The 127,192-nt window shown below is 48.5% G+C and overlaps 7 protein-coding genes across 20 annotated transcripts; 5 read left to right on the top strand and 2 right to left on the bottom strand.

Annotated features, from left to right (window-relative positions):
* Positions 1–9,271: 9,271 nt before the first annotated feature.
* On the bottom strand, positions 9,272–27,122 carry MFSD11 (major facilitator superfamily domain containing 11). 2 transcript variants are annotated; one of them, XM_080922763.1, is made up of 14 exons: positions 27,111–27,122; positions 26,699–26,869; positions 26,215–26,270; positions 22,792–22,899; positions 22,006–22,085; positions 21,814–21,910; positions 20,333–20,391; positions 19,683–19,824; positions 17,668–17,708; positions 16,248–16,313; positions 13,941–14,066; positions 11,659–11,833; positions 10,590–10,725; positions 9,272–10,185 (listed from the first exon to the last, which is right to left on the bottom strand). In XM_080922763.1, the coding sequence occupies exons 2-14, from the start codon at positions 26,792–26,794 to the stop codon at positions 10,021–10,023; spliced, it is 1,347 nt and encodes a 448-aa protein (XP_080778889.1). In that variant the 5' UTR covers positions 26,795–26,869; positions 27,111–27,122; the 3' UTR covers positions 9,272–10,020. The 2 variants fall into 2 exon arrangements, with proteins under 2 accessions (XP_080778889.1, XP_080778888.1); XM_080922762.1 differs by lacking the exon at positions 27,111–27,122 and adding an exon at positions 26,966–27,093.
* A 250-nt stretch (positions 27,123–27,372) lies between these two features.
* SRSF2 (serine and arginine rich splicing factor 2) lies at positions 27,373–30,964 on the top strand. Of its 6 annotated transcripts, none has more exons than XR_013975188.1 (4): positions 27,373–28,314; positions 28,559–29,245; positions 29,890–29,995; positions 30,503–30,964. XR_013975188.1 is itself a non-coding variant. In XM_080923801.1 (3 exons), the coding sequence occupies exons 1-2, from the start codon at positions 27,953–27,955 to the stop codon at positions 28,860–28,862; spliced, it is 666 nt and encodes a 221-aa protein (XP_080779927.1). In that variant the 5' UTR covers positions 27,379–27,952; the 3' UTR covers positions 28,863–28,869; positions 29,890–30,964. The 6 variants fall into 6 exon arrangements, 2 of the variants coding, with proteins under 2 accessions (XP_080779926.1, XP_080779927.1); XR_013975191.1 differs by having other exon boundaries at positions 27,378–28,314; positions 28,559–28,869; XR_013975189.1 differs by having other exon boundaries at positions 29,890–30,964.
* Positions 30,965–31,036: 72 nt separating this feature from the next.
* METTL23 (methyltransferase 23, arginine) lies at positions 31,037–35,952 on the bottom strand. 4 transcript variants are annotated; one of them, XM_080923797.1, is made up of 6 exons: positions 35,665–35,903; positions 33,487–33,611; positions 32,215–32,319; positions 31,589–31,826; positions 31,430–31,514; positions 31,037–31,342 (listed from the first exon to the last, which is right to left on the bottom strand). In XM_080923797.1, the coding sequence occupies exons 2-6, from the start codon at positions 33,511–33,513 to the stop codon at positions 31,177–31,179; spliced, it is 621 nt and encodes a 206-aa protein (XP_080779923.1). In that variant the 5' UTR covers positions 33,514–33,611; positions 35,665–35,903; the 3' UTR covers positions 31,037–31,176. The 4 variants fall into 4 exon arrangements, with proteins under 4 accessions (XP_080779923.1, XP_080779922.1, XP_080779924.1 ...); XM_080923796.1 differs by lacking the exon at positions 33,487–33,611 and having other exon boundaries at positions 35,775–35,952; XM_080923798.1 differs by lacking the exon at positions 33,487–33,611.
* A 131-nt stretch (positions 35,953–36,083) lies between these two features.
* On the top strand, positions 36,084–42,535 carry JMJD6 (jumonji domain containing 6, arginine demethylase and lysine hydroxylase). 3 transcript variants are annotated; one of them, XR_013975163.1, is made up of 7 exons: positions 36,084–36,457; positions 36,804–37,192; positions 38,373–38,659; positions 39,171–39,306; positions 39,769–39,862; positions 40,585–40,723; positions 41,985–42,120. XR_013975163.1 is itself a non-coding variant. In XM_080923002.1 (7 exons), exons 1-7 carry the CDS (start codon positions 36,329–36,331, stop codon positions 42,114–42,116), a joined length of 1,263 nt encoding a protein of 420 aa, XP_080779128.1. In that variant the 5' UTR covers positions 36,084–36,328; the 3' UTR covers positions 42,117–42,535. The 3 variants fall into 3 exon arrangements, 2 of the variants coding, with proteins under 2 accessions (XP_080779128.1, XP_080779129.1); XM_080923002.1 differs by having other exon boundaries at positions 39,171–39,268; positions 39,774–39,862; positions 41,985–42,535; XM_080923003.1 differs by lacking the exon at positions 39,769–39,862 and having other exon boundaries at positions 41,985–42,535.
* Positions 42,536–51,438: 8,903 nt separating this feature from the next.
* On the top strand, positions 51,439–75,439 carry MXRA7 (matrix remodeling associated 7; the record flags this gene model as incomplete). 3 transcript variants are annotated; one of them, XM_080922819.1, is made up of 5 exons in its annotated part: positions 51,439–51,715; positions 62,577–62,634; positions 67,220–67,313; positions 74,262–74,372; positions 74,767–75,439. In XM_080922819.1, exons 1-5 carry the CDS (start codon positions 51,458–51,460, stop codon positions 74,813–74,815), a joined length of 570 nt encoding a protein of 189 aa, XP_080778945.1. In that variant the 5' UTR covers positions 51,439–51,457. The 3 variants fall into 3 exon arrangements, with proteins under 3 accessions (XP_080778945.1, XP_080778946.1, XP_080778947.1); XM_080922820.1 differs by having other exon boundaries at positions 74,262–75,439; XM_080922821.1 differs by lacking the exons at positions 74,262–74,372; positions 74,767–75,439 and adding an exon at positions 68,365–68,398.
* Positions 75,440–93,318: 17,879 nt separating this feature from the next.
* On the top strand, positions 93,319–100,903 carry LOC308425263 (alpha-N-acetylgalactosaminide alpha-2,6-sialyltransferase 1-like; the record flags this gene model as incomplete). Its single annotated transcript, XM_080922481.1, has 9 exons — positions 93,319–93,434; positions 97,039–97,555; positions 98,496–98,664; positions 98,756–98,927; positions 99,498–99,636; positions 100,003–100,106; positions 100,299–100,388; positions 100,469–100,568; positions 100,712–100,903. The coding sequence occupies 9 exons, from the start codon at positions 93,319–93,321 to the stop codon at positions 100,901–100,903; spliced, it is 1,599 nt and encodes a 532-aa protein (XP_080778607.1).
* Positions 100,904–119,146: 18,243 nt separating this feature from the next.
* Positions 119,147–126,969, top strand: ST6GALNAC1 (ST6 N-acetylgalactosaminide alpha-2,6-sialyltransferase 1; the record flags this gene model as incomplete). The annotated part of the gene is made up of 9 exons (XM_080922480.1): positions 119,147–119,262; positions 123,112–123,628; positions 124,571–124,739; positions 124,831–125,002; positions 125,569–125,707; positions 126,069–126,172; positions 126,365–126,454; positions 126,535–126,634; positions 126,778–126,969. The coding sequence occupies 9 exons, from the start codon at positions 119,147–119,149 to the stop codon at positions 126,967–126,969; spliced, it is 1,599 nt and encodes a 532-aa protein (XP_080778606.1).
* Positions 126,970–127,192: the final 223 nt, after the last annotated feature.

Raw genomic sequence — 127,192 nt, 5'->3', positions numbered from 1 at the left:
GATAAGCTCTTCTGTCCTCTACAGGCACCAGGTATGCATGTGATGCACACAAACAAAACACATATAAAATAAAATTTAAAAAATGTAAATATAGGCTGGAGAGATGGCTCAGTGGTTAGGAGCACTTGACTACTCTTCCTGAGATCCTGAGTTCAATTCCCAGCAACCACATGGTGGCTCACAACCATCTGTAATGGGATCCGATTGCTTTTTCTGGTGTACATGAAGACAGATCACTTGTATAAATAAGATGCAAGAATAAATAAATCTAAAATTAATATAGTATTGGGGTAGTGTTGGGGGGTCAAATGTGTATAGACTTAGTTCTCCATCTGTATGTGAGTTTGGGAACTCAAACTCAGGTCACCAGGCTTGTACGGCAAGCACCTTTATCCTCTGAGCCAGCAATCTGGCTCCTGGATAACATTTTTTTTAAATAAAAGATGTATTTATTTATTATATATGAGTACACTGTAGCTGTCTTCAGACACACCAGAAGAGGGCATCAAATTTCATTACAAATGGTTGTGAGCCGCCATGTGGTTGCTGGGGTTTGAACTCAGGACCTCTGGAAGAGCAGTCAGTGCTCTTAACCACTGAGCCATCTCTCCAGCCTGAGACCCTGCTTTAAAAGGAACCCATATGTACACAGAGGCACTGTATGAATCCGTGGCTGATGTACCAAACTATCACAAAACTCTTAAAAGCTTGAAACATCAAAAAATAGTTAGGGTCCTGTAACCTGTCTTTATTCTAGCACCTAGGAGTGAGGCAGGAGGATTGCTGGGAGTCAAGGCTACACTGAACTATACAGAGCTCCAGGCCAGCCAGGGATACTGAGCAAATTATCTTGTCTAAAAAAATGACATTCTTTGTATGGTTCAGACATCCAGGGTAGGCCTCTCTGAGCTAAACCGAGGTAGTCGACTGTGCTATCCAGAGGCTTGGGAGGCTCTGCTTTATTGACTTCTACAGGTTACCTGCTTTTTTTACTCGTTCATGGCACCTTCATCTTCAAAGGCAGAAGGTCCCCCCTTCAGTCCTCACTTTTCTCTGTCTTCACCACTCTCTGATCTTTGCAACTGGCATCAAATTTCCTCTGATTCTGACCCACTTTCTCCCTTTCATAAAGATACGGGGAGGGCTGGGGCTGGGGCTCTGTAGACAGAGGGTTTTCCTAGCATGCATGAAGCATCAGGTTCAGCCCCAGCAGTGCATAAAACCAGGCATGGTGGAACATGCCTGTAAAGCCATGTGGAGGCAGGAGGATCAGAAGCTCAGTGTCCCCCAAGACTACAAGAAGAGTTCAAGGCAAGCCTGGGCTACTTGAGACCGTGTCTCAAAAACAAACAAACAAAACCGAACAAATGTGGTAGTGTATACCTTTAATCTAAGCAATCAGGAGGAGAGCTCAAGGCCAGCTTGGTCTACAAAGCAAGTTCCAGCTTAGACAGAGACACATAAGACCCTATCTAAAAATAAATAAAGAGGGCTGGGGAGATAGGCCAGCGTTAAGAATACTGTTGCTCTTGCAGAGGACTGGAGCTCAGTTCTAGTACCACATGGTGGCTTACAGCCACCCATAACTGCAGTTCTAGGGGACCCAATACCCTCTTCTAACCTATGTGGGCAATGACCACACACGGTGTACTTTACACCGATGTCTATATGCAGATGAGGGCTGGCACTAGTTAGGTCAAGAAGATGCATGATTGGGTGGTAGAAAGTGGGGTGGGGACGTTTTGGTAAGCCAAGCAAGAAGGAGGAAGATGGAGAATCAAGATGGAGCCAGAGGAGAAGATTCTAGACCTAGGTGGTCTTAATTGGCGATATGTAGATGTCTTAGTCAGGGTTTCTATTCTTGCACAAAATATCATGACCAAGAAGCAAGTTGAGGAGGAAAGGGTTTATTCATCTTACACTTCCACAATGCTGTTCATCACCAGAGGAGGTCAGGACTGGAACTCAAGCAAGTCAGGAAGCAGGAGCTGATGCAGAGGCCATGGAGGGATGTCACTTACTGGCTGGCTTCCCCTGGTTTGCTCAGCCTGCTTTCTTATAGAACCCAGGTCTACCAGCCCAGGGATGGCACCACCCACAATGGCCTGGGCCCTCCCCCCTTGATTGTTGAGAAAATGTCTTACAGCTGGATTTCATGGAGGCATTTCCTCAACTGAGGCTCTTTTCTCCTCTGTAATAACCTCAACTTGTGTCAAGTTGACACAAAACCAGCCAGTACAGTAGATATGATTATTTCTAAGGGTTTCTATGACTCAATTTGTTTTATCTAGGTGGGTGGTTTACATCTTCATTGTAATGTGTGGATGTAGTGTGGATTGAGAATTTAACATATAAATCTGACTGATAAATTATTGATTATTGAGTCATGATTTTGCTGGGCTGTGGGAAATGTCAGCTAAGTTCCCAGCTGGCAGGGAGACAGCTGGGAGGGGGCGGCTTGTGGTCTGCCTGGGTCTGACTTGGGGGCAGCGTGGAGCTGCTGAGATAAAGACCCCGCAGTGCCATGTGGCCCTAATGGTGCCAGCACTGGGGCAGGATAAAAGGTTACCATTTTTATTTTTCACAGCAGTGTGCCTACACACTCAATCACACAAACTAAATGTATCTAATGAAAATAAAATTTCAAGCCAGGCTTTGGTGGTACACACCTTTAATCCCAGCACTTGGGAGGCAGAGGCAGGTGAGATCTCTGTGAGTTCAAGGCCAGCCTGGTCTACAGAGTGAGTTCCAGACAGCCAGGGTTACCGAGAGAAACCCTGTTTTGAAAAACACAAACAAGCAAACAAATAGAATTTCAAAAAGTTTTTTTTTTCAAAATAAATAATACCTAAGATAAATGTATTATATGTATATATCCATTGGTATGTTTGTGATTGTATCAAAAAAAAAAAAAAAAAATGTGGTCCAGAGACTGTGAAGATTCTGTGTAAACTCAACCCCACAGTTACCTGACACTATAAAAGGGGCTGCTTGCCCCCTCCTCGCTTTTGATTCTTTTGCTCTTTCCTTCCTGTCCCGTCTCTTCCCACCTCTCTCTCCACGTGCTCATGGCTGGCCTCTACTCTCTTCTCTCTCTCTCTCTCTCTCTCTCTCTCTCTCTCTCTCTCTCTCTCTCTCACACACACACACACACACACACACACACACTCAGAAAAGACAAAACAACAACCAGCCAACCCAATTCACTAGCTAAAGAAACTAAACTGTCCACAAACACAAGACACTAAATCTTACAAGATAATGGGATGAACCAAATGCCCTTTAAGTCAAAGGTTAACCAGAGCCAAAAGGAGGTCCTTCAGGCTAAATGTGCTCTGTCCTCAAAAAAACTGCCCCGACAAACCTGCACACAAGCTCGGAGCACACACCTCCAGCCTTAGCACAAATACCGCACAGCACAAGAGCAGGCCCAGTCCTGACACAGCGTGGGCACACAGTGTGAATCCCCACAATGGTAACAGAAACCCTGAGAACATTCCCCAACACCCCAAGCTTGACAGTTAATCTGTCAACCTGACTGAATCAGTAAACACCCCAGGCTGTATTTACTTAGTGAGACACAACTGTGGGTGTCTCAGTGAAAACGCTTCCAGAGAAGACAAACTGTACGTGGGCAGGGTGGTCCCAAGGGTGGGAGGCTGGACAAGATAGAAGGGGAAGGGGAGAAAGCCAGAGTGGATGAACGGATCCTGCTCCTCCGGCCATAAGCAGGCACAGGCACGGCTGGGAATGCGTCCCAGAGACCAGATGAAGTGTTGTTCCCTAAAACCGTGAGCCAAGATGGACCCTTGCTCCCTTGAGTTAAGCTTTTAAGTTCTTTGGTTACAGAAATGAGAAACCAAGAGAACACACACACACACACACACACACACACAATGAGGGTGGCCTGTTTTAACTCAGTATGCTCCCACTCCATCTAAAATGAGTCACAGAAAAAACTTGGCTTTCAGCTGCTATAACAACTGGCCCAGCACAGTTCTTTCAATGCAAAACTGGAGAAATAATCTAATAAAAGAGAAAAAGGCAATCGGGCTGAGGATGTAAACAAGAAAGAATGAAGGCTCCGGAGGGGCTGATTTTCAGGAGAAACTTTTCAGGACTTCAGGAGGAAAAGGGACCTTTGAGTAGTGATGAACTAGAAACTAGAGATGAGCCTCATCGACCTTAGCCTTCTAGCCTGAGATCGGAGCTTTAAACTCCCTGGTTCGCTCACACAGAACTGCTCAGAACCAGTTCAGACAGGAGCAGCAGACCTTCCAGACCTGAAACCAGCTCTGAGGAAGCCAGGAGCCCGCCACCCCCTCCTGTACAGGGAGGTGTGCCCCTTGTCCCACCACCTACAGCGGAGCTGAAGAGAAACCAACTGGACCTGTAGCTGTGACCCCAGCTTCTTAACACACTTCCTGCCTGAGAAGTCAGGGCTAGGGGTCGGGAGCCTGGAGACCTGGATGGCTCAGTGTTTAGGAGCATGGCTATTCTTCCAGAGTACCTGGGTCCGATGCCCAGTTCCTGCGTGGGGAGCTCACACTTACAGAGGACCTGATGCTTCCTCCGGACTTCAGCAGGTACATTAACACACATGCACACACACACACACACACACACACACACACACAAACTATAACTTTAAAAAATAAAATGTAGGGGCCAGTGTGATTGTAGATAAAGGTGTCTGCTGCCACGCTGGAGGACCTAGGGAACCAGGGAGAGACAACTTCCTGGCATATAGTCACACACTGTGGCAGGCACCTTCCACCACACACGTAAGTACTACTGACTAGGGGTAGTGTTTGGTGGTACAGTATTTTTTTTTCTCTTTTATTTTTCTCTTTCAACATAAAATAAATTTTTATTTTATTATTACTTTTCTCTATTTATTTTTCACTTTTATTTTATTTTATGGGTTACCTCATTTACGTGCATTTCTTTTTTTAAATTAAACAACTTTATTTTCAAAAACAGAGATAAATGTACTGGTTTTAAAAGCATTTTTGCATAAAACTATATGAATCTATTTTTGTCAGTACTTGATTCCTTTTTTAAGATTTCAATGCATAATATTAAACTTTAAAAAAAATCAAGTACAGCAGCTTTTTTTTTTTTTAAAGCATTCCTTAATGTTAGCATTCTGTCTAAGCTCCACCCCACAGTTACCTGGCAACAGCCAGGCATGCCTGACATATATATAAAAGGACTGCTTGCCCCCTCCTCACTCTCATGTTTTGCTCTTCCCTTCCTGCCCCCACTCTCTCCCCATTCCCTCCCTCCCTCTCTCTCCATGGCTAGCCTCCACTTCTCTACTCCTCCCCACACACACTAGAATCTCAGCAGGCCTGTATCAAACCTTTTGTCTCAGCTTCATGAGTACAGGTATGACAGGCATATGTAGTTACATTCAGTTAATAGTTTTGTTATTGTTTTGAGACAGGGTTATCACGAGTAGCCTTGGAATTCACTTTGTAGATCAGGCTAGCCTTGAGCTCAGAAATCCAACTGCCTCTCAAATCTGCCCCCCACCCACCCAGGTTTTACTTTTTGACGAAGAGTCTCATAGAGTTGTTCAAATTAGTCTTAAACTCTGTTGCCTTAACAGGCTTTGAACTCCCCAAATAGCTAACTGGGATTAGCTCCCCATTGCTGTCTATTGTACCCTCACCATCTGTACCCCCAGAACTGGGGATAGAATCCAGGATCTCATGCACAGTAGCCAAACAGGTAAGCTGTGTTTCTGCCCTACCACAATAATGCAATTTTTCATGACTTCATAGACAGTGTCTCACTACACACAGCTCTGGCTGTCCTGAGACTCACTATGCAGACCAGGTCTTTGCTGTGGATTTGGTCTAACGCTGCTTTTTCATGTTAATCTGGTCCCTCAAAAGTGTCTGCACTCTGCAAGTGAGATGCTGAGGAACCCTGCCCCCAGTTGGTTTTGATTGGTGAATAAAGTTGAAGGTGGCCAGTGGCTGGGCAGGGAGACAGAGGCGGGACTTTAGGATTCCTAGGGCCCCGAACTGAGGAAGGAGCAGGAAGGGAGATAGCCACCTTGAAGGGAAAGGAGATGTCACCTCTGAGACAGAGAGCATAATCACCATGTAGGTCCTGGGAAATTCAGCCACAGGGTGCTGCAGGTCTGGGTCCGGGGCAGCCAAGATGGGATAGTTTTAGTAATAACTCAGGAATATTGGAGAGGAATGTTAGCCACTTAGAGGTTTAGAAGTAGCCCAACCATTGAGCTGTTTAAGGTGTGTGTGTGTGTGTTTCATTTGAGAACCCAGGTCACTGGGGGATCGCCACCACCACCACAGCCAGGATCAATTTGAGCAGGATTAACTGGAAACCGCAGCAGGCCTTGACCTCAGAGATCTGCCTGCCTCTGCCTCCCAAGTGCTGGGATTGAAGCTCTGAGCCCCAATGCTCAGCTCAAGACACTAATGACTTCTCATAAACTTATCATCTTAGCAACTTTGAGTGGTATGTTCGGCAGGCGGTATTGACAGTGTCCACCACGTTGTAACCTCCGTGTCCTCCTTGCCCACCAGTTTACTGTCTCGATGAGCTTTGGCTGGCAGGTACCTCACGTAAGTGGAGCCATACGGTGTTCAACGTTTTGCCGGCTTCTTTCACTTAACAAGGTGTCCTCGACGTTTACCAGTGCCATAGCATGTGTCACAATGCATTTTATGCATCAGTCACATGTTGTGTTCGTTTTCCGTGTTTTGGGGTTTTTTTTGCTGTTTTGAGACAGGGTCTCATGGTATTGCTTTAGAAGGCCTGGAACTCCCAATGTGGGCTCTGAATTCACCCAGAGCTTAAATGAGGGCACAGCAGTAAGGAAGCAGACCAGAAGCTGGGCTCCAACTTCAACACGTCCTCTCCCCATTGACAGGTGTTAGGGACATATAGAGACTTCTCGGCCACCTTCTGTCACACGGCTCTGCAGCCCATCCCCAGCAAGAGCCTGGGGAAACACAGGAACACATGACTGGTTCCTCTTCATACGAAAGCTTAGGCCTGACAGTCAACTATCAACCCACGGCACTTGTGGGGTGTGTGCTGAAAGCAGTGACAAGCATGATCACAGAAGTGACACGGTATCCTTTTCAAGAGTTAGGACTAGGGCTTCCATCCTGCCTTTGCTCTCTGAGGCTTTCTTGCTTGCTTTGGTGAACACAACGGCCCTGTTGTGAGTTGTTCCCACAGCCCCTTGCGACAATGAACAGAAGATGGTCCTTGGCGGATTCCTGCCTTAAGAGTTTGAGGGAGCTGAACACCGGTCCTCCTCATAGAGCCAGCCTGTGCCTGAGGTCCTTAGTTCAAATCTCAGTGACCATATGGTGGCTCACAACTATCTGTAATGGGATCTGATGCCCTCTGCTGGTGTGTCTGAAGACAGTGACAGTGAACTTACACATATTAAAAAAACAAATCTTTAAAAACGGTGCAATCCTGTAATCCAAGGTTCAAGGCCAAATTCAACTACATGAATTTGTACCCGACCTTACAAAACCAAAAAGAATGCCAGACCAGGGGACCTCTGTAAGGGCTGCACTAAATAGTCAAAAATGGCAGGCATGTCTACACTCCCAGCATCCAGGAGGTGGAAACAGGAGGAGCAGGAGTGTGAGGCCAGCCTACACTACATACCTAGGCTATACAATATCCTATCTCAAAAAAACTGAAGCATGGAGCTTGAGAGATGGCCCATGGATTAAGAGTGTGCACTGCTCTTACAGAGGATGTGAATGTGGTCAGCTTTCAGCACCCACAACAGGTAGTTCACAAGCACTCTAGCTCCAGGGGATCTGATGCCTCTGATAGACACCACGTAATCAGTAATAATGAGAGGGAGGGAGGGAGAGAGCGAAACACAAACCCTTCTTAAAACAACAAATCAACCCCAAAGTCATGGAAAACGATACATTTCTCTGAGCTGGATTTACTGTATTCTGGACAGATAGATGGTCACATTTAAAGAGAGGGCTCCTGTTATATGAAATATCTAGGAGATCCAGATATAGGAAGGAAGTTAGTGGCTGCCACACCTGAGAAGGGATGAGGGCTGAGAAAAGGCAAGGGAGTTCTGTAATATGGGGCTGTGGCGATGGCTCAGGATTAAGAGCATTGGTATTTGTTGTGGTTTGAATGAGAATGGCCCTGGTTGGCTCATGTAGCTGAATGCTTGGCTCTCCCCAGTTGGAAGAACTGTTTGGGAAGGATTGGGAGAAGAGTCACTAGGAGTGGGGTTTGAGGTTTCAAAAGCCCAAGTCAGGGGCTGAAGGGGTGGCTCAGTGCTTAAGAGCACCAGGCGTTCTTCCAGAGGTCCCGAGTTCAATGTCTAGCATCTACATGGAGGCTCACAATCATTGGTAACAGTGATTCATGGGAACTCTCCTCTGGTGTACACACATGTAGACAAAACATCTACATACATACATCACATTTAAGAAAATCCCTCTGGGGGCTGGAGAGATGGCTCAGTGGTTAAGAGCACTGACTGCTCTCCCAGAGGTCCTGAGTTCAAGTCCCAGCAACCACATGGTGGCTCACAACCATCTGTAATGGGGTCTGATGCCCTTTCCTGGTGTGTCTGAAGAGTGTGCTCATAAGCATTTAAAACATCTCTGAAGCAGAAGCCATTCGCAGTTAGCTCTCTGCCACCAGCTTGTGGATGAAACGTAAGCTCTTGGCCACTGCTCCAGACCCAGGCCTGCCCCGCTGCCATGCTTCCCACCATGATGATCACACTCATTTTCTGATGCTTGAAGCCCCAATAAACCCTTAAATTTAAGTTGCCTCGGCTGGGCACTGGTGGTGTACACCTTTAATCCCAGCGCTCAACAAGAGGAAACTAAGACACCACACCTCTTATTGGATGGTCTTCAATTGCCTGTAATGCTGTTCACGGGATTCAATCCCTGTTCTGACTTCCATGAGTTCTACAGACAGGCAAACACACAATGCACATACAGACAAGCAGACACACACACACACACACACACACCAGACTTTGTTCGTGGCTCGGAAGAACACAAGTTGGAGACCAACCTGCAGTATACAGAAGACCTGATCTTGACACTTAATTAGTTTACCATCTCAAATGTAAGAGTGTCAGTTCTCATGGCAGACAGTCTGCAGGACTTCAGCATTCTCCCAGGAAAGATGGAGTTTTGACAACCACAACAGAAGTCCTCCCCCAGTAAACATCCTTTCCTTCTCCAAATATGCTTTTATTGACAAATGACAGTTTTTACCTCATGACACATAACTGATGACCCCTTTGCCAGGAGTGACAAAGTAAGACTTGTTCAACAAAGCATTTAAAGAGAGGTTGAGGTCTCAGGCCGCCTAGGCGGTGTGTGGTAGCATGTTCTCACCGCCCCAGCATTCTGGAGACAAAGGCAGGAGTGTTGCCTGGTGTACAAAGTACAGGCAAGCCAAGGCTGCATATCAAGATACGAACTCAAAAAGACGGGAGTATTTTAAATCCTGTGCTGGGCACCTAGGATAATCCCAGCACTGGAGGCGGGAGAGGGCTGCAAGCCCAAGACCAGCCTGGGCTGTGCAGTGAGATCCTGTCTCAAAACAACTGTGTCTCAGCATCCTTGCTATGGAATGGAAGTCATTCCCAGATCCACACACAGAGTGGCATCTGCTTTCCATTTCAAAAGAATGAAACACACTCCATCGCCAGCAAGAATCCCTGTGACACATGGCGAACCAGGCAGGATCTTTCCAAGAGAGGGAAAGATTAGGGAGACGTGGTTGTGAGGAACTGAGGGGGTGGGCGAACATCTTGGAACAGTTGTAACTGACAGTGGGGTTCCCTTTTTCCACTAGCGTGAGCCGCTACAATCTGTAATCTTCACTATCGACCCTGCCCGACTTTCCAGTCTCACTCTCCATTCACAGGGCCGTCCCGTGACTGTGAGACGGACAGGCAGTCCCTTTAACCAGCTGTCACATGAGCAGCTGTGCTTCCTGGAGACGCTCGGCTCATCAGATGCTCCGGTAGTCGGAGCCTCGGGCCACGATGGCAGCAGCGTCCCACTCCACAGCGAAGAAAGAAATGGTTCCAAAAAACCCAAATATCACCATGACCAGGAGCTGCCAGTGGAGGAGGAGGTAGTTGCTGTAGAAGAAGGCCACGGCTGCGCAGATCGACTGGAAGAAACAAGACAGATCACCAAGTGACTCCGGGGCCTCCAGATGGAGCTGCTCCGTGGTCAGCCCGCTACTTCTGACCCAAAGTTCATCTGCAACTGGAGGTGCCCATGCAGACAGACTCTGCTGGTCACCAGCTCACAAACGCCCCAACTCCCCCGACAGCAACAGTCCAGCAAGCTGTGGGCGCTATAAGAGTACAACTGAGTGCACAGGAGAAGCCTGGGACTGTGGAGGTGGGGCCAGGACCTAAGGAAGTACTCATCTGAGTAAATACAGAGACCAGAATTAAAACCTCACCCATCCAAGCCCACTGTGCCCGGTTCTCCTCACAATCCCCTTTACCCAGGGGAGGGGTGACTGAGGGGAACAGGAAGGGAACAACTGCAGCACACTCCAGTTACCTGAACAAACTTAAAGACCGCAAAGGCCGGCGCGCTGTCTTCCGAGTACAGAAAACCCAAAATGCTAAGCAGCTGGGTGTTGAAGCAGCTGTCTCCCAGACCCAGCAGAAAACTGCACAGAATGGCAACTTCTTTGCTGAAGGAAAAAAAAAAACAAGAATATACATCGGACTGGACATATGGCTCAGTGGTCAGGGGCATGCACTGCTTCTGTGAAGGACCTAAGTTTGGTTCCCAGAACTCATGAGTATAGCACCAGAGGACCCAATGCTCTCTCTTGAACTCCACAGGCACCAAACATGCCCCCCCCACACGTATATGTATATAAATAAATAAAAACATGCTGGGGGTGGTGGTACACGTTTTTAATCCCAGCATTCCAAAGGCAGAGCCAGGTGGATCTCTGTCAGCTCCAGGCCATCCTGGTTTACACAGAGAGTTCTAGGACAGCCAGGACTATGAAGAAAAACTTGTCTCAATAAATAAATAAGTATACAAATGCATAAATAAGTAAAAAATGAATCTTTAAAAAAAGGTTAAATGTGTAGCACAAATATTTAGTATCATCAAAATATAAAACATTGCTCCCAACAAAAGCAGAGTAAACAATTATGCTTGCATGCACAGACCCTCACAGCCTAGTACATTCTGGTCTACTCTCTTTGGAAAGCAAACACTGTCTTTTGGGCTAGGCGCCCTTGGGTCTGTGCCTTTATCCCCAGACCCTCATCTATGATGAACTAGAGTTGAATGAAGTCAACTGACACCCTCAAACCATGAAGGACTGAGCAGCTGTTCAGCCGACAGCTGCCGCCTTGTTCCTCCTTGTCCCCCGCTGTCCCCCTCTACACGGGAATAGTTCGCTGCTAAAAAGGGGAGGATAATATTCTCATCAGCTACTTCTGTGTCCTGCATGGATCCAAGGAGGGCCCAGGAGGGCGGAGGCTAAAAGCAACCATTGCAAAGCTACATTGGGACTGTGCTCTCCCAACTCTTGACAGGTGACCTCACAAAGTTGACAGACTGAGGATTAAACGCCCCACTTGGACCCACCCAAAGGGCAGAGTACCTGGGCCTGATGTACGCACTGCTGTCGGTCCCTTCCACGGGGGCGATGGGCGCGTCTCCAGGCATGTTGAGAAAGATCAGGTAAAAGGCAACGAAGTGCACCAGGGTGCCCAGCAGCACGACCGGGTTTCGGCCGAAGCGATTATTCTTGCTCAGCAGGCCGAAGATGCTTCCACCTGTAGGTGAGGACACAGGACACTTCAGGGGTTTCCACCCACCACAGAGCCAGTCACGGGTTAGGATGTGGAGCGGGGAATGCATCTCGGATGTCCAGGGTCTTCCTCGAAACAGACCATCGCAAAGGAAATAGCGAGGACGGCCGCAGCACACACACACACACACACGCACACACACGCGGTTCTAGCCAGCAAGGCTCTGCTGTTCTCTGTGAATGAGCGCCCCCAATACACCTCCTATGCTTGTGGCCTAGTCAGAATCGAAAGCGCGAACACAACTACCACTGCTGCTTGAGACTGGGTCTCAGGTAGCCCAGGCCCTTGCTGGACACGTCACCCACCCCATGCTTGTCTTCTGGTCACAGCTTGTCCGCTTCATGACTGGACGAATCCCCATCAAACTGTAGGGTGGCAACAAAGGCTTTTAGGAAGGTTCACTCATCTGAGTGCTATGGCCGGTGGCGTGTCCTAATCACCTAGGGACCGAGGAGGCCAAGGGAGGAGGAGCCTGGGCAACTTTGTGAGATTCTGTCTCAGGGTTTTAAAAAAAAAGATTGGGGTAAGCAGCCAGGTGACCTGGTAAGTTCAAGACTCTAGGTCAGTCCTAACACCTCCTGCCCCTAAGGTTAGCAGTTAAACTTCTAACATGCAAAGGGCTTGTTAAACTTGTATCAAGTTTAGAGGCTAGCCTAATTCTACATAGTGAGTTTCAAATCAGCCAACAGCAAGACCGTCTCAAAAAAAAAAAAAAAAAAAAAAGGTACCATTCTATAGCATAGTGGGGTAACTACAGCTAATGACAGTTACCCGTGGGGTGCAGAACAGCTAGTAGAAAGGACCTGAAGTTCCCCAAGACAAAGAAATGGTAAGACATGAGGTAGTGGATATGTCCATCACCCTGATCTAGGTTCTGGGGTCATTACACAATGAGATGCCACACTCTGCCCTGGCCCCTTGTGCCCACACCGCTGGTATAGACCCTCTGGGGAACAACTCTTGGAGTACCTAGCCTTTTGTTAACCTGCAATTCTTAATAAGCAACAGAGTACATCTAGAATTTTCCCGAGTTCTGTGATTCACTTGTGCCCATGAGGAAACGGAAGGCAGGATGAGGCCCGCCCCTCCCCCAGCCGGCCCTCCGCCAGTCTCTGCTGTTCCTGCTCTCTGGCCACACTCTAGTTCCACACACACACTAGCCACCATGTGAGGCTGTGGAAGCTGGTGGCATCCAAGCTGTCTTACCCTGCTTTGAGGCTGAAAGCGAGCACAAACCCGAGCGTCCTGAGGTTCCTTACAATCAGGCTTTACAATGAGTGTCCCCACAAAGGTGCCAGCAGGTTTCTAACATTCCATCTAAACTTTTAAGACAGCTCACCCTGTAATGACATCATTCCAGGAGAACCAGACTGTCCCCTTAAGCAACAAGGCTTTCTTTGAACCACCTTGCAGAGCCAGAGCAGCCATAGCTGCCTAATCGCACACCTTCTGCCCGGGTGCCGTCGCTCCAGCCAGGGCTCTGATCCCAGCACCCAAGCCCAGCTGCAAGGAGGGCCCAAAGGCTACCTAAGAAATTGTCAAAGCCAACTTTAGGGAGAGACCCTGCCTCAAAGAAATGTCAGGAAGTGATAGAGGACTCCAGATGCCCTCCACTGGCCTGTGTGCTCACTCCCTCGTGTACACATAAATGAGCAAAAGTTAAAAAATTAGTGGTGATCAAGAAATAAAATATACCCACGTGGATAAAAATAAGTAGAGAAGACAGAAACTCAAGGACAGAAAGATGAAGGAGACCTCAGATTTCTTTCTTTATGCTTACAAAATGTTTTGCTTTTCTTTCCTTTTGAGATAAGGTCTTAAGTAGCCCAGGCTAGCCCAAAGTCATTATACAGCCGAGTATAACCTTGAATTCCTCCATCAGTCTGCTGCCACCTCTCAAGACCCAAGGATGTAGTCACAAGTCATCCATCACACCTGGCTCTCCATCCTTTTTAGAACTGAGACAGGGTCTCCTTTTATTGCTCAGGCTAGCCCTGAACTCCGACAGAACCAGCTTTCCAGCCTGACTCCGGATAAAAGGTTATTAAACTAGAAAAAGAAAAAAACCTACCTAAAATCTCTCCAATGCCGATGAAAATTCCAGAAAGTCCAATGAGACTTTTCTCTTCTGTCCCAAATTTGTTTACAGCCCCAATACAGGTTCCATACACCCCAGAGAAGAAGGTCAGCTCCAGACCTTAGGGGGGAAAACAGGATTAATTTAACTGTACAGCCAGGCTCTTTGCTATGTCTGGTTTGTGTCTAGTAGCAGCTGAGCCTGGTGAACATGAGGACACACAGACAGAAAATCGGAGACTACAATACTTCCGGAGCAGGTGGCTTTATGCTGCACAGCCCTCTCCCAAAGCCACGTGAAACTCAGCCTTCAGATGACTGCACCGTGAGACAGCTCCCTCATGAGATTAGTGTTCCTGCTGGAGACACTAGGGTGGCTTGCTTCCTGCTTTTTCTGCCAGCCCAGTGACTGCACAGCAAGATGACAACTATGAGAGAACCTGGCCGAGCTGATGCAGGCTCTCTGAACTCTGAGCCCCTACAACCCAGGGGAATTAGTGGTTTGCAGCTGTTGGTGGCTTTTGTTGTTGTTGGTGGTGGTGGAAGTGGTTTTTTGAGACAAGATCTTACTTTTATGTAGCTAAAGCCAACCTCAAACTTGCATTTTTCTGCTGGTATGTGGCTCAGGTTGGTTTTCTTTTTTGTTCATTTAGGTTTCCCTCCCCCCAAAAAAAGTTTGTTTGTTTACTTATTTGTTAAAACATGGTTTCTCTGTGTAGCCTGGCTGTCCTGGGACTCTTTGAGACCAGGCTGGCTTCAAACTCAGAGACCCACTTGCCTCTCCTTCCCAAGTACTTGGATTAAAGGCGTGCAACTCCTCCCAGCTGAGTTATTATTATGTTTATGGTGTCTGCCTGAGGAATGCATGTCTATGTGTCACATGTACTCAGTGCCCACAGAGGCCAGAAGAGACCTTTGGATCTCAGAACTGGATCATGTATGTCACATGAGCCACATGTGAGTGCTGAGAACCAAACCTGAGGCCTCTAGAGGAGCAACAAGTGTTCCTAACCACTGGGCCACCACTCCAGCCTGTGGTTTTGGGTTGCCCCCGATTCTTGCTCCAATGCTAGCACTCTGCCCTACGGCCCTGCTTTTCCTAGGCCAACGCTACCACTCGATTATGCAATTACATCCTCAGCACAATTACAACACTTTTAATTTTTTTTCCCTTTTTTGGACACAAGGCCTTGCTCATCTGAAAGTCAAACTGAGATTACAGGTGTGTGCGCCACACTGGGCCAGAGCACTTGATTTTAAATTTTAAACAGTGAGTCCTAAGCCACCCTATGCTCAACAGGTCAGGTCTCAAATAAAAGTAAACAAACAAGAAACACATACACACACAGCTCTAGCTGTCCTGAATTCACTCTGCAGACCAGGCTGGCCTCAAACTCAGAGCTCCCCCTGCCTCTGCCTCCCTAGTGCTGAGATGAAAGGCGTGAGCCCATCGTATCTTGGCTCTGTATACCAATCTATATTTTATATGCCAACATGGAATTACATAAAAATTTCTTGTTAAAGATCAAGAGAAGACTCACAACCATCTGTAATGATCTGATGCCCTCTTCTGGTGTGTCTGAAGATAGCTACAATGTACCTACAAATAATAAATGAATAAATCTCTAAAAAAAAAAAATCAAGAGAAGAAAAAATATCTAAAAGCCCCGATTTAAACCCCAGTCAATAGTAAGTTTTCCAGGGGGCAGTTCCCATGTCTTTGGTAAAAACATAAACTGGCATTTTTCTGTAAAGCTTGCACCCACACGGCAGCTCACAACCTCTGTAATTCTAGTTGCAGAGGAGCTGATGTTCTCCTCTGGCCTGCACTGGCAGTGATAAACAATGGTGCAGACATAAACGAGGAAACACACGCACGCGCACACACATCCTCCGGCTCGCACTGCCCTAGTGCCCTAAGACATGTCAGTACTTGGCCCCTCCTGGGTACGTCCTGAGTGCTCCCTGCTGCTGTAACTTCACTGGTCCAGGCTACACACACTGCACCTGGTCCGGCCCTGTGGCCTTTGGCTGCTCTGAGGTTTGGCTTTCCTGTCACTCACATGAAGAGCCCATGGAGGGAGGAGATTATTCAGAGAGCAGGGCAGAGCCCTGATGACGACTGACTCAGTCTTCTATCTAACACCAGGAAGGTGTGTATGAAACTGTCTTAGAGGCTCTGGTGGCAGCTGCTCTGCAAGCAGCCTCAGGAGGTGACCCAGGATAGCACTGTACAGTCAGAGCTGAGCCTGAGGACTCCGGCCATCACCACAAAGCGACAGGGCAGAAGGAGCAGCTGTACCTGTGTAGGCTGTCGTAACACTCAGGAGGAGCATCTCCTTGGTGACACACAACTTCAGAGACTTTTCTGTAAGGAGAGACATTGGACAGACTTGCATTCATTTCCTTCAGCCAGAACATTCCTCTCACCACTGAAGCCAAAAACAAAGAACCTAAACCTTCAAAGTAAAATGCATGAGACACAAATGCAGCCTGCCATGTAAGCAGAACGCTCATTTCAAGTGCTTAGATACTAGAAAAAGCTGCTAAACTGCTGCTTCTGTGAGTTTTAACCTCAATTCTCTGACTCCCTGGCTGTGACTGATCTGGCACACAAGCTGGAAAGCCAGACCTCCGGTGCCCTCACATGTCGGCAGGGAACACAGCTATACCCTATTTGCTAATACACGAAACCCCAATTTATAATTTATAGTTATGACTGCATCCCTCAAACACAGGCAGTGTATAAAAGCTGGACTAAACAGCTCTAATGACAGAGCAGACATGTCCCACATCCTAGGTTCCTTCTGAAAGGAGGCCTTGTGACCTCTGAGCCAGGCATCAGCTGATGAGATCACAAATTTCCACTCTGGCAGAAGGGACATGACAACATCTCATATCCCCACGGGCCACAGGCACTGTGAAATTCTGAGCTGATGGCCTACAGCAGGTTGCTCTATGGAGTAACCGCCTCAGCAAGGGCCTCTGCTGGGAAGCAAAGAAGCTGGGAGGCTATAGTCAGAGCTGTCCATGTCTGAGGGAGTAACTATCTCCCGTGTGAATCAGTCTGGGCTCAAATCCACTCCAGTCACCTACTGACCAGCTGGTTGACCTTCTTCACAGCCTGTTGTATCAGTGAGATAGATGGTGCTTGTTTATAACAGTTACAGTGGACACTGATAACCACTGAGCCACCTGATCCCAACCTCGTGAACAAGCAGTGTTCCCCATCTCCACCTCACTGGATAAAATGGCCTGCACGCTTCCAGCACTGTTTGGTTACTTGTACACAGCAGAGAGGGCTCAGTAAAGATCTGGAAACCTCAGCTCTCTTCTCTGGAATGGAAGAAGCCTCAGAACCACTGTGCACACAGCAGCAAGAAACCTTACGGAATGCTTGCTCCAAGGAGCAGCCCGGGGCTTCCTCACTTCCGGAGCAGCCCGGGGCTTCCTCACTTCCCTGTGTTGGCACACACAGAGTCCCCACAGCTGAGGCCTCCTCCTAGCCCTCACACACTCCTTAGATGGGCGGCACTATGTTTCATTCCTAAGAGCCCCCGTGTCAGAGACACTGGTGGAGAAACTGAGGTACCTTAGAAGCGCATACCTGGAAGACTGAAAACACTGGGGATCGTCAATCCAGAGTTACCAGGGAAAGGGGAAGGCAAATGCCGAAGGTGTTTCCAAATAGCGCTTGAATTTCAGACACAGAGAATACTTACTAAACGCATCCACTGCCTTTGTCACGTTGTTCTGGGCAGACCTGGGAAAATAAAACAGACTGGTTTCTCCCTTGGAAACTCCCAAGGGGAAAAAGTGGCCCGTGGCCACTGACTGCCCCAATTCCACTGAGGTCTGTAAAATCATGGGCCTCCGCTAGGTGTGACGTCTCACTCTAATTTCACCAGGTCAAAGGCACAGGTAGGTGGCTCTCAGGGAGTTCCAAGCCAGCCAGATTTATAAAATGAGATCCTGTCTCAAGCACAGATACATGTATACGCAAACAGACAAATGTGTTAAAAACTAAAAGTAAGGGTCTAAGAGCGACCCGGTGGCTAAGAGCAGTAGCTGCTCTTCCAGAGGACCTGGGCTCGATTCCCTGAATGCACACAGTGACACACAAACATCTGTAACTCCAATCCCAGGAGCTCCAATGCCCTCTTCCGACCCCTAAGGGCACCAGGCACACTCACAGTACACAGACACATATGCAGGTGAAGCATTCACATACATGATTACAACATTTTTTTTTAAATTTAAAAATAAACCTGACACAAGACAAGAGTATGACCTATAAATGGCAGTTGGGGTGCTCTGAGATTTTCTTAGAGGTGTATTACTTCTGCCACCTCTGAAACTGAGTCCATTAAGAACATATCACTGCTGGGGCTCGCACATGGTTGTCAGTAGTATAGTGAAACAAAGACCCAGAAGTTTAGAATGTAGGTGACAGTTCAGGACGAGAGAATATTAACTAGACTGAGCATCATTTCCCAGAACTACACTTTACCATGGGCACGGGATCCCCTTCTCCAGTTCCTGCTCACTACTGCTGTAACACGAAGTTAAGAAACAAACCCTCAGACCGCTTAGCAGGTCCCAGAGTGCACACATACAGTCTGCTGAGCCATGAGAGGTGACATCATCTTATGGGCCAGCTGTCATTTAGCAGTCTGTCACTACGGCGACCCTTCATGTGATGCGTGACTGTGTCATGTTAACATATACTCAGCCCAAAGACCACCGTCCTTCATTTTAAATACTCAGTGCAAATTCTCAACTGGAGAGCCTTATGAGCTGTTTGTTAATTAGAAAGGAGCACAGTAGCCGGGCATAGTGGTGCACACCTTAAATCCTAGCACTCAAGAGGCAGAGGCAGGTAAATCTTTGTGAGTTTGAGGCCAGTCTGGTCTACACCACGAGATCCTGTCTTCCAGACACACAAACAAGTAAATGGTAATAGAGAATGCTTAATGTAAAAGTTTTAACAATGGGTGAAAAGTTGTAAGAAAAAAATCTTCATAATTTGTCAACTCAAAAACAAAATAAGCCTCTAGTTTCTCTTTTTTTCTCCCTCTCAAACCTGTAACTGTAGACAAATCACCCATAATTTTTGGTTTGTAAGGTTTATGAAACAGGTCTTATGTAGCCTAGGCTGGCCTTGAACTTGCTATACAGTAGAGGGTGAGCTTCAATTCCTAATCCTCCTGCTTCCACTTCCCAAGTACTGGGACTACAGGTATGTCCCACTAAGCTTGGTGACCTTTTATCTGAAACACAGAAAGAAATGGCTCAGGTTATTAGTGCCTCAAGTCCTGCAGGGCACTTACACTCACCCACACCACAGCCCTAGGAAGCGTGAGTGCTGGGCCGCAGACACAGGACTGAAGACAGAATATCTGGTTCCCATGCCTGCCAGCCCAGCCTCCCACAGGGAAATGGGAGAGAGGGCTGCTGCTGACCAGAGCAGGAAACTGGGACCTAGGGACATGACATGATAGGGTTTTTTTGTCCTGTGAGGATCACCTGACAGCTGGGGAAGGAGGACCTAAGTACCCGGGGATCTTTCACAGCCTCCCTTCTACAGACGGACCTTCCCTTCTGTTCCCTGTGGCTCTTTCATCTTTGCTTGAAAGTTCTCCCCGTGCCTGTCTTTCAGACATGTCAGTAGCTGGAATAAAATGGTTTAGTCACGATTATTCAAAGTCTAACACGAAGAATGTCTCAGGAGTCTTACTCGGCCGGTTCCATGTCTTGGTCATCACAAGACTCCTCTTCTAGGACATTCTCGCGGTCTGGTTTCCGAATGAGAAAGAACAGAACAGTCCCCACAAGGCTTATCACTGTCAGAGCAATGAACACTGTCCTTCGGTCATTCTCTAGGGACAAAAGGAGAGAGTGGATGAGCTGAGGCGATGCCGGTTAGTGTCACACCCACTGGCTGTCCCTGGGCAGTGAAACATTTCCTCATCACATTTTTATTTTAAGGAATCAATAAAAACGTAGAAGGAAACAGCCACTTCCATCTTCGTCTTTCAGCCAGAGAATACTAAGAGAAAAAAAAAAAAAAAAAAAAAAAAAAAACCAGTCCAAGAACATGAACATAACCTTCACTTCTAACCTGGGGAGGGCAGAGATCCAACAGGGCAACAGGGGAGCACGCACAGACCCTTGGGAGCCTGGCTAGCACGCGCTAGCAAAGCACAGCCACAAACACTAGCCTTCACTTAGCAAGTCTGAGGCAAAAGCTTAGGAAAAGGCAAGTATCAGAAGAAACTTCAGGGTGCCAAAGCTTCCTGGAGTGATGCTTAGAGCAGGCAGGCCTTTCTGTGGAACTGCTGTTCACTTTCAAAACCATCTGAATAAAGCAACGTGAATAAGACCAACCTGAAATCTGAGTTTTCCCTTGCCAGGCAAAATATATGTAGAGATTTCCAAAGAACAAGCTGTGGGGGAGAAAGGGAGAAGATGCTGGGGAATCACTGGCGTTCTCTGGTTATGTTGTTTACTCACTTGAAACAGGGTCTCCCTGTGTACCCCTGGCTGGCCACCTCCCTCTGCCTTCCTGATTCCTGAGTACCAGGACATAAAGCCTGGGACACTGTGCCCAGCTCATAATTAGGGCTTTTTAAACCATTCCTGTTATTTGGAGGGGGAAGAAGCTAACAAGAAAACGGGAGGCAATTTTGTAAAGACCCCGCCTGCCTTAGCACGTGACAGTAACCTGACCCAGCACTGCCCAGCGGGACAATTCACTGGGACACACATGACTTACTGGGGACTCTTGAATAAGTCGGAAGCAAACATGCTACTTTTAAATAGTAAAATTTAAAGAGTCTGTGAATAAACTGCAGTTTAAGTACCCACACCTCTAGCCATTTGGCATATTTCCCTAAAGAACAGCCACTCACCAGCTTCCCAGTTTCTTAATCTCTAACTCCCTAAAGCTAAACTTCTGTACCAGGCATGGTGGGGTGCACCTGTAGTCTCAGCCACTTGGGAGGCTTGAAGCAAAACAATCACACTGAGTCCAGGAGTTTAAGGCCAGCCTAACAGAAAACAAAACACACACACACACACACACACAGTCCCTACCACCACCATCACCAACAACTAAACATTCAAAATTAAGTCTAAAAAACCCCCAAATCTTCTATGTTTTTAAAAGTTACATTTAGGTGTTTGTTCAGGGGAGGTGTGCTAGGGTTACAGTGCACAAGTGGAGGTCAGAGGACAACCTGCTGAGGGAGTTGTTCTATCAGGTGAGTCTAGGGACAGAACTCAAGTCATCGGCTGTGGTGGCAAGTGCTTTTTATCCATGAGCCTTCTCGCAGGCTCCAGGCTGGCCTGGAACTCACTGCCATCTTCCTGCCTCTACCTCGTGAGTGCTGGAGCTACAGGTGCGTTCCACTGCACCAAGCTCTTCGGGATAAACGACCGGAACCAACTAAGAATGGCCGCTGTGGCTTTTTTCTCAGTAAGTATCTACTGCGTGGTCTGCTGCTCTCCCTTCTGGATGAGTGCATTTGTTCGCAGCTATCAGGGAGTGCAGCCTGGTGGAAGGATGTGGCTCCTGGGCTCCAGATAGCCATATTTCCATGGGTTAACTTCTAGGCTCCTCATCTGTAGACCGCAGATAATGACTTCCACTCCTAAGTTCGTGTAAAGATAAACAACCCAGAAGCCCTAACTACAGAGGATGTTAATGTGGAGGTTAATATTTTGTTTGCTAATTTTAAATTTTAGTAAAATAATTCCATGTGATTTATATAAATCATAAAGAGTGAATCTGTAACACCTGATAAAGATCTAGTAGGCGATGTCACAGGGAAACCCAGGGGCAGACTGAGTGCCAAAGAGATTATTACCTAGACTGTAAGAGCGCCCAGAAAATCCCACTGTTTCTCCCGATTGTGTGCTCATCAGAATTTATTGTCAGGCAATTTCCTTGTGCCGTCCAAAGGACTGAAATTCAAACCAAAAGTTCATTAAAGGCATCACATCAGGTAGCTTCCCGTATCAACGCGTGCACAGGGGAAGTGTGTTTACGGGATGCTCACCAGCAGCTGCGATTCCGATGAAGACAGATGCTGTGTAGAAGGACCATGGGAAAGGTTGGATAAAAACGGCAATGTACATGCTAAAATACAATAGGTCAGTGCATTACAGTCAAACAGTACGAGAGGCAGAGCTAAGCTTGCCGCCCCGGGGCCAGCACAGGCCTCTCATCCTCGACTTTCACCTGGAAAGCACTCTTAGCTTTGGCTTTATGAAAGAGGCATGGGTGTGAGCTGGCTTTGCCCCCACCACTTCTGCCCCTGGAAAAGAGATCAAGACTGGACCTCTGAGTGTGACAGGCCAGCGCTCTGTCACTGAGCCTTCTCCAGCCCAAGCCGCTTGTACATTTCACAGGTTTGCACAGACTGCCATGAGCTCAGTGCAGGATGAATGCTGAACCCAGAAACATCTCCTAATTTCACCGTATATCTGCTTACCAGCATAAAAGAGAGCAAACTTATTTCATGGAAGGTTCTTTTCAACCACAACAGACTCTGATTAACAGTAAGACAAACGTTGATATTCGCCAGGCTGGTTGGAACCTGATAACATGAAAAATTCTGAAGGCTGAGCCTGGAGGATCTCTAGTTTGAAGCCAGCCTGGGGGTCTGGGCTACTGTGAGACCCAGTCTCAGAAACCAACTCGATACACTCGTCAGTTAGAACTCCAGTGTTCCTGAGCAATAAGCCGAGTCAGACCCCTGAAATAACCACTTTCTACGGGCTTGAGAGATGATCTGAAGTGGTCTTCATTAAACAAGTGATGAAAAAAAAGATGGCGCACTCACCTGTAAAACAAACCACTGACAAACATAGAGATCTGAGGTCCAACAATGGCGACCACCGACGGAGTGATCAAATTTGAAGCAGAGAACACGCCATAAATAATTGCCAAGCTGCTCAATATACAGAAGGGGGAAAAAGAACAAAAATCTTAAGTAACATCCCAAGAATTCACGGTTAAAAGTCTGCTTAGGCGGCCAGACGGCCCTGTGGTCAAAGGCACCTGTGCAAGCCTGGAGTCCAAAGAGTTCCATCCCCAGAACCCACTATGTGGAAGGAGAGAACCAACTCCTAAGCTGTCCTTTGATCTCCACATACTGTGCACTACAGTATGTGGGCACCCATATATACGTACAGAAAATAAGATGATGTAAAATTTGATTCATAATATGTAAATTTTATGAGTTCACAAAAAAAGTCATAGACTGTAGTTAAAATTTACATTTCTACCCTTAGAATAAAGTTCTCATTTATGTCATACAAAAAGTACACATTTACTTTATGAACTTATTAGTTGTTGATAGATAAAGGTGTTGTTGAGGCAGGGCCCTACTATGTAGCCCTGGCTCCACTGAAGTAGCAAGTCACTGTGTAGCCCAGGCTGAGTTTGAACTCACAGCAATCCTGCCTCAGCCTTTGGCAAGTGCTAAAATTAGAGGCATGCAAACAATAAAAACTGGCTTTTTGTTTTGTTTTTGTTACTCGTGACAGGGTCTCTAAATCTTGCCCTGGCTGGTCTCAAATCTGCAGCAATGCTCCTGTCTGTCTGTCCCAGGGAGCGTGTGCCACCACGTTTGGCTTGTATTAAGTATCTGTATCATGTTTCTTTCAAACATGATTCCAAGTACCATTTTTAACAAAAGTGAGTGGCAAGAAGTACTATGCTGAGCACCTTACAAATGTTTCCTCTTTTAAGTCTAGATGGTAAGGAAAGCATTCCTACCCAACCTCACTTTACAGAAAACAGAACTGCTGTAAGTGGACTTGAGTTCAGCCAGTACTTAGAGAGGAGTGAGTCAGGCTCCAGCCAGAAGACTTTGCTCCAGGGGCCCCAGCGAGTGGCCTGTTCCACTGCATCAGCATGGCACTCCTCTGCCATCGATAACAAGCCAAGCTATAACCTGCTTACGCTTCAATTTATTTTACTTGCCTGGACATTTTTCACTCATTCCTCAGCCCTGTTACATATACACAGCTCAGTTACAAATACAGGTTAGCTATATGGGCAGCTGATTTTGAGACAGAGTCATCACTACGTAGCCAGGGCTGGCCTTAAACCCACGACTCTCCTGTCTGAGCCTCCCACATACCAGAATTACAAGCAAACATACCATGCCTAATCCTACTACAAGTATTTTTTTCCCCTTGCTACTATACATGTCTTCTGTTGTTGCTGTTTTGGGATAGGGCCTCTTACGCAGCTCTGGCTGAACGGCAACTATCTGTAGGCCAGCTGGCCTTGAACTCACAACTTATTCCTTTGCCTCTGTCTCCCGAGTGCTGGGATTAGCCCAGCTTACTACACATGCCCTGAACAGAGTGGAATGAAGGCCCTTGAGGGCCCTCGTTTCATTTATTAGGCAGTGTTTACTTGCATAATCCATTTGAATCTGCAAATTCATATTTCTTTGGCTTCAATACGCTGCTCAGATATTGAATGTATTCTTTCATTTGTTCTTTAAAATACTCAGAAAACAAAGCACAACAAAAATTGTAAGTTTTAATTATCTAAAAAAAAAAAAAAAAAAAAAAAAGACACTAATACCCACTTATCCTCAGATGCCGTGTATAGAGAACCAAATAAGGAGTTTTGGAACTGGGGGATACAGCAAACCCGTAAGTACAGAGAAATAAAGAAAAAGCATCAGGCACAGCAAGGCATGCCTGCCACCCCAGTACACAGCTGGGTTCCAGGTCAGAGTGGACTACAAGGTAAAGTTTTCTTTTCAAATTTCTTAATTCAATTGAATAAATTTAAAGAGTGTATGTAAGCTTAATTTCACAATTCTACAATGTATACATACTAGAGATAAACATATACAACTCGATGTCAATAAAAAGTTCTGGGGTTTTTTTGTTTGTTTTGTTTTGTTTTAAAGAGAATCCAGAGTTAGAGGAGGTGGCTCATTGGTTAATCCCAGCACTCGGGAGGCAGGGGCAAGAGGATCTCTGTGATTTTAAGACCAGCTATTTTTGAGGCCAGCCTGGTCTGTAGAGTGAGTTTCAAAACAGCCAAGGGCACACAAAGTAACCGTACGTCAGAAAACCAAAGTAAATAAATAAGATCAGCCAAGGTTACAGAGTGAGACCCTGCTAACCACAAAGAAACCGCCTGTGTCCAGTTTGTCCTGTATCTCAGCAGAGGCTAAAGCCAGGTTGACAGAGGCCTCATAGTCACCTTCCTGACTACAGAAGGTGAGGCAAAGAGAGGCTCTCGGTGGCTTTGGGCTGAGATTCTTTGGTGTAGGTTATTGGAAAGAAGGGATAATAGAAAAAAGGGAACCTTGAAGCCAGGTCTGGTGCTACAGGTTTCTAAGCTTATCATTAGGGAGGTGGAGGCAGAGGATCAGAAGTTCAAGGTTGTCTCGTATTATGCCGCAAGCTTCAGGCCAGACAGGGATCAAAGCTACTTGAGAAGGGCAGTGGGAAGGAGAGGATGTGCATGTATTTAGCACATTTCCAGCTATAAACCCAAAGTACTCCAGACTTGTGAAGTTTTCATTTTCTCTGCCCATAAAACTGGGTCTAAACAGCATAAAAATCTTAACGCTTCTGATGAAATTACAAATTGAGAATGAGATTACAATGATTACGAAATCACAAACCCACGGGGATCCAGTGTTTATACTGTAGCCCTTCGTAGGATTAGAACGTGATGTTGACAAGACTTATGAGCATACTGAACAGGAAGCACTACACCACCTGTAGATCCATGACTTTAGCCAAGACCTGGAGGTCAGTGAGGTAACTTGCCGGAGTAGCACAGCACTCCGGTTCTGAAGCCAGGCTTTCAATCCCAAAGTCTAATTCGACAGAAAACCTGAAGTCATCATCGTAAAGAAATTTACCATCACATTTATTTTGGGATTGAAGGCATGCACCACCATGCCTGGCCTGTAACCTTCTTATTACTACATTTAAATTTTATTTTTGTATGGAATAAGGGTGTAGCCATGGGGGTGGGAGAGTCACATGACAACCTGCAGCAGTTGGTTCTCTTCTTCCACCACGTAGGTTCTGAGGATTAATTCAAATACTCTTGGAGGTATGGGTCTGTACCTAAGGATCTATCTGTCTGGCTCTAAAATCAGAAGAGACAGATTTGGCCCAATCGTTGCTGCTATTCAGTTACATCTTATTGCTGGTTTTCCCGAGGAGATGTATGAAGTACAACATGCAAAATAAAAATCATGCACACAGTACAATACCTGGTATATCCACTGCCATGAAAATCTGTGCTATTTAAGCTCCTGATGACAGTTTGCTGTGTGGAAGATAAAACTAATCAACGAAAACGTCTTGCCATCTCCCTCCCCTCGGGAAAACCTAAATACTCAGATCCACACTCAACTGCAGAAGACATACGAGATGGGAAACCAACAATCAGCCGTACCTACAATGAGTTTTAGAGCCCTAGCCACCCAAGCACTAAACGTAGACTTTAACACTCACAAGAATTAAACTAACTCCGGTCAATACTCAAACTGCAAGCCGCATCTGAGTAACAAACGCCAGTATTTAACACCCCATAAACGAGAACTATCTGATACACGAAATTAAGAAAACAAGGAAGGGTAAGTTGAAAAACGGGAGGTGCAATCTTGGCGTGATAGCGGACGTAAACGTTTATTGTCACAGCAGAAGTGCATCCTGTCGGGCATTTCAAAGGAAGGAATACAGATTCCAACTCACCGCCACATTTCCACAAGTCTGAAAGGCGGTGAACATAAACATAAAGGCAACTCCTAAAATAACGATGTTGAAAAGCTTTTTAGATTCCGGGGACATTTTGGCTCCGCTTGCTCGGAGGTCAGCAGCGGCCCAGGACAGTCACCACTCCTCCTCCAGTCGAACCCCTGAGTCCTGAGGGAAGAAACCAGATGAGAGAACCACGCAGCCAGACTGCCGATTTCCAGTCCTGGGATGGGAATCGCGGGTTTAAGGGGAAGCTCTCCCCACCGGCACAGTCCGGACACTCCAGGGACTTGACCAAGTGCAGCGGAAACCGGGGTCTGCCCACAGCGACTCGAGGTGCAGAGACCGGGATCAGGGGCAAGGACAAGAAGTAGCAGCTGCTGGGGCCCGCTCTCCCAGCCTGACTCACAGCGGATCACGGGATCGGTCAGCTGACCACGGTTGGGGGCGCAGCGCCCGCCGGGAAATGTAGTCTTCAATGCTCGGTAGGGGTGGGGGGAGGGGATGCCCGCGCGCTGTGGCTAGGTTTACACTACCGGTCCCTTCGGGGACAGGAAAGGCCCCGAGGAGTGAAACCAAGATAGCCCAACGCAGGGAGCCTAAGTCAGGAGCGCCGGGAGAGGGGAACGAGAGGCAGCCAGGGAAACAGAGAGGCAAACGGGAGCACAGTATCCCCCCTGACAGGCGGGGCTGAAGGCCAGACAGAACGGCGCGTGGAGCCCGCGTATTGGCGTGGGGAGGAGGGCGGGGCCCTGGTGGGGAGCGCTTCCTCTTCCTCCCTCCGTAGAACTTAGTTCTCTCCCCCTCCCCGCGTCCTCGCGGGCCTCGCCCACGGAAGAGCATTTGGCGGGCTTTCTAACTGCCTTCAGGGGGCCGCTCCCCCTCCCCACAGCAGTGACTGCGCGCTTTCCGCCTGCCCGCCGCGCCGTGCGCAGGCGCGCCCGGGAGGGGCGAGGCGCGCGGCAGCGACGTTACGCAACGCGGCAGAATGAGCCAATCAGGAGATTCATTTCCGGGTGGCGCGGGAGCCATTTTGTGACGATGGATATAAATATGCGCTGGGGCCCGCCCGCCGTTTAGTTGCTGCTTAGGAGTCCTTCCCGTGAGGGTGCTCTGCGGCGGCCTTGCAGCTCCCGGCTGATCCACGCGGACTGTAGTTAGGACTGTAGCTACCGAAAGCCGGAGGGAGCCGCGTTTCCTGAGAGCGAGGGCCTATCCAGGGCGTTAGGGTCCCGGCGCCGCTTCGCAGCCATGAGCTACGGCCGCCCGCCTCCCGATGTGGAGGGCATGACCTCCCTCAAGGTGGACAACCTGACCTACCGCACCTCGCCCGACACCCTGAGGCGCGTCTTCGAGAAGTATGGGCGCGTCGGCGACGTGTACATCCCGCGGGACCGCTACACCAAGGAGTCCCGCGGCTTCGCCTTCGTCCGGTTCCACGACAAGCGCGACGCCGAAGACGCCATGGACGCCATGGATGGGGCCGTGCTTGATGGCCGCGAGCTGCGGGTGCAGATGGCGCGCTACGGCCGCCCGCCTGACTCGCACCACAGCCGCCGGGGACCGCCACCCCGTAGGTACGGCGGCGGCGGCTACGGGCGGCGGAGCCGCAGGTGAGTAGGGCCGAGGGCGGAGCGGGAGGCGGACGGGCACAAAGGTACGCGGAGCACGTGGAGCGGGCCCCTCCCTCGTGGCCCGGGCGGCGGCAGGGCCAGGCCACTCCGTGCGAGACCCCGCCTCGCGGCGAGGGAAATGGCGCCTGGCAGCCAGATAATGGCGGCGGGGCGGGTAGAGCGGGCGGGGCAGGACCGGCGGCCCGTAGCTCACCCCGTCGCGTCGTTCGCGTCCCACTCGCAGTCCTCGCCGCCGCCGGCGCAGCCGATCCCGGAGCCGGAGCCGTTCCAGGTCCCGAAGCCGTTCTCGCTACAGCCGCTCCAAGTCTCGGTCCCGCACTCGTTCGCGCTCGAGGTCGACCTCCAAGTCCAGATCTGCCCGAAGATCCAAGTCCAAGTCCTCGTCGGTCTCCAGATCTCGATCCAGGTCTAGATCCAGGTCCAGATCCAGAAGTCCTCCTCCAGTGTCGAAGAGAGAGTCCAAGTCTAGGTCGCGGTCCAAGAGCCCACCCAAGTCTCCAGAAGAAGAGGGAGCAGTTTCATCTTAAGAAAATGGTAATGTCTGCGGGAATCTGAGACACGCCCTAACTCCCGTGGGGTATGGAGTAGGTTTTTTGAGCCGTGGTAGCATAAAAGAGACTCCTGGTGTTAAAAAGAGTACTGCTACTCTGAAGTTACTCGGCTTTGGGAGTGCTGAAGAGGGGTCTGCAGAGAGGATTGTGTAAAGCTTAGATAGTAATGGCTGTTTCATGCTGTTTGAGACCTATTAATGAAAATGACTATTTCTTGCTGTTTTTATCCAACGTCTGCATTTTCCCCCTTTAAAGCTGCGGTCTCCTGTTTGATAAAAGAATATTGGCCAGTATTGCAGATTTTAACTGATTTGGCTGATCCTCCAGGGACCAGTTTCTGTGGGCGTGTATTGGAGCAGGTTTGTCTTTAAATGTTAAAGATGCACTATCCTCATAGAGAAAAACAATCAGTGCAACTGTGTTGTACTGACTGGGACTTCTTACTCTAATGGATGAGGCAAAGGAATTGCAATTAAGAAGCAATGCACTTTTGGAATCCCAAAAGGAAGTTACAGGTATTGATCTGCACCGGGTGGGGAAAGGATAGTGTGTCTTTAACTCTAAAATTGTTTGGTCCTATTTTTCTTTTTTAAAGGAAAGGGCCCTAAGTAGCTGATTAAGAACATCCTCAACTGCCAAATGTTTCATTTTCAAACATCTTAAAGTGTAGACTAATTTCTGAGAGCAAGTTTTTGTTTGGATACAGCCCCATCCTGCCCTCCCTTTTTTTTTTTTGTTTCTTTTAAACCCTCCCTCCCTTGCCTTTTTTTTTTTTTTGCCTTGGTTATTTGGCCAAGAATCACATATATCCGAGCGTGCTGGTGGTAAAGCTCCCATTTGGGCCTCTTAAAAACTGATAATGGCCGGGTGGAACCTTCTGTAACCTACTTGTTTCACCAGAGCCTTAGTAAGTACATGCCTGCCACTGAAACCAAAACCACATGTATACTTTGGTACCTTTGTAGTGGTGGAAAGTAACTGAACTCTTTCTTTTCAAATCTAGATGGATCGGCAAGCAGCTTAACAGAGGACTTTGGGGGAAAGGACCACAAACTCAGTCCATCGGTCCGTGGAAGAGTCCTTGGAACAAGCAACTGGCTATTAAAAAGGTTATTTTGTAACATTTGTCTAACTTTTTACTTGTTTTAATCTGCCTCAGGTGGCAAACTTCATTTTATGTGCCATTTTGTTGCTGTTATTCAAATTTCTTGTAATTTAGTGAGGTGAGCGACTTCAGATTTCATTATTGGATTGGATATTTGAGGTAAAATTTCATTTTTGTTTATAGTGCTGACTTTTTTTGTTTGAAATTAAACAGATTGGTAACCTAATTTGTGGCCTCCTGACTTAATAAAGAAACATGTGCAGCCATTTACATACAGCCTAAAGCTGTCAGCAGATTGACTCAACATTGCCTTCACTCCTTAAAAATTAAAAACCTATGAAAGTTGGTTGTAATTTGTTCATATATGTTATTTACCTTCAGGTCTAAATGATAATCTGAACCCAAATTTGTATAAAGACTTTTCAGGTGAAAAGACTTAATTTTTTTTTTTTTAAGGATTGTTTACCCAACACAATTCTAATCTCTTCTCTTATGTATTTTTGTGCACTAGGCGCAGTTGTGTAGCAGTTGAGTAATGCTGGTTAGCTGTTAAGGTGGCGTGTTGCAGTGCAGAGTGCTTGGCTGTTTCCTGTTTTCTCCTGATTGCTCCTGTGTAAAGATGCCTTGTCGTGCAGAAACAAATGGCTGTCCAGTTTATTAAAATGCCTGACAACTGCACTTCCAGTCACCCGGGCCTTGCATATAAATAATGGAGCATACAGTGAGCACATCTAGCTGATGATAAATACACCCCCCCTTTTCCCTCAAAAAAAAAAAAGCGCAAAATGGTAAATCTGATAATTTTTGTGTTGTGAACTTTAAAAAAAAATCAGAAAATGTTAAGGAAGCAAATGGTTTGTAACTTTGTAAGTACTTAAAACATGGTGTATCTTTTGCTTATGAATATTCTGTACTATAACCATTGTTTCTTTGTTTGATTAAAGTGTTTACTTGGTGTTAGCTTTTTTGAGAATATGTCTTGGTCTTTTATTTTCTTCAGCTTAATCTAAATACTTTTAATTAAACAAGCTCTACTTTAGTGGCATCTCAATATCAACTTTAATTACTAAGATCAGTCCAAGTCCTTTTCAAACCATCTTCACAGCTCTGAATTTTCTCAAGGGAATTCATCTTTATGCCAGGTTATTCAGTCTTGACATTGGCCCAGAATAGCTTGGGGTACAATCAGAAACTGTCCTTTGCAGGGGAGATAATCAGCATTTCAATAGTGTGTCTTCCTGGAAGGGTAGACTCTGCTATGTCTTCTTTGTCTGCATCAAAAGACTCCAGAGGAATGTGCACACATCTCATATCCCATTTGTAGAGCAAGCCTTCAAGTGACCAGTCAGCACTTAAAAGAAAGATGATTTTTGTCAACTTTAGGTCTTTGTTTTAATGCATTTCCATTATTAAATGGCTGAAAGTTGTCCACACTCACCTTCTGACCTGGTATGTAGACCAAAATTGAGCTTTGGGATTCTTCTGCATCAGAAAGTATACTGTGGCTAAAATGCTTTCAAAGTCTGGGAAGGGGTGAGGTTCTTTTAAGTTGGTTTGTAAAGCATATCTGGCAAAGTTGGCTATAAATTAAACTTACCTTCTGGTTCAAAGAACACATCAGATCCAAGAATGATGTCTTGTGGTGGCAAAGACAGAATGTCCTTGGCTATGTGGCCCCATGTCAGTCCTACCACTTGCACCTGTGGCAGGTTATTCATCTGGCAACTTTGCCAACAGATATCCAGGCAGTGAGGAAATGCTGAGCTGTCAGATAGTATTACTTTAGCACCACATTTTGCAGCCAAAATCCCTGGAAGGCTCACTCCAGCTCCAATCTAAATGAAGATGGTATTTAAGAATAATTTAGCTTTCCAATATCAAATGAGATATTTTGCATGTTTCTGGGTTTGAGCATCTGTTGCATCTCAAAGCTGGGACTAAGGGGATATAACACTGCCCCTGGTGACAAGCAGTCTAAACTTTAGGTTTAGGAATTAATTTCCTTTAGAGTGTGTACTTGCTGCAATTCTTTTTGAAGAATTATTTTATGTACATGAGTGCATTGTTATCTTAAGCCATACCAGAAGAGGACATCAGATCCCATCACAGATGGTTGTAAGCCACCATGTAGTTGCTGGGAATTGAACTCAGGGCTCTTCCCAGTTCAGAAACTTTACCAAACAAAATGAAGTATGAAGGCACAGCATTCTAGTAACTGGTTACCTCTAAGACAGCTTTGCCTGGCAGAAGTCTTCTGTGAAACCACAGGTATTGGGCCAGGACTACAGCACAGGGCCAAACATACATCCCATACTGGACATGCAGGACCTGCAAAAAAAAGTTAATCTTTGACATCCACTGACAGTCCTCTCTGTTCTGAAACCTGTGTTTTTAGTCCAGTGCCGCCCAGGCTGGCCTCCTGCCCCAGTCTCCTAGGTGTTGGAATTAGTCTACAGTGTACACCATACATATTACTGGACAGTGATGCGAAAAAACAAGGGTATCTGGTAATAAAGGCTGCAACAGTAAAGCAAAACGATATGAGGGTGTAGAAGGGACAGACAGGCAGGGTTGCCCAAACAAGTGCTGTTTGACTACAGCCCACAGGCATAACTGAGTGGGAGATCAGGAGTTTTATTGGCCACAGAAGTTTAGAAATTCTAGGTACAAGAAGATACTGGGTTTCTTCTAAACAAAAATAGCTATCTCTTTTTTTACATTTACTTTGTTGGAGGAGGGGGCATATATGGAAGTCAGGATTTGCCAGCTGCTTCCACCATGTAGGATATAGGGGTGGGTAAAATTCAGGTCAGGCTGTCCAGCTTGGAGGCAGTGACTTTACCTGAGCCATCTCTATCCTTAATTGTTTTTGATTTTTTTCCAAGACAGGGTCGTCTGTGTAGCCCTGGCTTCTGGAACTCACTCTGTAAACAAGACTGGCTGGCCTCAACTTCAGAGATACACATGCCTCTGCTTCCCAGGTGCTGCAACAAAGGCATGTGTCATCACTGGCTCATTTTTGCTTTTTAAAGACACTGGTCTCTTGTAGCTCAAGCTGTGTAGCCCAGGATGACCATGAGCTTTTCATCTTCTTGGCAGTACTTGCTAAGTACTAGGACTGCAGCTATGTGCCAACACAGCTAGTTTTACCAAGTGCTGGGAAGCAAACCCTGTACCATCTGAGCTGTGTCCCTATCTCTCATCCCTGTATCCTTGGAAGCTTGACTTGGACGTACCCTGCATTACATGTCCCTCAGGAGGAGGCATGTGTGGAGCTGAATTCTAAAAGACAAAGGAGAGCCTTTTAGAATCTTTCAGGGCTTGAGTCAACTCCAGATACTGTCTCCATAGGGTAGTAATCCAATGCCAGGCACAAAGCACTGCATATTAGCAACAGAAATCTAGGCTTCCAGCCTGTCTTCTGGAGGAAAGGGTACCCTGATAGCCTGGCAAACAGCAAAGCTTATCTAAGCTGTACTGGAATCAGGGCCATACCTCATTCAGTTCTCGAACAAACTGCATGGATGGGTATGGTGGTGCACAATCACTCCAGCAATGGAAGGGGGTTGGAGACTGGAGGGCCCCAAGCTCGAGGTCAATCAAGCCAAAATGTCATGACCCTAATTAAAAATAGCGATAATAGGGATTGAAAAGAGCTCTCCTTTTCCAGAGGACCAGGGTTAAATTTCCAGCACCTTTATGGCAGCTAGCAAACATCTGGCTCTTCTGGTTCCAAGTGACCTAACAGCCTCTGAGGCCTCTAAGGACACTACATGTAGGTGGTGCAGGCAAAACACCTATAATCATAAAATGCCCATGTTGTGACACGCCCTTTTAATCTCAACACTTGAAGGCTGCAGTGGGTGGATCTCGAGTTCAATCAGCCAGGACTGTATAGACTTTGATTCCAAAATAAACTATTTGGGGAGCAGGGAGGGAGGGCAATTGATACTGACAGCTGGAGGTAAGAAGTATGAAGAACACTGGAGAATAAATGATGGGAAAAGCCAGAGGAACATTGCTTTGCTTACTTAAAATTACAAAAGTGTATACGTGTATATTTATGCACATGGTTTAAATGCGGTTATAGGGCAAACATAGGGACCAGATGGGTGATTCAGCAGTTCAAAGAACTTCCTGATCTTCATTTTTGAGACAGTCACTATGCTGCTGGGCGTGTCCTGGAACTGGCTATGCAGACTATACTGGCCTCAAACTCCACTGATCCTCTTGCCTCTGCCCCTTAAATGCTGGGATTAAAGGAGGGATTAAGGGCATGACCACCATGCCCAGCAAAAAAAAAGAATCTATGAAAAAATAAATAAAGCAGAGTATGGTGGTACACGGCTTTAATACACCTGAAAGGCAGAAGTGGGCAGATCTCTGGTAGTTCCAGGCCAGCCAGAGCTGCATAATGAAATCCTGCCTCAATATCAATGCCTAAGCATGATACCCTGACTCATATATACACATGCCTACAACACAATGGGCTGGGCTTTGAGTAAAGGCCTGGCCTGCTAGACTTTACCTTTGAGTACATTAAAAATAAAGACCTGAGAAGAATGTTTCTAGAAGAAATGCAGATCTTTGTATAAAGAAACTGGGCTTCTTTACTCATAGAGAGTATCTTTATTCCCTCAATTTGTAAGGAAATTCAAGAGTTTTTGACATGAAGACATTTGGAGGCTACAGGAAATAAGTTCTGATTTGGTCTGCTTCTTATGCTGTGTTGTCCCCTGTAACACAGAAATGCTGAGACAGGGCAGACAGAAATAAGCAGTACATGGGAAAGTAAAGAGCTGCTTATCCCTGAGTCTGGTTGAAATCTCTCACCAGGTGAGGGTCAAATTGAGTACAACTAACAAAACATCACTGTCCAGTTTGTCTACAGAGGAGCAAAGTTCTTTATACAGAGATATTTCAAACCAGAATGTTAAAATAACAAAAACCAGCAACGCCTGGTGATGCACACCTTTGACTCTTAGGAAGTGGAGACAGCCTGGTCTACAGAGCCAGTTCCAGGACAGCTACAGCCAGAGTGAGACTGTCTCAAAACCACACAAAGAAAACAAAATAACAACAAATGAGCTTCTCATGAAGCTGTCTCACCTTGAATGTAACCTCATAGCTGTAACCTGTAGCTTTCTGAGAATCTCACAAGATTATAGGACCTTGTATAAAGTTTCCTTTGACCATTGTAGCATACAGTTCTGGCGCCATCACTGTAATCCTTCCTGTCCAATGCACCTCACTAGTCACCCTATGGTCTTATTTACTAAAAGTTTCATAGAAACTCCTTAAGCAATTTAACTTTAGATGTTATCAAATCATGCATGCGGCTATTAAGACATTTCGGTGCATTATTCTGACTTGTGAAGCCAGTAGTACCCCATGCCTTCTGTGTCCTTTCCCTAAATGTAAACTGCCAAACTTAAATCCAGGTTATATTATTAGGATATCCCTCAGTGGTGGTGCACTTGCCTAACAGTCAGAGGTTCAATCAAAATTACCCAGAGGTGTGTGTTGGGGGGGGGGGCTGTTAGATATATTGATATATGCTTTCAAAAAAGTTCTTACGTTACCATCACAGGACAAGACAGCCACTTTGCTGGTAGAATTCAGTGTCCTGGCATGGTCCCTAAATGTCTCACTGGAGCACATTTAATCCCTTACCGGGATTCATACCAGATCCGATGTTATTGAACCAAGCGAAGAACTGAAGGATTCCCCACTCCCGACGCTCTAACGAGGGTGCACTTCCACGTGGGTACCACTGCACACACCTGCGGGACCCGGATCTCCAGCACGGCCCCTTCGGCTCCGGAGCCTGGCTTCTCCCGGAACCGAAAGCGCCGGGCTCCGGCCATGAGGCCGTGCTCGCACGGAGGGGAGTCCAGGGACGCCGGGTCAGGGGGCGGTGCACAGGACGGGCCCGACCGGGTCCTAACCAGACACAGGAAGCTGGAGGCTACAGCGGGCCCGGCCGGAAGCGGACAGCCCGGAAGTGTTGCGTAGACCAAAGCTGGGAGGTGCAGGGCGTCATCGACGCGACCTTCTCAACATGGCGCCCAATTGGCGCGCGTGAAGGCGGATCCGGCAAGTCGCTGAGGCCAATGGAGGACCGCATGAGGCGGTGGGGCGGGGAGGACGGCCACTGTTCGCCCAACCCGAAGCTCCGGTGGTGGCTGGGGAGTGAATTTTCTGGAAGGCGACTTTAAAGGCGCCGGGCCCGGAGCGAAGGGCGTTTCGGTGCCGCGCCAGCTGGGGAGGGCGCATTTGGTGGCAGGAAGCGAGCCGCGTCGAGGTCGTGGCGGAACCGGACGGCGAGCCGCTCACGATGAACCACAAGAGCAAGAAGCGCATCCGCGAGGCCAAGCGGAGTGCGCGGCCCGAGCTAAAGGACTCGCTTGATTGGACCCGGCACAACTACTACGAGAGCTATCCGCTGAACCCTGCGGCCGTGCCGGTGAGCGGGGCGTGGGACCCCACTCAGCGGCAGTCCGCCTTCGGTGCCCGTTACCCGAGGGCCGCTTGTCCCCCGACGGGGCCTCGCTGCCAGGCTGTCAAAACTCGCTCGTTCGTGGGAGCTTCGAGCCCCTCCCTCCCTTGAAGGGGTGGCTCCGGGTGCGACGTGCTCACTCTCACGCACGTGGGCCTCCCTCCCTCCCCATGGAGGAGCAAAGGCTAGTTCATTGCTAATGTGTGTCATTGCTAATGTGTGTCTTTGCTAATTGGCCCTGTGGGACACCTTTATCCGCCACTGGACTTCTTCCGGTGTCTTAACGGGACAGGTCTTTTTGTTGTTCCCCCAGGATAACGTGGAGAGAGCTGATGCTTTACAGCTGTCGGTGAAAGAATTTGTAGAGCGGTACGAAAGGCCTTACAAGCCCGTGGTTCTGCTGAATGCACAAGAGGGCTGGTCCGCACAGGAGAAATGGACTCTGGAGCGCCTCAAAAGGAAATACCGCAACCAGAAGTTCAAGTGCGGTGAGGATAATGACGGCTACTCGGTGAAGATGAAGATGAAATACTACATCGAATATATGGAGAGTACCCGAGATGACAGTCCCCTTTACATCTTTGATAGCAGCTATGGTGAACACCCCAAAAGAAGGAAACTTTTGGAAGACTATAAGGTGCCCAAGTTTTTCACAGATGATCTTTTTCAATATGCGGGGGAGAAGCGCAGACCCCCTTACAGGTAAAGTATTTCACATCAAGTGTTCAAAAGCGTTTGATAGTGACTGGCAGCAGTAGCACACACCTCTAATCCCAGCACTTGAGAACAGCCGGGGCTACACAGTGAAACCCTGTCCCGAGGGAAAAAACACGCACAAACCCAAAAGCCTTCTAGAGGGGACTGGAGAGATGGCTCAGTGGTTGGGAGCACTGACTGCTCTTCCAGAGGTCCTGAGTTCAAATCTCAGCAACCACATAGTGGCTCACAACCATCTGTAGTGTGATCTGATGTGTGTGTCTGAAGACAGCTACAGTGTACTTATATACAATGAATGAATAAATCATTAAAAAAATTAAAACCTAAAACATAAGGTTAGTAGAACTCTAACCTTGTAAAAGCAGTCAAGGGTCTTTTTCCCTATACATTTGACTCCTACTTGGGAAGATGATTCCATTGGGGGAGGCGGGGTTCCTCTAGACATCAAACTTACTCTCCAGGGCATCTAGAAAATTCATGTATGTATACATACAGGTGTGTACACACACGCACCCCCAGTGGTGCCTGCTGCCTGATGTTAGAGGAGAGGGTCAGATTCTCTGGAACTGCAATTATGGATAGTTGTGAGCCATTGTGCCCCATGTGGGGTGCTAAGAATTGAACCATGGTGCTTTTGAGAATTCGGTGATGCTTACCTGAGTGGCTTCTCCTGACCAGCCACAGGGCATGGAACCACTGATTTACCAAGGATGTTTTACTTCTAGTTTTATAAATGTGATTCTTGTACTGACTCACTGTGTTACCAGGCTGGCCTTAAACTTCCAGAGATCTGTCTACTCCTGCCTGCCTTCTAAGAGCTGGGCATTAAAGATGTTCAGGATTACACCCAGCTTGGTTTGGGTTTTTGAGATCAGGGTCTCTGTGTAGCCCTGGTAGACCTTGAATTGACAGATCACCTGCCTCTGTCTCTAGGGTATTGGGATTAAAAGCTTGGCATCCCATACCCAGTTGATGTAATGTGCATCAGTGGTTGGTTGGTTGGTTTGTTTTTCTGTTAGACATCAGTTCGTGTAAGTTCACTTAATGTTGTATGCCAGAATGAAGAGTCTCTGAAGACAATATAGTATATGATGTTGTATTATAGAGACTTTACATCACACACATTTCAGATCACCTTATATGACTTCTTGTTTGTAACCTCTAGGTGGTTTGTGATGGGGCCACCACGTTCTGGAACTGGGATTCACATTGACCCTCTGGGGACCAGCGCCTGGAATGCCTTAGTTCAGGGTCACAAGCGGTGGTGCCTCTTCCCAACAAACACACCCCGAGAACTCATCAAGGTTACCCGAGAAGAAGGAGGGAACCAACAGGATGAAGCAATTACCTGGTTTAATGTCATTTATCCCCGGACACAGCTTCCAACCTGGCCACCTGAATTCAAACCCCTGGAGATATTACAGAAACCAGGAGAAACTGTCTTTGTACCAGGTATAGATGAGCTAGAAGAAACATTCTTGTCAGATCCACCTGTTCCAGACTTGTACTGTATTGTCATTTTGGAGTAGAATCATAGAAACAGGAAGGCCCTTTCTATCTACTGGGTGTGTGTACTCCCCCCTGTGACGATAGAGTTAGGGTCTCAAATCCAAAGGGAAAACATCTTCATTCCCGTGTGTTTGGTGGTCTAGACTCTGCCTGCTCTCCCTGGCTCTCTGCTGAAGTGAGTGCAGAACTGGCTTGGGTTAAGTTGGGAAATTCCAAGCAGCCAGAGCTGGATGGTTGCAGTTTCCATCGGTGAGAGTTCAAAGGCGAGGGGTCCTCCTAGAACTTGGCTCTTAGAGTGTTAGTCACAGCTAGGTCACTGGAGGCGGACTGATCGCTCAGCTCTGCCTCATAGGCCTGTAAACCATGGAGACTACAGGCCGCCTGTGCTGAGTTAGACCCCAGGGTGTGTCTGCAGGGCTGATCCTCACTGAGTTCTTCATTTGTTGGATTTCAGGGGGCTGGTGGCATGTTGTCCTCAATCTTGACACCACCATTGCCATCACCCAGAACTTTGCCAGCAGCACCAACTTCCCTGTTGTGTGGCACAAGACGGTAAGAGGGAGACCAAAGTTATCAAGGAAGTGGTATAGGTGAGACACTTTTTATTCCCTTCTGCTCTGTTCCAGTTCTTTCCTGAAAGATGAAAAGGGGAGAGTTCCCTGCTGCAATATTGTGCGTGGGAACTGCTGGGGCTCACAGCCCTGTGGGTAGAGAGGGCCCCAGGTCAGGGCTAGTTGTCAGGGTATCTGCTAGCCTCCAGGTGGCAGGGTGCGGCTGGCTCTGCATGTTTGATCAACTTTACAGTCAAGACTTGGCCATGATTGGGATCGTTTCTTTGTTTCCATGCTGTTTCTCCTTTTTTCTTATTCTTTTTTATTCTTGTTTGTTTGTTCATTTGTTATTTTTAAAAATAAAAACTAGCACTAGCCAAAACAACCACAAAAGCCTTTGTTGAGGTTTTTATTTTCCCTGGAAACATTCATTTGAACTTACTACCTTCAGTTCTTGTGAGGCAACTGCCCTGGAGACTTAGCTCCTCTGTTTATCCACAGAACAGATACAGCACGGGCAGCGGCAGTGCAAGCCACCCCCAGCCAGCCCGTGCCACTGTGTCCCAACCCTGACCTGGAGGGACCAGCTCTCGGGGTAAGAGAGGGATTCTGGCTTGCTCAGTGCTCTGCCTCCCTGCTGAGAGGCCAGCAAGGGTGGTGGCTGCTCTTCCCCCTGGACTCTGGGGCGTGAGGCCTACTTACTCCGCCCTGTCAGCCACTGTGTGCTGCGTGAGGCCACTTCAAGGCTTCAGATACATACAGCAGGTCCTTTGTCACTGGTCACAGTGGATATCAGGTTAGGTTGCTGCTGGGGCGGGCTACTGCTCTAGGTCAGCTCGGTTTCTCTTCCAAGTGAGGGGGTGGTCTCTCGTGTGACATCTTACTTCTTATGGACCTAATTATTTCTGCTCTTACTAGTGTAACCTAACCAGCTCCCACTCCTCTCACTAGCACCATGCTTTGGGAAGGAAAATGAGCCAGACAAGGTTTAGGGAGAAAAGTAGTAAGAGGGGCAAATTCTCTTAAAGGAAAAATCTTAAGGACCTCCCCCTCCTTCAGGAAACTCGGCCTCCAGAGGTGTGTGGCTGGTGCCCGTGCAGGTGTGTGGCTCTAGAATGCTGTTTTCCTGCAGCGAATGTGGACAGCCTGTGTGGTCCGTCCTAGCCCAGTTGTGGCACCTGGAGCCACTCCATCCAAAGCACTAGGCACTTCCAGGTGCTGTAAGCAGTGGAGGCCTCCACTTTGAGTCTGTGTCATTTTGAGTGGGTGTTACCACCAGCTGTCACAGCCCTGAGAACAATACCTCTTGCCCTTCAGGATCTTGAAGCAGGAGCACCCTGAGCTAGCAGTCCTCGCCGACGCTGTTGACCTCCAAGAGTCCACAGGCATTGCCTCTGACAGCTCCAGCGACTCTTCTAGCTCCTCCAGCTCCAGCTCGTCAGACTCAGACTCAGAGGTGAGGCCCTCGCCTGCCCAGGCCCCCAGTTCGAGGGCAGTGGATCTCAGTTTCCTCATTCAGGACAGGTGCCGTCCTTCCCATGATGGCACCCATTTACAGCGTCTCACACGTGTGAGCTCATCTCCTGCAGAGGTGCCTGGGTGTGTGAAGGTTTGTGAACCGGTTGCCTTGTGATCATGGGACACACAGTGTCAGGATTCAGACTCTTTATTCTGACCATGCACAAAGCCCTTGTTAAAAATTTGCCCTGTGGATGGTGTTGTGTAAGTCTAGAAACAGGCAAGCCCAGTGACCTGCTTAGTTAACACCAGCTCAAGGTGAGAAGGATTGCTGCTGGTGTCACTGTGCTTATATGTCCAGCCTAGGAAGGCCCTGTAATCAGATGTTTTATAATTCAGAAAAAAGGGGAAGAAGACATTTTGTCCACATGGAATTCTTGTTTTTGTTTTGTGGTTTCAATTTTGGGTTTTGTTGTTGTGTTGTTAAATTTTGGTTTTGTTTCTTTCAAAACAGGGTTTCTTTTTGTAGCCCTGGCTTTTCTAGAACCTAGTCTGTGGACCAGGCTAGCCTCAAATGCTGGATTAAAGGTGTGAAACACCACGTCGAGTCTTTTTTTTTTTTTTTTTGAGTGAGTGTCTCTCTACATATTTCTAGCTGCCTTGCTTGGAACTCATTATGCCAGCTAGGCTGGCCTTGGACTAACAGGCCAACATGAATCTGCCTCCCAGGTGCTGGAACTAAAGGTTTTTGGTTTTGTTTTGTTTTTGTTTTTGAGAGTCTCTCACTCTGGCTGTGGCTGTTCTGGAACTCTCTGTAAACCAGGCTGCTCTTGAACCCACAGAGATCTGCCTGCCTCTGCTTCCTGAGTGCTGGGATTAAAGGTGCGCTCCACCACACTCTGCGAGGCCTTTTCTATTTTAACATCTATTTTAACTGGTTTGCAGTCTCTCTGTAAAGATCATGGTTCCTCTGTCGATACACTTCACAGTGAATATTGTTTAGAAGAGAGGAAGTGCTCTTGGCCCTGAGCTCTCTCTCCAGCACCTACAGCTTCCGGTGTTCCGTTGGCTCATGTGTGTGCCTGTGCATCTAAGTATTTACTGTAGTACACACGTGGAGGCAGAAATGACTTAGGGGAGTTGGTTCTCTCTTATCGAGTGAGCCCCAGGGATTAAACGGAGGCCATGAAGCTTAGTGTCAAGCCTTTATCCACTGAGCTGTCTGCCGGCCCTGAATTGTTTTTCCTCCCTGTGTCCAGTGTGAATCTGGGTCAGAAGGTGATGGGACAACACACCGCAGAAAGAAGAGGAGAACTTGCAGCATGGTGGGAAATGGGGACACTACCTCACAGGATGACTGCGTGAGCAAAGAGCGCAGCTCCTCCAGGTGACCACATGTGGCCGCTGTGGCTTGGGAGGGCTGACACACCCAGAGAACAAGGACACTCAGATGGGAGTTGGTAGCATTGGTACAGTGGCTTTTCTCTGTCTTAGGGGCAAAGGTGTGTGGATGGTGCCAATGAAACCCCTTACCTATTTAATAAAAACGACTACATTTTAGATTGTGGACAGCTTTCCTTTGGGCATACTCTGGTCTCCCTGTGCTTTTTTCCTGTGCTGTGTGTGTTGGGGGTATACCTGCTGGTGTGTATCCTGTTGGGGTGATGAGATCTGTAGGGGATCATTGGAGCAGTTGTTGTCTCTGAAGGCTGGACAGGCTTCCTATAGAATATCTTAATCATTTCTCTAGACTTGTTTTCTTTTCTCTTTTTAAACAAGATTAGTTCTAAGTAAATCAGATGTGTTTAATCCCAGCATGTTGAGGGCAAAGGCCAGCCTGGTTTACAGAGTTCTAGGATAGCCAGGGCTGTGCAGAAGAAACCTGTCCCAAAAGAGAGACAAAGAGATTGGATTTAAGTTAACTTCAAAACAAAAAAGCATTTGCTGGCTCCTGCTCCAGTGTGGATAGTGATGGGCCCACAGTGAAAGGTGGATTTACCCCGTGTGTGCCAGTTGGAGCTGTGGGACATGCAGCATTCTGAAGTGCTTGACTGCTGTAGGCGAGAGACATCTCCTGGCCTTCCTTGTCTCTGAGCAATCTGAAACTGCATAATGAATGTCCAGGATCCTGGTTTTCTTTTCTCCATTCTCTGGTGTGAGTGGAATTGATGGGGAGAATCATGTTGTCCCTCAGTTGAGTCTATGGGGCTGGTTGTCCTTTCCACTGCCATGTTCTCATGTGCTCTGTCTGTGAGTCATGTCACACACCCCATCTGAGCTTGGGAAAGTGACCGTAGGCTGTAATGTGAGATCTGAGTTTTTGCCCATTTGAGGTAAGGACAGTTGAGATAGTATCTGATTACATAATCATGCTGGCTTTGAACTCAGGATCTTTCTGCTTCAACCTCTTCAATGCTAGGGTCATGTTCCATCAAGCTGCTTGCCGCTTTATTTTCAAGACGGTTTCTCTCTGTAGCTGGCCTTGGCTGTCCAAGAACTCTTGTTTGTAGACCAGGCTGGCCATGAACTCAAAATGTCTGCCTTAGCTTCCCGAGTTCTGGGATTAAAGGTGTGTGCCACCCTACCTGCTGGGGTTCAGTTTTCTTGCTGCTGTCTAGCTCTGGCCCAGCCTTGCATCTGCCCGCCTGTGCCAGTCCCAGTCAGTCGGTTGTGCTTTTCTTGGCAGGATTAGGAACCCCTGTGGAGACTGCTCTTCTGAGCCATTAGACTCCCAGGGGGGTTCCTGTGTAAGCTATTGGTTGTCACCTACCTATTCTCAGTCTTCTGCTTCTACCAATTAGCCTCTGTCTTAGACTGGATCTTCCTTCTCTGGCCCAAGTGCCTTTCTTTGGGCAGATGCTGGTCTTACTGTTCCCAGGACTGTGTAAGCTCAGCCAGCACAGCCATGCTGGCGCTGACACAGTGGGTAAGAGGGCTCTGTGCTGTCGTGTTTCAGCATGCTGGATCTTACTGTCCTTCAAGTGTCGCTCAGGGCAGTGACCCTGCTGTACACCCTTCACCATTGCTGACCATTCTCTGCTGTATAGAATCGTTCAGAGCAGGGGAGGTTGGAGTCTCAACATGGTATATTTTGGGGAACAGTAGAACACATGCTTGGGCCTCAGGGCAGGTGTCCTGGAGTTGTCATCTCAGAACAAGTGTTGTAAATAGGCCAGGTTCTGATGGGTGGGTTCCCACAGGTGCTAATGAGGAATGCTTTGCCTACTCCACAGGGGACTTCTTGACCTGTGTCCCCATACATGTCATTAGGATACATCAACAATAGCTTGTACATTCAGGAAAGAAATCCCAGGTTGGAACTGTCATGTTTCAGAATCTGTGGGTCCTTCTGAACAGCTCTGGTGGGACTGGGTGTTGCAGGATATTTGATCACACAGTGAACCCCAAGATTGTGTTGTTATTAAAAAAAACCCTGTTTCTAGTTGTGATGTGACTCAGTCCTTCCTTAGCACACACCTTTAATCCCAAACAATGAAAGTAAAGTTAGTTTGTAGAAGGAAGCAGCCATGTTTGAAAGTGGTGTCTAATTGGATGGCAGACAAAGTGGCAAATCAGAAAGATTTGACAGACTAGAATGTGCCTGACTCTGATGAGAAGAGAGAGGAAAGGGAAGCTACTTGACAAGAAGAAAAAGACAAAGGAGTCAGTTTTCCTGGAACTGTTGTTTAGAGACAGGTTACAGAGAGAGAACAAGGTGAGGACAGAACAAGCCCAGAGATGAAAAGGAGCCAGAAGATTAGAACAAATTGGCAGAGTTAGTTTGAGGTCAGACAAAGCAGAAAGTCAGAGACAAAGAATGAAGCCAGACCGAATCAGTCAGCTTGGAAAGGAGTCTGAGCCAGAAATAGCTGAGTTGGCCAGCCAGCCAGAGCTCAGAGAGAGCAAGAAAGGGTGAGTTTATTCAGCATTAAGTCTTAGAGGCTGAAAACATTCTAGGCTGAGATTACATTGTGCGGATACTAGAAGCTCCCGGTCAGCCTCTGACACACAGTTACTGCATCTGGTGCTGGCTGGCAAGCTCCTTTCTTGCCCTTTACACTGTCCTATAGACAAGGAAGTTTAGATGAGTAGAGGGGACTTGTCCCAAGTGAGACTGACCTAGGGAGCTTCTGCAAACGTACTGGAACTGTGGTACCACCTGTCAGAGCACCCCAAGACACAGGAACTTCAGGTTGCTGTGTTTGGAACCAACTATGGCTAGCTGGGCAGGAAGATGTGCATCCTTTGCAGAGGTGGTGTCTGGCTCAGCTGAGAACTGTCCTGGAATGGCATAGCCTCCTGGTCCCGTGGGTCGGGGACCTGACTTTACATCCCTAGTGATGTCCAGGTGGTTTTTCTATTTGAAAAGCACTTGTCTTCAGGAATTTATTCTCTGTTAATACTGGAATACCTCATTCACCCGTTCTGACTCTTCCTTTCCAGCCTGTTGAGACAGTGAGATGGCGCTGCAGGAAATAAGGGTATCTCCAAGACACCCGCTGAGCCACCATGGTAGAATGAGAACTGACACAGAGGGGGGAGAACGGGGCTGGAGAGGTTGGTTTGGTTCCCAGCACCCACATGGTGGCTCACAACACTCTGTACTCCAGTTCCAGCAGATCCAACAGTCTTCTGACCTCTGCAAACGCTAGGCATACACACATGCACATAAAATAAATCTTTTTTTCCCGAGACTGAGTTTCTTTAGCCCAAGGTTGTCCTAGAACTCAGTTTGTAAACCAGGCTGGCCTCAGACTTACAGAGATCTGCCTGCCTCTTCCTCTGCCCACCCCACCCCCCAAATGCTGGCATTAGAGGCCTGTGCCACCACTGTCCAGGAAATTTAAAAACAATCTGGTATGGTGACACACCTCTAATTCCAGCATTAGGAGGCAGAGACAAGTAGATCTCTGTGTTGAAGGCCAGCCTGGTCTACAGAGTGAATCCTAGCCTTCCAGGGAACATAGTGGACTTTGTCTGGAAAAACAGCAGCAAAGTAATAGTGGTTTTTTGTTTGTCTTTTAAATCTAATAAAAGAAGAAACTGAATCAGGCAGTGCATGCTGTAGCACAGTAACTGTTGGCAGGCTGAAGTGGGAGGATCAGTTCAAGACTATCCTGGACCACAGTGCAACAGAAGTTAGGCGAAGGGGTCAGGAGTTCAAGGCCAGCCTCAGCTACCAAGTTCAGGCCCAGCCTTGGCTGACTGAGATCCTATTTCAAAACAAAACTTGAAATAAAGTAAGCAATCAAAGGAGAGATCTCTTTGATACTTAAGGGATCTGATGAGACATAATGTTAGTCACCTGGGAGATGCCGATCTCAGATGGAGAAACAGCTGCCAGAAGTGCCTCCATCACCAGCCACCACCAGGAAGGGAGCGTTGGGCCACGCCACAGTGTATGGTTTAGTCCACCGAGACCAGAGGTTCCGTATCCCTATCTACTTACTGACCTGCTGTACACATCAAATACACTTCACTGGAAAGGAGAGGTAAGGAAGAGGGGCGAGGACTGGCCAAGTGCTCAGGACAAGGAGGTGACGCCTCCCACCTGTTCCCTTTCTCTTGGCCATGAGCTACAACAGCAACAGTAGAGAATTCAACAGCACTAGACTGCTGCTAAGCCACAGTTCCTAAACCAAAGAGAGCAAAGGGAGCTCCATCTGATGAGAAAGAACAGACCTCCAAGTCTTTGGGAAGGTAGTTCATAGTCTGGTGAATCGCATACTGCACAGACACCTTGGGGACCTCGGGTCACATCTGGCAGAGAAAGCAACTGAGCAGGAGCGCCAGCCTGTCTTTATGCTATTGCTGATGCCCAGGTTCTAGACATTCAACCCTGAGCGCCTATATCTGACAGGCCCTGTTCTGCCCGTGTGGAGCTCAGTGGGCAGCCGCCTCTAGTTCACAGGCTAGTGAAGAGGGAGGCTTGAACAAGTGCATTGCAGGCCAGGTGACAATTGCAGCTCTCACCAATGTTAGACCCAAGGACAGAACGCAAGCAGCATCCTAGCTGTGTGCTTGAATGAGCAGGAACTACAGCAGATGTAAAGATGTGTAGGAGGCAGGTGTGAGAACGCAGCTGTAGACCCTTAGTTGTGTGTGGTGTGGTGTTCTGATGAGTTCAAGGTGGGGGTCTGGCTCCTCTTAACACCCCCTGCCTTTGTCAGGATGTTACACTGAAGTGGAGTGCCTCCCTGGTGACCCTCAACCGTGTCTCATTGTTTAGTTCTAGAACTGGAACTAAAGATATCCCCCAGGGATCTCCCCAGGGAGAACCTGCCCAAGCCTGCTGTCTCCATGGTAACTGGATGCCACTTAGGAACCAGACTGCCCTAAGCTCTTGTTGCTGTGTGGCCCTTAACTCATAACTTGTAAAGCTCGTTTGTCATTTTGAATAAAGCAAGTGGATTTGGGATTGTGTCTTTCCGGAGTTTCTTCCTGTTTCTTCTCATCCTTTAATTCTAAGGCCAAGGTCATTGAAATCTTTTTGTTTTGTTTAATTTTTTAGACAAGGTCTTTTTCTGTAGCCCTGGCTGTTCTGAAGCCTGCTATGTAGACCAGACTGTCTTCAAACTCAGAGATCTGCCAGTGCCTGTCTCCTGAATGCTGGGCTTAAAGGCCAAACCTGATTGATAGCTAGGACTACCGAGACCCTGTCTCATAAAACTTTAAAATACACTTTATACTTTTAAAAAAAAAAAAAAGATGGCCTTCAACTTCGGACCCTCCGACCTCAGCATCCTGTATGCTAGGCTACAAGTACATGGAAAACAAATGTGGCTAGGGAACGGAGACATGGCTCATTGGTTAAGAGCACTTTTACAGAGAACCAGGATTTGGTTTCCAGCACCCATAGGATAGCTCACAGCTTGAACAAAATGGGGGGCACGTGGAACTGTGTCACCAGACAAAAACTGGGAAGGTTGAGCGGATTCCAAAACCCCAGTATTTCTCGTATCTGAGAAAGGTAAGAGTTTCATCTACTCCTGACCCCATTCCTGTCCTGGAGTGTGACCACAATCCCCCACATGAGGACTGTGACCACTAGTCCCATAGCACAGAGTTCTCCACGCTACTGAGGTGTCTAGATGGGCCTGAGGGTTTAGCCGATAAGCTTCCCTTCCTGGACATTTTTTTTTTCCTGCTAAAGGTATTTAAGGTCCACCCTGAGTAAGTTATATGCACCCATTTTCCACAATTATCAGTGAATAAACAGCTTGGACAAGCAAGGACTGTCACCAAGAACATGCCATAGGGGGAAGCCTTCATACAGAGTCACACCGCCTAAATATCCCCTGAGCTGAGCTGAAGATTCCCGTCCCTACCCACTGGCCCCCAGCTCATCACCGTCTGTAGTAGTACCCGATTAATTACTTAAATTGATCCTGGCCGTGGTGCATTTTTCACTATCCTTCCCAATGTTTTTTCTGGGTTCCCAAGTGCTTTCACACATGCGCAGCCTTTATATTTTGATATGCCTAAAACAGCTCAATGGCTGGACCATTTCCTAACTTTCACATAGCTAGTCTACCTCCCTCCAATAACCTCAAGTTATTACTAAATCCTATATTCTATCTCGGCTGCCCTGGACCCAGACGTGCAGCCCTCTTGGCCCACTATCCCCCAGCTCCTACTTGGCCCTCTGTCCCATGTAGCCCCCTTCACTTGGTGTCCAGGAGTTTGGGAACCCCCTGGCCTCGGACTGGTCACCAGTCCTCGAGGCCCCCTAGTTCCCAATTCTACAAGATTCTCAGAGGTGACTGGATGCCAGGGAGTTTGGGAACCCCTACCTCCTTGGCCTCAGCCTGCCATCATTTCTCACATGGGCCCCCATCTTAGGCTGTGTTCCGTCACCCTGCACTCTGATGGCGGTAAAGATGGAAGGTAGCCTAGTGCTCTCCTGTTTTGTCTGCCCAAGCAGAGCTCACACACCCCAGCAGCAAGATGGAGCAGAACGCAGAACCGTACCTCAACTCCAGTTCTGGGGAAACCTCTTCTGGCCTCCACAGGCACCAGGACTGCATGGAATGCACAGACATACACGAAAGCAAAACACCCCAAAGTAAATCTAAGACACAAAACCTGGGGGGTCAGGAGGGTGTACAGGTAGCTCACCTCTGTGGTCCCAGCACTGGGAGGGATCAGTGTCTTAGACTAAAATAAGACTCATATATGATGTATGTCCTGTGGGTCAGGAGCCTAGAGACAAAGCCTTTTTGTATAGTTGAGGGTTTTTTGTTTTTGTTTTTGTCAACTACGGATAGCTAAGAGAAGACATGGAGCTTAAGCCCAGAGGCTGTGGTTCTAGGACTGAGCTCTAACTGCCACTGGGGAGCCTCCTGTCACGGCTGGAGCTCATCTGTGATGACGCTGGTTTTTCCAGGTAAAATAACTGCTCTGCCCAGTAGGATGTAGTTCAATGGTAGAACGCCATTGTATGCATAAGTATGGTGGTATGCTTAGAATTCCTTTCCCTCCACCACAAGCCAACAACAAAACAACACTGATCTAGCATCTAGCCAAAGCTGGAAGCCCATTTTGTGTGAGCTGAGACTGCTCAGGTTGGTCTACTGGACTTTTCAAATAGCTGAGATTACAGTGTGCACCGGCATCCCAGGCTTGGAAGCCCAACCCCTTTCTGTCCTTTTGAGACATGTAGCTCAGGCTGGACCTGGACTTGCTGTGTAACCCAGACAGGCTTTGATCTGGGGTTACAGGCACACATCAACAAGTCCAGTTGATTTTTTTTTTTTTTTTTTTTTTTTTTTTTTTGTCCTTTGTTTCTGACAAACTGTGCCTAAAGGGTGGGTGGAGTGTGCTAGGGAAATACACAGTTGGTACAGTGTGTTTTTTACACTTGGCTCAGTAGAGCCCTGGGAAAGATATGGAAAACAAAAACCACCACCACCCCTTTTTTTCTCCTTATTCCATCCTTTTTCTGGAGCTGGGATGGGAAGGAACAGCACCATCACAGCTGTGAGCTCCAGACAGTAGCAGCAAGAACTCAGGCTATACTCACAGCTTAAGGGGGACGTGTCTCCTCTTCGTGGTAGTTGACGGAACACTGTGAATGCTGCAATTGTGGGCCACGCTGCCAACAATCCACTTTATGAGAGATATTCCTTGTCTCTTTCTGGCGTGGTCTCATATGCAGCCTTGACAGCCCGGGGCCTGCTTCTGCAAACCAGGCTGTATTTAAACTCACATAGACTCATCCATCTCTGTCTCTGGAATGCTGGGATCTGGTATCAAAGTCGAGAACCACCATGTCCCCAAAGTGGAAACGTAAGGATTCTTTGGAGAGTCAGTTATGTCAGAAGGTGTTTTGCTGGGGCAGACACGGGAAGGGTTGTTTTCCTGAAGTGGACAAGGTGAAAGGCTAAGGCGGAGTCGTGAAGGGACATCTCCCGGAAGCAGACATGGGAGAGAGGATGTTCTGCTGCGGCAAGCATGTGAGAGGACCCGAGATGATGGATTCTTTGCTGAGGAGATGCATGTATTGGTCCACCTTGTTTTGCCCAGTTGAGCTCCATTTGTTGGGACTCCATGGATGTTGCAGGAATGTTTCACGAGATGTTTGCAGGGAGTAGATGAAGGATTTGATGGAGGGAGAGGCTGAGCTAGGCTTGCTGATAGAGCTGGCTGTGTAATGCTTCTTGGTCTCCCCTCATTGCTGATCTTCCCTTCCCTGAGACATGGCAAAGAGCTCCGGGTGGGCGTCTCTCCTGACTAGTGCAGAGGCTGATTTGTGTTTGCTATCCTGATTGTGCTGGACTGCAAGTGTATCCGTGAAGTGTTTGCGAGTGGATCTAGCTGCCGCGGCTAACCTGTGAACAAAACTGTCAATTTCTAGTCAATACAGACCGAAGTTGCTCCAAATAACCTGTGGTGGTTTGTTTGTGCTCAGCCCAGGGAGTGGCACTATTAGAAGGTGTAGCCTTGTTGGAGTAGGTGTATCACCCTGTGCAAGGGCTTTAATACCCTTGTCCTACCTGCCTGGAAGCCATCTTTATACATCCTTATAAGGCTTGCCTTTGGTCATGGATTCTGTTCACAGCAGTAGACCCTTAGACAGAACCTTTCTAAACAGGTCCACTTCCCCTGTATCCTTTCTTTCCCACTACCTCTGGTGGATGGTGGGTTGGCTACAAGGGAGGTTAAAGTAGTTAAGAATCATCATTAAAAGTAGAATTTGAAAAAAAATTACGTCTCATTTTAATCTTCCTCGACTTTAGAGAGAATTAGTGTTTAATTTCCATAAACCTTCTTGAACTTGCAACCACACAACCCCGTAGTGCCCAGATTGCCAGTTATACTTCAACATGAGCATTTTAGTGTGTGGTATGTGTCGAGATCTTCTATGTCCCGAGCTCACTGTAACTGAAGACGACTTTGAACTCCTAATACCCCTGCATCCGTTTCAAGTAGGAGAATGAAAGGTTTGCACCACCATCTCTAAATGAACTTTTGCACAGGGCTGAAAAGAAGCCCATCTAAAGATACTGAACAATGAGCCTTTCACCCCACCCAGCAAGCCTGAGCTGAGATGGTGGCCCAGAGCGTCACCAGCGAGCTTTTCAGCGCCTCCCAAGGTCCGAACTCAGAATCACCCAGAGGCGCGCGAGGGGCAAGGTCTCAGCGAGGCTCCGCCCCTGGGCGTGGCCTGGCGGCGGGGTGCGGCGGGCTCCCTCGGGTTCCGGGCTGGCGGACACTCGGCGGCCTGGGCGGGATGGAGTCACCGCTCGAACTGCTGGCCGCGCTACCTGCGCTGATCACGGCGCTGGCGCTGCTGCTCGGCTGGCTGCTGCTGCGGCGTGGAGCGGCCCCGGAGTGCACCGCCCCAGCCGAGGACCCCGGGACTCTCGCGCCGCCTGAGCCTCCCGAGCCCTGCGCCCCGGAGCCCGCACCCGCGGGATCCTGCCAGTCCGAGCGCGTGGAGGAGCCGGGGGAGCCCGAGGCGGAGGAGCCAGCGTCCGAGGGGAGGCAGGTATGCATCGAGGTCGCTGTGGGGTCCCCGGGAGGGCATCTACGAGCCGGCTGGCCAGACCTCGCCAGGAAGGGCCGAGCCAATGGCCGACAGGAAAGGAGGGTTCCTGCGGCTGGGACGCCCCATCCTCCTCCAAAGTGCCTCCGAATGCCCTGCTTTGGAGCTGTCCTCCCTTCCTCCCAGCCCTGGCCCTCCCGGGCCTCTCTCAAGGCCCTTGACACTGCCCTGTATCCTCCTCTTGTCCCGCTTCTGCCTACCCTTGCCCAAATCCACGGACACGTGTCCTACTTCAAGGTCCGAATCGGAGTTAGCTTACTCTTGACAACACAGTACTTTGGGGGTGGGATGTGCAAGAAGAGAAGTTGCCTGTCTTTTAGGTCAACTTGAATTCAGATTCCAGAGTCGGTGTGGGCGTTTTGTGAGTCTGGGAGGACAGGACTGAGAAGAAGGACACTTACTGGGACCATGTTATTGTAGTTTTCAAACTGCTTGTAGGCACTGACACCCCCAACCCCCACCCCTCCTTCCCCGAGTGAGCGATGAGCCCGGCTTGTATGGAACAAAAGGTGCAAGAAGAAGCCCTCCTGCATCGCAGCTGATTGCCCCAAACCACCTTCCCCACCTCCTAGGAGCCGGCCATCAGCTGACCAGTCTTCAGGGTACCCCTCATGCACGCAGTCTCTCCAGATGCATCTTTGTAGATTGGATCTGTGCTTGCCCGGGATACTGGGATGTCACGGTGCCAGGCCAGGCCACCCACTCTGGTCTCTGGTCAGATTTCTATACTTTATTCTTTTCAGTGGTACTTGGATGGCAGGGCCGCTAGCACAGTGGAAACCGTGGGCTTGCCGCTTTGGTGCTCGTCAGTTGGTGCGTGTCAGAGTATCTGTGGGTGTCCCCGTCCCTTGCTGGATACAATGGTTTACCCTGGAGTGAAGCTCTTGATACCGGAGAGGCCGCAATAAGATTGGACTCAGGCCTTTCTCTGTGCTGAGTCTGCCAGACTCCCTACTAGCAGGCTCTTTGCTTGACAAGTGGGTGACTAATTGTGTCATTAGAGTGGCTTCTAACTAGCCTTGAGTAGGACTGTGAGGAGAACTGTTGTGTTTCAACCCTGGGACAATAGAGAGTTGCTGGAGGCTTCCAGTCCTGGAGTGAGGGGCAGCCAGGTTTCAAATTGTACATCTATTGCTCAGCAACAGATTCTAGACCAAAGTCCAAGGTGTCTTTAAGCAGGGCACGGCCCTAACTTGGTCCTTGGGAGCACAGCAGTTTCTTAAGGCACTTTCTACAAGGTGCTTCTTCACCCTCATCCTGGAATGGGGAGGTAGGGGTGAGTCAGGGACCTTCACAGAATTTACCCCAGTGGGCACTTTGGATTTTTTTTTCTGGTTTTGGTTGGTTGGTTGACTGAGACAGATTCTTGACGTGTAGCTTGGGCTGACCTGGAACCCGCTACATATTCAAGACGGACCTCAAACTCAAAATCCTCCTGTCTCAGCTTCCTGTGGTTTAAGCTGAGTGAGCTTGGCCACTCTTGCCTTTATGCTAACCACTTGAGAGACAGAGAAGAACCGATCTCTGTGAGTTCCAGTCCAGCTTGGTTTACATAATGAGACCCCCATCCCAAAAAAGCCAAAACAAAACCCTAGGATCACCGGATGCTTTGAAGGGCAAGGTACCACGCAGGGAGTTCAAGAAGGTCTGTAGTGAGGGAATCCACCCAACCGGAAGGCAGTTTCAACATTTGGAGATCAGGAAGGAGCATCTCCGGAGAGCATGTTCCAACTCCCTCTACTCCTGCCCTAAATGTCAAGTGGCCAGAGTCCCGGGTGAGGGCCTGAGGGAATGCAGGTGTTCCTCCCACCCTTCCCATCGTGGGCTCAGCTAGAAGCAGCTGCTTAGAAATTGTCTTGAAGTAGTCTCAGGCCTTCCCCAAGCATTTCCAGCGCTCTCTTCCATACTGCCTGGGGAGAAAAGGGAAGAATGCCCCCCACCACCATCCTGGGGGGAAGATAACTCCAGTTGGGACAGCAAGCTGCAGCTGGATGAAGCCCTCAGAGAAGGCCTCCTTCAAGGTTCCCAAGTGAAAGACATTGGCGGGGGGGGGGGGGGGGGGGGCGCATAGGGACTACCCCACCTGCTGTTCATATAGAAGCCTGAGAGGCTCGAACCCCCCTCCCCCTGCCCCAGTGCCCTGTTCATTTTCCTTCAGCTTCTTCCCGAACCCAGTCAGCTCCTTCCCCAGCAAGGCCTGGGCAGCCCGGGGGCAGCTGCAGCCTCTGGCTCACAAAGCTGATTATTGAAAAGGATCAGAGAGGCAGCCTTCAGCTGCTGCTGTAGATCGCTTGGGCAGCATCCGCTCTCTCAGGCTGGGTGCCCTGAAGGCTGGGACCAGGTGGTGGGCAGAGGCAGTTCTAAACTGAGGCCCAGAGTGGGGACGCACAGCTTGGGGGTGCCAAGTGAGCCAACCTGAAGTTGGGCAAGGCCGCCTTCCTCCTCACTCCTCTGGCCAGCAGGTTACATCCTGGGTTGAGGAGGGGGGAATCTGAGAGGGCAGAATATTATTATTACAGTGTGCTTTCATCTATCTGGGGGAGGGGATTACTTATCACCACCCCCCCCCCAAGTGCTGAAAGCGTGGTGAGCAAACCTAGCTCCCACAGAGTTATGAGGCAACAGGGTCCGGACAAAAACTGGACCTTCTTAAGGGAACAGAGCTTTCTATTTCTTTATTTATATTTGTTTGCTTGCTTGTGTTTGTAGCCCTGGCTGTCCTGGAACTCACTCTGTAGACCAGGCTGGCCTTGAACTTGTCTCCCCAGTGCTGGGGTTAAAGGCATGCGCCAGCTTAAAAATAAATCTTTAAGAAGAAAACTGGAGTGCTGGAGGAATGGTTCAACCCTCGCTGCTGCTGCAGAAGATTGGGGGTTCTGTTTCCACATCAGGTAGCTCATAATCTACCCAGCTCCAGTTCCAGAGACTCAGATACCCTCTTTCAGCCCCAGAGGGCACTGTATGCATGCAATGTATACATAGATAAAAATCACACACGCACACACACACTAAAAAGTTCATTTTTTTACATTTATTTTTTTTCTTTTTTAAAAAATGATTTATTTATTTAATGTATGTGAGTACACTGTGGCTGTCTTCAGACACACCAGAAGAGGGCATCAGATCCCATTACAGATGGTCGTGCGCCACCATATGGTTGCTGGGAATTGAACTCGGGGCCTCTGGAAGAGCAGTCAGTGCCCTTAACCGCTGAGCCATCTCTCCAGCCCACATTGAAGATTCCTATTTTAAATGTGTGAGTGCTTTGCCCACATGCTTGGACCTGGCACCTTTGCACCATCTGTACCTGGTACCCTCGGGGGTCAGAAGAGGGCTTTGGATCTCCGGAACCGGAGTTTAGGATCGATTGTGAGCCAACAGTGTAGGTGCTGAAAACTGAACCCAGGTTCTGTGCAAGCGTAGACAGTGGGTGCTGTTAACCTCTGAGTCTCTCAGGCTCTAAAATTTTCTTAATAAAACAAACAAACAAAAAAAAAAAAACAAAACAGAGACTGAAGAACACTCAACCATGGACAATGGTGAGTTCCCAGAATCGTTTTCTCCTTAGTTTTTGAGAATTCAAGAGTCTGGAGATAAATCTCAAAGCACGGCTGTACCTCCCCCAGCACTGTCGGCTGCCGGTCTGCAGCAAGCCTCGCTCTGGGCCTGACTGCCCACATCTCCCACTCTTGGGTGATCCAAAACTGGCCTACCCTCTGGACGAAACCTTGAAGAGATTTTAGAAGCCACCCACCTGCTGTCCCTGTGTGTGAGCGTGTGTGTCGGCAAGTGTTCTAGGCCCAAACTCCCGTGATGGTCTGTTTATCAAAGCCATCCAGCCTGGGTTTCCTCAGTGAATGACAATATTCTCCAACCTTCTCAGGTCTGACTTCCTCAATCCCTTCTTGACTTTCTTCTGTCTTAAATCTGTTTATTCTGAAACATGTCAGCTGGACTTCAGCCCAACATCTGCCCCTGGGGGCTCGGGAAGGTACTGGCTGCTGCCCACAGGGCTTTTGTGTGTTTGTTGCATTCTGGTTTTATGAAGCTGGTCTCCTCTAAACCCTGTACTGAGAGTATTGCCCAAAACTGTTAATCTGATGGGATTGGTCTGTCATGCCTGTTCTCATTTGAGCGAGTTTGCAAACATGCCCTTGCCTGGGCTGTGTGCTTAAAGCCTGGGGTGGAGTTTTGGGACTGGATGTCTGCACAGCGTAGCGGTCGGGGTGTTTGTGCTCTCCACACCACTGATGAGTTGCTCCATCTCTCTCTCAGTCTGCCACTCCCCACACCTTCATTCCCTCCCTTCTTCCTTCCCTACACAAGCTAGGTCCTTACCCAGTGCGTACATGCATGTTAGCACGCCCTCATTCCTAGAATCTGCCCTTTCCCCTGTCCTCCTTTTCCCTCTCCCTATTGAAAGGTTCATGTCTATATCAACTGAAGGGCCTCAGGGTCCTCATTGCTGTCCTATAGAACACTTGAGCTGCCTTTGTCCTGATGATACTGAGGGACAGCCACATCCACTCACACAGCCCTTTCCCATCTTTTGTGGGCATCCATCTTCCTCAGGCGTCTGTCATAGTCAGCCCTCCCCCCCACCCCCATTTCTCCTCCTCACTGCTTTCTACTGAAGCCCAGGCCTGTTTTGCTGTCCTTTTTTTCTCTGCCCGCGCCCAAGTCTTCTTGCCTGTCTCCCAGGGACTGCTCCCAAAGGACCAGCTCCTCTGTGGTCTTGCTGGCTGCAGTTTCAAGCTGGGCCTGATCACCTTTTCCAAGGCTCCTGCTGCCCTAGGCTGCCCAGCTCTACCGCCTCCCTGCTTGCCTTTCAGAACCCAGAAGCCACGTCCCAGCTTCCTTGCTTGAAGCCCTCTGCAGCTTTTGCAGGAGGGTAGACTCCAGGATGGACCTTCACAATTCTCACAGTTCCTGCTGAGGCCACTGCTGTCTTCCCAGTGCTGAGGCCCATGGCCAGGCAGTCGTGTGTTAACTCACTGCCTGATGTCCCCAGCCTGCACCTTTATAAAAGCTCTGCTCACATCCTGACTCCATGCTCCATGCCCTTGACTATGTTAGCAGATGTAAATCACCTCTCTCTCTCTCTCTCTCTCTCTCTCTCTCTCTCTTTCTCTCTCTCTCTCTCTCCCTCTCTCTCTCTCTCCCTCTCTCTCTCTCTCCCTCTCTCATGCATCATCCAGTTTGGCTCTCCTCAGAGCACTTAACCAGCATGAGGTCATCTTTTATTTTTGAGCACATTGTGCAGCGGAATGTCTGCACACAGGAATGAGTAAAGACCTTTGCTCACCATGTTCACTGTCCCCGTCCCCTCCTATGACAGGTCCACCACACAGCAGGCACCCGTGAAGTCTGAGAAATAATGGATGTGCAAAACCCACAAAAAGCAAAACAAAAAGCTGCTGCTGGTTCTTCTCCAAAGGCAGGCTAGGTCTCCTTGTCTCTAACCTCAGCAGGAGAGAGACATCTTCCTTCTCTCCCTGCCTGTGGCCTATCTGGCATCCCCCTGCTGCAGAACTTACTCCCAAGTCATGTTTTATGCCCACCCCAGCCCCTAGGTAGACTGCTCTGTAAGAGAATGAACTCCCTAGTTTGAGAGTTGTTTAAGCAGAGCCTGGTACATGTTTTACATCGGATTCTGTCCATATGATCTGTGGGTCCTGCTGAAGTACTAAGTATTTCTCTCCTCTTTGGCCTGACATAGCGTTTCAGTGGGCAAGCCAAAGGGAGCCGTCCCTCACAGAGAAGCACACTCACTGTCCTGCAGTTCCAGGGTCTAAAACAGCTCTCGGCTGTCAGATCCTGTCTTCTTAGAGACCTCCGGCCAGACCGAGGGTGACAGGGGACCTAGGAGCGAATGACAAAGGATAGATCACAGACCCTAAAGACTGGTGTACCTAGCTGGTGTCACACACCTGTAACCCAAGCACTTGGGATTGCAGAGGCAGGAGGATGGAAGTTTAGTGTCAGCCTCAGCAAGTTCCAGACCAGCCTGGGCTACCTGAGACTCTATTTCAAAAATAGACTAACTAAAAGAGTGTTTTCGGTTTTTTAAAAGATGGCTTCCTGGTTAAGAGCACTTGCTGCTTTTCCAGAGGATGCTGGATTTGTTTCTCAGCATCCACATGGCAACTGACAACTGTCTGTAACTCCAGTTCCAGGGGATCCAGTGTTGTCCTCTGACTTCTGTGGCACTGGGCATACCCGTGGTACCAAACATACACACAGGACAAGACACCCATACACGTAATATAAAGAATAGAGACTGTTATCCAAAAGATCCCCTAATGTGTTCTCAAAGTAGGAAGAATTAGAAGAGAGTAGGCCCAGGGCCTCGGGAAGGCCTGAGTGGGCCAGCAGAAGATGGACGACATGGTGACTCTCAGGGATCGAGGGGGAGTGTGGGAGTCTGGCTGGAGTCTCGTCTGAGGCTGTGATGGATTGAGAAGGGCTGGATGGGCTTAGAGGGCCAGCTTGGGACAGAACAGATGGTTCGGTTTCCTCACCCTAAGAGCATGTCGTCTCATCAGTGGCAAGATGACTTAGTGGGGTCCCAGTGTCTCCCCAGAAACATTGTTTGGGGACAGGGAGGTGGCCCAACTGATCTGCTGGAAGCTTTGAGACGGCTTCAGGTTTGAACTGGCTGGCGCCAGCCAGCTCTGCTCTCCAACCATGCTGCCTATCCCTCACGATTCAAAGATGAGAGCTGAGCCTTTTGTAAGGGGGAGAGACCTGCAGCCAGCCTCCTCCACCCCCCACCTGCTTTGCTTTTTCTCCAGGAGATAACCTCAGAAGAGTTGGGACCAGCTAGCTAGGTTTGGTGGCACACACCTTTAATACCAGCACATAGGAGGCAGAGGCAGGTCAATGTCTGAGTTCAAGGCTAGCTTGGTCTACAGAGCTAGTTTCAGGATAGCCAAGGCTACACAGGCCCTGTCTACCCACCCAATCTCCCTCAAAAGAGTTGGGACCAGACTGAGCTCCACCTGCCTGGTACAGCTGTGTGATGGTTCATATATGCTGTGCTCAGGGAGTGGCACTATCAGAAGGTGTGGCCATGTTGGAGTAGGTGTGGCTATGCTGAAGTGGGTGTGGCCATGTTGGAGTGGGTGTGGTTTTGTTGGAGTAGGCGTGTCACTATGGGTATGGGCTTTAAGACCCTCATGCTAAGCTGCCTGGAAGTCAGTATTCCACTAGCCGCCTTCAGAACTCTTATTTTGTTGTTGTGTTTTAACATTTTGGGGTTTTGGTTTTTTTTTTTAAGATTTATTTATTATTATATATAATTACACTATAACTGTCTTCAGACACACCAGAAGAGGGCATCAGACCTCATTACAGATGGTTGTGAGCCACTATGTGGTTGCTGGGATTTGAACTCTGGACCTCTGGAAGAGCAGTCAGAGCTCTTAACCACTGAGCCACCTCTTCAGCCCCCACCTTCAGAACTCTCCTCCTGCACCATGCCTGCCTGGGCGCTGCCATGTTCCCACCTTGATGATAATGAACTGAACTTCTGAGCTTGAATTAAATACTGTCCTTATAAAGAGTTGCTTTGGTCATGGTGTCTGTTCACAGCAGTAAAACCCTAATTAAGACAAGATGTCATACCTAAAGATATTCCAGATGAGCATCACACCTAGATTAGCTTTGGTGGCTACCACAGGGTTCCTGCTGATCTTTTGGTAGGGTCCATCTCCTGGAGCATCAGATGTGTCTATACTTTAACACATACATACACACACACACACACACACAGAGAGAGAGAGAGAGAGATTAATACAGATACATACACAGACACACAGATGCACACACAGACACACAGAGACACACACACAGATACACATGCACACATACATACAGACTCACAGATACACACATAGATACACACACACAAGTACACAGACACACACACAGATCACAGACACACATATACATACACACATTGCATTGCTCTAATTGTCGAGAAGCCTGCCTGATCCATCCTCTGCAGTGCTGTCTGCCTGGGTCTTTGGGGATGCTAATTGGAGATGCTCTGTCCCTTACTGCCTGTGGAAGAAGCTAACCTGGAACATTATCCCAGAACTCAGGCAGTTATAACAGTGTCCATCCAGTTACACCACACTCAGATTCAATGGGATGATTGGCGTTTGCTTTGTTTTGTTTAGAGCACAGGAAGGTTTATTTAGTAAACTGCAGAGAGCAGCAGGCAGGGCAGCAACAGAACAGCCTGTGAGGTGATTGGCTTTGAGCCTCAGGCAGGCCTGCTGGGGGATCTGCCAGGATGACATCAGCCTGTGTTACTGTGTCTAGTTTTCACCAGGTTGGTTTACTCTCACTGGAAGCCCGATGTATGGGCCTGCCAGGGCTGATGCAGTCAAATCCCATAGGCTGGGGTCCTAAACAACAGCAATTTCTTTTCTCATAGCTCAAAAGACCAAGACCAAGGTATTGGCAGGGTGCGTCTCTCCTGGAGCCTCTCCTTGGTGTGCATGGGATCTTTTGTGTATGCTGTGTCTCTTTGTGTGTGTCTGATGAGGATAGTGGACCCATCCTAGAGCCTGGGTGGATAGCTCAGTGGGTAAGAGCCTTGCTGCAACTGCATGAGGACCTGAGTTCGAATCCCCAACACCCATTTAAAAACACGTGAACATATACCTGTAACCCCCAAACTGAGGGGGTCAGAGACAGGAGGCTCACTGGGGTGAAATGGCTGCCAGCCTGGCTCCAGGTTCAGTAAGAGACTCTGTCTGTAGAGAACAAAGCAGAGAGTGATGGGGCATATTGCCTGACATGCTTCTTTGGAATCTACATGCACATGCATACAAACACACACACACATGCTTAGGCACACATGTGCATGCACACAGGTGCATGCACACAAGTACATATTCATATGTGCATAGACACACATACGCAGGCACACAGAAGCATAGACACACATATGTGTGTGCGCGCGCGCACACACACACACACACACACACCTATCCTGATGGCTTTATTTTATTCTTGAGACAGAGTCTTGCTATGTAGCTCTGGTTGACCTGTAACTTACTAAGTTGATTGGGCTGGCCAAGAACTCATAGCAATCCTCCTGCTTCTGCCTTTCAAGTGCTGGCATTAAAAGCTGTGACTGCATGCCCAGTCCCACTTCTCTTTTGAGACAGGATCTCTCACCGAATCCAGAGTTCACAAACTGGTCAACTCCAAGGATCTGCCTCTGTTCAGCCCCCTGTAAACCCCAGCACTAGAGTTACTGACGTGCACAAGCACCCTTCCTTTTCATGGCTGCTGGGGATCCGAACCCAGTTCCTCAGGCTTGTGTGCTTTGCCCAACTCCCTTATAATTTCTCCTGACCCCTTTGCACTGTCAGCGTGCACACACGCCTCCTCTGTATCCCCTGCGTGGTATACATGCCTGGTGACTTTGGACTGGCTGACACTTTGCAGATCATCTTAGCCCAACTGAATCTAGCTAAGAGGTACTGGTGTCTCTGCCAGTTTCTAGCCCTGTTGTATAGAGGTCCCAGACAGATGATTCCCATCTAGACAACAGATCCTTTGGAATGAGTCCCCTGCATCAACAGGGCTAGCTCCCTTTTCAACCTGCTCACCTCCCTCCGCCAGGAAGATACTTTGCTGTGCAAAGTTGGGGAGGTGTCTGGTCCCGCAGGGCACAGCCTTGCTGGTGCTGGGGCAATCTGGTTTCTACACATCTAGGCACTGAGTCTCCAACCTGCTCAGTAGTGGATGCTGGCTCCGTATCCCGAGGAGCTCAAGGCCCCGGAATTCACCGCTTGGGACCCATTACTGTGGGACTTGTGAAAGCTTGCTTTCCAGGCTCAGCTTGCTAGTCTGTTGTAGAGCCTCCTGTAGAGGCTGGCTGAGGTATTTGGGGCACCCCAGACCCCAACCAGTGTCTGCAGGCAGCTACTGCAGGCAGCTCACTTACTCACTTCTGCCCACACCCCTCCCCTCCCCCAACCTCAAGTTTCCACACTGAGGCTTCCAAGTCAAATCCTCAGGCCTCTCTCTTCCCCTGCCCACGCCCTCCAGCCCCACATCGCTAGCTGGTCACATGTCTCTCTCATCCTCAAGCATTCCTGAAGTTGAAGTCACTCCTTCCTTCCACCAAGGCCATCCCGGGACGGCCATCTCTCTCCAGCCATCTGTTTTTTGGATCCATGTGTAGGAGAGACTAGGATAAAGAGGTGGAGTTCCAGTTTGGGGTGAAGGGCCACTAAGCTGACTGGAGACAAAAAATGATGTTGGTAAAAGTGAAGAAAGGCTGCCATCTTGGACTAGCTGGGCTACTGAGCCGGCCTTGGCCCTGGGTAGTGTATCCAGGGTTCTCAGTGCCTCAGTTTACCGACTAAGGTGAGGGCGGGAGTTCCAGGCCACTTACCAAGATGATACCTGGGGCTGGAGAGATGGCTCAGTGGTTAAGAGCACTGGCTGCTCTTCCAGAGGACCTGGGTTCAACTCCCAGCAACCACATGGTGGCTCACAGCTACTATACTCCGGATCCAGGGGTTCCAACACCCTCACACAGACTCACATGCAGGCAAAACACCAATGCACATAAAATAAAAAAGAAGGCACCTAAATGCCTGGACAGGCATTATCTGGGAACAGCCAGACTTTGAGGGCTGTGGTACAGAGTTTCCTGTTGCCTCTTCCCCCTGAGTTTGCCCTGACATCCTGGTTCCTCAGGGCAGCTGGACATGCCCACTCTGGACCTCAAGATGTCAGCTGGTTAAGTGGCACTGACCCTGTCATTGTCCTTTAGGATGAAGACTCAGACAGTGAGATGGGGCCACCCACTGAAGAACCTGAGGAAGAAGATGGTGAGCACCAACCTCTCCTTCCCTCTCTCTTCCTCTCCCTCACTTTCCCTCCTTGACTGCAGTCTTTGCCTCCCCTGGGACAGTACAGATCTGAGAACTGGGGGACCAAGTGTGTGAGAGGGAGCTATGGGATGATGAGACCAAGGCTCTACTCACCCTCCCCTCCCCTTCACCTGACTCCCCTCCCTCCCCTCCCCTTTACCTGACTCCCCTCTCCCTCCCCTCCCCTTCACCTGACTCCCCTCTCCTTCACCTGACCTCCCCCTCCCTCCCTCTCCCCTCCCCTTCACCTGACCTCCCCCTCCCTCCCTCTCCCCTCCCCTTCACCTGACCTCCCCCTCCCTCCCTCTCCCCTCCCCTTTACCTGACCTCCCCCTCCCTCCCTCTCCCCTCCCCTTCACCTGACTCCCCTCCCCTTCACCTGACTCCCCTCTCCTTCACCTGACCCCCCCTCCCTCCCTCTCCCCTCCCCTTCACCTGACTCCCCTCTCCTTCCCCTGGCCTCCCCCTCCCTCTCCCCTCCCCTTCACCTGACTCCCCTCTCCTTCACCTGACCTCCCTCTCCCTCCCTCTCCCCTCCCCTTCACCTGACCTCCCCCTCCCTCCCTCTCCCCTCCCCTTCACCTGACCTCCCCCTCCCTCCGTTCCACTTTTGAACTTTTGTTCCTTGCTTTTCTGTCTGTGATAGAAGTATCTTTGGGTGCAGGAGGACAACCCCGCCCCCCATGCCCCTTAGAAGTCAAGGCTCCCTGGCTTTCCCTGGTTACTAGGTGTCTTCTCCCCTCTCTCAGCCATACCTGTCTTTCTGTTGTCTCTCTCTGGTACATTTTGCTGAGAAATCATTCAGAAGATGGGGCCGATTCTTCAGAGCCCGGGGTGGTTCAGATGGCAAACCACAGGAACACATGGAACCAAGATGCCCCAATGTGTCCTAGACAGACAGACAGACAGACAGACAGACTGGCTGACCTGTCACATTTTATTTCCTCCAAAAAGAAAACAGCAAAACAAAACAAAAATAAACAAAACAAAAAAGAAAAACAGTGAAATGCTAGTATTTATTAGATCAGTACAGCTAGTGCCCAGAGATATTTCTTTTTTCTTTTCTTTCTTTCTTTCTTTCTTTCTTTCTTTCTTTCTTTCTTTCTTTCTTTCTTTTCTTTTCTTTTCTTTTAAGCAAAACTGGCTGCACTTTAAGCCAACTGCTGGCAGGACCCTTGGGAAGCAGGGGGTTCAGGAATGTGGTAACTGAGACTCCTGTGGGTGTCAACAGCTCGGGGGCCCAGAAAGTCCCCAGGCCCTCTAGAGGAGAACAGGGCTATGAGTTGATATTGGTGTAGCCCCTGATGCTGCTGAGGCAAAGGCAATGAGCGGGCGAGGATGTCAACCCCTGGCCAGCCAGGCCCTTGCTCTCCACTCCTGGATCCTGGAGTAAGGGGTTAACAGCAACTGTGGCCCACCAGTCCATCCATCCCTGTTGGCATGGGTACCAAAGTCCTTCTGGTGCCTGGAGCATGCAGAAGAGAGGTTAGAACAGGGTGCAAACAAAGCAGGCACATCTACAGACTTCCATTCCTAACTCAGCTGACAGTCTCACATATGCCAAGCCCTGCGCCCAGCTCCATGCCTGCTCCCGAGTCCTCCCTCTCTGTCCCTGGACGCCCCGGACACTCATGGCCTCCCAGGCAGAGGGGAGAAAGGCCGTGGGTCTCAGCTGTTAGAAAGGAGCAAGACTGCCCGCCCCACCTCCCCGCCAGGCCCCCTGCAATACAGTTCAGCCTCCCAGACTAATTGATTCGTGTTGCTAAAATGACTTCCCCAAGAGACTTGATGCCTGGAAGAGGAAGCCCCCACCCTGCGCTCACTCCCTGGGGACTTTCACACCCGGCCCTCTGGCTCTAACTAAATTGGATTGGGCCCACCGAGTGTGATTAAGTTAAAGCTTGCATTATAAGCAGCTGTCTCGGGCAGGCTGGAAAAGCATCAGGCTAATCAGACTTGTCCCATAAACCAGAACCCAGGCGTGCACCGAGCGGGTGGAGCTTCTTATGTTTATTTTTCTAGACCAGCACCACAGCCACCCAGATACTGAGGGTTCATTGGTTTTGCCGGCACAGCTTCTGGGTTCGACCTGGGGGTTGCTTGCAATCTCAAGCTCCAGCAGTTGTCCCTGGCATGCGGGATATTCAAGGATCTGGGACAAAGACCTTCTCAGTGTGAAAGCCACAGCTCCGGGGCAGCACACTGCAGTTCCTCAGGGAAGCTCCCCAGCTCTGGCCTCTTCTGTCCCCACCCTAGACTTGAAAAGCTCTCCCTCCGTTCCTATGAGCTAGACCTGATGCAGTGGCTGTCCTGGGGAGCCACAGAGGCGAGCAGAGGGTTTCTGAGAAGGGAAAGAGCTTCAGACCCCCAGAGCCACCACCTCTTCCCAGCAAGAGCCTGGGCAGCCGAGCAAATCCCAGTTGACCAGTATGTCTCTGTCCCCCTCACCCACGGTCAGCTTGCTGTCCATACCCTCTGTACAGCGGGTCTGACACTTGATGTGGACCGGGCTGACCTGGAACTCACTGAGACCTGCCTCTTCCCACCCTGAAATGCTGGGACTAAAGATGATGGCGCTCTTTCAGGCCCCTACCCGATGTCACTCCCCTCAGCCACCCTTGTCTGGGACCAGCTGCTGACTTGAGTCATTTGTCTTCTGGGCACCGCAGAGCCGGAGCACCTAGAACGGTGTGCTCTCCAAATGCTTGTGGGACGGTCTGAGGAGCAAAGCAGGTCCTTGTTAAAAGTAGAGATTGCTTCTCAGGGAAGGCCTCAGGCCCCGGGCAGCTGGCCAGGAAGGACCCCAGTCCTCCTAAGTGAGGCTTGAGGAGGGGACAGTATGACTGTAGAATGCTTGGCTTCTCAGTTCCTCTTCAGAACCTTCTTTCTTGAGAGAGATAGAGAGAGAGAGAGAGAGAGAGAGAGAGAGAGAGAGAAATGTGTGAGTGGGCGGAGCCTGATCTGGCATGAGAGTATGTGGAGGTGTCTCAGACTCTTGGGGAGACAGTAGAAAATTCTAGACTAGCAGCTGGAAGAGGGGATACAGGGTCACTGACTGCCACCATCCCCAGCCAGTCTGCCTTAACAGACATTAGATGGAAGCCAGCCAGCCTGTCTGCCATCCTCAGTCTCAGATACAGGTTGGATTAAGGGACAGTGAAGGCTTTGCTTCCAAGGAGATTATTACGTCAGGACTCCCCTCTTTTCCATGTTGCCCTGCCTCCCTCTTTTGGGGCGCTGTGTCACATGCTCTGGCCTTCCTCTGCTCCCCCTCTTCCTGCAGATCTACCCTTTTAATAGTCTATAGGACTGGAGGCTGGCAGACACTGGCAGTGAGCCAAGCCTGTTCATTTGTGCATCCCACCATGGGCCCGATGTACCCCTTCAATTGCTGATAACCTGGGGGAAGATGGAGAGACTGGGCTTGTCTGTCCCAAGCCTAGGAGCAGAGTCTGAGGAAGGTCTGAGCCCCTGGGCCCAGCATGTGAATGTATTTACTATTGGTCTGATCAGCATGGACTGGGGGTGAGGGAGGCCACAGTGGCGCCGAGGAAGCCGTGCAGGCAAGCAGCTGGACTGTTGATGCATACAGACAGACAGACAGACAAGCTGGCTGGCTCAACCTGGCCTGGGAAGGGAATGTCATGTGGAAGATGGAGTGGGACCGGGACTAATGTCTCTCTGGCTGTCTCAGTTCCATCTGTATCCCCCATTAAAGATCAAAGCTTAAGAAACCATAGGGGTTCGTGGGGTCAGGTGCTGGGTGAGAAAATGACATCACTTCATGCCTGGTGACTCCAGGGCTGCACTTAGGCTGCTGTTACAAGGGCTAAGCTTGTTGGCCTAGCTGACAGCAGGTCTTTCTTTTCCTTTTCATCTTTCCAGTTCTCTTTCTTTCTGTTTTGTTTTGTTGTTTTTAGGGGTTGGGATTTTAAAAAGATTTATTATATACAAGTACACTGTCGCTGTCAGACATACTAGAAGAGGGTATCGGATCCCTTACAGATGGTTGTGAGCCACCATGTGGTTGCTGGGATTTGAACTCAGGACCTCTGGAAGAGCAGTGAGTACTCTTAACCACTGAGCCATCTCTCCAGCCCCCCCCCCTTTTTTTTGAGACAGGTTTGCTTTGTGTCTCCGGCTGTGCTGGAACACTCTCTCTTTGTAGACCAGTCTGGCCTTGAACTCAGAGATTCCCCTGCCTCTGCCTCCCAGGGCTGGGACTCCTGGTCTTTTTTTCCTCCCATCTACCAACTGAGCTATGTTGGTGGACCATTTCTTTGAAAATTAATGAAGAGAGAGCTGAGGATGTCATTGAAGGAAGAGCTCTTGCCTAGCATGTACAAGGCCCTGAGTTCAATCCCTGGCTACACACACACACACACAGAGAGAGAGAGACAGAGACGGAGAGACAGAGACTAAAACTAACCAGGGAAAGGGTATATACTGCTGAGCATTGAGTGGGCCAGGCATACTCCACCCCTACTCCCCACCCCCACTCCCCCGGGGCCGTCATCAATAAGCGTATGCACTGTCCCCACAGGAGCAGCTTTCTCCTTTAAGTACAGCCCTGGGCAGCTGAGGGGAAGCCAGTACAAGAAGATGATGACCAAAGAAGAGCTGGAGGAGGAACAGAGGTAAGCCGGCTTCTGAAACACTAATACAAGGGCTGAGCAGGGGTGGGCCTCCTGTAAGCCCCGCCCACCACTCCCGCTTCCCTTTGTTTTGTTTTGTTTTGTTTTGTTTTTTCTGGGGGGGGGGGCGTCCTTTCTCGCCCTGGGAATATTCACTCAGCTTCAACCGAGGGAAGAAGCTCCCCAGGGAGGCAGCAGGGAGGGAGGGCGTGAGAGGAGAGGAGAGTGTATCTCTTGTATTCTCTCTGCCTGAAGCCTCCCGGACCTGGAAAACAAAGAGTGAGATGCCAGGAAAGGGTCCGGAGCAGCCTCACTGCTCACTTATGCGTAGAGTCCCTGACAAAACCAATTTGTCACTTGAGGACAGAGCGGGATTCTTGGTGCTCATCCATCTGGCAGCCTCCCTCCTCCTAGCCCCCCGTCCCCCCCCCCCCCCGTGTCATTCTCTATCTGTATCTGTTCCGCTCTGCGCAGCGCCGCCCTGCTCTGCAGAGCACGAAGGAGCTGTATGGCTTCTGGCTTCTGGCATCGGGCCATTCTCCCCTCAACCGCTAGAACCGCCAGGATGTCGATCAACTTCCCTTCAACATTTTATCTGCACTGCATGGGTGGCTGAGGGGTGCTCAGAAGCAATAGAATGAATGCCAAGGCGGCCACAGCCCAGCCATGCCCCCCTCCCCCGTGTGCACCTACTGCCCTGCCCCCACCCCCAGCAGTGTGAGCAGAAGCTCCTGCGTTATAAGTGAAGTCTCACTGAGAACAGCACCCTGAGGGGTCTGGTGGGGACTAGGCCCGATTCATGAAGAGTTGAAGGTTGACCCACAGCTCACCCTACCTCTCTAGGTGGCTCTAGGACCACCAGCATCCCTCTAGTATGACCATTGCCCCCCTTGCAAGCTGCTGTCTCCCTATCAAGATGCTGAGTGTACCTTCTGGGTGCAGAGGGATGTCCGTGTAGACACAGGCGGGAAGAAGCCCTTACTATGGGGGTCCCTTACTCTGTATGAGGACGCTGCCTCTCGTTGTGACCCCATTTGCCACCTTTATATTTCAGGATTGAGCTGACCTCTGACCTCACCTCCCTGTAGCGAGTCCCCTAGTCCCGGGCCACAAATGTTCTTGCAAACCCTTGTGGTAAGGAGGTTGGTTCCGTAGACTAGCAGTGCTTCCTTATACTGTCCGCTGTGTCCCCAACGTCACTGACGTGGCCTAAACCCCCTTCCTCCACCACCTCCATAACCAATTAGTGCATCTCGTCTCCTCTGAACCCATCTTGTTCTTCCTATGCATGAAGACTCCCAGACACAAAAAGAACCTTCGAGTCCCCAGAGGACCTGCTGATATGGGTGCTAGTGTACTTCAACGGAGACCATCTTATCTGAGACAGGGGCTGCTGTGGGGATGTGCATACATCTTGTGAGGTGCCCAGTGTGGCTTTTGTCTCACCCAGAGTAGTTGGCTGTACAGTGTAGGACAGAAACCCTGAGAGGGCCTGTATTCTACAGGACAACCAGGGCTGTTCATTTTCAGAGCTGGGCCTTCAGACTAAGGCTGAGGCTTCCCGTGGTCCACCCCCTGCTGGTGTTAATCCAGAGGACAGACACAGTCATTTTCCCTGAGGCTGTTTTGGAACTCCAGAGCCTGAGCTGAGGTATTGCCACAGATCCAGCCCTGGCTGGAGAGAGGAGAGAGAGGACAGGGCACCCCTGCCATCCTAAAGGTTCCCCCACGGAGCCTTGGCAGCACCATAGCTCCATTCTATCCACAAAGGTTAGTGTACTGTAGGCCTTGAGGGGTTGTCAGTAAGAGAGCAGTTAGATCTCAAGTTTGGGGTCTGTCACTGTCCCCTGTCAGAGCTGAGGCCAGGAAATGAAAGGGCAATATGTCATTTTCAAAGATAGCGGACCCCCCACTGCCTGCGGTCCTTCTTTTCTGGAGTCTCTGGGAGTCTCCAGACCACCCACGACACGCTCCACTGTTGACACTGTTCTGTGAGCTGGACAGTGTGCCAAGGAGCTGCTCCTGGGGCGACAAAGGCGTCCCTGACTCCTCAGCACAGGAGTGTCCTCACTGTGTGCAGGAGGGGCTGGTAGAGGTCCCAGCAGGGCCCGGGTTCATGTTCATTCCATCGCCCTACCCAGCATGCTTCCTGCGGCTCTCACCGGCTCCCACATGCTCATCTCTCCTGACATCTGCTTGCTCCCCACAACCCCTGCATGCAGGCCCAGCCCGAGGGAGCCTCCCCTGACCACACCTCTGTGCCAGGTCCGATGCTGGGGGTTGCAGAGGCTGCTCAGGTTGGGCTTCGCCCTTCTGTCTCTGGGTTTTGGAGAGAAGATAGCTTCAAGACAGATCCCGACCCGACCGAATTTGGGGACACGGCCCTAGAACTGTCCCCTGAAAATTAGCACAAGCGTAGAGCTGGTGAGATGGCTCAGCAAATAAAGGTGCCTGCTGCCAACCCTGCTGCCTGCCGACCTGAGTCTGACCCTCAGACTCATTCGATAAGTGGGGAGAACCAAGCGGTATGAATTGTCCCCCAAGTTCCACGTGCACACATCCACACATACATACACACCCATGCAAGACAAATAAAAATGTAATAATAATAATATAATACCCATCCATGTTATTTACCACCAAACCAATGAACTCCTCTCTCAAGCTGGCAGGGTGCCTGTCAGATGTGTCCCTGCCTCTTTCTGCTCCTAGGCTGATAAACAGGAAAGCACCTTGTTAGCAGGTAAATAGTGCACCGTCTCCCCACTTTGAATCATTAGCTGGGCCACCACAGCTGCGCCTGGAACTCACTCTCTTCTCCACAGGCTTGATCACGCAGATCCTTAAGGAGTAGCACTTAGGAAGCTGGATGTCCCAAATGAGTTCTCCTACGGTCTCAGTTGAGATTTTCTACCCCTGGATATGCTCAGATAAAACTCCTGTCCAGGGACGCGAGAAGACTGCTGAAGTCTTGGCTGCTCTGCATGCGAACCTTTTTAAAAATTCCCTCTGGGGAAACATGCTCACCCCGCCGCCTCTGCTCACCGCATTGGCTCTGTCTCTGCCGCTCTCCAAAGCTTCTCTTGGGGGTAACATCTCCCTCAGTAGGAATCATTGGCTAGCAGGCTTTTGCTCTCCCAGGCCACGAAGCCTGTCTGGTTTTGCTTCTTAGCAGGATATCCTACCTGCTGGTCCCAGAGAGGAAGAAGAACCTGGCTTGTATGTTACCTAAGCTGGTGCTGAAAGGCCAGGCCAGGCACCTCATTGCTGTGGCTGACCGGCTGTAGGACTGTTACCTTTTCGATCATGGAGATAGACAGGACCCAGGAAGAGGGTTTCCTATGGCATATTAGGGCAGTTAGGGAAGTGGGAACCCCCTGGCCTTACACTTACAGTTCTTCCTGCACAAGTAACCTGAAAGTATGCATTGACTCCAGGAGAGGGCGCCAAAGGCACACAATCAGACCTCTGGCCTTCAGAGAGTAGTCCAGGCTTTTTGGCCTCTCCCGGGGAACCTGCAGGGTTAGGTCCAGAACCCTCACAGCAGACTAAGACCCAGGCGGCAGGAAGCAAAACTTAACAAGGCAATAGGAACGCTGTCAGTGTAACCACAGAGCCAAGGCTTAGCAAGCTCACCAAGCACCCTCCCTGTTTCTCAGAAGCTGGAGGTGGCCGGTGACCGACCACCTGGCTGTGGGTGGGAGGGACTAACAGCTGTGTCACCGTAAGCTGCTGATCTGAGAAAGCAACAGGGTCTCCCATGGCCTCTGCAATTCCGAACATCCTCCTCCTCGTCCCTGTGCCCACTCTCCTGTCCTGTGCTGCTTCTAACGTAACCAAGCAAGATACATGATCTTTCTCTCCCTGTTTCTCTTTACAGAACCGAAGAATAATGAAGGTGTTTTTAGCCTCCTCCTGAAGGCTTTCTTTCCTTTTGACATCCTAAAAGCTTGAGAGATTAAAAAAAAAAAAAAAAGCGCCCCCCCCCAGGGAGGAGCCAATGCAGGCTGAGGTGGGGGGAGGGTTGCGCATTGACCACCCCCTCCTTGGGCTCCCCTGGCCTTGTCTCTGTCCTTCTCTGAGGTGTTAATGAGGAGGAAGCTTGCCAACAGTATGGGCTCAGGCCTTAGGCTTTTCTTACCAGCCATGTTTGCTCCCCACATAGCCTTCGTGCCCCCCTCCCCCGCTGTTCCCACAGTCCCTCTGTACTTTTGATCTCACTGAAGGCAAACCACCAGATCTGAAGGCAAACCACCAGATCTGAGACGGAACAGACAAAGGCAGTGAAGCCCACTGGTGCTCATTTGTGGTCGGGGTAGTCATCCAGGGATGGTCACCCACACCCACACCCACACATGCAGGCCGGGGGCACTTTCTGCTCTGGCCAGAGTAATTCACGCCAGGTACTAGCTTTAATATGGCCTTCCTTTTTGCTCTCCCACCCACACCCCAGGAGTCTCAGTACTAAGAAGCCTTTCCACTACTGTTCTTATCAGCTCAGCCTACTCTCCACCTTTGCTTGCAGAAGCAATAACAGTATTAGCGTCCAGTAGACTTCTGGATTGTGCATTTTCTAAGTTTTTTTTTTTTTTTCTAGATGACTTAGAATCCCGGCAGATAATCACCCACCGGTCCCAGGTTAGTTTTTTTTTTTTTTAGCATTTTATATTTGACAGTGTTTATACCAAACGACCTGGAAGTCACAGATTTGTTGGCGAAAGCATCTTTTTCTAAAGCACTGGGTTTTTTAGAAGACTTCCCATTTAACAGAAGCCTGGAAAATGCCCAGCATCGACTGCTGAACCGCATTATTCCTGGTGGGCTTCTCCCTGACAACTCGGGTTCAGGGCTTAGAGCTGAACAGGCAACAGAGCTGCAGAAGACACATACTGCCTTAGTTAGACACAGAGCCACATGACCGACACAGTCACATCACCTGTCCCTAGACAGCAATAGTGAAGTTCCTGCCTAAGCCGGGATTTCTTCCGTATAGACTAGCCACTTCCTCTGGATATCCTGAGCTAGCCTCGTGTGGAACCTGAGCACGGCGTACGGGCATCACGCCCCTCGAACTGCTGGTGGCTTGGCTCTCTGTGTCCAGCCTGTGTTCAGGCCAATAAACATTGAGTAGAGAACCCTGGTTTACCGTGTGTTTCTTTCTTCAGTTTGCTTTATTTATTTATTTTTTAAAAAAGATAGGCGTAAAGTTTTAGCAGCCTACTCTCATTTTGATGCCTTTGGGCAAGCCCAGCAGAGCATGCTCCCGTATGCACCCTGAGTGGAAACACACATCCTAGGGCTGGAGAGATAGATGGCTCTTTGGCTAAGAGCGTTTGTTCTTGCAAAGGATATGGGTTCAGATCCCGGTATCTGCAGGCAGGTTTTACATAGTGAGTCCCAGGCTAGCAAAGTCTACATAGTGAGATGAGACCCTGTCTCAACACTCCTCCCCCACAAACAACCCTAAAAATTATTATTATTATAATAAATACACAACCATCACAGTTTCCAAAACCTTATGGACAGTTCGTGAAGGGCAGTCTAACCATGCACCTGACGGTGATTTCATCCTGGCTCTCGGGGTGCCCTCTCTGTTTACCATGGTCATTCTTCACATAGTAGGGTACAAAGTGCAATCTACACGGCCCCTCTTCCCCTTACAGCAGAACTGCCAACAGACCTAGTTTGTCCAGACAAAGGAGGGTAGGAATCAGAACATATGCTAACTGCTGAATGCCACTGGAGACAGAAAACCGTTCGCTGAGTGGAGGGTGTGGGGCGGGGGTGGGGTGAGAACTCACAGAAGAGGGAATGTCACTGACATCACAAGTGCCGTCCTGGCATGCTGGCACGCACCTTTGCTCCCAGCACTCGGGAAGCAGAGGCAGGTGATCACTCTGAGTCTGAGGACAGCCTGGTCTACAGAGTGAGTTCCAGGATAGCCAGGGCTACAGAGCGAAAACCGTAGCCTAAGACCTGACACAGCAGGATCACCCCTCCAGAAAATGCAGTGGGCAAAAGCAGTGTTGAGACATGCTCAGTTATGACGGACCTATAGCAGTCGTGGCCCGGGGAGGGCTGAGATCTCGGCTGCACTGCGGCTCCAGTTCTCTCTAGGTCCCATAGCAGTAGTGTGTGTCACGGAGGGACGTGACTGCAGAATCCATGCTGACAGGACCACACACTGTTCCTGGCTTCAGCTGCTCAGCCCACCCTTGATATTAGCTCTGGGAGTCGTTCTGCGCTGGTCAGATGGTATGGCTGGAGTCTCACAAACCACAAGGCAGCCATGCGGTCAACAACAAGGCATCTGCATCCACACCTAACTTGTGCACATAAGGAAACGCCCCTTTCTCAAGGCAGCAGAACCCAGGGGCTAGAATTTAACCTACCCGCCGCATTACCCAGCACTCTGGCCTGCACATCTGTATGCTTCCATTTCCATCCCTTCTGCTTTATCCCTCTAAATGGAGGTTGCTCCTAACATATTTTTTCTCAGCACCTCAAGCCACTTAATGACACGGGGGTTCTTCCTCCTCGTCCCATAGCAGATCAGCCGTAATAGGCCCATGCAGAAAGTGAGGCACGGAGGATCCAAGACCGGGGTTTTGGGGCTGGGTTAGAGCAAACCACCTCCTGCATTTTATTTATCTGTTATTATTATTATTATTATTATTATTATTATTATTATCTTATTTTAAATATTTATTCATTTAATGTATAAAAGTACACTGTCCCTATCTTCAGACACACCAGAAGAGGGCATCAGATCCTATTACAGATGGTTGTGAGCCACTATGTGGTTGCTGGGATTTGAACTCAGGACCTCTGGAAGAGCATCAGTGCTCTTAACCGCCGAGCCATCTCTCCAGCCCCACCTCCTGCATTTTAACTGATGCCCCTGCCCTGGGTTGGGAGCATTTTCTTCCTCTCATCCTCTCTCCTCAACAGAGTTCAGAAAGAGCAGCTGGCTGCCATTTTCAAGCTCATGAAGGACAACAAGGACACCTTTGGCGAGATGTCGGATGGGGACATGCAGGAGCAACTCAGACTCTATGACATGTAGGCCTGTCACCCTGCAAGACGTGATCCAGGACATCCTGACGACCCTGAGGAATTCGGTCTGGGCAGTTGTGACTCCCAGACGTTTATCTGAAGGACTGTCTTATAAAAGCAGATAGACCTGTGTTATATAGGGATCTGCTTGTTCCCTGCAATCTATACATCACATCAGAGGGATCTGCATTATTTCCTCAGAGGAGAAAACCCTTATCCCTCTGGCATCAGCTTGCTGGTGACAGTCCAGCCGGGCCATGTTCCACAGACTCAGGGCGGGTGAGCCAGGAAAGATGATGGGGGCTTGGGACCTAAGTACTAAGTGTAGACAAGAAACACGATGCGGGGTGCTATAGGGGGATCGGCATTATCTAGTGACACTGCATTCGTTCTGCCCTAGGGGTATCTCGGGAAGCATCCAGGGTGGCGGCAGAGGAGCAACATTTTAGCAAAAGTCTGACTGAAAGGCTCAGCTGTCACCCTGGGGCAGAACGGTGAGTCGCCGCTAAAGCGAGTCTTCACTGCAGTCACGCCTTGAGCATGTTTGGCACACAGGATCATGCTGGACACACAGCGTATGTGTGTCCTAACTTCAAGGCCCCCAAATTCCATTCCCGGCACCAGGCACCCTCTGCCCCACACCCCACTCAGGCCCAAAAAAGACAACCTGATTGGCACCTTTGGTGAGACCAACAGCCTTTAGACAACGAGAAACTACTGGAAAGCATTCGGGAAAGTGCTCCAGCGGCCTGTGGTGAGGTAGACCACGCAGTGACAGTGGGGGAGGGATCCACAGCAGCTCCTCCATGCCCACATCCTGTCCTACTTCTTACCACCCCACTTGCCAGAAAAGTTCATAGTCCCAGCAGACTGAATCAAGGGTGCCTAAGGACAGAAGGAGGAAAGGATTTTTGGTTTTTGTTTGTTTGTTTGTTTCTTTCTTTCTTTCTCCAGACAGGGTTTCTCTGTATAGCTGTCCTGGAACTTGCTCTGAAGACCAGGCCGGTCTGGAACTCACAGAGATCCACCTGCCTCTGCCTCCGAGTGCTGGGATTAAAACCTTGTGCGGCCACCACCTGGCTAGTAGGGTCATTCTTAAGGCCCTTTTTTATTTGCTAAAATAAAAACTAAGTCGATATAGAGACATAGCTCGAACCATGGAGACCGGAGTTAACGTCTTAAAGATTTATTTTCTTTTTAACTGTGTGTGTAAGGATTGTGTGTGTGAGTGCAGGTGGAGAGAGGGCTCAGCGGCTAAGGGTGCTTGGTGCTTGGTGCTCTTCCACAGGACACAGTGGAGTTCCCACAGCCTGTGGCAGGCAGCTCACAGCCTCCTGTTACTCCTGCTCCAGGGCATAGGAACCCCCTCCTCTTCTTGCCTCCTCCGGTACCACACTCATGTACACATTTGCACACACACCCTTGCACACGAACGATGAGATAAATGTATCTAAACAGACTCAAGCTGTTCTTACACGTCCCTAGCATCACTGGAACACTTAACACATAGCACTTCTCCCCACCCCGAGAGCGGAAACCCCGTTTACTCACAAATGTCTAGAGGAAGAAAAATCAGTTCCACAAGGGCTGCTGACAAGCCAAGGCAGGTGTGATGGTTAGCACCGAGTGTCAACTTGGCAAGACCTAGAATCACCAAGGAGACGCACCCCTGGATGTGTCCGGGAGGCTGTTTCTGGGGAGGTTTAACCCGAGAGGGAAGGCCCATGCTGAAGGTGGGTGGGCTCCAATCCTGACTGGATAACAAAGTGAAAGTGAGTTGAACCCGGTGTCCACCTCTCTCTGCTTCCTCGCTGTGGACGCACTGTGGCCCTTACACTGTGGGCAGAATAAGCCCTCCTCCCTTAATTCTCACCCCGTCAGATACTTGGTCACAGCCGGGAGAAGTGTTGCCGATCCTACAGAGGAACAGGCTCTGTGGGATGTGGGCGTCAGGGAGCAACTTGCCCCACAGTCGTGAGGATGGAAGTTTGAATCCCTGCAACTGTGTCACAAGCTGGCTGTTCCCACAAACACCTGTAGCCTCAGTTCTGATGGGAGTGGGTGCAGGAGGATTGCTGGGTTTGTTGTCATTGTCATTGACAGAGAGGGTGCAAGCTATTGTTTCTGGGAGAGAGGAGACCCTGCCTCAACGGAACAGGGGGACATGCTAGAGGACCTTGATGTTCTCTTTTGACCTCCATGTGTGCATGAAGGCATGAGTATACATTCTCTCTCTCTCTCTCTCTCTCTCTCTCTCTCTCTCTCTCTCTCTCTCTCTCTCACCCACACCCACATACAGAAAAATCATCTTTTTTTTTTTTTAAAAGGAAATCATTAATGGCGAGGCGCTCTGAGGTGAGGATCTCTAAGTTTGCGGCCAGCCCAATCTAGGTAATAAGTTTTAGGAGACCCAGGATTACATAGAGAGACCTTGTGTCAATAACAACAACAACAACAATAATAATAAAGTAAAGGTGCCTGCCACCATGTGGGCTGATGTTAAGGTGATACATGATTGGACAGTGGAGAGGTAGGCAGGAAAGGGCTAGGAAAATGGAAGAGGAGGGGAGGAGGGGGAGAGTCCGGGAGGAATGAAGATGGAGGCAGATGTGTATGTTTTTCTCAGTGCATCTCTCTCTCTTTTTTTTAAGATTTATTTATTCTATATAAGTACACTGTAGCTGTCTTCAGACACACCAGAAGAGGGCGTCAGATCTCATTACAGATGGTTGTGAGCCACCATGTGGTTGCTGGGAATTGAACTCAGGACCTCTGGAAGAGCAGTCAGTGCTCTTAACCACTGAGCCATCTCTCCAACCCCAGCACATCTCTTTATAAATGAAGTTGTTATGAATGTTTTATAAGGGATGTAATTGTACAAGGTCATCTGACTTATCTAGGTTGGCAAATTATACCTATTGGATCAGAGTAGTTTGGTGTGTTCTTTGTGACTGCGTAATTGAGTTCAGAGGGTGTAGTGGCGGAGCGCATAAAGCACGCCACAGAGTTGGGGTGAGTGTGTCTAAGGCTTGGCAACAACATGGAAGTGAGTGAGAATGACACGCCGGGGCGGTCGTATCCGCCCGGGACAGAAGAGTGAACCTTGCCTGAGTTCTTAGAGGTGGTGTAGAGCGCCAAGTTAGAAATCCCCGTAGTGCCAGATGGCCCCATGGGAGCCAGCAAAGAATGGGATAAAAGGTTAAGTCACCTTTTAATATTTACCACAACACCACCAAACCTGATGACCTAAGTTCAGTCCCTGGGACCCACATGGTGGAAGGAGAAAACTGCCTTCCCATTGGTTGTCCTCTGACCCCCCCCCCCACGAACACACACAATTTTAAAAAATGTAAAGGCAATACTTTAAAAAGTGGGGCAGGGCAGAGAGGTGACTGTACTGGCTGGTTTTGTGTCAACTTGACACAGTTGAAGTTATCACAGAGACAGGAGCCTCAGTTGAGGAAATGCCTCCATGAGATCCAGCTGTAAGGCATTTTCTCAGCTAGTGACCAGGAGGGGAGAGCCCAGCCCATTGTGGGTGGTGCCATCCCTGGGCTGGTGGACCTGGGTTCTATAAGAAAACAAGCTGAGTAAGCCAGGGGAAGCAAGCCAGTAACATCTCTCCATGGCCTCTGCATCAGCTCCTGCTTCCTGACCTACTTAGGTTCCTGTCCTGACTTCCTTTGGTGATGAACAGTGATATGGAAATGTAAGCTGAATAAACCCTTTCCTCCCCAACTTGCTTCTTGGTCATGATGTTTTGGGCAGTGACCTTGACAGTGAGTGACCTTGCAGTTAATGGCATCAGCTCATTCAGGGCACCCAAAGTGGCTTGCCAGCACCTGTGTAGGTGTGGCTCCAAACTGCATGTAACTATTTCTGTGGGATCTGACGCTTTCCTCTCTGAGGGTACCTTAAATAAACAAACCTTAAAAAAAAACAAAACAAAACACAACAAACAAAAAGGCCGGGGTAGGAAGGAGACAGCAAACAGAGAGGACATACCTGTGGCAGGTCACAGCAGGGTGTTCATCAGGGATCCATCTAGTTCCTGGGCCAGAGCCACAGTAGTTGAAGGCAACAACCCCAGTGGAATGTTCTTCTGACTGACAGGACTCTGAGCTTCTGTCCAACCCTGGGAACCAGCCCCAAAGCCTTTGGCTCCCCCACTGGACAGGCTGACCACACCACTCTGGAATCCTGTTCCCGGCTAGGGTGCCCATATAACACAAACGGCAGCGACTCGTCACCCCGACACGCTTGTATTGGTTCAAGTCCCAGACATTTATATGTAGTTATCGAGCCCTCCTCTGTTAGGACTGTTTCAGGCTCTTCATTCCTCAAAGCCAACGTGTGCCGCCACCCCTGGAGCAAGGCTTCCTGTACTACAAGTAATTGCTGCTTTCAGGGGGGCCATGCTGAAGCACCCAGATGGACCTGCATGGACCATCGATACTGGTTTTCGCTTTCTCTTACATCTGAAAAGGTCATTCCCTTTGTTTTTGAAACAGGATCCTGCCTATCATGTAGCCCTGGCTATCCCAGAACTCACTCTGTAGACCAGGCTGGTCTGCAACTCCCAGAGATCCACCTGCCTCTTGCTCCAGAGAGCAGGGATTAAAGATGTGCACCGCCACACCTGGCCTCGCAATTTTTATTGAGGATGAATTACTTTGTTTTTTTCCCCCAATGTGATTATTAATAATATTGTTTGTTATTTTTAAATGATGTGCGTGCGCATGAGCGCATGTAGCTAGGGAGGCCAGAAGCCTTCAGACCGGTTGGCGCTGGAGTTACAGGCAGTGTGGGTGTTGAGGAGGGCACTTGGGTCCTCAGACTCAGAGATCCTTCTCACTCCGTGTCCTGAGTGCTAAGGTTAAAGGTGTGGGCCACCACCGCCTGGCCTTCAGTGTAATCTTTAAAAAACTCCTTTTACTCTTGTTTTCGAGTGTGAGAGCGGTTTTGCCTCCGTGCATGTATGTGCCAGGTACCCGAAAAGGCCAGACAAGGCCGTCAGATTTCCCAGAACTGGAATTACAGTTACAGACAGTTGTGAGCCACCATGTAGGTGCTGGAAACCAAACCCAGGTCCTTCGCAAGAGCAGCCAGGGCTCTTACCGGTTGGGCCATCCTTCCTGCCCCGGTGGAATGTTTTTAAGCAGAGATTTCCCCAAGGCTGATCCGCCATCCCGTCCTTTTTCTTAATAAGTTCTGTCTATTTTTAGCCACCCAAACACATCCAATTCCTTGTCAGAACCTGAACACTTCAACAAGTGCCCAACTGGGCCAGGCTCCAGTTACATTTTAATTAACATGGCTTCTTCTGGGAAAAGGGCTGGGGCTGTGGCTGCTCTCAAATGTTACGGCTTAGGCTTAGTTTTGCTCCCTCTACCTCACCCAAACTGCTCGTCTCTTGTGTTCTGTTAATTTCTGCTTACTTGACGCAGCTTTGGTTTATCAAAAAGCTTAGTTTAACCCAGTTCCCTGACAACGATCAGTGGGTAAAGCCACTTGCTACCGAGCCCGATGGCTGGAGTCACCCCCAGCCCCCCATGAGCCACACAGTGAAGAGAGAACAGATTCCCGCAAGTTGTCTTCTGCCCGTCACATACATACTAAATAAATAAGCGTTAAGAGCATGTTTACATATTACTGTAGCCCTAGGAATAGTTCATGCCTGTAATCCCAGCACCCAGGAGGCAGAAGAGAGCGGATTTCGGTGAATTAGCAGCCAGCCTAGTCTACACAGCTAGTTCCAGGCTAGCCAGAGCGACAAGGTGAGCCGTACCACCCCACCCCCACCCACCGCCAAATTTTTGCATCTCAATTATGCTTCCGTCTCCATTTTATACATCAAGATAAACCGCCTGCAGGAAGCGGAGGTGGAGCTCCGTCCAGCTCCCCTCTTCCCCACAGATGCGGATCCCTCTCCATTGCGCTGGTCCCCATGTAGCACTCCAGTGACTCCAGCTTTGCCAATCTTCCACTCACTCCCCCAACTCTCTCCATCTCAGTTCTTCACTCATAGTTAAAAGTCCCGGGAGAGCGCCTATCCCAAGGTCTAGTGTCCTCAGTGATTGACAGCTCCCACTCCTCAGTGAGGAGCAGGGGTTGACCCACCCACTTACAAGAGGTCTGAGCCTTTCACACCCAACCGCTGAGGTTGGGGAAGAACTGAAGGTTGGGGCGGCTCCCAGTGGCTCTGCGGTGGACAGGGTGTTGTATTCCCACATCCCGCCGGGTATCTGGTTCCTAAACTCATCAAACTATACTGTCCTTTTTAAAATTAATTAATTTATTATATGTAAGTACACTGCACACTTCAGACACACCAGAAGAGGGCATCGGATCGCATTACAAATGGTTGTGAACCACCATGTGGTTGCTGGGATTTGAACTCAGGACCTCTGGAAGAGCAGTGAGTGCTCTTAACCGCTGAGCCATCTCTCCAGCTCCAAACTATTCTGTCTTAATGCACTTCAACGTCAGAAAGATTGGAGCCATTCTCTGCCCAGCCCCTCACCTAGCTTTCTCCCCTGCGTGACCTCTAGAGCTTGGGGTGCAGACCTCAGTCCTGCAGCCAACATACCAACTGTGAAATCCAACTAGTCCTGCGCACAGCCATGTCTTCAGGAGGTGCCAGGCCACATGTGTGGGCCACCATATCTGCACCTGAACCTGCCCCTTGGTGCTATGCCTTGGCCCCTCTGCTCTGTTTAACAAAGTAGTGCTCAGTGTGAAATCCTCCGGTGGGGGACGGCATAGTTTTCATCTCCCGACTCACCAATGACCCTCAGAGCCCTGGAGATGCCACACCACCAGGGCAGGCTGGAATCTGGATCCAGGTGGCAGATTGGGCCACTTTCTAAGCTGCCTCCTTCAGTCTAGGTTCACTGAATTATGTTTGAATTCTGTCTGCAATCAAGGGATTTTGAAAAGTCTTTCTCTCCTCACTCCTTTTATGTTCTTTCATCTCTTTGTGCCAAGCTGGCTGAGCCGGCAGCTGGGTAGGACGGGCTGTCAGCCGTCTAGCCTGTTTAATAATTGATCACACTCACCTGCAAGACGGAGGCTGACTCCCTCACACTCCATTGCAGGAGAGGAAGCGGCCGACAAAATTAAGAAGATTGTTCTAGGAAGAAAAGAAGCGATGAGAGGCTCGGGCTGGGCGTGGAGGATTTGACTTTGAATACTGGGGAGCACAAATCTCACTTGCAGACGTTGATTACTGCTGTCTGCCTGCACCCCAGCCAGGAGAGGTTACTCAGAACCACTAGACTGGGTTTCAACCTGCTGGGCAAGGTGAATCGGAGTCCGATAAAGTGTGTATCTGTGCTAAACTCAGTCCAGACAAGTGTCCTCAGAGGCCAGAGGAGAGTGTCGGATTCCCTGACGATGGAGTTCCCCGGGGGGGTGATGAGTGTAGACCTTGGTCCTTGGTCTGAGCAATCAGTGCTCTCAACTGCTGAACCATCTCTCCAGCCCTAAGAAACAAGATCTGGCTGATGACATTGTTTTTCTTCCTCTTCTTTTTGCTATATTTTCTGTACATTTAGAATTAAATACTGTGTGTTCACCCAACTGCACTTTTAGCCAGAATTCTTTTTGTTTTGAGGCAGACTCACTGTGTGGCTAGCCTGGAACTCATTATGTAGACCAGGTTATCCTCAAACTCACAGAGAACTGTCGGCCTCTGCACTCACTGGTAAAGTTCTATGCCTTTGCCTTCAATCTCCTCTGTGTTGCTGTAACAAAGTACCCCTGACCAGGTAGTTTACAAACAACAGAGGTTGACTTGGAAGTTCAGCTGCAAGTGTTCACCTCTAGTGCAGAGCATGGTGCACAAGGCTTACATGCATGGGAGGGAGAAAGAAGGAGCCTGCCTTGTCCGGAATCCGCTCTGGTGAGAGTGGACTGGCTCCTAGGATGACGGTGTTAACCCATTCCCAGAGGCAAAGCATCTTCCAGTGGTTCCACCTCTCCGAACTGTGGCATTGATTCCTTTTCCCGCCTCCCCTCCCTTCCATTATTCTCTTCCTCCTCCTAGTCCCACCTTCTTCTCCCCCTCCCTTCCTCTCTTTTTCTGAGATAGTCCAAGTCATCCAAGCCTGGAGCCCAAGCTGCACTCGATGTGGTGAAGGGTGTCCTATCTCCTGACCCTCCTACTACCTTTCAAGCCCTGCCATCAAGGTGTCTGCCACCTCACCCAGTAGTACTGAGGTCAAACCCAGGACTCTGTGCATGCTAGGCAAGCACTCTACCAACAGCTCTTAATGTTTTTAAATTGTGTGTGTGTGTGTGTGTGTGTGTGTGTGTGTGTGTGTGAGAGAGAGAGAGAGAGAGAGAGAGAGAGAGAGAGAGAGAGAACCTGACAGAGTCCTGAGCACTGAGGTACCTGGGAGGAAATCCTGGGTGGTTTGTAGCTTTTCTATGAGTTTAACATTATTTCCAATTTTTAAAGTTATCAAAGAAGAAGTCCACAGGCACCAGCATAAAAATAAAATAATTCCTTCCTTGTACAAACTATGGGCTTTGCAAAACCACATAACCGATAGGGGAGAGTTATGAACAGAACTCTGGTTAAGATCTGTGAGTAGTTTGGGACATGTGTGAGTGCCCAGGACAGAGCAAAGCTAGGACATCATCGCCAGTATTTGTTAGAATACTTGTCACCTGGCAGAGGAGACAGCATGGTCACAGAAGGGGCTGTCCCAGGGTGAGGCTTAGCCATTGTTCTCTGGATGTGCTGACTCCTGCAGCTTCCTCAGGTTTGGGAGACCGAGTAATTTGTGGCACTGCAGGATGGTGGTCATGCTCTTCCGGTTAAAGGAGGTGTGTGTGTGTGTGTGTGTGTGTGTGTGTGTGTGTGTGTATGAGCGACACAGAGCGAGAGAGTTTCATTAGAAAATAGAAATTTGAGCACCCAGGCCATTAGGTAAGGTGTCAGCAGTGGGGTGGCACAGTTGAGGTCTAAAGTGCTTTCCTTTCTCTTGCAGGGTCTAGCTCTTAGCTTCGAGGTGTGGACACTAAAATGGAAATGATTAGTTTCGGCGAGAAGGGGTAGACCCAACGTGGAGAGCCCAGATCCAAATGGCTTAGGTTCTATCTCTTGCTCTTGGTCTCTGTTGCGCAACTTTGCCCTAAGAGATGTCACAAACGTCTGTTCACCGATGACACAGGAAGGAAAAGCTCCAGCTTGAGGACAGTTTGGCAAACCAATGGGTTTATTGGAATTACTGATGCAAGGACAATGTCACTCCAGGGGCATGGGTGACAGGTTGATTAGGGTATAGATGGTGGATACTCACAGGAGCGCCCGTGACTCAGGCATCTCTACCCCAGTCTCCTCTCCCCAGCAGTTCCTCCCTACGTCGGTAATGTCAGGAAGGGCTCGGTCCATCTTTTAAAGTTATCTGATCGCAGGTGACTGCTACCCAAGATATATGGCATTCCTTTGGCTGTGAGACATCCAGGCTTGGATTTACCAATGCCACCACTGCCACTGCCACCAACACCATCTCCCAAGGATCTGGAAGACTAGCAGAAAGCAGTGCCCATGTGTGGCGTGATTCCCATTGTTAGACGGCACTGCGCCAGCTGAGACAATCGCTGTCTGTCTCACAACTGTTCGCAGTTTTGAATAAGAGGTCTAAAGGGAACTGAATGGTCACCTTGCTTCTTTCCTAGACCCGTCTGCTCAAATGAGGTTTTCTTTTCTTTTTTTAAGGTTTATTTATTTATTATATATAAGTACACTGTAGCTGTCTTCAGACACACCAGAAGAGGGCATCAGATCTCATTAGAGATGGTTGTGAGCCCCCATGTGGTTGCTGGGATTTGAACTTAGGACCTCTGGAAGAGCTTCAGTACTCTTTACCACTGAGCCATCTCTACAGCCCCAAATGAGGTTTTCTACAGTGGAAAAAAAGAAAGAAAGAAAGAAAGAAAGAAAGAAAGAAAGAAAGAAAGAAAGAAAGAAAGAAAGAAAGAGACATAAACTGTCAAAGAGACACAGTACACCTGGAAAGAGAATCTCAACAGAGAACCAACCATCCAGGACGGCTGGGTAACCACTCACTGTGGGCAATCCGGTTCTCTAGGCAAAGAGCCCTGGGCTATGTGAGAAGGTTTAATACACGTAATCAAGCATTTGTTCTCGCTCCATTCTCGACTGTGGATGTGAGAAAAGCCGAGGCTTATTTTGCAAGGCTAGGGAGCTCCTAAGGGTTTTTGGATATGGAGGAACTTGGTAGAACATTTCAAAATTATCGGGGGGGGGGGGGTCAAGGTATAGATAGGGTGTAGAACATCAAATTTCAGAAAATGGGTCAAGACCTCGTCTAATGCAAGTTTTACAGGAAACAGGAATGACTGCATCACTGTCTCCACAGTGCTAGGGTTATAGCCCCCTCCCCCCACCTTCTCCTGGTCCGGAAAGGGCCTGGTTGCCCACTTGGAGAGCATGAGATGTGCCGTGTCTTTTCTGAAAGGGCAAGAGTTCCTTCCATCTTTGACCCCTCTCAGAGTGCACATGAGCGTTCACTAAGCATGTTGGCATTCTTTCTCTTCCTCCTCTGTGGAGAGGTTTTTCAGGGTCAGGAGGAGCTTTTAATTCACAAGGCCCCTCCCACATCCTGTCTGGGTCAGACACAGTGTCTTCTTGTTAATCTCCAAAAGCAGGAAGCATGCTCCTGACATTCCTGGTTCCTTACACTTCACCTGACTTCAACCCAATAGTGCTTCCTTCTTCACCCGGTCTCCTCTGCACAGCCCTTCCTCAGCCACGAGGAAGCCCTCGCCGGGCTCTTCGCCTTGCTTCTAAACCCAAAGCACGATCTATATGGTTGATTCTCTCTTTTGTCTCTGGTCTAGGAGTCTTGATAGGAAGGACCAGGTTGTGTGTCTACAGCATCCGTGGGAGCCGCTGTCAGGGAATTAGATTAACTCTCCCTCCAGCTCTGAGAACTCCTCCATGAAGGCGCCTCTGGCAAAGCAGAGTTGTCAGCACTGAACCTTGTCAACTGTGTGACTCGGTGACTCCGATGATCTCTTCCAGCCCCTCTCTGTCATGGTGGAGATCTAGGGCCAGGACTGATTCCTGACTGAATCTCAACCTCTACCTGTTGTGGGTAGATGGATCCGTGTTATTCCATGGGTCTTGTTCTGATGAGGACATGGGATGAAGTGTCTTTCTGTGCTTGGGGTGAGCTCATTAGATGCCCCTTGTGTGTGCCCTATACATTTCCTGTTCTATATTTACACACTAATTTATAGCACTCCTCTCAAAACCTAACCTAACGTGTATGTTTCACTTAATAAATATGGAATCAGCTCACAAAGCAGAAAAGGCTTAGCTTTTAAGGATTTGTTGTTAAGTATTTCTGTCTGATCAGTGTTGTTTTGTTTGCCTTTTGTTTTTAAGACAGAGTCTCTCTGTGTAATTTTGGCAGGCCTGGGACTCCTAATGTAGACCAAGCTGGTCTGAAAATTACAGAGATGCTCTGCCTTTCTGCCTCCCAAGTCTTGGGATTAAGGGCATGCATCACTATGCACTTGCCTGTTAGTTTTGATTTTTTGAGATTTTACTTATGGGGTTAGAGATAAGGCTAAGCAGTTGAGAGCACTTGTAGCAGAAAGACCAGGGTTCGATTCCCATCCCCTACCATGCTGCTCACTACCTGTCCTAATTCCAAGGGATGTGACATTCTTTTCTGATCTTCAAGGGTACCAAGCATGCACATGGTGCCCAGACAGACTCAAAACAAAACACCATTCACACACATAAAAATCTTACCTTCTTTTCCCTTGACTCTGTGTTTGTTTTTCTTTCTTTTTAAAAAGATTTATTTATTTTATGTACAAGTAGTGTACAGCTGTCTTCAGACACACCAGAAGAGGGCACCAGTTCCATTACAGATGGTTGTGAGCCACCATGTGGTTGCTGGGAATTGAACTCAGGACCTTGGAAGAGCAGTCGGTGCTCTTAACCGCTGAGCCATCTCTCCAGCCCGACTCTGTGTTTCTTTTTCTTTTACGTTTCTCTTTTTGAGATTATAATAAATTTACATCATCGAAGTAACTGAGGAGACCCATTCTGAATGTGAGCGCCATTATTTTGTGAGGGGGGGTGCCCTCTGGGCCGAATAAAAAGGGGAGCAGGAGGTCTCTTCCGCCTCTTGACTCTGGAGGAGGAATCCAGCCTAGGATGCATGGGATGGTGGAGAGAGGGGGAGACAGAGAGAGAGGAGGAGGGTGGGGAGGGAGAGAGAGGGAAGGATGGGGAGGAAGCGCTTATAACAACCTGAAGGGGAACTTGCAAGTACCAGATCCGCATGGGGTGGGAGCTGTGAGGACACAAAGGAACTCCATTCTGTGGCAGGACTCCACCTTAATACGTAATAACTGTTTGTCCCAGATGTGAAATTCTGGAACAAATCAGGTTCCCAACAGTACTGACAGACTGACAGACGGCCTGACAGACGGCCCAACCCAGAAATGTGCGGCCATTTGCCTTGTCACAGCAAGGATCTGGCTGGCTGCTTTATGATTTCTGTAACTTACACAGACACTCAAGGATTATTCTAGGTCATTCTAACCACTTAATCTTGGCAAAATAGACCAGTTCCTGGCTTGTGCGAAAATACAAGATGCTTCTCAGAGTTTTAGCCTTTAAAAAAACAAAACAAAACAAAACCTTCCTAAACACCCCCTGGGCACCACACCTTCAATTTGGCTTTAAGGCTGCTGTAGCTACGGTTTAGATAAATTCACCTAACTATAATTTTGATTAAATCTGTGGTCATTTTACCCCACCCACCATGAACTCTGTAACATTTCCCGTACATAACTGCAGGTAAGACACCCATATACATAAAAATCAAAGTAAACAAATAATTTTTTAAGATTTTTATTTATATGATTACACTGTAGCTGTCTTCAGACACACCAGAAGATCCCATTACAGATGGTTGTGAGCCACCATGTGGTTGCTGGGAATTGAACTCAGGACGCTCTGGAAGCGTAGCCAGTGCTCTTAACCGCTGAGCCATCTCTTCAGCCCTAAATACATCTTTTTAAAAATGAATTCCAGGTCACATGTCGTAAGTGGGAGGTACAACGGTAGGAAGCATGTCGGGATGTATGCTCCCCCCAACCCCCACCCCCATAAGATGAAGGAGGGAAGTAGGCTTGTGGGGTTTGCCTTTTGAAACCTCTGCCTAAGGTAATTTAGTGCTGTACTCTGGGAATCCCAGCTATGGACCAAGCACCAATGTCTGTCATCCTGGACAGTATTTAATAAAACTTGCTTCAAATTTGGCTTAAAAATGATGGTAGTGGTCTTATTCTCACCGAGTAGGATTAAAAGTGCATGCTCATAATCCCAGTGGGGGAATAGGTGGATCCCTGGGGTTCAGCCTGATCTGTGATCTCCAGGTTAAGTGGGAGACCCTGTCTCACAAAATAAGGTAGTGAGCTGGGAAAATGACTCAGTGGGTAAAGTGCCCGCCATGCAAACCCACCAGCCTGGCTTTCAGCCAAGAACCCATGAAAACATTGGGCCCAGTGTCCCAGTACATCCCTACAGGAAGATGGAAGACCGAGACCGGAGAATCCAGAAATATGTGGGCCAGTCTGGCTTACATGGTGGCAAAGAGACCCTGTTTCAGACAAGGTGAAGGCAAAGACTGACAATCCAACATTGTCCTGTGATATCCACAGCCACGTGCATGTCCATTCTTCTTAAAAGGTGGAGAACCATCAAGAAAGACACCCACCTGACATTGGTTGACCTCTGACCTCTGCCTATGCTCAAGTGCACCTTCCCCCAACACACACACACTCACACACATACTCAGACACACACATGCCACATACACACTACACACACTCACATACATACTCACACACATTCACACACACATACTCTCACATATATACATTCACACATGCACTCACACACTTGCACACATATCCCACACACATACAAACATACACTCACATATTCTCTCTCTCATACACATACATACACACATACACACAAACAAGCACACATACACCCCCATACCCCCCACATGTACAAACACACACTCACACACAGAAGAGGGTGTTGGAGCCCCTGGAATTGTAATCACAGACTGTTATGAGCCACCATGTGGCTGGTGAAATCCAAACCTGGGTTCTCTGCAAGAGCAATAACTGCTCTTAACTGTTGAGCCAGCTCTCCAACCTCAAGAGTGACACATTTTGTGTCCTAATTCACAGTAGTTTTCCCTACAGCTCTTTCCCTCGACCTGTGCTCATCAGGTCGAGGGTTAGAGTGGCCTTGGGCTGGAATTTGAGAACCAGGAAATGGCCTAGGGACAATCAGTCCCTACAGCTGTCCAAACAGTGAGGTAACGGGCAGCCTAAACAGAGAATAATAGCTCAGTGACCCCATGAGCTCAGGTCAGTTCAGGTCAGTTCCCACACCAGTGCCAGGCAGAGGACGCTGTCAGCCAGGGCCTTTTTCAGAGAGCAGGGTAGGGTGCTGTAGAAACTGTGGCCATGATCCCTCCCAGGTGTGGTTGAGGGAAGGTTTGAGTTGTAAACTTGAGGGAAGAGGAGAGCCTTGGGCCCAGAGAGGAAGACAGGAGTGTTCAAAGCCTGGGGCAGAGTTGTAGGGGAAAGAGAAGCCGGAGGAAGAATAAATAGGGTGAGCTGAGGTGGGTAGTGTAGGGGACTGGGTGACAATGGCCAGGATCTGGTCACTTTGTAACAGGTGCTTGTGATACAGAAGCCTGGAGACCAGCATGCACTTGGGCATGCTAATAGGCACCGCAGCTAGCTAGCCATTTGTCCTGAGTTTCTTTTGGATCTGACAGGTAAGATGAGAGAGACTGTTCAGTCAGATTGATACTGGGGTAAGAATGCCTACCCCCTGTATGCTGTAACTGCCCACCAGGACAAACAGGCAGGCAGATTGGTGGATGGAGGGACTCAAATTCGGGTGTGTGTGTGTGCAAGCACACATATGTTCCTGTTGATAAATGGAGAACTATCCATGTTCCAGGATGAGATGCTCCTCCAGCCCGGCTTTAGTGACTCGGCGCCTGTGGCCGCATCATCACCAGGTGACAAATGCCACGTTTCCACTGTCACCACAGTTGTGTACTCTCCCTATGCACATACCCCGTACCCGTTAAAAAAACCTATATGTTCACAGCCTGCCCCATTTCTATTCCTGCTTTTTTTCTTTTATTTTGGCATACCACCACCCTGATAAATCTCTTGCACGTGTGACTTTTTAGCATTCCTGTGTTAGCATCAGGTGTATCCCTGGACAGCTAGAAGCATCTTTACAGCCAGCTCTTGGACCCAGCAACAAAACACGTCATCTCTAGGTGACGGTGTTGCTCCTGTGTCTGTTGCCATGGCGTATTCTAACACCTTGGCCCTTCAATCACCACAGAACCACTGACAACTTCTCTGTGCGTGTGTGTGTGTGTGTGTGTGTGTGCGTGTGTGTAAAAAGTGTGAGCATATGCAGGTGGAGACTAAAAGCAACTTTGGTTGGCATTCCTATAAGCCATCTCCTTTTGTTGAGACAGGAACTCTCTCACTGGCTGGGTACCCACTGTTAAACCTGAAAACCGTAAGGAGAAGAGACCAAATTCATGACTGTCCAAGCAAAGCAAACTTTCTTTTGCAGTGCACCTGAGACTGGCCAGCCCTAAGTCAGGAGTTTTGAAAGCAGGCCCTGCTGGCCTTTTAAAGTCCCTTTCATAAGAGGGATAAGGTATTCACGGGGGAGAGTGTGCTGTCATACATTGTTAGATTCAAGGAACAAGGGTAAACATGTGAATGGGGTCTCAAGCAGTTTACATCAGATCTAAGGAACAGGATCTTCTTAATAACAATTAGAGACCACCTTAACTTGCAAGGGCTTAACATAGAGAAATGGAAACTTTTAACTGTCTTAACTGAGGACAGAACCCTTAAGCTGCAAGACATATTGTTTCTGTTTTTGTCTCCCACCAAGTAGCCTATGCTGGCCAGTAATCCAGAGATCTGCCTGTCTCTGGCTCCCCATTGCTAGAATTATAAGCATGCATAATGCTCTGCTTTCAAATTTCAATTTGACTTTATGATTATTGGGGCTGAGGTACTTCACGTCAGAGGACAGCCTCAGGAAGTTGGTTTTCCCCTTCCACCTGTACATGGATTTCGGGGATCATCAGGGTTGACCAGCAAGTGAAAGGAAATTAAATTCAAGGTCTGATAATCCTGTTGCTGGTTTTTGGTATTTTCTTCATAGTATATTTTAGTCTTTAATAATTAAGACCTTCCACAATCTGACAGTCTCTGCAATGCTGAATTCTCTCTTTAAGGAGAAATAATGTTTCCTATACTTCCCTTAGTTTTAGTTTTCTGAGTATGATTTGTTTAGGCTGTCTTTCATACAAGGGGATGGAATGCGGGGTGAGCACACAGAGGGAGGCATCTTGTCAGTTGATAGCTAGGAGATTTAGGGCTTAACTGCCTTCTCGGGACACCTGGGCACCATAGATTGTGGAGATCCGGACTTCACAGTCATTAGTGAAGCTGTAACTTATCTTGTATAAACACCACGGTGCCTGGGACTGCGGAACCCCTGGAGTGTAGTTAACTCTTGTGTAGATACCAGGACCCTGGGAAGAGTTCATAGGGGGAATGGGGTGAAGAGGTCATTGTGTGGGGCTCGGGTTCCTGACTTCCTGACTGCACATAAGCTGTGAGTGTTGGGTGAGCTTTGTACTCGCACAAATTCTTCCCAGGCCCTGACCCTCTCCCTATAAAAACCCCCAGCTTTCGAGTCTCAGGGTCGATACCTCTGTCTTCTGCGTGAGATAAATATCGTCCCGGAGCTCCGCCATTAAACTACCTTGTGCTTTTGCAGCAAGAAGGTCTCTCGCGTTTCATTGGGTAACCCTGTGTCCTGAGACTCGAGTGGGGGTCCCCGAAAGGACCTGCTGAGCCAGATTTACTGCACCTGGTTCTTCCTCTGCTGCCCTCCTCCCCCCATTTTCTTTCAAGTGGCTTTTGAGGTTGAACTAATTTAATCTTCATCCTTGCAAGACACTTTACCAACCGGGCATCACCCCAGCCCCAAGAGTAATGAGAGGACACGAGCCTATTCAGAAAGTGCTTCTAGAGTTGTACAGAGACAGACAGAAGACAGAAAGACAGCGAGACAAACACGGAACGTGAGAACCCCTTGAAAGGGATGGGTTCTCCTGTTCTGGTGCCAGGGGCTGCAGTAGGCTCTATAGGATATAAACCTACCGTTGTTCTGCAAGCGCAGCTTCTAAGGCGCCTGCTCCCGCTCTCTCATCCCTAGGAGGGTGGATGAAGCACACACTGGAGTGTGCAGTGGATGAAGAACAAGGGCTTTGGGGACAGAAACAGAAGCAGTAAGATTTGAGCAATGAACCTAGGCCTTGACTATCAGGACCTCACTTTCCAAGCGATACCTTTGGTATTGCGAGTGCTTGACCTAGCATGAGGAACCTAATAAGAGGAACCTAGCAAGACCTAGAAGCAAGACCCTTTAATCAATAATCCACAATACTTCTGTTTTCTGAAAATCTGATTTTATTTCTGATTTTATTGCTTTACACCGTTATTGGTTTTACCCAAAAATTGTTAGTGTGTGTTTGTGTGTATGTATGTGCATGTTTGTGTGTGTGTTTGTGTTGTGTATGTGTGTGTGTGTGTGTGTGTGTGTGTGTGTGTAGAAGACCATCTCCAGTATTGGGTCACACCTCTCACCTTGTCTAAAGCCAAGCCACTCGCTTTCTGGGAGCATTCTGCGCAGAGGCTGAAAAGGCCATCTCAGACCCATCAAGCTGGGCCCCTCGGCAGCAGTGTGCACTGCAGTCCTGAGCCACTTGGTACACAGAGGCTGTTTTCTTCACTGTGACATGAGGAACCTAGCAAGACCTAGAGAATTGTTTCTAGACCCCTTAGGGGCAGGTTTCATAAGCACCTTTAAGTATGCATGTATATGTATATTGTATGTATATATATATATATATATATATATATATATATATATATATATACACACACACACGTGTGTGTGTGTGTGTGTGTGTGCACAAGTGTGCAGGAGCTGTGCTCAGAGGGCAGCAGGTCCCTTGGAACTGTGGTTATAGATGGTTGTGAGCTACCATGTGGGTGCTGCTGGGAACTGAACCTGAACCCTCTGCAACAGCAGCCTGTGTTCCCATCCATGGAGCCTTTTCCCTGGCCCTCCACAGGAACTTTTTTTTTTTTTTGATTTATTTATTATATACACTGTAGCTGTCTTCAGACACCAAAAGAGAGGACATCGGATCCCATTACAGATGGTTGTGAACCACCATGTGGTTGCTGGAAATTGAACTCAGGACCTCTGGAAGAGCAGTCAGTGCTCTAACCACTGAGCAACCTCTCCAGCCCTATAGGAAACCTTCTTGTAAAGCCTTTAATGGTACCTGGATGAGAGCAAGTCTCAGACATGCTGCTTCCTGGTGACACTTCAATCACAACCTCAGAGAGGCTAACACCCAAAATGGTGACTGTGCAGGGCTTCCTTCTAAGAACACCCTGCTTCTCCCACTTATGAATGAGACTGGGAGAGAAAATGACCAGATGAAAAGCAAAGCTGCTTAGGACAGGTACACGGTCTCATATAGTTTCCAGAATTTGGCTACAGAGACAAAAAAAAAAAAAAAAAAAAAAAAAAAACCAAAGCATAACTTGTTTGAATAGAAGTTTCTCCACCTTCCATCATGTTAGCTTAAACCGGTTCTCCACCCCTCACTTACCTGCTGTGCTCTCCAGAGCAGCTCAGTATTATGACAAAGGCAGGGCTTATCCTCACCTGAACAAGGAGGCCCTCTGCTTCCAGAAGACTGATCACCATACACGCCTTTAGGACCAGCCATCCACCATGAAGAGCTGTGGCCGAGGACTCTCCCAGGGGCAAGCTTTCCTGCTTCTCACTGTGCTGACCCTGTTCTTTATTCTGCCCTTCATTGTAAAGGAACCCAGCATAAAGGTTTCCAGGTAAGAAGATGCCAATCCTGTGCTTCTCAGAAAAAGCACCTGAGGGGAGGCCTGGGGAACGCTGAGCCTCCTATGGATAGATTCCACGGTTGTTAAAGCCAAAAGCCTTATTAAGAACCTGAAATGAGCTGATGGTGTTGACCAAGGTGCCTGGGACAACAAAGGAGGCTCTTGTGTGTGTGTGTGTGTGTGTGTGTGTGTGTGTGTGTGTGTGTGTGTGTAAGCAGACAGGAGATAGGGGCTCATGGCCAAACTGCAGAAGGCAGGCAGACACAGCACAAGGGAAGTTACACCTTAGGATGGTAAGTATTAGGGCAGCTGAGGTGCTGGCTCTTACACACCATGTCTCTAAACCCACGCACAGACCTAGGCTGTGGAGGTCTCTGAGGCATTCTCAACATGAAAAGGGGGTCAAAAAGTCAGGACATCCCACTGGTGGGAGTGAGGGGACCCTCCAGATCTGTGCCCCATGTGAGACCGCCATAAAAACTTCTAGACCATTTAGTGCATCTCCAAAAAGGACTTTTTTTTAAAAAGAATCAATGAAAATGCTTCTTCTTCTTCTTCTTCTTTTTTTTTTTTTTTTTTTTTTTTTTGGTTTCTTTGTTTCACTGCTCTTGACATTTGAAAACAATACATACATTCTCTAACAAGATGGAAGGAAGGTAAAGGACAGAGAGAGAAGTTGGGTCTGATGGGGCCTAGTAGGTGGAGTGCTTGCTGTTTGCCGTGCATGAACAAAGTGTGATTCCTAGTATCACAGTAGGAAGATGGCACGTCTCAGCGCATGGAGGCAGAGGCAGGAGGATCAGGAGTTCAAGTTCATCCCCATAGCAAGTTCAAGGTCAGCCTGAGCTACAGGAGACAGAGTGTTTAAGAAAAAAATCAGAGAAGTGAAGTCTCCCTACTCTGTTACTCCTTAAGACTGGGCAGTGCACAGAGTTCACAAGGCTGCAGTAGCTGACCCTCTGCGGTGTTTCTGTGCACAAGGTCGTTCCAAACCCTTCAGGTCCAGGTTCTCACTCCTCCTTATGAGGAAGACAGATGGATAAGGTGAGTCACTCAACAATAAAGACACTGTCTGCCTGTCACAGGGCTGGGACTCAAACCCAGGCATTTCTATCTCATAGATAGATGGATAGATAGATACATACATACATACATACATGGATGGATGATAGATAGATTTATAGATAGATATGTTGATAGATAAATAGATTTGTAGATAGATAGACGGACAGACCAAACATAGGCAGACACACAGTGTTTCACTATATACACCAGGCTAACCCCAGACTGATGAATCTCCTGCCTTAGCTTCCCAAGTGCTGGGATTACAGGCATGCACCCCCACTCAAAACTAGAGTGAGTTCTAATCAGCTGAAGTGACTGTAACATGAAGCAGGGTCAATCCATTGCATATAATTACATTCCAAATGATTGACAGAGGGAATGATTGCCATGGAGACAGGACTCTGGAAGAGGGAGGGTCTAGAAGGGCTCTGTGGAAGGCTTCGAACACAATATTCAGTTTGTCTGCAGAGGAGGAGGCATCTATAGAGAAGGAGCTGAGAGAAAAATCCATCAGCCTTCCTTAAGGGGAAAGTCGCATTCCAATAGGAGGGCTTCCCAGCTAGCACAGGAGAAAGGTGGGGCTAGGGGAGGGAGGCAAAGGACTTTCAGGGCAGAAAGGCATCTTCAAGGAGAGGGTTTTGACCATTCAGGGTGACAATCAAAGGCATGAGGTGGAGAGTGACTAGTAAATTAACTCTGGCAGGAAGTGCAGGAAGGAGGAGGCTTCAGCCACTGAAGCCCAGGGAGGAGGAGGGACAAGAAGTGAACCTCAGGGGATATTTTAAAGGAGTGGGTGGTGGGAGGAAGAGGGGGCACAAAAGTGAGGACAGGTTTCACAGATGGGAGGGGTCACCATGCTGCTTCAGGGGCAGAAGATCTGAAGCAGTGAAAGCCAGTAAGTGCAGGGAACAACGGGCAAGTGGAGCGGAGCAGGCCATGACCTCAAGCATCTGGGTTGGTGGACCCTGAGTCTGAGGCCAGCCATCACCACATAGAACCCGGAGTCAACAAGGAAGGCAAAGCTTTGAAGGGCCTGGGGAGAAGGCTCAGTGGGTCAAGTACTTGCCACACAAGCATGAGGATCTGAGTTCGATTCCCTGTACTCATGTGAAATCCAGAGTGGTGAGGAGGACTCCAAATCCCAGTGCTGTAGGGTAGAGAGACAGGTAGAACCTTGAGGATTGATGGCCAGCCAAGCTTACTTAGCAAGCTCTAAGCCAATGATAGACTGTCTCAAAAAGCAAAGGTTTCTAAGGAAGACACCAGAGGCTGACCTCTTGTCTCCAGAGGCAAACATACACATGAACACATCCACACACAGGAGCACATCACACATGTGAGCACATGGACACACATGGGAACATGCACACACGTGGGAACATGCACAAACACGGGAACATGCGCACATATGGGAACATGCACACACACGGGAACATGCACACACATGGGAACATGCACACACACAGACTTCTATACCTATACTAGCAGGCACAGAGGTAATTTAATAAAGTTTAAGATGTCTGAAATGGAGCTATAAAAGAATTACGTTGCCTTCTGAGGCTCATTGTGAAGGTGGCACACCCTCTTTTGTGACACATCAATTCAGAACTGGAGTCCTTCTCTGTGTGACTTTGATTTTTACAACCGCACAAGACTGACGTTGACACGTGTTTTCAAAGATAATAGATTTGAGCTCCATAAAAGTCAATAGTAGTACTACCCAACCTGGAGCCTGAGAAACAGAGATTTAGGCCCTGGCTGAACTGTTTACTTCTTTCTGGTCAGCTCTGGAGAGATTCAAAGTCTAACAGAAGAGAGCAGGACATGTAGATAAAGAATGGGAGGGGCTTGTGAGATTATTAGTCTTCTGTTATTAGAAATGAGGTTAAGCTGGACAGTTGATACAGGAAAGGGAATAGAAATAACAAGTAAGGGGCATGTGAGAAGATCATGGGGACAGAGCATTTCTGTGGTACCCACAGCCACGTCAGCAAGGAGGGATATAAAGCTTAAAAGGCGAAAAACCAGGATCCACTCAGGAATATAAGACCCACGGGAGACTCAGCAGATCAAACCCAAGAACTCAGGGACTTCTTACCTTTATCCTGTGCGTAAGAAATAGGCAGATGGTGAGGTCATTGGTGCACATGCATGAGGACCCGAGTTCGAGTCTCAGCACCCACAGGCAGCAGCCTGTATGGACATGTTCATAGAGAGAAGACCTGTGGGGTTTGGTTGACCAATTACTCTTCCCAAATCAGTGAGCATCAGGTTCAGTGAGAAGCTCTGTTTCATAAAATAACCTGGGGTAACGAAGGGAGGCATATGAACTTGCAGACATGCGTGTGACTGTATTTGGGGTGTATAGGTTGCAGGGTTTTTGTACATACGGAAGCTGAGGATACAATCCCAGAGCTCAGGCTTGCAAAACAAGCATCCTCACTCACTGAGCTGCCTCCTCAGCCTGCTAGGGATGCTTGTGGCCAGTTTATGTAACATCCAGCGTTCCCCAAGGGTTCTCTCTGTCCAGGTACCAGTTTACAAAGAAGCTTGAATCAAGTCCACAGGAGCTTAGACAAGAGGCCACAATGCAAGGACCCAGCATGACACTGCCACCCAGAGTTCACAACAAGGAGACAACTTCTGTCAGAACAAAGGAGGTGAAGCTGCAGAAACAGAACAAAGAAAGAGCCCGAGGAGAGCAAGGAGATGGGGAAGAGAAGAGGAAGATGGAGTTCACAAGGCCAGCAGCAGAGAATCCTCAGAGTAAGGCAGACCATGGTACAAACATTCCTGCTTCTCAAAGTCTGGACAAAGTATTGAGATCTACAGGAGCAGTGTCCACAAGGAAGACACCAATGGCCACAAGGGCTGTCCCAGCCAAGAAAAAGGTGGTCCAAACCCAAGGAAGCAAGACTCATATCCCTGTCTCTTTATCACACCCCACCACACAAAGAAGACAAAGGCTGAAGGCCTCTGACTTCAAGTCTGAGCCTCGGTGGGATTTTGAGGAGGAATATAACATGGATGCACACAGCCCACAAACGGTGAGTCCAGACCTTCACCTTAACTCTGCCCTCTACCAGCTCCCCACACAGACATTACCTCCAGGCTCAGCCTGGCACTGGCTATGGGCCCGTCTTACCTTCTCAGAACAACCAAAGTCGGGGAGGAGAAGGCAGGTCCAGAATCAAGGTCTGGACAACTTAAAAAGAGGTGTCTGGGAAGGCCTTGGTTGAGAACCCTTGAAGAGGGCCTTGGGCAGGCCAACTTTCTGTATGAGGGATGGTGGCCATTTCTGGAGTCCAGTATGTGATTCCTTATTCCATAGCCATTGGACGAGCAGACATGAAGACACGGCCCAGCTCACAGCAGCTCCTGTAGAGCTTTCAGTGTCCTGCACACAGGAAATGGTGCAAGAGTTCACCCCATGTCACCTCCATAATCCTTCCCTCCCCTGCTTGATGGAAATGCTGAAAACCTGCTTCCATACACACTCAGAGCAGAGCCATATCCCAACATAACAGTGCCCACACACACATGTGGCTTTCAGACATACAAGGGTTATTTGCTTAGGAGCTGAGGGGGGCCCATGTTCTGGAATAAAGCTAGACCCAGACATAGAGAGTTAGGAAGTCAGACCCTCGTTTCCCGAGTAAAAGAGAAAGTCAGGAGCAGAAACTTTTTTAATATTTTTTTATTTATTACATTTAAGTACACCCTAGTTGTCTTCAGACACACCTGAAGAGGGAACCAGATTTCTGTACAGATGGTTTGAGCCACTATGCAGTTGCTGGGAATTGAACTCATGACCTCTGGAGGAGCAGTAAGTGCTCTTAACTGCCCGAGCCATCTTTCCAGGTCCTGAGCAGAAACTGTCACACTTCACCCCACCCCAGCCAGCCTCTGTCTAACCAAGCCCACACAGCCTCTGGCTGATGGTTTCCTGGGCCTCTCCATTGCCTTTACAAATCTCCCTGTACCCAGACCTGCCCTGGTTCTCTGAAGATCCTGGCCTCACATTCACCATGGCTAAAGAATATCTTTCTGCCCAACATCACTCTGTTCCTGGACTCTGGACGCTTCACCCAGAGCGAGTGGAGACGTCTGGAGCACTTCAAACCGCCCTATGGCTTCATGGAGCTCAACCAGTCCTGTGAGTCCTTACTTCAGGGCACGGGTGCCTGGCTTCCTGTCTTGTGTCGACCTACTTCCGGGGCTCTGAATGGAGCCCTGCTCTGTTGTAGTGGTGCAGAAGGTCGTGACCCACTTCCGTCCGGTACCCCAGCAGCAGCTCCTCCTGGCCAGCCTCCCCACTGGGTACTCTAAGTGTATCAGCTGTGCTGTAGTGGGCAACGGGGGCATCCTGAACGATTCACGTATGGGCCAGGAGATAGACAGCCATGACTATGTTTTCCGGTATGTTCTCCCTTCATTACCTGTACATATGGGTTGTTATAGGAGACCCGATAAGTGTCCTATGGTGTTTGAATAGGAATGGTCTCTATTGACTTTTCTGGGCTAATATTTAGCCCATGTGGTGTGGCCTGATTAGGAGGTGTGGCCTTGTGGAGTGGGCATGCTCCTGTTGAAGGAAGTGTTGTCAGCTTGGAGGTCTAAGCTCAACCTATGCCCAGCGTGGCACATAATCTATTTCTGCTGCCTGTGGATCAAGAGGTAGCACTTCAGCTCCTCCAGCACCATGCCTGCCTGTGACCCACCGTATTCTGCACCCTGATGATGATGGACTAAACCTCTGAAAATATAAGCCCGCCCCAATGAAATGTTTTCCTCTATAAGGGTCGGCACAGTGGTTACAGTGTCTCTTCACAGCTATACAACCCTAACCAAGACATGTCCCCATATCTTCATCTAGAAAATGGAGTGTGTCTACAACTCCTGCCTTCCCCCTCCCTTCATCTTTCTCACACACCTGGACAAAAATGTCTCTCCTCCATTCGCATCACGTGGTTCAATCTTTCTATACAGACTGAGTGGAGCCGTTATTAAAGGATATGAACAGGATGTGGGGACCCGGACATCCTTCTATGGCTTCACTGCCTTCTCCCTGGTCCAGTCTATCCTCACTTTGGGTAGTGGAGGTTTTCAGCATGTGCCTCTGGGGAAGGTGAGAAGAGAGGAATGGGCGTGGCCATACGATCCCTGGATAGGAGAGACCAATGAGTGACAGTGGGTGTGGCCACACAGGGACTAGACGGAGTGGGCGTGGCCATATAGCCACTGGACAGGGGAGACCAATGAATGTGAGTGGGCGTGGCTACACATCCCCTCCTAGACTGGGGGGGAGCTATGATGGCCTTGGAATATGGATGGAACCTGGCTCATCCCAAGATCTGCTCGAATGAGGGCAAGAGCAGTGACAACAACCACTCAGGCCATGGTAGAGCCCGGGTCACAAGTGAGAGGAGGACCGCCCTGAGCCCAGGCTCCTCAAGCCAGGTCTCCTGTACCACATGCTGTACTTGGTCTTCAGGATGTCCGATATCTGCACTTCCTGGAAGGGGAGCGGGACTTTGAGTGGCTGGAAGCTATGTTTTTGAATAAGACCATGGAGAAAACAAAACTTTCCTGGTTCAGGTAAGCTATTCCCTCCTCCTGCCAGGAAACCCCAGCCAGACTGAGAAGTGACTGACTGACTTCAAAACGGTTCATCCCGTGGGACTGCCTCCGTGCCTCCCGGTGATGGTAGCAGTCACACCATGACCATGACTTGGCCTCCAACGATCCAGGTAAGAGAACAGGGCCTGAGCGATCCATCTCTGGCCACAGGCATAGGCCCCAGGAAGCCTTCCGGGACGCCTTGGACTTGGATCGATACTTCCTGCTGCACCCAGACTTTCTCCGTTACATGAAGAACAGGTAAGGCTAGGAAGCCCACTGAGGGGCCATGGGTCTCTTTGCTGGCTCCTGACAGTTGGGAATCTGGGTGATTGGAACAGGTTTCTGAGGTCAAAGACCCTGGACACTGCCCACTGGGGACTATACCGCCCCACCACTGGCGCCCTGCTCCTGCTCACGGCCCTTCATCTCTGTGACAAGGTAAGGCCGCAGACGCTCACAGGAATGGGAATGACCAGGGCACCAGAGCCCATCCAGAGGTCTAGGGCCAGGAGCAGGATAAAGGGACAGACCACCCAAGGGGGCAGCCCCTCCAGTCCTAGCTCCTCCTCCATTTTCTGCAGGTGAGCGCCTATGGCTTTATCACACAGGGCCATGAGCGCTTCTCTGACCACTATTATGATAAATCATGGAAACGGCTCATCTTTTACATAAACCATGACTTTGCGTTAGAGAGAACAGTCTGGAAGCGGCTACATGATGAAGGCATCATCTGGCTGTACCAGCGCCCAGAAAGTGAGAAAGCAAAGAACTGACCAGGTCCTCGACTTCAAGATACCCCCTGGATCGTTTACACGCCGATGTAAGGGTTTCTCAAAAGCCTCTGAGTTTGCCAGGACACAGAGCTTCCATACCCTTCTACAATCTTCATGTACAGAGCAAGTTTAAAACTGCCAGAGCTACACAGAGAAACCCTGTCTCACAAATAAACAAAACAACAAACTAGAAAAAGAAAGAAATACTAAAAGTAAAATAGAAAGTAATGCTTTACTTTAAAACAAAACCAGTCAAGTTACTTGCTCAGGAACAGGGAAAGATTCAGAAAGGGCCACACACAATGGATTGCCTTTGACCTCACAACGTGCTCTCCTGACCTTCTTGATGGATAGACTGAACTTGTGCAAGGCACAGCAGGACTTGAGAGTTGGCCCTCTTTGGCACTGCTTGCTTGTAATCTTTCTTTTCTGAGATTGTGTGTGTGTGTGTGCATGGGCTTGTGCAATTGTTCTTGCGCGGGTGTACAAGCTCTTGTGTTCTTGTGTTCACATGTGTTCATACACCTTTGTACAAGCAGAATTTCATACCCTTTCAGGAATTCAAGGCCAGGCTTGGCCACACAGCAGGTTCAAGGTCAGCCTTGGTTACAGGGACATCCTGAGTCACAGAGAAGGACTTCCCAGAGAGGAACTTTGGTTAATTCTGAGAGGATAATGGGGCCAAAGGGACCGTCTGACCTCTGTTTGCCTTGCCTCATAGACCGTGAGAGCTCGGGAGGCATACACACTCTTTGAATGGCTACTCTATATTTCTCAGCATCCTTAACATTTAAAAAATTACCTTTATAATTTTTAAAATTTACCTTTATCTTGTGTGGTAGTTTCCCCACCGAATCTGTTTGCATGTGTATGGTCTGTGCCCTGTACCAGAGTTGAGAATGGAGCATCAAATCACCTAGCAACAGAGTTGAGATGACTGTAGGCTTGGAGCCTGATCTCAGGTCCTGTCTGAGAGCAGTAAGCGTCCCCAGCTGCTGAGCTCTCTCTCCATACCCCTGGTCTTGAAATGAATTTGTCCTGTTTTTGTCAGTTCCACTGGACTGGTAAAACCATCACTCAAATTCTTTGGTCAAATTAAACGAGTTTTATTTTCTGACAGACAGGGCTATCTGTCTAGATCAGGGTCTGAGAAAATGGCATTGAACACAGGAAGAGTTGGGCCTTTATAGCCCCCAAATTGCAAGGCTACAGGGTTTCCAAGGGTTTCTGTTTATGTAGGAACTTGGTAGAACATTTCAAAATGACTTGGCAGAACATATTATCAGGATGAAGGTCAAGGTTTAGATAGGGTGTGTGCCTTAGTTAGGGCTTTATTGTTACGAACAGACACCATTACCATGGTAAGTCTTATACACGACAACATTTAGTTGAGGCTAGTTTACAGGTTCAGAGTTTCAGTCCATTATCTTCAAGGTAGGAGCATAGCACCATCCAGGCAGGCATGGTGTAGGCGAGTCTGAGAATTCTACATCTTTATTCGATGGAAGCCAGGAACAGACTGAGCATCCTCAAGCAGCTAGGAGGAATGTCCCCAAGCCCCCTCCTACAGTGACACATTTCCACCAACATGGTCACACCTTCTAAATTGCCACTCCCGGGGCTAAGCATATGCAATCCATCACTGTGTGGAACATCAGATTTCAGAAAATGGGTCAAGACCTCGTCAAATGCAAGTTTTACAGGAAACAGGAATGACCGCACCCTGACCTTTACATCACTGTCTCCACAGTGCTGGGTTTATAGCCCCCTCCCCACCCCCATCTTCTCCCTTCCCGAAGCCATTATGGTCGGGAAAGGGTTTGGTTGCCCACTTGGAGAGGGTGTGATGTGCCGTGTCTTTTCTGAAAGAGCAAGAGTTCCATCTTTGACCCCTCTCAGAGTGCACATGAGCGTTCACTTAGCAAGCTGACATTCTTTCTCTTCCTCCTCTGTGGAGAGGTTTTTCTGGGTCAGGAGGAGATTTTTGTGTTGTCTATACAAATGCTAAATTCTAAACCCCAAGATCTGGTTCCCCCTAATAAGCAGATTCTCACATATACTGGCCTTTGCCGTATATACCTTACTAAATAAAAGTGGCTACAGCCAACAGTAGGGAGAATGGATGTGGGAGGGGCTTCCTTATTAGGCTGGGGTTACAGGCAGGGACCAGGAGGAGAAAGAGGAGGAAGGAGACGAGGGATAAAAAGAGAGAACATGAGGACAGGGGGTTTCCATTAGATGTCATAGACCAGGAACATGTGTACAGGTGAAATGCCCCCTAAGAAGTGACTGATAAGGCAGAAATAACCCAAACGAGACTCAAATAGCAACAGAGTGCAGCTGGTGAGTCAACAGTCTAGCATATAGAAAAAGAGATTAAGCGTAATTCACCCAGGAATTGTGCTAAAGATGATTTAAAAACAACCAATAGGACTCTGCCTTGATTTCTGGGGCCTGGCGGATTCATAGCCCTTAACTTACAGGACACTGGGTGCCTAACCTGGACTGAGATGAAATAAAACACATTTCAGGTTTTAAAAACAGCTCTGACTTAGGGTACAGTACTGAGGCTTCCAGATGTATCAAAAACTAGTTACCTGTTTGTCCAGGGGACAAAGAAACATTACAAAAGGTGTTTTAATCCAACCTTTGGAGCTATGGAAATTCCCTGTGAGGTACTTGCCCTCGCCACAGGATGGCACACCTATCTAAGGGCTGAGAGAGCTTCTGCTTGTCTAATGACAAAAACACACAAGTTAACTCTGGATCAAGGTCTTATAGTCACTGCACCCACACGGTTAAGACCCTGCTGGGGAGTGCCAAAAGGCCACCTGTCAAATGACTTTGTGACCTAGTACCAGACCCTCTTCCTGGTCCAGTTGGAGAATCCACTGCCATCAATTCTGCTCACCCCTGAGTGTCAGGAGAGGAAAGGTGAACCCGGGCACACAGTACTTATGTAACGGGAACATATTGGGTTTAATCCAGGTCCAAGGGGAGAAAGGAAGTCCACCACCATATAGATGGACAGTTGCAAGTTTTAAAACATTTTTAATGGTTCTTTGTGAATTTCACATCAGGCACCCCAATCCCTCCGGCACCCCTGTCCTTCCATATCCATCCTCTGCCCTTGCAACCTCTCTCCCTGAAGACAACTAAACTAAAACTAAAGATAGGAATAAAGTAAATAAACACAGACACTCCCCGTGGAATCAGAGAGAGACTGTATTTTGATAGATGCAAAGAGGCTTGGGTTGCTAACCCTGAGATTCCCTGGAGAACATCCAGTTCCACCATTTTGGGCCATATTTAAAGCAAGTTATTAAAAATACTAACTATTGACCAAGAAATGGACTTATGTCAAGACCACTCCCTGGAACTTCAGCTGAGTGGCTCTGAGACACATATTGTAGGGGTTTATAAGGAGAAATGTATAGGTCACCGTACTTTCCCATGAGGCTTTTGTTATATTCCTAAGAAACACAGCTCCCAACATCCCATTACCTGGTCCTTGGGCAGGTGGGGATTTCAAGTTAACTTCAGAGATTATATTTCCTCCTTCAGTTGTGTCTCAGGTCAAATCCTCGACTCTGTTTTGGACATTTGTTTATTCTTTTGCTCTAATAACCATCCGCTTAATGGTACCCAGATAGGGATTCTCACTTAGTCATTGTATCAATGGTGGAACAGTCGCTGTAAGTTAGTACAAGCAGGAGGCCCAAAGGGTCTGTGATGGCTGACATCAGAGTTGCTGTGTAGAAAGGCAGATTACCAGTCATTTATTTTATCTTCGTCTCTTTTTTATACTGTTTTATTTTTTATTATAAAAACGCTAATGTTTTATACAGAAACAACTTTAAAAAAGCCATATAATAACTTTTTCTGCATAAAGCAGTTGAGGTTCCTATCATATAGTAGAATTATTTTATTTAATGAATCTACATATTGACAAATCTGGGCCCACTTTTCTGGTATGTCAATTGGCTTATAGGTACCCATTTTGTCCCCTATGCCAGGGAGTTAATCATTTATTATTATTATTATTATTAGTATTATTATTAGTATTATTATTATTATTTTAAGTTAACATTTCTGCCTGTTGGATGAGGGGGCAGAGTGGTGCAGGGAGAGGACCTAAGGCAAGGGATGACATTCTTCTCTGTAACTATTTCCAGTTCACATTAGGGCACTAATGCCAGAGCGCAGTGTACTGGCTGGATTTGTGTCAACTTGACACAAGCTGGAGTTATCTCAGAGAAAGTAGCCTCAGCTGAGGAAATGCTTCCATGAGATCTGCTGTAAGCCATTTTCTCAACTAGTGATGGGGGGGGGGGGGGTCCAGCCCATTGTGGGTGGTGCCATCCCTGGGCTGGTAGACCTGGGTTCTATAAGAAAGCAGGCTGAGCAAGCCAGGGGAGGCAAGCCAGTATGTGACATCCCTCCATGGCCTCTGCATCAACTCCTACTTCCTGACCTGCTTGAGTTCCAGTCCTGACCTCTTCTGGTGATGAACAGCAATTTGGAAGTGTAAACTGAATAAACCCTTTCCTCCCCAACTTGCTTCTTGGTCATGATGCTTGTGCAAGAATAGAAACCCTGACTAAGACACCAACTGTAACAGGAAATCTAGTAGAATTATTGTTTCTAAAGTAAACATTAGAAAGAATAGTTGTTTTCTAGAAGTACTTTGACCTTGCAGAAATAATTGTAGAAAACAGTGACTGTTTTCTGTTATCTTTAGAGTTGACAAAAGGAGTCTGTAAAATAGATGGACTACCCTCATGACTTCAAGTCATAGCAAAAGCTATAGCTTTGGGTTCAAAAGCATGAACATTCTTTTCCAGGGGATGTATAGAGTAGAGACTAGAAACACCTTCAAGTCTATACTTAGATGACAACCAAACAAAATTTGAAATCTTGAGCTTGTGATTGGTTCTAGTAGTCCGTGCTCTATCAGAACTTTGGTCAGTGTTAAAACTCTGAACTTTTGAAGTCTTGGTGTAACAGTAATACAGAGGGGAAAGAAATCTGAAACAAGGACTTTCTTAGACCTTTGCAACTTGTATTTACATACCCGACACACTGTTATAGATCCTCAGACCTTTATATGCCTTAGAGCACTTTCTCAGATTCTCACAACTTACATGAACTTAAAACCTTGTCCTCTCTGTTTAATCATTTAGCAGAGACATTAATAGTTATAACTGAGAGTCATCACTGGAAAGCAAGATCTTTTAAATAAGGAGCTGTAACTGCTGCTTACCCTTTAACATGAAGCCTGTTAGCAAGGCCAACCTGTCAGTCCTTCCCAGCAGGAGATCCAGTATGTATAAAAAGCAAGGCCAGATTTTCATATATAACGTGAACTAACTGGGTAGGTGCAGTCCTGGGGGAGAAGCTGGGTGCCTGTTGCTCATAAACTGGCAAAGCTACAGTTTGCTGTCAACATTACCAGAGATCTCAGGAGGAAACAGCAGGAAGTATAACCCAATTGGCCTATATAGAGATTAAAATGGCCGAGATTCCCTACTATGTAGATAGTTTCCCTGGGCTCCCATGATCATGATGGCTTTGTTGGGAGGACAGATCCCAGGGTAATGTTATTCTTCAATACCAGGTCTTGTGGAAGAGGAACTTGGGGACTTGGCTGCCTTGTCTAGGCAAAGTGGGACAATCTGCTCTCCAGTGTCCTGCTTGTCCACAGATTAGGCAGGGTCCTGGTAGGAGGTAAGGCATAGAGATGTCCTCACACTGGGTAGAATAACCACAACCCCGGTGGTCTGTGCCCCATTGTCTTCTTTTGTGGCCACCTCTGCCTACCACCGGACACTTTTTGACTAAACATTTTAAATCCATATTCAGTGAATCTCTGAAGAGTTTGAGGGACATATGCTATAAAATACACCTGATGCTTCCGGCTTAACCTTGCAAACACCTACAGGAGGCTAAATATAGCGTGTGGCTGCAAACAAATTACATTGGCACGGAGCATGGCCTCCAGCAGAGTTCTAAGAACATACAGAGCTCAATCCTTTATGAGGTTTAGCCTTAAAAAATAACAATTGTTAAGTCGAGGCTCCTTTAGTATCAAAACAAAACGTTTTTTAGAAAAAAAATTATTTAATATATGCGAGTATACTGTAGACACACCAGAAGAGGGCATCAAATCCCATTACAGATGGTGTGAGCCACCATGTGGTTGCTGGGAACTGAACTCAGGACCTCTGGAAGAGTAATCAGTGCTCTAACCACTGAGCCATCGCTCCAGCTCCAAAACCTACTTTTTAATAAGCATTTCTCAAAGGCTTGGACCCCAGCTTCTAGTACATTATCCAAAGGCAGGACAAACAGATAATAAATAAGGAGGACCCTGTGGACCTGTTTTTAAGTAGTTTTTTGGGGGTGATTCCAGTCTCTGTCGTCAAGATATCAGCAGTCCCGCTTAGTCCTATCAGGACACCAAACACAATCAGGCCTCTGCTGAATTGGCACAAGTCACTGGGAGCGACCAGAACCAGCCAGGACGCCCAGAGAAGTTCTCTGCCATGCTTCTCTCAAAGAAATGAAGATGTGAGACCAACAAAGTGTTGGCTAGCTATGAAAGGGCCCTGGCACTGTCCCTTCAGTCCTATTAATGCTCTCTCCAAACATAGGGGTCCTCTCAGGGGTCTCACCTCAGCAAAACACCACATGAGTCTGCATCACATGACACTACCAGAAACTTCCACTTCAACAGGGCCACAGCTATGAGTACCAAACGCTAAATAAAACACCAAGAACGGATGTTCCTATTTTATCATACAGCAAGACAGTGACCCAAGAAGCCTGACAAAGAGCCTATAATGTCTCTCCTGACCTCAAAACTGGTCAGACTCACAGAGACTGACTTAAGAACATATGTCTTACCTCCTTGTCTTTGCTAAACTTGTTTAGCTGTTTTGATAAACTGAGTCATACAAGAAGCTGTGATGTTCTGCAGCGGTGTCCCAGAAGAGTAAAGTTGCCAGTCTCTCTGTGGGCTGTATTTATGATCTCAAGTTTTATTTGTGGCTGGAGAGATGGCTCAGCGGTTAAGAGTACCGACTGCTCTTCCACAGGTCCTGAGTTCAATTCCCAGCAACCACATGGGGGCTCACAACCATCTGTAATGGGATCTGATGCCCTCTTCTGTGTGTCTGAAGATAGCTACAGTGTAGTCATGTACATTAAATAAAAAAATCTTTAAAAAAAAAAGTAGGTTTTGAAAAATAAAATTCTACAGCCTGTTTAAGCCATGTATTTATTTGCTAAATAAGATTAATAAAGACATCATTATATAACATACTTTATAAACTTAAAGTGTCCCATAGCTTTATAGATTTAAATACTTAAAGAAAATATCTAGTGTTTTCACTTTCATTTTTTGGTAAATCTCCTAAATATCCTTTTCAATACTCTTATTTGGGGGTTCCTGCAATATCAAAAATAAATTATGTGCCCTTTTAAAATATCATGATTTTACTTCAGGAGGGAAGAACAGGGCACAACCACAATCAAGAAAATAGGGCAGACACAAGCTGTAATAGTGCAAACAACCCTATATCAGTGTCTGGCCTTTAATCACAATTCTCTGGTCTTCCCTAAGGAGCTCAGGTGAGCTCTAGCCCCACCCAAGGCAGCAGGCAGAGCTCATTTGCTTGGCTGTAGCTGGGTTCCATTTCCAGTGGCTGTTGTTTCTGGTGCCTGTCACATGGTACCAGCATTTTCAAACCTGCTAGAGTCCATGTCCTGGGCTCTATTTAAGAAGTCCAGACCTGGCACACAGTGCCACGTCCCAGCTGCCCTATGACCTCTTCATGACTTTAAAAGTAGAACCAACAGGTGATTTTCATATGACCAACTTTGTCTGCCAACATGAGGCATATTGAACACTGTTTTCAAATCCTATCTTTCATAAAGCTGGCTTTTATAATGTTTTCAGAACAAGAATTATCGCGTAAAAATTCAAAATATCTTGGAGACCAATTGTTGCCTTCTTGGTTGGTTTATACTGTGTGGTCAGCTTTAATCAATGAAGCAGTGAAGTCACATGACATTCACCCCCTCTAACCCTAGCCAAAATGGCTGCCAGCCGTGTAGCTGCGTCCATCCTGATGGTGGATGTAGCTAAGATGGTGGCAAGCCACATGTCTGCTTAGATCCCAAGACTGTACCACACCATGTGGTTCCTATGAGACTACTTATGTATAGATTTTAACTATCAATCCCCTGTGTTATTAGTGTTGAATCAAATTTTGGTTACAGATCTTACAGATTTTAGCCATATCCAATAAATATACAAATCCTGAGGTACTCAAGTTCACATGAGATAGTCTTAAAAAATTTGAAATAAGTTATTTTTGTTTTTGTTTTGTTTTGATGTTTTTGGTTAGTTTTATTTATTGATTGATTGATTGATTGATTTTAATGCTTGAGTCTAAGGATCGAAGAGCCATAACCAAATTCCAGAGCCTGCTTTTTCAATTAATTAAGTAAAACAGCACAAAACAACTTTAATGTTGTCTATCCCCCACCCCTACCCTGCCCATCCGGCTTCCCAAATTGAATCCCTGCAAAGCCAATGAGTAGAAAGCTCAGAGATAAAGTCTGAACCCTGGCCATCAAAGCAGCCATGACAGGGTGCTATAGCTGCTGACTGGCAGTGACAGGGAGAAGCAAAAACAAAAACAAACCAAAGTCAATAAACACAGAACACAGAAAGCTCGCACACTCAGAGGAGATCTGCCAAAGCATATCATGTACTGTCTACCATTACTCCTACTGAGCCCAGCCCATATCTGCCTCTGATCTCATGTATACCGCATTAAAACACAGACACATTCACATATATAAAACACACACACAGGGCGTCTCAAGATTGTCAGGGTAAACTTTGTTATCAGACTGAGGAGCTTTCTTCCAAAAAATTCCTTTCAATGATGAAGAAGTTCAAGAGAGGACTTGGTGGTGAAACCCATCTTAGAATCCAGGACAAAGAAGACACAGTGAACAGAGAAGGTGAACGTGAGACCAGACACGAACAATCACAGACAGAATGTTACAGTTGAGGTCCCCCTCAACAACATCAGACTCACCTCCAGAGTTTTCCCTGAAGTTGCCAATTCAAGAGGTTCCACTTCTATTTCAAGGCTCTGGGTCCTGGACAAGCCCCCCAAATGTTTATGTGTGGTGGTGGTGTGGTCTGGAGAAAATCCAGCACCAAGAACACACCAGGTGTTTTTGTTTGTTTGTTTGGTTTTTTTTTAACCAGAGAAGCATTATTGATTTGAACAGCAAACTGAGTAGCCAGGGACACAGTACAGGTTCGGGTGCTAATATGTCAATCCTTGCTCTTCTGGGTGAGCAGGTTTTGAACTCAAAACCACAAGCAATGTTAGATAGCATCATTAGATGCAAACTCACAAGTAGGTGGACCATGTGAGATTACACAAAAGAACAATATCAGGGAGGTTACTTAATAATGGATTTCCAGGTCTGGTGCTAATGGTGCATGACTTTAATCTGCTCTTGAGAAACAGAGGCAAGCAGATCTCTGTGAGTTTGAGGCCAGGCTGATATACAGAGCAAGTTCAGGACAGCCAAAGTTACACAGAGAAACCTTGTCTCAAAAAAGAAGTTTTCTAGTCATGGGTTTTGCAGTTGGAATGCAGAAGGAATCAGAAAGAAAGAGAGTAAGACACAGAGACAGAGACAGAAAAAAGAAGGAAGGAAGAAGGGGGGAGAAGGGAAGGAAGGAAGAGAAACAGAACACATCTGTGACCTTGGCTTGATATTAAATGGTGTTCAGGCTTGTCCTAGTCAGGGTTTCTATTCCTGCACAAACATCATGACCAAGAAGCAAGTTGGGGAGGAAAGGGTTTATTCAGCTTACACTTCCACATTGCTGTTCATCACCAGAGGAAGTCAGGACTGGAACCCAAGCAGGTCAAGAAGCAGGAGCTGATGCAGAGGCCATGGAGTGATGTCACTTACTGGCTTGCTTCCCCTGGCTTGCTCAGCCTGCTTTCTTATAGAACCCAGGTCTACCAGCCCAGGAATGGCACCACCCACAATGGGCTGGACCTAACCCCCCCCTCCATCACTAGTTGAGAAAATGCCTTACAGCGGATCTCATGGAGGCATTTCCTCAACTGAGGCTCCAGCTGTGTCAAGTTGGCACAAAACCAGCCAGTACAAGGCTTCAGCAAATGTGGGTTGATACAGATGGTGATAGTCTCACCAAGCTTCTTCTTTTGTGCATAGCAGCTTAGTGACATCATGAGTTCAGCCCAGTTTCCACACCTGTGCAAGGCAGAAGACAGTGCCAGCCAGGGTCTAAGTGAGGACATAACTCCTCCAAGGTATGGTTGAAGGGAGGTTTGTATTATAGAAATGAGAAAGAATGCATCGGAAGGAGTGCGGCACAGGCAGGTGGGGGTGGGGCAAAAGTGGATTGAACATGGTCAGTAGGCTGGACTTAGCCATGAGAAGACAAAGGTAGGAAGAGGGTGAGAAAGGATAAGAGGACAAGTGCTGTGGGTCTGGAGGGCTGTGGAATGTCCCGCGCAACCGTCTCGCCTGCAAGAACGACGCGGCACACAAAATAGGATCCTTCTGCGGTAAAATTTAATATCCTCGAGAACCAGCACTTGCTACACGTGACAAAGAAGACGAAGAAGACCAAGAAGACCAAGAAGACGAACAGGACGAACAAGACGAACGAGATCCACGAGACGAACGAGACCAACGAGAGGGGGGAACTATCTAGCCCGTCCCCTTATAAAGGGATCAGTCCTTGCCTTGGACGCGGAGCCCCCTGATTGGTTGAAACTCATCAGGCCCTATGAAGCCACGGGAGAAGCAGAGCTCAAGGAGTGGAAAGTTACCCAGCACGTGCGCACATGACTTGTTTACTGCTAACTCCAGCCGGATGTCAGCGCCATCTTGTAATGGAGAATGTGCAGGCAGCACCCCACATCTCCCCCTATCTTTTATTCTTTGAGCAAAGTAGGACACCCATATTAGGAGGGCGGAGATAGAAGTCAAATCCTCATTAAAGTGTATAAAGACCATGTACAGGAGTAACCGCTAGGCTTTTTGTAGCCTGTAGTACTCTTGACCTGTCACTCTGCCGTTTTTCTGAGGGAGGGACACTGGGGCAGGGAACCCTCACGCAAAATGACATACCTCCCAGAGATACCCCACGACAAGGGGTTCTCAGTGCGATGCTTTGCTCGGCATCCCTCATGGGCTGCTCAAACCAGACACTCTAATCCTGTGCAATGAACCGAAGTTCTAGGAGTGCAAGAGCTGTCTGGCCGGCGACCTACTGCTTAAGCATAGACAACCAGATATCGGCTGATGCTCTATGTTCTAGAGCGACAAGCGCTTGGGCAGTAACCACCTTGTATCCCTTTTTGTTTGGGCCTTGAGCTTACAAACCAGCCAGAGAAGCAACGCAAGTCCGCAGCAAAGGATTGCTCCAAAGAGTCCCACCCCCACCCAAGTTAATATCGGAGGTGAAAAGCTTAGGGAAGACTGTAGCATCATGTTCCACTGGTTTCAGGAATGCCGACAGAATCGCCCATCTCGCCTCTCCTCTGACTCTCTGGTTTTAAAGCATCAGGAGCAGGGCTGTCATCAGGAGTCACCACCATTTTTCGCGTGAGCCTCTCGGGGACCCAGAAGGGATTATTTTCATCCTGAGGGAAAACACAAACAGCTCCCCTGGATCTTATCAACACAAGATCCGGTCCTTTTCATTTATTAGTTATGACATCTTTCCATTTCACCATCTCTCTTGGTTTGTCCATAGGTAGGCAATGCCTTTTAGCCGCTGTATGGCCGTGGTCATCAAGATTTTAAAAATTTAAGGTGAATAGTGCCATGGATACTGCGGTCCTAGGCACAGGGGGCAAAGCCTGCATAATTGCCCCTTTTTGTTTTATTAGATATGATTTAAGGGTGCGGTGAGCACGTTCCACAATACCTTGTCCTTGTGGATTATACGGCAAACCTGTAAGATGAGTCACAGCCATCTGGCTACAAAATTGTTGGAATTTTTGTGAGGTATAGGCCACGTTGTATAGGGCCAAGCAAATGCATTTGTTCATTGATGGCTCTCAAGTCATGCAACAATCACCATTTTCCTGATTTCTTTTTAATCACAAAAATGGGGGTATTCCAAGGTGAAGTAGAGGGTTCTACATGACCCAATTGTAGTTGTTCTCTAACTAATTGGGTAACAGCTTCTAATTTTTCGGAGGTAAGGGGCCATTGAGGAACCCATACTGGATCCTCCGTTTTCTATGGTATAGGCCCTACTGCCTCAATGGCGCTTAGGAAAAGCCCAGACCCTGCCTTTCTTTGTTGGGGTTAGGCAAGACAGGCTCTAGGGGTCCTTGTTCATAGCGTCCCAAGCCTTTTCCCTCTTTAAATCCCATCTTATCCATAATATCATAAGCCTGTGCAGAATATTTATTGGACAGAATTAGCCCCATTTGTTGCATTATATCTCTCCCCCATAAGTTAACTGGAAGAGGGAGTACATAGGGGACAAATTGCCCACATTGGCCTTCAGGGGTTTTCCAGGTAAGTGAGGCTGCACTAATGGTGGGGCAGGACTTATAACCCAATCCTTGTAAGGAGTGTGATGACTCTACAACAGGCCAATGTTTGGGCCACCAATGAGTGGATATAATACTCTTATCAGCCCCTGTATCAAGGATGCCCTCAAATCTCTTCTCATTAACCCACAAGTTAAGCCTTGGCCTGGTATTCAAAGATACTGCTAAATAAGCTAAGTCGGTCCCAGAGGAACCCATCTGTTTTTCTGCTTTTTCCTTAGTCTTTTTATTAGAGCTATCAGGGAGGAGCAATAACTGTGCAATCCTGTCACCCTGAGTTACAGAGAATATGCCCGTCGGGCTGGAGCACAGTACCTGTATTTCAGAGGAGTGGTCATTGTCTACTATGCCTGGGTGGACTATCAGTCCCTGTGCTGTAAGGGATCCTCGTCCGAGGATCAGCCCTAGGGTTCCTGGAGGCAAGGTGACCGCTCCTACAGGGATGGGCTGAACGCCCATCTGAGGCATTAATACCAGTGAGGAGGAGGCACGCAGGTCCATTCTTGTTGGCCTGTCTGTGTGCTCACTTTGCTCTCCCCTAGGGGTTTGGAAAATTTGCTCCCATATCTTTGAGGGCCCTGGGAACGGGGGCCCAGTGACCCGTTTTTTGGCATCTCATTGGTCTGGGCAGTCTGACTCTCTAGTGGGGGAAGGAGCCGGCCTTTGAGGTCTCTAACAGAGCGGCAATGTTCAGCTTTATGGTACCCCTTGCCACATCTTGTGCAAAGGGGCGGAGGGTCTCTAGTGACCATCCGACAATCTTTTTTTTAAGTGTCTAGATCTTCCACATCTAAAACAGACCCGTCTATCAGGGGCTTGTGGAGGGCCCCTCTGGGACTGCAAAATGGCTGCCGCGAGACCTGCATTAGTAAGTGGCCCTCCCAGTTCTCTACAGACTCGAAGCCAGTCTTGAAGACCTTTGCCCTTTCTAGGGGCGATAGCGGCTCAGCATTCTTGGGTGGCCTGTTCAAAAATAAGCTGTTCAATAAGAGGGGCAGCCTGCTCGGGATCCCCGAAGATCTGACCTGCCGCCTCGGTCATGCGGGCTACAAAATCTGAAAAAGGCTCTTAGGGTCCCTGAATGATTTTTGTAAGCTGATTATCGGCCCCTCCCTTTTTTGAAAGTGCCTTTCAGGCCTTAATGGCTGTGCTTGATACTTGGGCGTAGACATCCCAATGATAAGCTGTCTGATCTGCTGCATAGCGACCTTGGCCCGTCAACAGATCAAATGTCCATTCTTGTTGTTCAGGAGTCAACGCTGTAGCATTGGCTCTTGCTTGGGTTTGGGCAGCCTCATACCAAAGAGCCTTCTACTCCATATACTGTCCCATGCTCGGTAGAGCAGCCTTGGCAATTGTCTGCCAATCAGAGGGAGTTAAGGCAGAGATAGCCAATCTATCAAGCTGAGCAATGGAAAAGTTGGCGGTTACCCCGTATTTTCTGACTGACTCTGCCAATTCTTTTATTTGATTATATTTTACGGGGGCATGAACGCGGCCACCCTCAGCTGTCTCAAACACAGGGAAAGCAAGACACATCTGCCTTCTCACCCTTTCCGGGAGGAACGAGAAGGATTTTACAGCCGTGCGTGCTGCATAAGGAGGGGGGGCCACGGGTAAAGGAGGCGCTGTCGGGACAACTGGGGACAAGCGCATGGGCCTGTACTGCTCGTCAGGATAATATCTTTTTTCCTCATAACTAGCTGCTTCTTCATCTACCTCCGCTTCTTCTTCTGGGTCTAAGCCTTCTCGCTCATCATCATCATCTGAAGTCTCGGGGCTATCAATGTTAAGAGCCTCAAAGTCTTCTACAGGGTACAAGCTGACTCCCCTTTTCTTAACATTAGAGGGCATAAGGGAATGAAAATCTGAGGGTTTGTGGGTAACTACTCTCCCGCTGTACAGCGTACCTGGAGGTCCTTTTTCTTTAGGGGGGAAATATCTTTTCCTGCGCGCGCCCATCCTCTCACTGTTCGGCTTCTGATAGTCTATCCTGGACTTCACTCAATACCTCTTGCCCCGCAGCGACAGCGGGCCTACAACTCTCATCTCTTAAACAATTTTGTACCATCGTCCAAATGGCCATGGTCCCGGGCCCGAGGTCTCCGGCATTCTGCGCACAGTGTAATTCTCTACCCAATTTTTTCCATGAGGCTGGTGAGAGAGACCCAGAGACCGCAAACCAAGGGGCAGTACGCTCTACCTCTTTTACGAAACGCTGCAAGATGCGGGTGGGCAATTCTAAATCTCTCTGCTTAAGAATTGACTGCAGGGCTGTAATGGTCGAATGTGAAGAGCCCATCACAGCGATGTAATGCCCGCGGCTTATTTGCGTGGCGGCCCAAGGCGAAACTGAAAGGCAAGTCTCAGCGCGTTCTGCTTTTTTTATCTACAAAGACTTATGGAACGCAGGGGTGCCTCGGCTTATCTACGTCCAACTTAAGCACAAAATTAACACCAGCCCCGTTGGACACAAGAGGAAATTAAGAGGAAGAGAATAAAAACTGCACTGACAAAGACCAGAGCCTCTACGGACCCTTCCCAGGCCGCGGAAGATTTAAACCAAATTTAAAGAAAGATCCAAGGTCAGACATACCTTGCCGAACTTATCTCCCCGCAGTTCTGGATCCTCCCTGCCCGGAGACAGGGGGCCTTCGCTGGTGCAGACGATGGAGTGGTCGAGTTCCTGGGTTCAGGCACCAGATGTCCCGCGCAACCGTCTCGCCTGCAAGAACGACGCAGCACACAAAATAGGATCCTTCTGCGGTAAACTTTAATATCTTCGAGAACCAGCACTTGCTACACGTGACAAAGAAGACGAAGAAGACCAAGAAGACCAAGAAGACGAACAGGACGAACAAGACGAACGAGACCCACGAGACGAACGAGACCAACGAGAGGGGGGAACTATCTAGCCCGTCCCCTTATAAAGGGATCAGTCCTTGCCTTGGACGCAGAGCCCCCTGATTGGTTGAAACTCATCAGGCCCTATGACGCCACGGGAGAGGCAGAGCTCAAGGAGTGGAAAGTTACCCAGCACGTGCGCACATGGCTTGTTTACTGCTAACTCCAGCCGGATGTCAGCGCCATCTTGTAATGGAGAATGTGCAGGCGGTGCCCCACAGTGGAACATGGGAGTGGGGAACATGGGAGTGGGATGAGGCCATGTCCAAACCTGGAAATCTCATTCTGAGTAGCATCACTCCCATCCCCCCACTGCCCTGACCCTGCATATTTCAGCATAGGTAGCCCTGGTCCCTGACCTTCCCCCTCTCCCAAAGGAGGTCACATAGCCTAGTAGCCAGGTTAAAGTTCCTCTCCTTGTATAATGTCCTGTCCTGCAGCATTGGAATTCCTTCTTTTTCAAATGAGGTATCCCCAGTACCCTGGCCTTGCCCAATGATGTACACTCAACCCAAGAGTCCCTACCCACCCTCTAAAGGATTAAATAGCCTTTGTCCTTCTCCCTTAATGAGATTTATTTATTTATTATATATAAGCACACTGTCACTGTCCTCAGACACATCAGAAGAGGGCATCAGATCTCATTATAGATGGTTGTGAGCCACCATGTGGCTGCTGGGAATTGAACTCAGGACCTTTGGAAGAGCAGTCAGTGCTCTTAACCACTGAGTCATCCCTCCAGCCCGTTTACTACCTTTAAATGAGCTGGCTCACCGATGCTGCCTCCCAAGTGTCTCTTTCATTGAGCTCAGAGATCGTAGCCATTCCAACATTACTCCCCCTTTAGGATCAGCCAGTCACCCTCTATGGGTGAGGTAGTGGAGCCTGAAAGACAGAGTACAGGCTAAAACAAACCAAACTAAGTAACAACCCGCCCCCCAATAAACCAAAGGAGAGAGGCAAGAGTGAGAAAGTCTCTCCCTTGTCTCGGCAAAGGAGGAGAGTTACCCATAGTGGTACATGCTCAAGAGAGCTGGAGGGGTAAACAACTTAGCTACCACCCAGGACTAGACCCAGGACTCCGAGTCGGCCCATCCAGACATCTATTGCATCTCTGAACTGCATGTGAAAAGGACCAGTCCTGCAGAACCAAAGATGCAGGATCTCCATGACACAGGGCAACATCAGGATATCTGAGAGGAGTCCTGGGAGGATCCAAGATTGGTAGTGTAGCAGAGTCCAGAGATCTCATAACAGACCAATGGCTCATTGCAATAAACATTTACAAGTAAAACTGTTTGGGCAAAGGTTCCACTGTGTAACACACTGCAGCTTCCATAGAGGGATTTTGTTTGGTTTGGTTTGGTTTGGGGAGAGGTTAGGGTGAGATTGAACTGCATGAGTGAGATTCAGAAAGAACCAATAAAAAGTGAGAGAGAGGGGGAGAGAGGAAGAGAAGAGAAGAGGGGGGAGGGAGAGAGACAGGAGAGGAGGAGAGGAGAGAAAAGGAGAGAGAGAGGAAGAGAAGAGAAGGAAGGAGAGAGAGAAAGGAGAAGAGGAGAGAGAAGGAGGGGGAGGGGAAGGATGAAGAGAAGAGAGTGAAAGAGAAGAGAGGGAGGGAGAGAGAGAGAAGAAGAAGAAGGAGAAGAGAAGAGAGGGAGGGAGGGAGAGAGAGAGATAGAGATAGAGACAGAATGACAGACAGACAGAGCCAAAAGTTTAAGACAAAAGGTTAAGGCAAAAGAGGGCTTACGTCTGAAATTTCAGGGTTCTTGAGAAAGAAAAGCTGGAGAACAGGAAACACAGGAGCTGGAAAAGTATAGTGTATCTCCATCCCCTCAGCCCCTTACCCTCCCTATTCCCCTAATCTCCCTGCCCCCAGGGCTCCAGGCTCATTGGTTACAGGTGATGTTTATAAGAGAAAGGCACTTTCTGGGCACCTTATAAATGGTGCTTGTGATACAGAGAGCCTGGAGGCCAGCATGCACTTGGGCATGCTAATAGGCACCGCAGCTAGCTAGCCATTTGTCCTGAGTTTTTTTGGATCTGACTGGTAAGATGAGAGAGACTGTTCAGTCAGATTGATAGCAGGGTAAGAAAGTGCCTACCCCCTGTATGCTGTAACTGCCCACCATTGTTTGATCAAGGGCCCCTTCACTGCATACACCCAGTTAGTTGGCATATGAGATTCTGAGTTTCTTCTGTCTCCGCCTCTCATGTTGCCACAGAATCCCTGGGTGTGCAGACATGTGCTACCAAGACTGGCATTGTGTACGTGCTGGGAAACTCAACGTAGGTCCTGATGGATATGCAGCAGTGCCTTACCCTCCATGCCTTTTCCCAGGACTTTATAGGCACCAATTTGTGAAGATGTCCATTTGCCCTGAATGAAAACAAGTCTGAGACACACAGATTTCTGGTGATGTTTCAGTCACAATTTCTGAGAAGGTAAGAAACTTGACCCTATATGGCAACTGTGTCTAGGAACCCACCCATTAGAAATAAAACGTATTTAAACATTGAAAGAATTTCTCTTTGTTGAAGGTTCCGCCCTTCCTCAATCTCCTCTGCTCTTTGGAACAGCTCAGAGTCATAGTAAAGGGCAGGGTTCCCTCATCCTCACCTGAACAAGGACGTCCTCTGCTGCTTCCAGAAGACGGCTGACCATCCACGCCTTTAGAACCAGCCATCCACCATGAAGAGCTGTGGCCGAGGACTCTCCCAGGGGCAAGCTTTCCTGCTTCTCACTGTGCTGACCCTGTTCTTTATTCTGCCCTTCATTGTAAAGGAACCCAGCATAAAGGTTTCCAGGTAAGAAGATGCCAATCCTGTGCTTCTCAGAAAAAGCACCTGAGGGGAGGCCTGGGGAACGCTGAGCCTCCTATGGATACATTCCATGGTTGTTAAAGCCAAAAGCCTTATTAAGAACCTGAAATGAGCTGATGGTGTTGACCAAGGTGCCTGGAACAACCAAGGAGGCTCTTGTGTGTGTGTGTGTGTGTGTGTGTGTGTGTGTGTGTGTGTGTGTGTGTAAGCAGACAGGAGATAGGGGCTCATGGCCAAGTCTGCAGAAGGCAGGCAGACACAGCACAAGGGAAGTTACCCCTTAGGATGGTAAGTATTAGGGCAGCTGAGGTGCTGGCTCTTACACACCATGTCCCTAAACCCACGCACAGACCTAGGCTGTGGAGGTCTCTGAGGCATTCTCAACATGAAAAGGGGGTCAAAAAGTCAGGACATCCCACTGGTGGGAGTGAGGGGACCCTCCAGATCTGTGCCCCATGTGAGACCACCATAAAAACTTCTAGACCATTTAGTGCATCTCCAAAAAGGACTTTTTTTTTAAAAGAATCAATGAAAATGCTTCTTCTTCTTCTTCTTTTTTTTTTTTTTTTTTTTTTTTTTTTTTTTTTTTTTTTGGTTTCTTTGTTTCACTGCTCTTGACATTTGAAAACAATACATACATTCTCTAACAAGATGGAAGGAAGGTAAAGGACAGAGAGAGAAGTTGGGTCTGATGGGGCCTAGTAGGTGGAGCGCTTGCTGTTTGCCGTGCATGAACAAAGTGTGATTCCTAGTATCACAGTAGGAAGATGGCACGTCTCAGCTCATGGAGGCAGAGGCAGGAGGATCAGGAGTTCAAGTTCATCCCCATAGCAAGTTCAAGGTCAGCCTGAGCTACAGGAGACAGAGTGTTTAAGAAAAAAATCAGAGAAGTGAAGTCTCCCTACTCTGTTACTCCTTAAGACTGGGCAGTGCACAGAGTTCACAAGGCTGCAGTAGCTGACCCTCTGCGGTGTTTCTGTGCACAAGGTCGTTCCAAACCCTTCAGGTCCAGGTTCTCACTCCTCCTTATGAGGAAGACAGATGGATAAGGTGAGTCACTCAACAATAAAGACACTGTCTGCCTGTCACAGGGCTGGGACTCAAACCCAGGCATTTCTATCCCATAGATAGATGGATAGATAGATAGATACATACATACATACATACATGGATGGATGATAGATAGATTTATAGATAGATATGTTGATAGATAAATAGATTTGTAGATAGATATATGGACAGACTGAACATAGACGGACACACAGTGTTTCACTATATACACCAGGCTAACCCCAGACTGATGAATCTCCTGCCTTAGCTTCCCAAGTGCTGGGATTACAGGCATGCACCCCCACTCAAAACTAGAGTGAGTTCTAATCAGCTGAAGTGACTGTAACATGAAGCAGGGTCAATCCATTGCATATAATTACATTCCAAATGATTGACAGAGGGAATGATTGCCATGGAGACAGGACTCTGGAAGAGGGAGGGTCTAGAAGGGCTCTGTGGAAGGCTTCGAACACAATATTCAGTTTGTCTGCAGAGGAGGAGGCATCTATAGAGAAGGAGCTGAGAGAAAAATCCATCAGCCTTCCTTAAGGGGAAAGTCGCATTCCAATAGGAGGGCTTCCCAGCTAGCACAGGAGAAAGGTGGGCTAGGGGAGGGAGGCAAAGGACTTTCAGGGCAGAAAGGCATCTTCAAGGAGAGGGTTTTGACCATTCAGGGTGACAATCAAAGGCATGAGGTGGAGAGTGACTAGTAAATTAACTCTGGCAGGAAGTGCAGGAAGGAGGAGGCTTCAGCCACTGAAGCCCAGGGAGGAGGAGGGACAAGAAGTGAACCTCAGGGGATATTTTAAAGGAGTGGGTGGTGGGAGGAAGAGGGGGCACAAAAGTGAGGACAGGTTTCACAGATGGGAGGGGTCACCATGCTGCTTCAGGGGCAGAAGATCTGAAGCAGTGAAAGCCAGTAAGTGCAGGGAACAACGGGCAAGTGGAGCGGAGCAGGCCATGACCTCAAGCATCTGGGTTGGTGGACCCTGAGTCTGAGGCCAGCCATCACCACATAGAACCCGGAGTCAACAAGGAAGGCAAAGCTTTGAAGGGCCTGGGGAGAAGGCTCAGTGGGTCAAGTACTTGCCACACAAGCATGAGGATCTGAGTTCGATTCCCTGTACTCATGTGAAATCCAGAGTGGTGGGGAGGACTCCAAATCCCAGTGCTGTGGGGTAGAGAGACAGGTAGAACCTTGAGGATTGATGGCCAGCCAAGCTTACTTAGCAAGCTCTAAGCCAATGATAGACTGTCTCAAAAAGCAAAGGTTTCTAAGGAAGACACCAGAGGCTGACCTCTTGTCTCCAGAGGCAAACATACACATGAACACATCCACACACAGGAGCACATCACACATGTGAGCACATGGACACACATGGGAACATGCACACATGTGGGAACATGCACACACACGGGAACATACACACACGGGAACATGCACAAACACGGGAACATGCACACATATGGGAACATGCACACACACGGGAACATGCACACACACGGGAACATGCACACACACGGGAACATAACACACACGGGAACATGCACACACACGGGAACATGCACACATATGGGAACATGCACACACACGGGAACATGCACACACACGGGAACATAACACACACGGGAACATGCACACACACGGGAACATGCACACATATGGGAACATGCACACACACGGGAACATGCACACACATGGGAACATGCACACACACAGACTTCTATACCTATACTAGCAGGCACAGAGGTAATTTAATAAAGTTTAAGATGCCTGAAATGGAGCTATAAAAGGATTACGTTGCCTTCTGAGGCTCATTGTGAAGGTGGCACACCCTCTTTTATGACACATCAATTCAGAACTGGAGTCCTTCTCTGTGTGACTTTGATTTTTACAACCGCACAAGACTGACGTTGACACGTGTTTTCAAAGATAATAGATTTGAGCTCCATAAAAGTCAATAGTAGTCCTACCCAACCTGGAGCCTGAGAAACAGAGATTTAGGCCCTGGTTGAACTGTTTACTTCTTTCTGGTCAGCTCTGGAGAGATTCAAAGTCTAACAGAAGAGAGCAGGACATGTAGATAAAGAATGGGAGGGGCTTGTGAGATTATTAGTCTTCTGTTATTAGAAATGAGGTTAAGCTGGACAGTTGATACAGGAAAGGGAATAGAAATAACAAGTAAGGGGCATGTGAGAAGATAATGGGGACAGAGCATTTCTGTGGTACCCACAGCCACGTCAGCAAGGAGGGAAACAAAGCTTAAAAGGCGAAAAACCAGGATCCACTCAGGAATATAAGACCCACGGGAGACTCAGCAGATCAAACCCAAGAACTCAGGGACTTCTTACCTTTATCCTGTGCGTAAGAAATAGGCAGATGGTGAGGTCATTGGTGCACATGCATGAGGACCCGAGTTCGAGTCTCAGCACCCACAGGCAGCAGCCTGTATGGACATGTTCATAGAGAGAAGACCTGTGGGGTTTGGTTGACCAATTACTCTTCCCAAATCAGTGAGCATCAGGTTCAGTGAGAAGCTCTGTTTCATAAAATAACCTGGGGTAACGAAGGGAGGCATATGAACTTGCAGACATGCGTGTGACTATATTTGGGGTGTATAGGTTGCAGGGTTTTTGTACATACGGAAGCTGAGGATACAATCTCAGAGCTCAGGCTTGCAAAACAAGCATCCTCACTCACTGAGCTGCCTCCTCAGCCTGCTAGGGATGCTTGTGGCCAGTTTATGTAACATCCAGCGTTCCCCAAGGGTTCTCTCTGTCCAGGTACCAGTTTACAAAGAAGCTTGAATCAAGTCCACAGGAGCTTAGACAAGAGGCCACAATGCAAGGACCCAGCATGACACTGCCACCCAGAGTTCACAACAAGGAGACAACTTCTGTCAGAACAAAGGAGGTGAAGCTGCAGAAACAGAACAAAGAAAGAGCCCGAGGAGAGCAAGGAGATGGGGAAGAGAAGAGGAAGATGGAGTTCACAAGGCCAGCAGCAGAGAATCCTCAGAGTAAGGCAGACCATGGTACAAACATTCCTGCTTCTCAAAGTCTGGACAAAGTATTGAGATCTACAGGAGCAGTGTCCACAAGGAAGACGCCAATGGCCACAAGGGCTGTCCCAGCCAAGAAAAAGGTGGTCCAAACCCAAGGAAGCCAGACTCATATCCCTGTCTCTTTATCACACCCCACCACACAAAGAAGACAAAGGCTGAAGGTCTCTGACTTCAAGTCTGAGCCTCGGTGGGATTTTGAGGAGGAATATAACATGGATGCACACAGTCCACAGACGGTGAGTCCAGACCTTCACCTTGACTCTGCCCTCTACCAGCTCCCCACACAGACATTACCTCCATGCTCAACCTGGCACTGGCTATGGGCCCGTCTTTCCTTCTCAGAACAGCCAAAGTCGGGGAGGAGAAGGCAGGTCCAGAATCAAGATCTGGACAACTTAAAAAGGGGTGTCTGGGAAGGCCTTGTTTGAGAACCCTTGAAGAGGGCCTTGGGCAGGCCAACTTTCTGTGTGAGGGACGGTGGCCATTTTTGGAGTCCAGTATGTGATTCCTTATTCTATAGGCATTGGACGAGCAGACATGAAGACACGGCCCAGCTCACAGCAGCTCCTGTAGAGCTTTCAGTGTCCTGCACACAGGAAATGGTGCAAGAGTTCACCCCATGTCACCTCCATAATCCTTCCCTCCCCTGCTTGATGGAAATGCTGAAAACCTGCTTCCATACATACTCAGGGCAGAGCCATATCCCAACACAACAGTGCCCACACACACATGTGGCTTTCAGACATACAAGGGTTATTTGCTTAGGAGCTGAGGGGGGCCCATGTTCTGGAATAAAGCTAGACCCAGACATAGAGAGTTAGGAAGTCAGACCCTCATTTCCCGAGTAAAAGAGAAAGTCAGGAGCAGGAACTTTTTAAATATTTTTTTATTTATTACATTTAAGTACACCCTAGTTGTCTTCAGACACACCTGAAGAGGGAACCAGATTTCTGTACAGATGGTTTTGAGCCACTATGCAGTTGCTGGGAATTGAACTCATGACCTCTGGAGGAGCAGTCAGTGCTCTTAACTGCCCAAGCCATCTTTCCAGGTCCTGAGCAGAAACTGTCACACTTCACCCCCACCCCAGCCAGCCTCTGTCTAACCAAGCCCACACAGCCTCTGGCTGATGGTTTCCTGGGCCTCTCCATTGCCTTTACAAATCTCCCTGCACCCAGACCTGCCCTGGTTCTCTGAAGATCCTGGCCTCACATTCACCATGGCTAAAGAATATCTTTCTGCCCAACATCACTCTGTTCCTGGACTCTGGACGCTTCACCCAGAGCGAGTGGAGACGTCTGGAGCACTTCAAACCGCCCTATGGCTTCATGGAGCTCAACCAGTCCTGTGAGTCCTTACTTCAGGGCACGGGTGCCTGGCTTCCTGTCTTGTGTCGACCTACTTCCGGGGCTCTGAATGGAGCCCTGCTCTGTTGTAGTGGTGCAGAAGGTCGTGACCCGCTTCCGTCCGGTACCCCAGCAGCAGCTCCTCCTGGCCAGCCTCCCCACTGGGTACTCCAAGTGTATCAGCTGTGCTGTAGTGGGCAACGGGGGCATCCTGAACGATTCACGTATGGGCCAGGAGATAGACAGCCATGACTATGTTTTCCGGTATGTTCTCCCTTCATTACCTGTACATATGGGTTGTTATAGGAGACCCGATAAGTGTCCTGTGGTGTTTGAATAGGAATGGTCTCTATTGACTTTTCTGGGCTAATATTTAGCCCATGTGGCGTGGCCTGATTAGGAGGTGTGGCCTTGTGGAGTGGGCGTGCTCCTGTTGAAGGAAGTGTGGTCTGCTTGGCAATCTAAGCTCAAGCTATGCCCTGTGTGCCACATAATCTCCTTCTGCTGCCTGTGGATCAAGATGTAGCACTTCAGCTCCTCCAGCACCATGCCTGCCTGTGACCCACCGTATCCCTCACCCTAATGATTATGGACTAAAGCTCTGAAACTGTAAGCCTGCCCCAATCAAATGCTTTCCTCTATAAGGTTCAGCACAGTGGTTACAGTGTCTCTTCACAGCTAAACAGCCCTAAATAAGACATGTCCCCATATCTTCATCTAGAAAATGGAGTGTGTCTACAACTTCTGCCTTCCTGCTTCATCTTTCTCACACACCTGGACAAAAATGTCTCTCCTCCATTAGCATCACGTGGTTCGATCTTTCTATACAGACTGAGTGGAGCCGTTATTAAAGGATATGAACAGGATGTGGGGACCCGGACATCCTTCTATGGCTTCACTGCCTTCTCCCTGGTCCAGTCTATCCTCACTTTGGGTAGTCGAGGTTTTCAGCATGTGCCTCTGGGGAAGGTGAGAAGAGAGGAATGGCCATACGATCCCTGGATAGGAGAGACCAATGAGTGACAGTGGGTGTGGCCACACAGGGACTAGACGGAGTGGGCATGGCCATATAGCCACTGGACAGGGGAGACCAATGAATGTGAGTGGGCGTGGCTACACATCCCCTCCTAGACTGGGGGGGGAGCTATGAGCGCCTTGGAATATGGATGGAACCTGGCTCATCCCAAGATCTGCTCGAATGAGGGCAAGAGCAGTGACAACAACCACTCAGGCCATGGTAGAGCCCGGGTCACAAGTGAGAGGAGGACCGCCCTGAGCCCAGGCTCCTCAAGCCAGGTCTCCTGTACCACATGCTGTACTTGGTCTTCAGGATGTCCGATATCTGCACTTCCTGGAAGGGGAGCGGGACTTTGAGTGGCTGGAAGCTATGTTTTTGAATAAGACCATGGAGAAAACAAAACTTTCCTGGTTCAGGTAAGCTATTCCCTCCTCCTGCCAGAAAACCCCAGCCAGACTGAGAAGTGACTGACTGACTTCAAAACGGTTCATCCCGTGGCACTACCTTTGTGACACCCAGTGATGGTAGCAGTCACACCATGACCATGACTTGGCCTCCAACGTGCCAGGTAAGAGAACAGGGCCTGAGCGATCCATCTCTGGCCACAGGCATAGGCCCCAGGAAGCCTTCCGGGACGCCTTGGACTTGGATGGATACTTCCTGCTGCACCCAGACTTTCTCCGTTACATGAAGAACAGGTAAGGCTAGGAAGCCCACTGAGGGGCCATGGGCCTCTTTGCTGGCTCCTGACAGTTGGGAATCTGGGTGATTGGAACAGGTTTCTGAGGTCAAAGACCCTGGACACTGCCCACTGGGGACTATACCGCCCCACCACTGGCGCCCTGCTCCTGCTCACGGCCCTTCATCTCTGTGACAAGGTAAGGCCGCAGACGCTCACAGGAATGGGAATGACCAGGGCACCAGAGCCCATCCAGAGGTCTAGGGCCAGGAGCAGGATAAAGGGACAGACCACCCAAGGAGGCAGCCCCTCCAGTCCGAGCTCCTCCTCCATTTTCTGCAGGTGAGCGCCTATGGCTTTATCACACAGGGCCATGAGCGCTTCTCTGACCACTATTATGATAAATCGTGGAAACGGCTCATCTTTTACATAAACCATGACTTTGCGTTAGAGAGAACAGTCTGGAAGCGGCTACATGATGAAGGCATCATCTGGCTGTACCAGCGCCCAGAAAGTGAGAAAGCAAAGAACTGACCAGGTCCTCGACTTCAAGATACCCCCTGGATCGTTTACAACATCGAATGTAAGGGTTTCTCAAACGCTGCTACCTGTCTCTCTAGACACATACGCTTTGACAGTCCCAAGGAACAGCTATGCATGAGAGAGTGTTTTGAGTCTTTTGGGAAATCATCGCAGTCTTTGGTTATTTCCTTCTCAAAACCTGGACTTAGAATCTGAGCCACACCCCAAACAATTT

This window comes from Micromys minutus (genome assembly GCF_963924665.1).
Source record: "Micromys minutus genome assembly, chromosome: 10".
NCBI classification, from domain to species: domain Eukaryota; kingdom Metazoa; phylum Chordata; class Mammalia; order Rodentia; family Muridae; genus Micromys; species Micromys minutus.
The sequence above is the reverse complement of the archived record's forward strand: the minus strand, read 5'-3'. Positions and strand labels throughout refer to the sequence as shown.

Excerpts from the sequence above, each read along its gene's own strand:
- MFSD11 (XM_080922763.1), bottom strand. The coding sequence starts at position 26,794 with ATGTCCCCGGAATCTAAAAAGCTTTTCAACATCGTTATTTTAGGAGTT. Across the intron at positions 22,086-22,791 it reads GTCAGTGGTTTGTTTTACAG|CATGTACATTGCCGTTTTTA; the intron begins GTGAGTGCGCCA and ends ATTGTATTTTAG. Across the intron at positions 10,726-11,658 it reads AGTGCGTACATCAGGCCCAG|CAAAGAAGTTGCCATTCTGT; the intron begins GTACTCTGCCCT and ends TTTTTCCTTCAG.
- METTL23 (XM_080923796.1), bottom strand. The coding sequence starts at position 35,858 with ATGGCCGGAGCCCGGCGCTTTCGGTTCCGGGAGAAGCCAGGCTCCGGA. Across the intron at positions 31,827-32,214 it reads CAGGCAAAGCTGTCTTAGAG|ATTGGAGCTGGAGTGAGCCT; the intron begins GTAACCAGTTAC and ends ATCTTCATTTAG. Across the intron at positions 31,343-31,429 it reads TCTACATACCAGGTCAGAAG|TGCTGACTGGTCACTTGAAG; the intron begins GTGAGTGTGGAC and ends CTTTCTTTTAAG.
- SRSF2 (XM_080923800.1), top strand. The coding sequence starts at position 27,953 with ATGAGCTACGGCCGCCCGCCTCCCGATGTGGAGGGCATGACCTCCCTC. Across the intron at positions 28,315-28,558 it reads TACGGGCGGCGGAGCCGCAG|TCCTCGCCGCCGCCGGCGCA; the intron begins GTGAGTAGGGCC and ends TCCCACTCGCAG.
- JMJD6 (XM_080923002.1), top strand. The coding sequence starts at position 36,329 with ATGAACCACAAGAGCAAGAAGCGCATCCGCGAGGCCAAGCGGAGTGCG. Across the intron at positions 39,269-39,773 it reads CTGTTGTGTGGCACAAGACG|ATACAGCACGGGCAGCGGCA; the intron begins GTAAGAGGGAGA and ends TCCACAGAACAG. Across the intron at positions 40,724-41,984 it reads CGTCAGACTCAGACTCAGAG|TGTGAATCTGGGTCAGAAGG; the intron begins GTGAGGCCCTCG and ends CCCTGTGTCCAG.